Raw genomic sequence first — 144,179 nt, forward strand, 5'->3', positions numbered from 1 at the left:
TAAAATAATGCTCAAAATTCTCCAAGACAGGCTTCAGCAATACATGAACCGTGAACTTCCAGATGTTCAAGCTGGTTTTAGAAAAGGCAGAGGAACCAGAGATCAAATTGCCAACATCCGCTGGATCATGGAAAAAGCAAGAGAGTTCCAGAAAAACATCTATTTCTGCTTTATTGACTATGCCAAAGCCTTTGACTGTGTGGATCACAATAAACTGTGGAAAATTCTGAAAGAGATGGGAATACCAGACCACCCTGATCTGCCTCTTGAGAAAACCTATATGCAGGTCAGGAAGCAACAGTTAGAACTGGACATGGAACAACAGACTGGTTCCAAATAGGAAAAGGAGTACATCAAGGCTGTATATTGTCACCCTGCTTATTTAACTTCTATGCAGAGTACATCATGAGAAACGCTGGGCTGGAAGAAGCACAAGCTGGAATCAAGATTACCTGAAGAAATATCAATAACCTCAGATATGCAGATGACACTACCCTTATGGCAGAAAGTGAAGAAGAACTAAAGAGCCTCTTGATGAAAGTGAAAGAGGAGAGTGAAAATGTTGGCTTAAAGCTCAACAATCAGAAAACTAAGATCACGGCATCTGGTCCCATCACTTCATTGGAAATAGATGGGGAAATAGTGGAAACAGTGTCAGACTTTACTTTTTTAGGCTCCAAAATCACTGCAGGTGGTGACTGAAGCCATGAAATTAAAAGACACTTACTCCTTGGAAGGAAAGTTCTGACCAACCTAGATAGCATATTCAAAAGCAGAGACATTACTTTGCCAACAAAGGTCCATCTAGTCAAGGCTATGGTTTTTTCCAGTGGTCATGTATGGATGTGAGAGTTTGGACTATAAGGAAAGCTGAACGCCGAAGAATTGATGCTTTTGAACTGTGGTGTTGGAGAAGACTCTTGAGACTCCTTTGGACTGCAAGGAGATCCAACCAGTCCATCCTAAAGGAGATCAGTCCTGGGTGTTCATTGGAAGGACTATGTTGAAGCTGAAACTCCCATACTTTGGCCACCTCATGCAAAGAGCTGACTCATTGGAAAAAACCCTGATGCTGGGAGGGATTGGGGGCAGGAGGAGAAGGGGACGACAGAGGATGAGATGGTTGCATGGCATCACCAACTCGATGCACATGACTTTGGGTGAACTCCGGGAGTTGGTGATGTACAGGGAGGCCTGGCGTGCTGTGATTCATGGGGTCGCAAAGAGTTGGACATGATTGAGCAACTGAACTGAACTGAATATATATTATTGTAAAATCTCTTTTAGAATCTCTACTTGCTAGAATAATTTAAATTCTTTGAATAACTTGAAATCCTTTGTCGTCTTAAAATCACCCTAGTTAAAAACTGTTATCTTAAAAAAAAAAAAAACCTGTTATCTTCAGTTTTGTATTAAAATTAGCATTCTCATTTAATTTCTTTTTGTCTGTGACAGTATCACATTCCCCCCATTGCCTTCAAGTCATTATTGACTCTTTTCCTTTACTTCTAGTCTTTCACGTATTTTCAGTCTCCAAACTCTTCTAATATTTCCATCATGATACTTTTAAAACTTGATTCTTTTTTCTTATCCATATTACATAATTCTGTAATTCTACTTGTTCCTTCATCATTTGTTTATAAATTACTTGGGTTGTGTAATGCCTTTCATATTCAGACTCTTTTCAATTCAAAAGAATATACACGTATTAGTTTTAGAATAGTTTTTTGTTTTTTAAGCAGGTGACATATTTCATCTTCTCTAATTCAAGAATAAGTCACTACCATTTACAGACTCCAGAATGGTAAACGGAATAATTCTTACTTGAAGACTTAGCTCCTTGATTTAGAATAAATTCTAAGTTTATTTTCCTTATGTCATAGGGCTGCTATCAAGATTAAATCCTCCAAATTTATTTGCCTATGGTTTTTAGCACCTTATTTGTGTTTTCCGAATGTATATATTAATATCAATATTCAAAGTTTAAACCTAATTCTTCAAACTGCTCACCAGCTTTTTTTTCTGCTATTTATTTATACAAACTTTCTTCTTGATAAAACTAATCTATGCAAAGTCTTCTAAACACAACTTGGACATTGTTAACTCTGTGCTTTTGCATATAATACTACGGTACCTAAAATATCCTCTATTCTCTTATTGTAGTATTTCCTATTTGGTGAGGGTTACCTGAAGCTCTGTGACTTTCACAAGGGCTGTGACAGTTTCAGTCCTCAGTAATATCTCCTTTCTTCAAGAAATTTTGATATCTACAGTCTTTTATATTTAAATAGGAATCTAATAATTTTACTGTATTAATGATTTTAAAGCACATATCATGTTAATACTAAATATATTTCAGACTCCAGCATAGAAGAGACTACAGTTTCTATATCTTTGCATGTTTAATAAAAACAAGTATCTAATTAATTGGTATAATTATAGAATTGAATACAGAATTGAATATAGAATTAAAAGCACAAGACACTAGACAGTGTCAATATAGTTTAATATGCCCTCTCTGAAAATAAAAAGAGGTAGAAACTTTACAGTAATTTGGAATACCTTTCATACAGTTGTCCCATACTTCCTATTTACAAATTTACAGTCAGAAGTCTTTTTGAATCACCCTCCAGAAATTTTACTCTATTGATTTTTTTTATTTTATCAAGAAAAGTGATCAATAAAAACAGATCTATCAATCTCTTTAACAAGTGGTGCTGGGAAAACTGGTCAACCACTTGTAAAAGAATGAAACTAAAACACTTTCTAACACCATACACAAAAATAAACTCAAAATGGATTAAAGATCTAAACATAAGACCAGAAACTATAAAACTCCTAGAGGAAAACACTCTCAGACATAAATCACAGCAGGATCCTCTATGACCCACCTCCCAGAGTATTGGAAATAAAAGCAAAAATAAACAAATGGGACCTAATTAAACTTAAAAGCTTTTGCACAGCAAAGGAAACTATAAGCAAGGTGAAAAGACAGCCTTCAGAATGGGAGAAAATAATAGCAAATGAAGCAACTGACAAACAACTAATCTCAAAAATATACAAGCAACTCCTGCAGCTCAATTCCAGAAAAATAGATGACCCAATCAAAAAATGGGCCAAAGAACTAAACAGACATTTCTCCAAAGAAGACATACAGATGGCTAACAAACACATGAAAAGATGCTCAACATCAATCATTATGAGAAAAATGTAAATCAAAACTACAATGAGGTACCATTTCACGCCAGTCAGAATGGCTGCGATCCAAAAGTCCACAAGCAATAAATGCTGGAGAGAGTGTGGAGAAAAGGGAACCCTCTTACATTTTTAGTGGGAATGTAAACTAGTACAGCCACTATGGAGAACAGTGTGGAAATTCCTTAAAAAACTGGAAATAGAACTGCCATATGACCCAACAATCCCACTGCTGGGCATACACACTGAGGAAACCAGAACTGAAAGAGACGTGTGTACCCCAATGTTCATCGCAGCACTGTTTATAATAGCCAGGACATGGAAGCCTAGATGTCCATCAGCAGATGAATGGATAAGAAAGCTGTGGTACATATACACAATGGAATATTACTCAGCCATTAAAAAGAATACATTCAGATCAGTTCTAATGAGGTGGATGAAACTGGAGCCTATTATACAGAGTGAAGTAAGCCAGAAAGAAAAACACCAATACAGTATACTAACACATATATATGGAATTTAGAAAGATGGTAGCGATAACCCTATATGAGAGACAGCAAAACGACTGAGCGACTGAACTGAACTGAAGAGAGACACAGATGTATAGAACAATATTTTGGACTCTGTGGGAGAGGGCAAGGGTGGGATGATTTGGGAGAATGGCATTGAAACATGTATATTATCATTTGTGAAATGGATCGCTAGTCCAGGTTCAATGCATGAGACAGGGTGCTCGGGGCTGGTGAACTGGGATGACCCAGAGGGATGGGATGGGGAGAGAAGTGGAAGAGGGGCTCAGTATGGGGAACACATGTACATCCATGGTGGATTTGCATCAGTGTATGGCAAAACCACTACAATATTGTAAAGTGATTAGCCTCCAATTCAAATAAATAAATTCATATTTTTAAAAAAAACAGATCTATCATCAAAGGCCAATTGTGGTTGACCTAAACTAGTTTAGACAATCTCATCACTTCTATGGTGGTGACAGTGAGGACTATGCTCATCAGTGTATGCGCCTTCTCTGGCCACAGAGATGGGCAGTGAGCTTCAACAGTAGACAATCAGCATGACACCCAGAGACACATTTGATGATCATGAAACTTGACCTACTCTCACCACATATCATGAAATTATTGAGAAGAGAAATGAATCAATTTGCTACTGGTGACTGCTTTGTGACCTGAGGCTACCAAATTGAGGATGAAACTGACATTCCAAAGATGCCAGAGGCAGTGAGCGAACAACAGAGAAATGAAGTCAAAACCCTGAGACAATTAACCCTGAACTTAAAAATTCTCAACTTTCTATCAAATATGAGCAAATATCTACCTCTTTTGTTTAAATAAGTTTGATGTGAGTTTATTATTACCTGCGATGACAAACATTTAATTACCATACATAAGTGTATCATTTTCTATTTTATGTTGTATTTATAGGTTTTATCTATCTTGCTCCTATATTGCAATCTGTGAGCTAAATGCACAGATACTATTATCCTTATTTTACAGAAAAGAATTTGGAAGGCCAAGGAGGTTAGAAGATTTTATTAAAATAAGAAGCTTGCTTAAGGTTTTAGCCCAGGATTTTGGAAATTCATCACAATGTTCTTTGTATATTGTTGCTGTTCAGTCACTCAGTCATGTCCACTCTTTGCGACCCCATGGACTACAGCACGTCAGGTTTCCCTGTCCTTCACCATCTCCCAGAGTTTGCTCAAACTCATGTCCATTGAGTCAGTAATGCCATCCAACCAGTTCATCCTCTGTTGTCCCCTTCTCCTCCAGCCTTCAATCTTTCCCAGCATCAGGGTCTTTTCTAGGTTTATCATAGCTTTTCTTCCAAGGAGCAAGAATCTTTTAATTTCATGGCTGCAGTCACTGTCTACAGTGATTTTGGAGCCCAAGAAAATAAAGTCTGTCACTGTTTCCATTGTTTCCCCATGGCACTATTTGCCATGAGGTGATGGGATCAGATGCCACAATCTTCGTCTTTTGAATGTTGACTTTTAAGCCAGCTTTTTCACTCTCCTCTTTCACCTTCAGCAAGAGGCTCTTTAATTCCTCTTTGCTTTCTGCAATAAGGATGGTGTCATGTGCATATCTGAGGTTATTGATATTTCTATAGATATATTGTTCTATAGAAAATATCATTCTTTCTATAGAAGTTGCTAAATTGAGTTGGGGGGGGGCATTTGTTGTTGTTGCTCAGTTGCTAAGTCATGTCCGACTCTGCGACCCTATGGAAGCAGCATGTCAGGCTTCCCTGTCTTTCACTATCTCCCAGAGTTTGCTCAAATTCATTGAGTCAGTGATCCTATCCAACCATCTCATCCTCTGCCACCCTCTTCTCCTTTTGCCTTCAGTCTTTCCCAGCATCAGGGTCTTTTCCAGTGAGTCAGTTCTTTGCATCAGGTGGCCAAAGGTTCAGCTTCAGCATCAGTCACTCCAATGAAAATTTAGAGCTGATTTCCTTTAGGATTGATTGGCTACAGTCCAAGGGACTCTCAGAAGTTTTCTCCAGCACCACAATTCAAAAGCATCAATTCTTCAGCTCTCAGTCTGCCTTATGGTCCAACTCTCATATACGTACATGACTACTAGAAAAACCATAGCTTTGACTATAAGGATTTTTGTCAGCCAAGTGATGTCTCTGCTGTTTAATGTGTTGTATAAGAGGTTCATCATAGTTTTTCTTCCAAGAAACAACTGTCTTTTAATTTCATGGCTACAGTCACCATCCACAGTGATTTTGGAGCCCAAGAAAATAAAGTCTGTCATTGTTTCCACTTTTTCCCCATCTATTTGTAAGGAAGTGATGTGACCAGATGCCATGATCTTAGTTTTTTGAATGTTGAGCTTGAAGCCAGTTTTTTCACTCACCTCTTTCACCTTCATCAAGAGGCTCTTTAGTTCCTCTTCACTTTCTGTCTTTAGAGTGGTATCATCTGTATATCTGAGGTTGTTGATATTTCTCCTGGAAATCTTGATTCCAGCTTGTGATTCATCCGGCCTGGCATTTTGCGTGATATACTCTTCATAGAACTTAAATAAGCATGGTGACAATATACAGCCTTGTCATATTTTCCCATTTTGAAACAGTCCATTGTTCTATGTGAGATTCTAACTTTTGCTTCTTGACCTGCATACAGGTTTCTCAGGAGACAGGTAAAATGGTCTGGGATTCCCATGTCTTTAAGAATTTTTTGCAGTTATTGTGATCCACACAGTCAAAACCTTTTGCAAAGTCAATGAAGCAGAAGTAGATGTTTTTCTGAAATTCCCTTGCTTTCTCTATGAACCAAGAGATTTGTTGGCAATTTGATCTCTGGTTTCTCTGCCTTTTCTAAATCCAGTTTGTACATCTGGAAATTCTCCATTCACATTCTGCTGAAGCTTTGCTTGAAGTATTTTGAGCATAACCTTACTAGCATGTGAAATGAAGGCAACTGTATGGTCATTTGAACATTCTTTAACATTACCCTTCTTTGGGATTGGAATGAAAACTGACCTTTTCCAGTCTTGTGGCCACTGCAGAGTTATCCAAATTTGCTGACACACTGAGTGTAGCACTTTAACAGCATAATCTTATAGGATTTGAAATAGCTCAACTGGAATTCCATCACCTTCAGTAGTTTTGTTCATAGTAATGCTTCCTAAGGCCCACTTGACTTCACACTCCAGGATGTCTGGCTCTAGGTGAATGACCACACCTTCATGGTTATTTTAGTCATTAAGGGAATGGGAATGGCAAATCAGTCCAGTATTCTTGCCATGAGAACCTCATGAACAGTATGAAAAGGGAGGCATTATTAAGGTCATAAAAAACACACGACTATGTTTTGTTGGTAGGGGCCAGAAACGCATTTAGGTTGTTCTAGGCATGATTGCCATAGTCAATAATAAGGCTTTGGCATAGTCAATAAAGCAGAAATAGATGTTTTTCTGGAACTCTCTTGCTTTTTCCATGATCCAGAGCATGTTGGCAATTTGATCTCTGGTTCCTCTGCCTTTTCTAAAACCAGCTTGAACATCTGGAAGTTCACGGTTCACATATTGCTGAAGCCTGGCTTGGAGAATTTTGAGCATTACTTTACTAGCGTGTGAGATGAGTGCAATTGTGTGGTAGTTTGCGCATTCTTTGGCATTGCCTTTCTTTGGGATTGGAATGAAAACTGACCTTTTCCAGTCCTGTGGCCACTGCTGAGTTTTCCAAATTTGCTGGCATATTGAGTGCAGCACTTTCACAGCATCATCTTTCAGGATTTGGAATAGCTCAACTGGAATTCCATCACCTCCACTAGCTTTGTTCGTAGTGATGCTTTCTAAGGCCCACTTGACTTCACATTCCAGGATGTCTGGCTCTAGGTCAGTGATTACACCATCGTGATTATCTGGGTCGTGAAGATCTTTTTTGTACAGTTCTTCTGTGTATTCTTGCCATCTCTTCTTAATATCTTCTGCTTCTGTTAGGTCCATACCATTTCTGTCCTTTATTGAGCTCATCTTTGCATGAAATGTTCCTTTGGTATCTCTGATTTTCTTGAGTATGCCAAAGCCTTTGACTGTGTGGATCACAATAAACTGTGGAAAATTCTGAAAGAGATGGGAATACCAGACCACCTGATCTGCCTCTTGAGAAATTTGTATGCAGGACAGGAAGCAACAATTAGAACTGGACATGGAACAACAGACTGGTTCCAAATAGGAAAAGGAGTTCGTCACGGCTGTATATTGTCACCCTGTTTATTTAACTTATATGCAGAGTACATCATGAAAAACACTGGATTGGAAGAAACACAAACTGGAATCAAGATTGCTGGGAGAAATATTAATAACCTCAGATATGCAGATGACACCACCCTTATGGCAGAAAGTGAAGAAGAACTAAAAAGCCTCTTGATGAAAGTGAAAGTGGAGAGTGAAAAAGTTGGCTTAAAGCTCAACATTCAGAAAACGAAGATCATGGCATCCGGTCCCACCACTTCATGGGAAATAGATGGGGAAACAGTGGAAACAGTGTCAGACTTTATTTTTCTGGGCTCCAAAATCACTACAGATGGTGACTGCAGCCATGAAATTAAAAGACGCTTACTCCTTGGAAGGAAAGTTATGACCAACCTAGATAGCATATTCAAAAACAGAGACATTACTTTGCCAACAAAGGTTCGTCTAGTCAAGGCTATGGTTTTTCCTGTGGTCATGTATGGATGTGAGAGTTGGACTGTGAAGGCGGCTGAGCACCGAAGAATTGATGCTTTTGAACTGTGGTGTTGGAGAAGACTCTTGAGAGTCCCTTGGACTGCAAGGAGTTCCAACCAGTCCATTCTGAAGGAGATCAGCCCTGGGATTTCTTTGGAAGGAATGATGCTAAAGGTGAAACTCCAGTACTTTGGCCACCTCATGCGAAGAGTTGACTCATTGGAAAAGACTCTGATGATGGGATGGATTGGAGGCAGGAGGAGAAGGGGATGACAGAAGATGAGATGGCTGGATGGCATCACTGACTCGATGGACGTGAGTCTGAGTGAACTCCAGGAGTTGGTGATGGACAGGGAGGCCTGGCATCCTGCGATTCATGGGATCGCAAAGAGTCAGACATGACTGAGCGACTGATCTGATCTGATTTGATCTGAGGCATGATTGAGAAGAGACTAAAATGCAGGAAAGCAAAATAAAGTGATTAATCCTTTCAGCATTGTGTGGGATTGTGAAGTCTGTGGAGAAAATCTTTTGCATAGCTTTCAGCAGTCCCTAATCTGTGCTTTTTCTCATCTTTTTTTTTTAGTAATACATGTATGTTCCACACTTCCCCAAATAATCAAAAGATCTTTTATTTAGCCTTATACCTTCTGTCAAGAAGAAAGTGTCACATAAATTCATTAACTCGGAAGCACTAGGGGCTTAATTGAAATGAAAATTGTACCCCACCAAAATTTGCAATTCAGTGAAGAATAATGAAGAGGATGATATTTACCTTAAAGGAATTGAGTAGTACTTATATTTCAAGCTGAAGAAGAAGATTTTGTGGGGACAAAGAGGTATTATCATCTCTTTACAAACCACAATTTTACATAACTCACTACTTAACTCTTTGTAAAGTCCACTAAAGTAGATGGCATTAATCATCACCCAGAGTTGAAGGCTTTAGAAACTTCAATACACATATTTAGAGATATGGTCGGAGCCCTGCACATAAATGTGAATAGAAGCCATCTTTGAAAGCACCAGCCACACACAAGATTTCAGGCTATCAGATAACTGCAAGAAAGTAAGTGGGTTTAGATTAGAAGTAGTCCATTATGTCAACTATATATTAATAATATCTAAGGTTTGTGTAGATAGGCAGCATTCATAATACACAGAACACATAAAATTTTAATAAAATTGTTTAAAAGGTATAGCAAGTTCACAAATTATTTGTCCCAATTTTTTTCTAAAGAATTCATCCAAATATGCATGTCTTCATGATCTCATTTAATTCCCTTTTCCCAGAGATAACCAGGGCTTGCAAGGTCGTGACGGTGGTAAAGAACAAGCCTGCCAACGCAGGAGACATAAGAGATGTCGGTTCAATTCCTGGGCTGGGAAGATCCCCTAGAGAAAGAAATAGCAACCCATTCCAGTATTCTTGCCTGGAAAATCCCATGGATAGAGTAGCTTGGTGGGCTATCGTCCATGGAGTCCCAAAGAGTCGGACACGACTGAAGCAGCTGAGCATGCATGCATGCAGAGATAACCACTGTAAGTTTTTATTTTTTGCTAGAATATTCTTATATTTATGTACAGTAAGTCCCCTACATATGAACCTTCAAGCAGAAAACTTTCAAAGATGCAAACATGCATTCACATATCAGTTCTCGTGTCTGATGTACCTTGTCATGTGTGTGTATCCTCTACAAGTGGCTGTGTTCTTGTGTACTTTACTGTACAGTACTGTATGGAGTAGAGTAGTACAGTATCTTTATTTCAAGCCCAGGATGTCTGGAAGTAAGTGGCTATACAGTAGTATATAGCCAACTGTGTTAGTTGGGTACCTAGGCTAACTTTGTTGCACTTACAAATTAACTTATGAACACACTCTCAGAACAGAATTCATGTGTATGTAACAGACTTACTCTATAAATAGAATATTTACTAGATTTTTAAATATTACAGAAATACTATCCTATTTAAACTTATCACTTAGCTACTAGTTGTTTTTTAGCTTGACATTTGTTTGTATTCCATCACATGAACATATTATAATTTATATGCTCATTTGCTTTTAGGAGGACATTTAAACTGTTCTAACATTGTATAATAGTGACAGATGCTGCAGTATATACCCTTATGTTCACTATTTTGTGCCACTGCACAGGAGTTTCTCAAGGATACACAGGTAGTTGTACCAATTACACTTTTTTGTATGTGTCAATTAGAATTTGTCTTCCCATATTCTTATCAACACTACTTTATCTATTGCATGTATGGATATATACTTTACTAATTTAATGGGGATATAATTTTAAATTTACATTCCCTGAATACTAATGAAGTTGAACAAGTAACATATTTACAGATGTTCTTATTTCCTCTTATGAATGACCTGTTCATAAATTCATTTTTATTTTCATTTTTATTTTCTGGGATCTCATGATATAGATATAGGCATAGACATAGATATAGATTAGCTATATGGGTAAAAAAGTCTCCTTCAATATCATAGCTTTAATTTTTAAGATGCTTTTTGGCACAAACATCTTAAATTTTAATGTAATGAAATGTATCAATGTTATGATCTCATAGTGTGTGCTTCTTCTATCCTAAATAATTCTTCCCTACCTCAAATCATAAACATATTCTCATACATTCAATAAATATTTGTTAAGCTACTGCTATATAGCTACTGATATATGTCTAGCATTGATCTTGGAAATGTATAGAGTGAGCAACAAACATAATATCTATTTTTAAGAATCTTACATTCTAGTGAGAGGGGAGATACGAACAAATAAACTATGATAACTTGAAAACAATTCAGATTATTATAAAAAAAATAAAGCAGAACAGGTTGTGAATAATAATAGAGATACTTACTTTAGGAACAGTAGTCAAGGAAGGAATCTCTGAGGAGGTAATGATGCATAAGAAGTCCACCTGAATGGCTGAATTCATCTGAAATGAACCAAGAAAAGTTTAACTGTTAAAGAGTTCCAAACAGAAAGAAGAGCAAGAGGAAAGGAGCTTGTGCGCTTGATCAGCAGAGGCTTCCCTGGTGGCTCAAATGGTAATGAATCTGCCTGCAAAGCAGGAGACATGGGTTCAATCTCTGGGTCAGAAAGATCCCCTGAAGAAGGAAATGGCAACCCACTCCAATATTCTTGCCTGGAGAATTCCATGGGGTCACAAAGAGTCGGACAAGACTGAGCAACTAACACTTAAACCTATTTTTTCAGTCTTAACCCCAATGGCAACAGTCTAATGTTTGCCCTGTGCCCCCCCAACTCACCAAAATTCATATGTTGAAATCCTAATCTTCAAGGCAATGATATTAAGAGGTTGAGCCATTAGGAAATGATTAGGTCATGAGGGTAGGGCCCTCATGAATGGGATTAGGGCTCATAAAAGAGACCTCAAGTAATTTGTTTGCCCCTTCCACCATGTGAGACTCTAACAAAAAGTCTGTGGCTTGGAGCAGGCCCTCACCTGACCATGCTGGTGTACTGATCTTGAACTCCTAGTATCCAGAACTGTAAGCAACAAATGTATGTTGTTTCTCTTACTTTTTTTTATAGCACCCAAAATGAACTAAAATACATAGCATTCCTGTACATACAGAGTTTTAGCCTAATCGGATAAATTAGTTTAACATATATTATGATTTTCTATCTTTGTGACTTTATAAATATATATTTTTTATATGACATTCTCTCCACTCTCCATTTCACTTACCAAAGTGAATTTCCCTTAATTATTCATTAAAATGTGTACTATTTGTTATTTAATTAATCATTGATGAAATTTTAATTTTCTCAGCCTTCTGAACTAATATGATCTCTTCTTCAGATCTTCAAAGATGTTGGCAAATATCTAAGCATATTTATAATACTTTTTGCCATATCTCTTCTCCTTTTTAAAAAAAAAAATCTTTCCTTCTATATTAGATTGAAACTATAATGAGAACTGGAGAAGGAAATGGCAACCCACTCTAGTGTTCTTGCCTGGAGAATCCCAGGGACGGGGGAGCCTGGTGGGCTGCCGTCTATGGGGTCGCACAGAGTTGGACACGACTGAAGCGACTTAGCAGCAGCAGCATAATGAGAACAGGACCAAGATTTACTTGAATTTCTATGGAATATCATCAATGCCTAGTGTACTGCCTTACAAAAGTCGATGCTTAAAATATAATTAAATTGAATTCATCACCAATGCAGTAGAGACTAGAATCAGTACTGGGGTAATATTCTGGCCTTCTCTATTTACTGGAAATTGTAGATGACAGTTACTCATTAGTTGTTTTGCACCTCTCTAGCCTCCATTTCCATCCTGTTTTAAGCAGTGTTTCTTAGTGTTAAACATTGTGTGTGTGTGTGGTGTGGTGTGTACTTTTCCCTTAGGTTGGATCTTTCTAGCTAAAGTATTTATCTGATCTGTGTTGCTGCTCTTGGGAGAAAGACCTAATTCAAGCATTACAATATCAAATGAATGTCACAATTTGCTAAACATGAAAAGCCATTCAGTGACAATGCCTTTATATTTTATGTTTTTTACTCACTACAAGAGATTTTCCTATGTCATTTAATTTCTGTAATTAAATGCTGACCCTTGCAGTTAAAACTCATTTGAGTTTGGAAAATTGCTTGATTTCTCTTCCTCAGTATTTTCATGTGTAATATGGAAATAATAACTGCACAGAGGTTCTCTCCTCAAGTGATATAATATCAGTAAAGTACCTAGACGTGTCTAACACATTGTGTACATGACTAAATATTAGCACTTTCACTTCTGTGCCTGTCCAAATAAATCTGCTTATATTTACATAGGGCAGCCAAAATTTTATAAATGTGGTAAGAAAGAGACAAGCCAAAACTTTATGATGAACAACGTGACTTCAATCTCTCAATAGGTGTCACTGAGGCACCTATGTTGTGTGTTGTGCCCTATGCAAACTGAGATAATGTTAAGGCACTGAGGACATTGGGCTTCACAGGTGGCGCTAGTGGTAAAGAATCCACCTGCCAGTGCAGGAGATGTAAGAGACGTGGGTTTGATCCCTGGGTCAGGAAGATCCCCTGAAGAGGAAATGGCACCCCACTCCGGTATTCTTGCTAGGAGAATCTCATGGACAGAGGAGCCTGGCAAGCTAGAGTCCCTGGGGTCAAAAGAGTCCGACACGACTGAGCATCTGAAGATATCATAAGATTGAGTTATCTGATTTGGTCTGTAATTAATTATACTGGACTTTTGGCCTGCCTTGCTGGTTTATATTCCTGTTCTAGTGGGAGTTGGAGAGCCATATTATAAATTAAATTCCACTTGGTCAAGGACCTTCTACTTTGCATTGTCTTTCTATTTTATCTGAGGAAAGGTCTTGATACCAGTGACCCATATTCCCAGGCACACCTTGAGGCACTACACAGATAGGTTCATCTGGAAGACTATTTAAGACCATTAAGCTCTGAGTATTATTTTCAGCAACTTAAACTAACCAAACACATTAGGCATCATTAAGTTTGACAAGAGCTTCACAAATACCTCAGAGGGGTATCTTAATTTGGAATCTCTATAATGAATTGTTGGCTACTACTGTTCAGAGAGCCAGCATAGGGATAAATCTCTTCTGTCTCTAGTATATACTACCTCCTATTTTACACTGGCCTATGATAATTAATCTCTGGGATGTCCTGTAACTAACAGCCTTGGTTTGTTTTTTTGTTTTACTTATGGTGGAATGAGCATATTGCTGCAGGAGTTTCTTAATGTGGCCATCTTTCTTGGCCTTTCTAAGAAAGAAACCTCAAGGATAAATTTATTTTAAGTGGCCATTGTCAATTTAGCTGTTTTCTTCATTCAAGGAAGTCCGAGGAGATTCTAAATTTTCTTTACTAAGAGACATCTTAGGAAAGCCTCTTTCATTAGTTTTGTTGATCCTCTAAAGAGTGCCTTGATTTTGGACTGAACAGGTACAATTTCCCCAAGGGACTCAGTTAAATGTTGATTATGTGGCAAAGGTCAGGAATAGGTTTCTCTGCTGGTAAACATAAGGGAAAGAAAATATCTTCAGAGACAATGGGTGACACTGAATGGAACTACAGCAAAGTCCAAATGGGAAAATCAAGTCAAATACTAGTAAGAGAAGAAGCAACAAGTCTTGCAAGGGCAGAGGCTGGAATCCTGATCTTTATGGAGGATATAAAGCTCCTTGCGTTGTGGTGGTAAGAGAATTATAGGAAAGGCAGGTTGAAAACAGCTGGGTGGGAGAGAAAAAGTAGAAGCAGCAGAAGAGTTCAGTTTTAGTGTCCTTGTTTTGCCTGGCCTATTATACTAGGGGCAAACTGGATACATCTAAAGTACCAAACAACTGTGCTCATTTCACATGCTAGCAAAGTAATGCTCAAAATCCTTCAAGGCAGGCTTCAACAGTACATGAACTGAGAACTTCCAGATGTACAAGCTGGATTTAGAAAAGGCAGAGGAACCAGAGATCAAATTGCCAACAAATCTGTTGGATCATAGAAAAAGCAAGGAAATTTCAGAAAAATGTCTACTTCTTCTTCATTGACTACACTAAAGCCTTTGTGTGGATCACAACAAACTATGGAAAATTCTTAAAGTGATGACCACCTTACCTGCCTCCTGAGAAATCTGTATGCAGGTCAAGAAGCAAAAGTTAGAACCTCACATGGAACAACAGGCTGGTTCAAAATCAGGAAAGGAGTATGTCAAGGCTGTATATTGTCACCCTGCTTATTTAACTTCTGTGAAGTTTGAAACCATCAATTGAAAACATCATGTGAAATGTTGAGCTAGATGAATCACAAACTGGAATCATGATTGCCAGGAGAAATATCAACAGCCTCAGATATGCAGATGATACCCCCCTTATGGCAGAAAGTGAAGAAGAACTAAAGACCTCTTTATGAGGGAGAAAGAGGGGAGTGAAAACGCTGGCTTAAAATGTAACATCCAAGAAACTAACATCATGGCATCTGGTCTGATCACTTCATGGCAAACAGATGGGGAAAAAATGGAAACAGTGAGAAACTTTATTTTCTTGGGCTCCAAAATCACTGCAGACAGTGACTGCAGTCGTGAAAGTAAAAGATGCTTGTTCCTTGGAAGAATAGCTATGACAAACCTAGATACTGTATCACTTTGCCAACAAATGTCCATATAGTCAAAGCTATGGTTTTCCCAGTAGTCATGTACAGATGTGAGTTGGACCATAAAGAAGGCTGAGCACTGAAGAATTGATGGTTGCACACAGTGGTCCTAAAGACTTCTGAGAGTCCCTCAGACAGCAAGGAGATCAAAAAAGCCAACTCTAAAAGAAATCAACTCTGAATATTCATTGGAAGGACTGATGCTGAAGCTCCAATACTTTGGCCACCTGATTCGAAGAGCTGACTTATAGGAAAAGACCCTTATGCTGGGAAAGATTGAGGGCAGGAGAAGGGGGCAACAGAGAATGAGATGGTTGGATGGCATCACCAACTCAATGGATATGAATTTGAGCAAATTCTGGGAGATAGTGAAGGACAGGGAAGCCTGGCATACGGCAGCCAAAATTTGGGAAAAGTTTACAATTATCATCTGCAATATGAGCCTCATTTCATCTCTGAAACAGCCTAACTATGACAGGTTAGGTAGTATATCTAAAACCCTATATCTGCTACTCATCTTTATAGCCTTTAGTCCTCTACCTAGTGAGTCTTAAGCAAGTCCCTTCATATCCTCAGCCCACTAAACATATTCTGCTTTTTAGTCTCAATTGTGTCAGCCAAGTTTACAATATTAGTTTTCTCTTCTAGCCTGTGTTGCACTATATTTACCTACTAGGACAAAATTACTGCCCAAAACTCTAGCCCATGACATAAAGTCTTGAAAATTAGCATTTACTATGTTACTTTCTCTAAGAATTGGAACTACATAATTAGTGAGGCTCACTGAAAAATAAAAGCATGGATGTTGTTGTGAAATTATTAACAAACTAAAGACAATCACTGCAGGAGACTCAGGTTCAATCCCTGGGTCAGGAAAATCCCCTGGAGAAGAGAATAGCAACCCACTCCAATATCCTGGCCTGGAGAGTCCCATGGATACAGAAGCCTGGTGGGCTACAATCCATACAGTTCCAAAGAGTTGGGCACAACTGAGCAACTAAAAACAAACAAACAAACAAAAAAAGATGGTCACAGAAGAGCATTAAACTAACTGCTGATCCTTCCCAGCACAGAACTCCATGCAATTGTCTTAAATAAACCCAAGGCTGCCCAAATTTCACAACCCAGACACTATCTTGAGTCCTTTAAAAAAAAATAACAAAAGGTTTTTTGTCTTGTAACTCTGAAAACAGATAATATCACCCACCTAATCATACTTAAAGACTTAGTTTCCTCGCAGGTAAACAAATAACCAGATCTTCTGTTAGTGAAACCTCCTGGATCTTGCCCAAGCCCCTCAGAGTAGCTGAAATGACGGCATTCTCCTTAAGAACATGACATCATCCAGTTAGCTCACCCTGACCAGTTCCTGTCCCAGCACTGCCCGTCCCCTCTGCTGTAGGGGCATGTACCATCCTCCACTGTCAGCTTGTGAAAGTGAAAGTGACGTCACTCAGTTGTGTCTTACTTACTCTTTTCGACCCCGTGGACTGTAGCCTACCAGGATCTTCTGTCCATGGGATTTTCCAGGCAAGAGTATTGGTGTGGGTTGCCACTTCCTTCTCCAGGGGATCTTCCTGACCCAGGGATTGAACTCGGGTCTCTCACATTGCAGGCAGACACTTTACCATCTGAGTCACCTGGGAAGCCCTTTTTTCAGCTTATTTTCAGCTTAGCCCTTTTTTCAGCTTATTTTCAGTTTAGCTGCCCATTCTTGCCCAAAAAATGGTGCTCCTTTCCCACACTCACCTTTTTGAGTAAACCTGAAAGTTTTTAAGTTTCTGAGTGTGTAGTATGTGGCAGAGCAGATTTCTCATTGAACAGCCACATGATTTAATTCAAGGACTTAAGTGTTTCCACTCAAAAACTATACCTTCAGTAATTTAAACCTTTAAGCATAGGCAGTGTGAATTCCCAACTCACTGAATTGCAGACTGCTTGAGTTGGAAGAATTTGGGCTAAGAAATGTGAGATTTTTCTCTAATCCAATGTGGTTTCTGGGCACTGAAATAGCACTTTTCCCAAGGATCCTTGCTTGACTGTCCTAGCTCTTACACTTCTAAGGCCAAAGATGAACTACAAGGCCACTTTCAGGGATGGGATCCAGACGCCCAATGCCCTGGACCAATCAGTATCTTATAACCTTAATTCTTTCCCTCAGAATTGCTTTCCTGTCAAATCTTATTTCTCCTGTTTCTCTGTCATTCTGAGCTTCAATTCAACTAAATAGCACCTAAGCCCAATGTCCTTTAAAAATATAAATACTAAATAAAAATTATTTGCCCTTCCTCAATGATAATTATGGGCTTCCCTTGTGGTTCAGGTGGTAAAAATTCTGCCTGCAACACGGGAGACCTGAGTCCAATCCCTGGGTTGGGAAGATACTCTAGAGAAGGGAAAGGCAACCCACTCCAGTATTCTGGCCTGGAGAATTCCACGGATTAGTCCATGGGGTCACAAGAAGTCGAACACAACTGCACGACTTACACTTTCACTTTTCTTTCAATGATAATTATGGTTACTAGAAACTTCAGTTCCGTTCAGTCGTTCAGTCATGTCCAACTCTTTGCAATCCCATGAATTGCAGCATGCCAGGCCTCCCTGTCCATCACCAACTCCTGGAGTTCACCCACGCTCATGTCCAACGAGTCGGTGATGCCATCCAGCCATCTCATCCTCTGTCGTCCCCTTCTCCTCCTGCCCCCAATCCCTCCCAGCATCAGAGTCTTTTCCAATGAGTCAGCTCTTCGCATGAGGTGGCCAAAGGATTGGACTTTCAGCTTTAGCATCAGTCCTTCCAAAGAACACCCAGGACTGATCTCCTTTAGAATGGACTGGTTGGATTCCTTCCAGTCCAAGGGACTCTTAAGAGTCTTCTTCAACACACAGTTCAAAAGCATCAATTCTTCGGCACTCAGCCTTCTTCACAGTCCAACTCTCACAACCATACATGACTACTAGAAAAACTATAGCCTTGACTAGATGGACCTTTGTTGGCAAAGTAATGTCTCTGCTTTTCAATATGCTATCTAGGTTGGTTGAAACTTTCCTTCTAAGGAGTAAGCGTCTTTTAATTTCATGGCTCCAGTCACCATCTGTAGTAATTTTGGAGCCCAAAAAAAATAAAGTCTGACACTGTTTCCACTGTTTCCCCATCTATTTCCCATGAAGTGATGGGACCAGATGCCATGATCTTCGTTTTCTGAATGTTGAGCTTTAAGCCAACAAGGTCTTTTTCACTCTCCTCCTTCACTTTCATCAAGAGGCTTTTTAGTTCCTCTTCATTTTCTGCCATAAGGGTGGTGTCATCTGCATATCTGAGGTTATTGATATTTCTCCTGGCAATCTTGATTCCAGCTTGTGCTTCTTCCAGCCCAGCATTTCTCATGATGTACTCTGCATATAAGTTAAATAAACAGGGTGACAATATACAGCCTTGACAAACTCCTTTTCCTATTTGGAACCAGTCTGTTGTTCCATGTCTAACCAGTTCTAACTGCTGCTTCCTGACCTGAATATAGGTTTCTCAAGAGGCAGGTCAGGTGGTCTGGTATTCCCATCTCTTTCAGAATTTTCCACAGTTTATTGTGATCTACACAGTCAAAGGCTTTGGCATAGTCAATAAAGCAGAAATAGATGTTTTTCTGGAACTCTCTTGCTTTTTCCATGATCCAGCGGATGTTGGCAATTTGATCTCTGGTTCCTCTGCCTTTTCTAAAACCAGCTTGAACATCTGGAAGTTCACGGTTCATGTACTGCTGAAGTCTGGCTTGGAGAATTTTGAGCATTACTTTACTAGCATGTGAGATGAGTGCAATTGTGCGGTGGTTTGAGCATTCTTTGGCATTGCCTTTTTTGGGATTGGAATAAAAACTGACATTTTCCAGTCCTGTGGCCACTGCTGAGTTTTCCAAATTTGCTGGCATATTGAGTGCAGCACTTTCACAGCATCATCTTTCAGGATTTGGAATAGCTCAACTGGAATGCCATCACCTCCACTAGCTTTGTTCATAGTGATGCTTTCTAAGGCCCACTTGACTTCACAATCCAGGATGTCTGGCTCTAGGTGAGTGATCACACCATCGTGGTTATCTGGGTCATGAAGATCTTTTTGTACAGTTCTTCTGTGTATTCTTGCCACCTCTTCTTAGTATCTTCTGCTTCTGTTAGGTCCATACCATTTCTGTCCTTTATCAAGCCCACCTTTGCATGAAATGTTCCCTTGGTATCTCTAATTTTCTTGAAGAGATCTCTAGTCTTTCCCATTCTGTTGTTTTCCTCTATTTCTTTGCATTGATCACTGAGGAAGGTTTTCTTATTTCTCCTTGCTATTCTTTGGAACTTTGCATTCAGATGCTTATATCTTTCCTTTTCTCCTTTGCTTTTCGCTTCTCTTCTTTTCACAGCTATTTGTAAGGCCTCCTCAGACAGCCATTTTGCTTTTTTGTATTTCTTTTCCATGGGGATGGTCTTGATCCCTTTCTCCTGTACAATGCCACGAACCTCCATCCATAGTTCATCAGGTACTCTGTCTATCAGATCTAGTCCCTTAAATCTATTTCTCACATCCACTGTATAATCATAAGGGATTTGATTTAGGTCATACCTGAATGGTCTAGTGGTTTTCCCCACTTTCTTCAATTTATGTCTGAATTTGGCAATAAGGAGTTCCTGATCTGAGCCACAGTCAGCTCCCGGTCTTGTTTTTGCTGACTGTATAGAGCTTCTCCATCTTTGGCTGCAAAGAATATAATCAATCTGATTTCAATATTGACCATCTGGTGATGTCCATGTGTAGAGTCTTCTCTTGTGTTGTTGGAAGAGGGTGTTTGCTATGACCAGTGTGTTCTCTTGGCAAAACTCTATTAGCCTTTGCCCTACTAGAATCTTAAAGGTCAGCAATTCCTTTTTAAAGAGAGGTCATATGTTTTATTTCCTCTAAATACAACAGAAAAGAAAGTGCTTCGAACCTGGACTGGCAACTTGTTTCATACATGATATTTTACATGTTTCAATGCCATGGGCAAGATACTGGATGCTTGGGGCTAGTGCACTGGGATGACCCAGAGGGATGGTATGGGGAGGGAGGAGGGAGGAGGGTTCAGGATGGGGAACACATGTATACCTGTGGCAGATTCATTTTGATATTTGGCAAAACTAATACAATTTTGTAAAGTTTAAAAATAAAATTAAAAAAAAAAAGAAAGTGCTTTATTTTTTGTTTGTATATTTTGCTAAATGAGTAACAAAAACTATATTTTCAAGACTTACTGCACCAGTTTACTCCCCATACTGCTTAAATCCCATGTTTCTGTTGCACATTCTGGCTCTGACCTGTCTCTAAGCATTGATTTAAGGATTAAATGGGATAATATATGTAAAATAATTTTGAAAGTATAAAATGTGATTTTTAAAAATGGTTATACTTGGAAATTTTATTTTTTACCTGGTATTTAATAAAACTGACAAGATAGTAAAATTCTAGAATGTTTAGAAATGAGAAACACACATATATGAAAATACACACAGAGAGATAACACTTAGTTCAAATGCTTCATTTCATAAGTGCCAAAACTTATGGAGCTAAAACTAGAAATTTGTTTTGTAGCTCCTAATTTCTTTCTTTGATATCTATGTGTTAAAAAGATTTATTAGCATAATTTTGAGCAAACACAAGAGGACAAAAACTGAATTGTTCTTATGTGTAATTTCTTTGGTAAAACCATAAATACTGTATTGCAAGACTATAGGCAAAATATAACACCTGATTTTGTCTCTTTCAGTGATGTTAGGAAAAGTTGACAAGCAATGTCTACATCCATTGCCAGGATTGCAAGATGATGACATTTTAATTATATCATTTTATTTACCCTTACAAGTTATATTAACTTTATAAGAAAATGCTTCCCTCACCTCCTGTCTCTACTATTTGATCACCTGCTACTACAATGCACATAGAAAAGTAGAAAAGTTAGAATAACTGTTTTTTTTATTTTATTTTATTTTTAAACTTTACAATATTGTATTGGTTCTGCCATATAGCGAAATGAATCCGCCACAGGCATACATGTGTTCCCCATCCTGAACCCTCCTCCCTCCTCCCTCCCCATACCATCCCTCTGGGTCATCCCAGTGCACCAGCCCCAAGCATCCAGTATCGTGCATCGAACCTGGACTGGTGACTCATTTCATATATGATATTATACATATTTCAATGTCATTCTCCCAAATCATCTCACCCTCTCCCTCTCCCACAGAGTCCAAAAGACTGTTCTATACATCAGTGTCTCTTTTGCTTTCTCGTATACAGGGTTATTGTTACCATCTTTCTAAATTCCATATATATGCATTAGTATACTGTATTGGTGTTTTTCTTTCTGGCTTACTTCACTCTGTATAGCAGGCTCCAGTTTCATCCACCTCATTAGAACTGATTCAAATGTATTCTGTTTTATCTTTTTTTTAATTTACTCAATTCTCTTTTCTTAAAACGTGAGATTTTAAAATTTGTCATTAGCAATCAATGGATGTAAATATATTTGAAGAGTTTCAGTACATTGTAATGCTTATTGTTATTGAAGTAAAAACATTCTAGAAACCAAAATTAAAATTTCTCCACAAAGCTCTGCTTCCCTCCTTCTTTTCCCTTCCTTCATCCACCCTCCCTTTCCCACCCCCTTACTCTCTCCTTCCCCTCTCTCTCTTCCCCTCCCTGTCTCCCTTCCCTCCTTCCTTCCTTCTTCTTCCTGCCTTCTTTTCTTTCTTTCTTCATTCCTTCCGTCTTTTCCACCTTCTATTTATTTTCAAGACCATGCAGCTGCTAAGTCACTTCAGTTGTGTCCGACTCTGTGCGACCCCATAGACGGCAGCCCATCAGGCTCTCCCGTCCCTGGAACAAGGGTGCCATTGCCTTCTCCTTCAAGACCATAGGGATGCTCATTGCTACTGGGTTGGTTATTGTTACTAGGCCTTTTGAGTGGTTAGAGTCAAGCTATTTATATTCATATTTTGAATTCAATTTGAAAGTGAAAGTGAAAGTCACTCAGTTGTGCCCAACTCTTTTTGACCCCATAGCCTATACAGTCTTTGGAATTCTCCAGGCCAGAATCCTGGAGTGAGTAGCCTTTCCCTTCTGCAGGGGATCTTCCCAACCCAGGGATCAAACCCAGGTCCCCGCATTGCAGGTGGATTCTTTACCAGCTGAGCCACAAAGGAAGCCAGACTGATATTTTTAATTCAAGTTCAGAACCATGGAATTTTGAACTTAACTTCTAGTTTACATTTTCTTTCTACTACACAAAGAATTTCAAGGGCAATTTATTTCACTCAAAGGCATTTGTTTTAACTTTTCACACAGAGTAGACTAAATAATTCTAATATTACCACTATTAATAATGATTCTTAAAATGTTTTAACACTTTTTGTTGTTGTTGATTTTCTACTCAGATTTTCCCCATTCTTGTACCACTTTTATGGTCATTCTGGGTTAATATTTTCAAGTACACTGTATGCTATTTCTATAAGTGGTTTCGTTTTTATTGTGGATTTTCTTGATTTATTGTTTCCATATTTTAGGGGTTTGTTCATTTTGGATTTTTTTCTCCTTCAAGAGCTCCTATTGTTTGTATGTTGGATCTTCATTGTCTCTCTTCAATATTTGTCACTTTTTCTCAAATACTTTTTATCTCTTTATTATTTTTTTATCTTCTTTTCACCTTCCATTTATTTCAATGTATTATTTGATGGATTTATTCATTCTTTTGTGCTTTATCTTTCAGTGTAGTCTTCAAAAGTGAGTCTTAATTTTTGTTTCTGTTTCCTGAATTCTATTAACTCGTGTCTAAGTTATTAAAATTATGATTTATTCTAATTTTATATAATTTTAAAACTAATTTTAAAATTGCACATTGCAATTATAATCCTACATTTTAATGGTTCATTGCAGCACCTAAAGATACACTATATATATATCAACTATATCTCAATAAAAATTAAAATATAACACTACATTGCAGTATGTCTTTTTTACCTGATTTTATTTTTTGTAAGAATATTTTTCTATTCCTTATTCTTTTTTTTTCTTTTAGTAACTTTTATGAAATTTACCTTGATATCTTTCTGGTGTCTGTCTGTTATATCAAATCAGTTTTCTTAAAACTTTAGAAAAGAGGCACACTTCAAAATTGCCTTTCTAATCAAAATGAGCTCCCTCTATTGCTTGAACATCATTTAAAATATAAGTTTTTATTTTTTGAGTTTTTTAAGATCCTATTTCCCATCTGACTTTTATTTAGATCTTCATTTTTCTTATCTACCATTTCTGTTATGCTCAATTACTCTTTAATGTTGTGTCACATGCCCCCAAAGGAGGGCACACAGTTTAAAGATTACATGGGACCAGACTGCAGGCTCTGTTGTGACCTATTATTGCTCTGTACAATAACCCTTCCATTTTCAATTGTTATTCTCTCATCTTTCCATGCTTTTCAGTGAATACGTGTTGACAGTGTTTGGGGCTTATTATGACCTCATATACATTAGACATCTCATTCCTTTCTCTTCTGTGCAGATGTTTAGAGAATGTAGACTTTTTCACATTTCACAATTTGCTTCTATCTGCTTGTATTTTAGATCTACAAGGATATCCTATTACCCCATTCTGTCATAAATCTTACCTGTTTGGTGCTGTTATTGTTTTGCTATTTCATTACACTTTCCGGTTTTATATGGAATTTGGGGAAACTAGTGTATTTTCTAAGAACTTTATTTTCCTAGAACTGTTTCAACTGTAATTATTCTTGCTTATTTATCAAACTAGGCTCAGTCTGACCACCACTTGGTAAAAATATAATGTTTTTATTTAAAACTATATTTATTGAAGATCTAATACCCTAATGGATCTTAATAGTCCTTTCAAATTATTCTGTGTATATCATGAAAGTAATATATGTGTGTGTACCTTCAAAGTTTTCCAAGGTAACTGAATCTAGAACAAGCTTCATTTGAAATTTATTTAGAACAAATATTATTTTTCATCTGAACAAATTTCAGATGATATAGAGTTTCACCACTTTTTTTCCAGTTGATTATCATAGGCAAATTTTGATTATATTTTTATCTTTTTTTATAAAGAATGTTGAGCTTACATCTATACATCCACATTTTCTAGTTTCAAAATTGTTCAAAATTTCAGTGGGAGCCAAAAAATTTTAAAATACTTGAATTTGAGGAAATTGTTAATAGAAATATAGGTTATGGTACTGTTTTATTTTATGTTATTAACTTTACCTAGGCACCTTTATCAGACAAGGCAATGGCACCCCGCTCCAGAACTTTGCCTGGAAAATCCCATGGATGGAGGAGCCTGGTAGGCTGCAATCCATGGGGTTGCTGGGAGTCAGACACGACTGAGCGACTTCACTTTCACTTTTCACTTTCATGCATTGGAGAAGGAAATGGCAACCCACTCCAGTGTTCTTGCCTGGAGAATCCCAGGGACGGGGGAGCCTGGTGGCTGCTGTCTATGGGGTTACACAGAGTCGGACACGACTGAAGTGACTTAGCAGCAGCAGCAGCAGGCACCTTTATAAAAGTATAAAATCTTTGGCCACATCATAAACCTAATGTGTCAGATTCTTTGGTAATGTGTATCTTGGAAAATGTTTACATATTATTCAAATGCACAAAAGAGTTGAATACCATGTCCTAGAGACTAGACATTTAGTCAGAAATAGGTCAAGTAGCTAAAGCTACCAAAAATTAAAGGAAAAAAATCAGTAGGTGGACTGAAAGTTACAAAGGAGGGAGAATGGAGTACAACAGAGAGTGAGAAAGACAGTACCTACAAGAAAACTAATGTAGAGTCAGCAGCCAATGTGAAAGTTCAGGGAATTTGTTGTACTTAATCAAGGAAGACAGTAATTTAATACTGTGTCTGTGTCATACAGGATTTCTCATAAAATTCAGGAAAAAGGTGGCTCAGATGGTAAAGGATCCTAATGCAATGCAAGAGATCCGGGTTCAATCCATGGGAAGGGGAAATTCCCGGAGAAGGGAATGGCTACCCATTCCAGTATTCTTGCCTGGAAAATCCCATGGACAGAGGAGCCTGGCGGGCTACAGTCCATGGAACACAACTGGACTAACTGAGTGACTAACACACACACATATAGCATATATATAACATGAGTGCCAAAATCTAGCCCTCAAGAGCTCAGGGCATACTTTAGTAATCAGTCATAAAACTCTTTCATAGAGTTTTGAATATTGCCTCATATAATTCTTATTTTTAAAAATACAGCTCTGTGCAAATATTTCCAACAGGTTTTAGTTGGCCTCTCAGTCAAGTCAGAAAGAGAAACACCAATACAGTATATTAACACATATATATGGAATTTAGAAAGACGGTAACAATGATCCTATATGCAAGGCAGCAAAAGAGACACAGATGTAAAGAACAGACTTTTGAACTATGTGGGAGAAGGCAAGGGTGGGATGATTGGAAAAAATAGCATTGAAACATATATATTACCATATGTAAAAATTCGATGCATGAAGCAGGGCACTCAAAGCCGGTGCTCTGGGACAACCCAGAGGGATGGGGTGGGGAGGGAGGTGGGAGGGAGGTTCAGGATGGGGGAGACACATGTGCATCTGTGGCTGATTCATGTTGGTATATGGCAAAAGCCATGTACAATATTGTAATTATCCTACAATTAAAATAAATTATTTTTTAAAAAGAATGATTACATAGTTTTTTAATATTACGAAAAAATATTTGTCATTAGCATTTGGTATCTGAGAATTTAATACATACAAAAATAGAAGCCATGGATGAATCTTAGAAAGGCGACAACTGGGTTTAGCTTGAGTAGCTTAAGATACAATGAGGGATATTTTATGAACAAAGACTCAGGGTGCTTGATTAGCATAACCTATAAAGTATCAGACTGATCTAAAGCCTTAGTTGCTTGGTAGTTTGTTGTTTCTTTTTTGTTGTTGCTATTGCTTCTTTTTTACAGAGGTAAGTGTATGATACTATTCAGAATCAGTGGGAAGTGAGCAGAGTCTGGAATATCTACATAGAAAGAGCCCATTCCATTGAAAGTTAAGAGGAGACTGGTTGTGGAATACAATAGAGAGCTCAGATAAACCCATAAATCTACAGTCAATTAATCCATGACAAAGAAGCCAAGAATATACAATGGAGAAAAGACAGCCTCTTCAACGAGTTTTGCTGGAAAATTTGGACAGCCATATATAAAACAGAAGATTAGAACATTCTTTCACACCGTGAACAAAAATAAATTCAAAATTATTTAAAGGCATAAATATAAGACCAGAAACCATAAATCCCTAGAAGAAAACATATGCAGAACAGTCTCTGATATGAATAGTAGAAATATTTCCCTGGACCAGTCTCCTAAGGCAACAGACATAAAAGCAAAAATAAACAAATGGGACCTAATCAAATTTAAAAGCTTTTGCACAGAAAAGGAAACCATCAACAAAATAAAAAGACAACCTATGAAATGGGAGAAAATATTTGCAAATGATGTGAATGATGAGGTTAATATCCAAAATATACAAAGAGCTCATGCAACACAACATCAAGAAAGTAAGCAATCCAATTAAAAATGGGCTGAAGACTTAAACAGACACTTTTCAAAAGAAAGCATACAGACATTCCATCCAAATGCAGAAGAATATACCTTCTTCTGAGGTGTACATGGAACATTCTCCAGGATAGACAATATCTTGGGTCACAAATCAAACCTCAGTAAATTTAAGAAAACTGAAATCATATCAAGCATCTTCTCTGACCACAACTCCATGAGACTAGGTTTCAATTACAAGAAAAAAACTGTAAGAAACACGAATACATGGAGATTAAACAACACATTTCTAAATAACCAACAGGTTACTGAAGAAATAAAAAGGAAAGTCAAAGAAACAAATGACAATGAAAACACAACAACTCAAAACCTACAGGATGCAGCAAAAGCAGTTCTAAGAGGGAAGTTTATAGCAATAAAATCCTACATCAAGAAATACAACATTGAATAGACAACCAAACTATACATCTAAAACAACTGGAAAAAGAAGAAAAAAACACCTCAAAATTAGTAGAAGGAAATAAATCCCAGATTCTAGCAGAAATAAATGAAAAAGAAATGAAAGAGGCAGTAGTAATGATTAATAAAACTAAAAGTTGTTTCTTTGAGAAGATAAACAAAATTGACAAACATTTGGCCAGACTCATTAAGAAAAAAAGAGAGAAGAATCAAATCAACAAAATTAGAAATGAAAAAGGAGAGGTTACAACAGACATTGCAGATATACAAAGGATTATAAGAGACTGTTATGAACAACTATATGGCAATAAAATGGATAACCTAGAAGAAATAGACAGATTCTTAGAAAAGTTCAATCTTCCAAAACTGAACCAGGAAGAAATAGAAATTATGAACCCAATTACAAGCACTGAAATGAAAGCTGTGATCAAATATCTCCCAAAAACACTCTCTGACATACATCACAGCAGGATCCTCTATGACCCACCTCCCAGAATATTGGAAATAAAAGCAAAAATAAACAAATGGGACTTAATTAACCTTAAAAGCTTCTGCACATCAAAGGAAACTATTAGCAAGGTGAAAAGACAGCCTTCAGAATGGGAGAAGATAATAGCAAATGAAGCAACTGACAAACAACTAATCTCGAGAATATACAAGCAACTCCTACAGCTCAACTCCAGAAAAATAAATGATCCAATCAAAAAATGGGCCAAAGAACTAAATAGACATTTCTCCAAAGAAGACATACAGATGACTAACAAACACATGAAAAGATGCTCAACATCAATCATTATCAGAGAAATGCAAATCAAAACCACTATGAGGTACCATTTCACACCAGTCAGAATGGCTGCAATCCAAAAGTCTACAAGTAATAAATGCTGGAGAGGGTGTGGAGAAAAGGGAACCCTCTTACACTGTTGGTGGGAATGCAAACTAGTACAGCCACTATGGAGAACAGTGTGGAGATTCCTTAAAAAACTGGAAATAGACATGCCTTATGATCCAGCAATCCCACTGCTGGGCATACCCACTGAGGAAACCAGAAGGGAAAGAGACACGAGTACCCCAATGTTCATCACAGCACTGTTTATAATAGCCAGGACATGGAAGCAACCTAGATGTCCATCAGCAGATGAATGGATAAGAAAGCTGTGGTACATATACACAAGGGAGTATTATTCAGCCATTAAAAAGAATACATTTGAATCAGTTCTAATGAGGTGGATGAAACTGGAGCCTATTATACAGAGTGAAGTAAGCCAGAAAGAAAAACACCAATACAGTATACTAACGCATATATATGGAATTTAGAAAGATGGTAACAATAACCCTGTGTACGAGACAGCAAAAGAGACACTGATGTATAGAACAGTCTTATGGACTCTGTGGGAGAGGGAGAGGGTGGGAAGATTTGGGAGAATGGCATTGAAACATGTAAAATATCATGTATGAAATGAAAAAAAAAAAAAAAAACAAAAGCCTAGGACCAGATGGCTTCACAGGAGAATTCTATCAAACATTTAAAGAAAAGCTAATGCCTATCCTTCTAAAACTCTTTCAAAAAAATTACAGGGGAAGGAAACTTCCAAGCTCATTCAACGAGACCACCATCACCCTGATACTAAAACCAGCAAAGACAACACAAAAAAAGAAAACTACAGGCCAATATCACTGATGAACATAGATGCAAAAATCCTCAACAAAATTTTAGCAAACAGTATTCAACAACACATCAAAAAGCTCATACACCATGATCAATTTGAGTTTATTCCAGGAATGTGAGGATTTTTCAATAAATGCAAATCAATGTGATACACCATATTAACAAATTGAAAGATAAAAACCATATGATCATCTCAATAGATGCAGAAAAAGCCTTTAACAAAATTCAGCACCTGTTTATGATTAAATTAAAACTCTTCAAATCATGGGCATATAAGGAACCTACCTCAACATAGTAAAGGCCATATATCATAAACCTACAGCAAACATTATTCTCAATGGTGAAAAACAGAAAGCTTTCTCCCTAAGATCAGGAACAAGACAAGGGTGTCCACTGTCACCACTATTATTCAACATAATTCTGGAAGTCCTAGCTACAGCCATAGGGGAAGAAAATGAAATAAAAGGAATCCGGATTGGAAAAGAAGTAAAGTTCTCACTGTTTGCAGATGACATGATACTGTACACAGAAAACCCTAAAGATAGTATCAGAAAATTACTAGAGCTAATCAATGAATTTAGCAAAGTTGCAGAATATAAAATCAATACACAGAAATCACTTGCATTTCTATATACTAACAATGAAAAATCAGAAAGAACAATTAAGGAATCAATCCCATTCACCACTGCAACAAAAAGAATTAAATATCTAGGAATAAACCTACCTAAGGAGACAAAAAAACTGTACATAGAAAATTTAAGACACTAATGAAAGAATGGAGCTGGAGGAATCAACTTTCCTGACTTCAGATTATACTACAAAGTTACAGTCATCAAGACACTATGGTACTGGAACAAAAACAGAAATAGAGACCAATGGAACAAGATAGAAAGAAAGCTCAGAAATAAACCCATGTATCTATGGGTACCTTATTTTTGACAAAGGAGGCAAGAATATACAATAGGGCAAAGACAGCCCTTCAATAAATGGTGCTGGGAAAACTGGACAACTACATGTAGAAGAATGAAATTAGAATACTTCCTAACACTATGCACAAAGATAAACTCAAAATGGATTAAAGACCTAAATGTAAGACCAGAAACTATAAAACTCTTAGAGGAAAACATAGGCAGAATATTCGATGACATAAAGCAAGATCCTCTATGACCCACCTCCTAGAGTAATGGAAATAAAAACAAAAGTAAACAAGTGGGACTTAATTAAATTTAAAAGCTTTTGTATAGCAAAGGAAACTATAAGCAAAGTGAAAAGACAACCCTCTGAATGGGAGAAAATAATAGCAAATGAAACAACTGACAAAGGATTAATTTCCAAAATATACAAGCAGCTCATACAACTCAATGACAGAAAAACAAACAACCCAATCAAAAAGTGGGGAATACAGTCCTTGGAATTCTCCAGGCCAGAATACTGGAGTGGGTAGCCTTTCCCTTCTCCGGGTTAGGTCCATGAATAAAGGTAAATTGGACGTGGTCAAGAAGAAGATGGCAAGAGACACATCAATATTTTAGGAATCAGTGAACTAAAATGAGTGGGAATGGTTTAATTTAATTTAGATGACCATTATATCTACTACTGTGAGCAAGATTCCCATAGAAGAAATGGAATAGCCCTTATAATCCACAAGAGAGTCCAAAATGCAGTACTTGGGTGCAATCTCAAAAATGAGAGATCTCAGTTCATTTTCAAGGCAAACCATTCAACATCACAGTAATCCAAGTCTATACCCCAACAACTTATGCCAAAGAAGCTGAAGCTGATCAGATATAGAACAAGCTACAAGACCTTCGAGAACTAACACACAAAAAACTATGTCCATTTCATCACAGGGGATTGGAATGCAAAAGTAGAAAGTCAAGATATACCTGAAATAACAGGCAGTTTTGGCCTTGGAGTACAAAATGAAGTAGGGTGAAGGCTAACAGTTTTTCCAAGAGGATACACTGGTCATAACAAACACACTTTTCCAAAAACACAAGAGATGACACTACAAATGGACATCACCAAATGATCAATACTGAAATCAGATTGATTATATTCTTTGAATTTGAAGATGGAGATCTATTGTTGTTGCTCTGTCAGTCCTTCATGTCTGACTCTGTGCGACTCCATGGACTGCAGCACACAGGCTTCCCTTCCCTTCACCAACTCCCAGAGTCTGCTCAAACTCATGTCCATTGAGTTGATGATGCCATCCAACCACCTCATCCTCTATCATCCCCTTCTCCTCCTGCCTTCAATTTTTCTCAGCATCAGGGTCTTTTCCAATGAGCCAGCTTTTTGCATCAGGTGGCCAAATTATTGGAGCTTCAGCTTCAGCATCATTCCTTCCAATGAATATTCAGGACTGATTTCCTTTAGGATTGACTAGTTTGAGCTTCCTGCAGTCCAAGGGACTCTCAAGAAGTTTTCTCCAGCCCCACAGTTTGAAGGCATCAATTTTTTGGTGTTCAGCCTTTTTTTATTGTCCAACTCTCACATCCACACACGACTACTGGAAAAACCATAGCTTTGACTATATGGACCTTTGTAGGCAAAGTAATGTCTCTGCTTTTTAATATGCTGTCTATGTTTGTCATAGCTTTTCTTCCAAGGAGCAAGAATCTTTTAATTTCATGGCTGCAGTCACCTTCCACAGTGATTTTGGAGTCCAAGAAAATAAACTCTGTCACTGTGTCCATTGTTTCCCCATCTCTCTACCATGAAGTGATGGGACCAGATGTCATGATCTTCATTTTATGAATGTTGAGCTTCAAACCAGCTTTTTCAATCTTCTCTTTCACCTTCATCAAGAGCCTCTTTAATTCCACTTCACTTTCTGCCATAAGGGTGGTATCATATGCATTTCTGAAGTTATTGATATTTCTCCTGGCAATCTTAATTCCATCCAGCTTGTGCTTCATCCAACCTGGCATTTTGAATAATGTACTCTGCATGCAAGTTAAATAAGCAGGGTGACAAAATACAGCCTTATACCTCTTTCTAGATTTTGAACCAGTCCATGGTTCCATGTCTAGTTCTAACTGTCGCTTCTTGACCTGCATACAGGTTTCTCAGGAGGCAGATAAGGTAGCCTGGTATTCCCATCACTTTAAGAATTTTCCACAGTTTCTACACAGTTAAAGTCTTTAGCAGAGTCATTGAAGCAGAAGTAGATGTTTTTCTGGAATTATTTTGCTTTTTCTATGAGTCAACACATGTTGGCAAATTGATCTCTGGTTCCTCTGCCTTTTGCAACACCTTTTTACAGTATGAAAAAGCAAAAAGAAGATCTATGCAGTCAACAAAAAACAAGACCTGGGGCTGATTGTGACTCAATCATCAGCTCCTCATAGCAAAATTCAGGCTTAAACTAAAAAAGTGAGGAAAATCACTAGGCTATTCATATATGACCTAAATCAAATCCCTTACAATTATACAGTGAAGGTTAAAAATAGATCAAGGGATTAGATCTGGTAGACAGAGTGCCTGAAGAACTATGGACAGAGGTTCATAACATTGTACAGGAGGCAGTAAACAAAACCATCCCACAGAAAAAGAAATGCAAGAAAGCAAAGTGGTTGTCTGAGGAGCCTTTTACAAATAGCTGAGGAAAGAAGAGAAGTGAAAAGCAAGGGAGAAAGGGAAAGATATGCCGAACTGAATGCAGAGTTCCAGAGAATAGCAAAGAAAGATAAGAAGGCCTTCAATGAACAATGAAAAGAAATAGAGGAAAACAATAGAATGGGAAAGACTAGAGATCTCTTCAAGAAAACTGGAGATATCAAAGAAATATTTAATGCAAGGATGGGCATGATCAAGGACAGAAAATTTAAAGACCTAACAGAGGCAGAAGAGATTAAGAAGAAGTGGCAAGAAAACACAGAAAAAATTTACAAAAAAGGTCTTGATGACCTGGATAACAATGTTGTGATCACTTACTTAGAGCTAGACATCCTGGAGTGTGAAGTCAAGAGGGTCTTAGGAATCATTACAACCAATAAAGCTAATGGAGGTGATGGAATTCCAGCTGAGCTATTTCAAATACTGAATTTGACAATGCTGTTAAAGTGTTGCACTCAATATATCAGCAAATTTGGAAAACCCAGCAGTAGCCACAGGACCAGAAAAGGTCAGTTTTCATCCCAGTTCCAAAGAAGTTCAGTGCTAAAGAATGCTCAAACTACAGGGCAATTTTGCTCACTTCCCATGCTAGTAAAGTTATGCTCAAAATCCTTCAAGTTGGTTTCAGCAGTACTTAAATCAAGAACTTCCAGATGTACAACCTTGGTTTAGAAAAGGCAGAGGAACCAGAGATCAAATTGCCAACATCCATTGGATCATAGAGAAAGCAAAGGAATTCCAGATAAAAACATGTACTTCTGTTTCATTGACTGTGCAAAAGCCTTTGATTGTGTAGATTACAACAAACTGTGGAAAGCTCTTAAAGAGATGGGAATCCCAGACCATCTTACCTGTCTTCTCATAAGCCAGTATGCAGGTCAAGAAGAAAAGAGTTAGAACCTTACATGAAATAACTGACTGGTTCAAAATTGAGAAAGGAGTACAACAAGGCTCTGTATTGTCAACTCTGTTTATTTAACTTATCATATGCAGAGTACATCATGTGAAATGCTGGGCTGGATGTGTTATAAGCTGTAATCAAAATTGAAATATCAATAACATCCAGATAGGCAGATGATACCACTCTAATGGCAGAAAATGAAGAGGAACTAAAGAGTCTCTTGATAAGGGTGAAGGAGGAGAGTGAAAAAGTTGGTTTAAAATTCAACATTAAAAAATCTAAGATCATGGCTTTGGGTCCCCTCACTTCATGGCAAAGAGAAGGGAAAAAAGTGGAAACAGTGACAAATTTTCTCTTCTTGGGCTTCAAAATCACTGCAGATAATGACTGCAGTTATGAAATTAGAAGATATTCAATTCTTGGAATGAAGATTATGACAAACCTAGACAGCACATTAAAAAGCAGACACCATTTTGCCAACAAAGGCCCACATAGTCAAAGCCATGGTCTTTCCAGTAGTCATGCACGGATGTGAGAGTTGGATCATAAAGAAGGCTGAGCACTGAAGAACTGATGCTTTCAAACTGTGGTGCTGGAAAAGACTCTTGAGAGTCCCTTGGGACAGCAAGGAGATCAAATCAGTCAATCCTACAGGAAATAAACCCTGAATACTCATTGGAAGGACTGACGCTGAAGTTCCAATACTTTGGCCACCTGATGGGAACAGCCAACTCATTGGAAGAGACTCTGATGCTGGGAAAGATTGGAGGCAAAAGGAGAAGATGGCAGCAGACAAGGAGATGTTTGGCTAGCATCACCAATTCAATGGACATGAACTTTGACAAACTCAGGGAGGCCCGGTGTGCTGCAGTCTGTTGGGTTGCACAGAATCAGACAGGACTTGGTGACTGAACGATTTGAATAAATGACATAGTATTTCACTAACTTTAGACTTAACAGTGCTTAAATGTACTAATGAGCATTTTAAATGTCTAAGAGGGAAAAATAGTATATGAGATGAAAGGGTATTTGATCATGGAATTCTCCTAGTTCTTATTTTATTTGTAGAGGGATACATAATTGTTGTAAACATTCAAATAATATGGCATTATATGGAGTAAAATATTAAATTCTTTCCAAATTATTCCATCTTCTGTTATCTAACTCCTCTTCCCAGAAAAAAAAAAAAAAAAACCTTAGCTAAAAGTTTTGTGTGCTTCCTCTCAAGATTTTGTTATTTTCTAGATATTGCCAAATTACCATCGAAAGAAGTTCTTACTAATTATTCTCCCATAACCGTGTGAGGGGCTTCCCCAGTGGTTCAGTGATAAAAGAATCCCCCTGCAATGCAGGAGCCTCAGAAGACATGGGTTTGATCCCTTTTCCAGGGTCAGAAAGATCCCCTAGAGAAGGGCATGGCAACCCATTCCAGTATTCCTGCATGGAAAATCCCATGGACAGAGGAGCCTGGTAGGCTACAGTCCATAGGGTCACAAAGAGTCAGACACACCTGAAGCAACTTAGCACACATGCACACAATTGTGTAAGAAGATATTTGTTTGCCTATGTTCATATTATGCCAGACATCATCAATTATTTACATTTATTGGCAATATTAAGAGGGTGAAAAATTTATCTAAGATGATAATGCATTAAAAATTGTTTCAACATTGTGTTATAATAAAACATTATATGTAAATCAAAACCACAATGAGGTATCATCTCATGCTGATCAGAATGGCCACCATCAAAAAGTCTACAAACAATAAATGCTGGAGAGAGTATGGAGAAAAGGGAATCCTCTTACAATGCTGGTGGGAATGCAAACTGGTACAGCCATTATGGAGAACAGTGTGGAGATTCCTTAAAAAACTGGAAATAGAACTGCTGGGCATACTCAGCAAGGAAACCAAAATTGAAAGGGATACATGTACCCCAATGTTCATAGCAGCACTGTTTACAATAGCTAGGACATGGAAGCAACTTAGATTTCCATCAGATGAATGGATAATGGAGGTTATGGTACATATACACAATGGAATATTACTGAGCTATAAAAAAAGAACACATTTGAGTTAGTTCTAATGAGGTGGATGAAACTAGAGCCTATTATACAGAGTGAAGCCAGAAAGAGAAACACCAATACTGTATATTAATGTATACATATGTAATTTAGAAAGATGGTAATGATGATCCTACATGCAAAGCAGCAAGAGACATAGATGTAAAGAACAGACTTTCAGACTATGTGGGAGAAGGCAAGGGTGGGATGATTTGAGAGAATAGCACTGAAATATGTATACTACCATATGTAAAATACATGACCAGGGCAAGTTCAGTGCATGAAACGGGAACTCAAAGCCAGTGCTCTGGGACAACCCAGAGGGATGGAGTGGGGAGGGAGGTGGGAGGAGGGTTAAGGATGAGGAGATACATGTGCACCCATGAGTGATTTACGTCAACGTATGGCAAAAACCACCACAATGTTGTAAAGAAAGTATCCTCCAATTAAATAATTTTTTTTAAGTTATAGAGATGCTTAATGTTCTTGGAATTCTCCAGGCAAGAACACTGGAGCGGGAGCCATTCCCTTCTCTAGGAGATCTTCCAGACCCAGGGGTCGAACACTGGTCTCCTGCATTGCAGGCAGATTCTTTACTGTCTGAGCTACCATGGAAACCCATCAATAAAGGAATGGTTAATGAAATTATAAATACATTTATGTTTATAATTTTAGAAAATATAATTGACTTACATAAAAAGACCCCTAGGAAAAGACTCCTATAACCTGTACAAGAAAAAAACTAATAGAGCCTTTCCCCTTAGAAAAATAAAACTGGCTACCATCACCATAAATTCAAGGATCTCAGTATTATGTATTTGTTCACAGATAAATATCCAGAAGAATAAATTCCATACTTGAAAAAGTAGTTACCTTGGGGGAAGAACTACAAGATACACTTTTTTTGATGAGTATTTGTTTTTAATTGAAGTCATACAAAAACATTATATTTAATTGCTTTTCTAATTTTCATCTCTCAATTACCAATGAATTTCCCCAACATTAGCCTTAGCATTTTTAGTCTTATAAATTGCCTTTACATTCATTGTCCTTTTTCCTATTGGGCTACCTTTCTTTTTTAATCATTTTCTTTGTCAGCGATTTTCAGAGATTCTTTTTTTATTATGGATTTTTAAACACAAACTATGTATTTGCTCTGCTACCATCCATGCATATTTCATACTACCTCATTGCCTCTATATCTGTACAAATGAAGTCCCTTTGGGTTAATTATTTCTGTAATGTCCTATATTTATCCAAAGAGATGTAAATACCTTTAACCAATTCCTCAGCCATTTATATAATGAACTTTATAAATATGCACTTGTAAAATAAAGTATATTTATTATATATTCATTGTGTGTGTGCTAAGTCACTTCAGTTGTGTCACGACCCTATAGATTATAGCCAGCCAAGCTTCTATGTCCATGGGATTCTCCAGGCAAGAATACTGGAGTGGGATGCCATTTCCTCCTCCAAGGATTATGTATTCACTACCAAACAGAAATTCCACCAAATTGCTTATGTGAGTTTATATTTGAACAACTTTCTGGCAACTGTGAATACTGTTCTGTATACACAAAATCTGTATACTATATACACAAAATCTGATTCATTTGAGTACAGTTAGATTAAAAGGAAATTGTTGATTGCTAATAGAAAAAGGAGATAAAGCAAATGTCAAAAATTTTAATTTTTACCAAAAAGCTTTAAAAAGGAAAAGGAATATGAGGGGAACAAATTCAGATCCTACAAGAACTCTCTGTGACTAGTTATTTAAGAGCTGAAACAATGCAGAAAGGTGACAGAGGAAACCTGGAAGGGCTGGTATTAGGGCACATAGTGGAATTCGAGGAACAAGAAGGGCCTGCTCTCCAATACTAAAAGATACTAAGGATCAGGCAGACAAATATGCCTCATGTCTTCATGTCTTATCTATTTGCAAGAATTAAAAAACATTTATATTGACCTCTTTAACACTATAGAGCAATCATGAAAAACTTCTAATGAGCCAAGAAATAATAGAAATGTATAGTTCTGTCTACTATTATTTGTGTAAAAAAGCATTGACATTTTCCTATTTTTTTTTCTATATTGTTATATTATTTTGCTTCTGGGAAGGTACCTGATATTTATAATGGTTTTCCACAGGTTAACCATACACATTTCTTCTCTTAACTGTATTCCTCACAGAAGATTTTAAGTTCATCAATGTCTAATTGTCCTGCCATGGTGGCAGTCAGAAATCTGAACTCTGAAGTTGGGGAAAGTTTCTTTCAAGTTCCAAGCAGTATCTTATGAGGGAATAGAGAAAATTAAGACTGGAAAATAGACTGAGCAAGTCAATGTGCTAGTTGCATATTCTTACCCTTTAACATATAATTAGACCTGGCAGGCATATGGTAAATGCTCTCTCAGTGTTCTCTGTCCACAATGCTCAAAACCGCTTCCAAATGGTGATTTCTGGTCGCTCCATTCAGGTGCACCATTTTCTGTGAGTGTCCTGTGTAATTCTGACCCCTAGTGGTTAAGGAGGCTAATAGACACTCTTCTATTAACACATTCATAAGGTGTGTATGTGTGCGCATAAGATGCCATGTACCAAACAGCTAACCTTTTTTTTTTTTATTTCACATCTAAATCTGACTTGAATTCAACTTCTCCTCACTGTTTCATGATGCAGTGTGCCTTTTAATCCATCTAACATATATATAAAACCATAAAATCAAAACTGCTTCTTTTCCCAGTTTATAGATGCAAGTTTAATGTAAGGAAGAATGGTTTAATTTTTATGCTAAGTCAGGAGTCATCCCTGCCTAAAGAAAGCTGACAATAAACTATGTTATGACACAAAAGGCCAACCTGTGTCAAATATATTCCCCAGAATTTTCTAATATGAGTTCAGAGACAACTCTTATTTTCACTAGATCCCATCCTGATAGGCACATTTGTACCTTGAAGCCTTCCATTAAAATCCAAATATTCTACCTAGGTTGCATTATCAATCATTAAGTAATTAAGTACCAATCAACACTAATAACACCATTAGATAGCTATGTGATAAAAATAATTAAACCAAAGACGGAAGAAATGCACACAGAACTGAGTCATTTCAAAAGATAAATATTCACAAAGGCATAATCTGGAGCATTAAATATAATAGAATGCCTAACATTTAGACATCATCATAGATGTCAAGTGTATTCATAAACAAAAATAAAATTTTTATTGCATTCAATCTTTACAAATTTCTTGTGAGAAAATTGGGAATATTTACCCCATTTTGCCATTATATAAACTACGGCGCAGAGAGGCTACCAGTCTTATCTAAAGTTACAGAGCTGACTTATGGTAGAGCTGAAAACCAAGTGGATGTTTTTTGATGATAAACCTACCACCTTTTTTATGCTTGATGTACGAGAAGGAGTACTTCCATGGGGTTTCTTGGAAGTTACCTTAATTTCAGGGTGTTATGGAACAACTGGGGTTGAGGAGTTAGAAGAGGCAGGAGACTGGAGTGTGAAATGAGGAAAAATGAACTGAATTATGTCACCACTGGTTTTGGTTAGCCAATTGGATCACACAAAATTCAAAAACAAATGTGGAGTTTTCTGGGGAATTGAAACGGTATTACTAATTAATACAGAAAGGAACAAGGATTGGAATTTTTAATCTTTCTTGAGACTTTGTCATCATCAAAAGATCTTTGAGAATTTTATTTTAGGTATTGTGGTGTGTGTGTGTGTGTGTTAGTCACTCAGTCATGTGCAACTCTGCGACTCCATGGACTGGAGCCTGTGGAATTCTCCAGGCAAGAATATTGGAGTGGGTAGTCACTCCCTTCTCCAGGGGATCTTCCCAACCCAGGGATCAAACCTGGGTCTCCTGCATTACAGATGGATTCTTTACCTCCTAAGCCATGGAGGAAGCCCAGGTGCTGTGTTCCAGTGTGTTAGTTGCTCAGTCATGTCCGACTCTTTGCGACCCCATGGAATATGGCCTGCCAGGCTCCTCTGTCCATGGAATTCTCCAGGCAAGATTGAGAGAGTCATTTCCTAGGTGGGTGATAAGTCTAGGGGTCCTCAAGGAGAGAGGGGTCTGGAATTCTCAAGGAGGAAGAAAGGACAAACTTTTTTTCCTCTACATTCCTTAGGATTATGTATCCTGCCTGAGGACAGTCTATGGATTAAACCTGGCTAATCATGTTATTTCTTCTAAGGGCAGAAATCCCTTAGAAGAAATGGAGTAGCCATCGTGGTCAACAAAAGAGTTTGAAATTCAGTACTTGCATGCAATCTCAAGAATGACAGAATGATCTCTGTTCGTTTCCAAGGCAAACCATTCAATATCACAGTAACCCAAGTCTATGCCCTGACCAGTAATGCTGAAGAAGCTGAAGTTGAACGGTTCTATGAAGACCTACAAGACCTTTTACACCTAACACCCAAAAAGATGTCCTTTTCATTATAGGGGACTGGAATGCAAAAGTAGGAAGTCAAGAAACACCTGGAGTAACAGGCAAATTTGGCCTTGGAATATGGCATGAAGCAGGGCAAAGACTAATAGAGTTTTGCCAAGAAAATGCACTAGTCATAGCAAACACCCTCTTCCAACAACACAGGAGAAGACTCTACACATGGACATCACCAGATGGTCAACACCAGAATCAGATTGATTATATTCTTTGCAGCCAAAGATGGAGAAGCTCTATACAGTCAGCAAAAACAAGACCAGGAGCGGACTGTGGCTCAGATCATGAAATCCTTATTACCAAATTCAGACTTAAATTGAAGGAAGTAAGGAAAACCACTAGACCATTCAGGTATGACCTAAATCAAATCCCTTATGATTACACAGTGGAAGTGAGAAATAGATTTAAGGGACTAGATCTGATAGAGTGCCTGATGAACTATGGATGGAGGTTCATGACATTGTACAGGAGAAAGGGATCAAGACCATCCCCATGGAAAAGAAATACAAAAAAGCAAAATGGCTGTCTGAGGAGGCCTTACAAATAGCTGTGAAAATAAAAGAAGCAAAAAGCAAAGGAGAAAAGAAAAAATGTTAGCACCTAAATGCAGAGTTCCAAAGAATAGCAAGAAGAGATAAGAAAGCCTTCCTCAGCGATCAATGCAAAGAAATAGAGGAAAACAACAGAATGGGAAAGACTAGAGATCTCTTCAAGAAAATTAGAGATACCAAGGGAACATTTCATGCAAAGGTGGGCTTGATAAAGGACAGAAATGGTATGGACCTAACAGAAGCAGAAGATATTAAGAAGAGGTGGCAAGAATACACAGAAGAACTATACAAAAAAGATCTTCACAACCCAGATAATCACGATGATGTGATCACTGCCCTAGAGCCAGATATCCTGGATTGTGAAGTCAAGTGGGCCTTAGAAAGCATCACTATGAACAAAGCTAGTGGAGGTGATGGCATTCCAGTTGAGCTATTTCAAATCCTGAAAGCTGATGCTGTGAAAGTGCTGCACTCAATATGCCAGCAAATTTGGAAAACTCAGCAGTGGCCACAGGACTGGAAAAGGTCAGTTTTCATTCCAATCCCAAAGAAAGGCAATGCCAAAGAATGCTCAAACTACCGCACAATTGCACTCATCTCACATGCTAGTAAAGTAATGCTTAAAATTCTCCAAGCCAGACTTCAGCAATACATGAACCGTGAACTTCCAGATGTTCAAGCTGGTTTTAGAAAAGGCAGAGGAACCAGAGATCAAATTGCCAACATCTGCTGGATCATCAAAAAAGCAAGAGAGTCCCAGAAAAACATCTATTTCTGCTTTATTGACTATGCCAAAGCCTTTGACTGTGTGGATCACAATAAACTGTGGAAAATTCTGAAAGAGATGGGAATACCAGACCACCTCACCTGCCTCTTGAGAAATCTAAATGCAGGTCAGGAAGCAACAGTTAGAACTGGACATGGAACAACAGACTGGTTCCAAATAGGAAAAGGAGTACATCAAGGCTGTATATTGTCACCCTGCTTATTTAACTTCTATGCAGAGTACATCATGAGAAATGTTGGGCTGGAAGAAGCACAAGCTGGAATCAAGATTGCCAGGAGAAATATCAATAACCCCAGATATGCAGATGACACCACCCTTATGGCAGAAAGTGAAGAGGAACTAAAGAGCCTCTTGATGAACATGAAAGAGGAGAGTGAAGAAGTTGGCTTAAAGCTCAACATTCAGAAAACGAAGATCATGGCATCTGGTCCCATCACTTCATGGCAAATAGATGGGGAAACAGTGGAAACAGTGTCAGACTCTATTTTGGGGGGCTCCAAAATCATTGCAGATGGTGACTGCTGCCATGAAATTAAAAGACGCTTACTCCTTGGAAGGAAAGTTATGACCAACCTAGATAGCATAGTGAAAAGCAGAGACATTACTTTGCCAACAAAGGTCTGTCTAGTCAAGGCTATGGTTTTTCCAGTGGTCATGTACGGATGTGAGAGTTGGACTGTGAAGAAAGCTGAGCGCCAAAGAATTGATGCTTTTGAACTGTGGTGTTGGAGAAGACTCTTGAGAGTCCCTTGGACTGCAAGGAGATCCAACCAGTCTATTCTGAAGGAGATCAGTCCTGGGTGTTCTTTGGGAGGAATGATGCTAAAGCTGAAAGTCCAATCCTTTGGCCACCTCATGCGAAGAGTTGACTCATTGGAAAAGACTCTGATGCTGGGAGGGATTGGAGGCAGGAGGAGAAGGGGACAACAGAGGATGAGATGGCTGGATGGCATCACAGACTCAATGGACGTGAGTTTGAGTGAACTCTGGAAGATGGTGATGGACAGGGAGGCCTGGCATGCTGCAATTCATGGGGTCGCGAAGAGTCGGACATGACTGAGCAACTGAACTGAACTAACAATAATGTGTCCTGCCTGAAGGCAGTCTCTGGACTAAACCTTCTGGCTAATTCTGTTATCTTATAATGTAAATTATGGGAGTAGGTCTAGTGAGGTCTTTATAACCTCCAGACACTCTTTGGATTCTTTGGAGAGTATATAACTCCATTGCTAACAGTAGCAAGTGGGTACTTTTTCTACCCACTTATGATGTCTATGTCAGAAGCTTTCTCTATCTCCTTTATACTTTAATAAAACTTTATTACACAAAAACTCTGAGCGATCAAGCCTCGTCTCTGGCCCCAGATTGAATTCTTCTCCTCCGGAGGCCAAGAATCCCGGCGTCTTTCCGTGATTCAACAACAACCTTTCAAACATAACAAAAACTGTTACAAAATTAATGTTTTCAGTAAGTCCCCTAAGATGAACCTTCAAGTTGCAAACTTTCAAAGATGTGAGCCCGCATTCCATCAATGTCAGGTGTGAATAAAACTGTAGCTTCCTCTCCATCTCCTATTGCTGATGACCCTTCAGCTTCTCCCTCCTCCTGTCCCTCTTCCAATCAGTAACTCTTCTTGCCTGTTCACTCAATGCCAGCTCCTGTATACCAGCTGATGAACTGTACTACTGTACTTTTCAGGGTACTGTACTCTAAGATTTTTAAATGTTTTATTTTTTTGTTTTTTTTTATGTATTATTTGTGTGAAAAGTATTATAAACCTATTACAATATAGCCAATTGTGATAGCTGGGTGCCTAGGCTAATTTTGTTGAACTTACGAATAAATTGGACTTACAAATGCTCTCTAGGGATGGAGCTTGTTTGCATGTAGGGTACTTACTATACTCTTTTATTGAGAGTTCAGTATCTGTTTTAAATAACTTATGCCATGTAATCTTATGACCAGCCATGAGGTAAGTATTATTATTCCCTTTCCATAAATGAAAAGCCTGAGACTTGGAAATGCCAAGGAAATTGTCCAAGGTATTAAATTTATAAATAGTACAGCTTACCTTAATGACCATAACACATGCTGTAAACACATATTAAAATACTGTAACAACAAATACATGAAGATAGGGTGTCCCTGACTCCTTCTAGGGGCTTTTAAGATGTATATATGAAGTACAAGCAGCCCAAATACCACTGCAAGATACTCAGAAATAAATTAGATAAAATATGAAAATAAAGGAGATCAAAACACAGTAACCTTGAATTTCAATGTCTAATAAAATTGGACCATTAAAAGCATATTATGTAAAGAGAGCCATTTTGTTACATCATGCTAAACACTGAGATAAATTATTTTGGGTAAACTTTATCAAAGGAATGGGTACAAAGAGAATAACAAAGGCTTATATTATTTACCATGCATATCAGAAATGTGGAGGATTTCTTGACTCTAATTTCATCATATAGAGGAATTCTGATACAGAAAAGTCATTGGAACAGAAAGTGTTTGTTTATGACCAAACTGATGAATAGGACATGGAGAAAGAATATTATAATGATCTGAGGAGAAAAGAGTAGAAGTAGTTGAGCAGAATAGAGAAAAAGAATCTACTGAGATCACTTTTCATTACCTTAACAAGTGGGTATGGCAACAAACAAACCAAAAAAAAAAGAATGTAAAATCAACCATTTCTAAATCATGCTGATTGAATATTAACCTGTTATTTGGAATTCTGCTGAGTCTTAAGGATCTAGGGATGAAATTAGCAGGATTTTCTATTCTTGAATCGTCAGTAGCACATTTGACATATTATCCTTGAAGAAAAGTTTTTGTTTCTTTATGTATTTAAACAAATACATTGAATTTAAATACACATTTATGTATTTAAATGTGGCCATAATAATTGTTCTCTAGGACTATTTACCTCTAGTAAGATTAGAAGTATATGCCAGAAAATTTGGAAAACTCAGCAGTGGCCACAGGACTGGAAAAGGTCAGTTTTCATTCCAATCCCAAAGAAAGGCAATGCCAAAGAATGCTCAAACTACCGCACAATTACACTCATCTTACATGCTAGTAAAGTAATGCTCAAAATTCTCCAAGCCAGACTTCAGCAATACATGAACCGTGAACTTCCAGATGTTCAAGCTGGTTTTAGAAAAGGCAGAGGAACCAGAGATCAAATTGCCAACATCTGCTGGATCATCAAAAAAGCAAGAGAGTTCCAGAAAAACATCTATTTCTGCTTTATTGACTGTGCCAAAGCCTTTGACTGTGTGGACCACAATAAACTGTGGAAAATTCTGAAAGAGATGGGAATACCAGACCACCTGACCTGCCTCTTGAGAAGCCTATATGCAGGTCAAGAAGCAACAGTTAGAACTGGACATGGAACAACAGATTGGTTCCAAATAGGAAAAGGAGTACATCAAGGCTGTATATTGTCACCCTGCTTATTTAACTTCTATGCAGAGTACATCATGAGAAATGCTGGGCTGGAGGAAGCATAAGCTGGAATCAAGATTGCTGGGAGGAATATCAATAACCTCAGATATGCAGATGACACCACCCTTATGGCAGAAAGCCTCTTGATGAAAGTGAAAGAGGAGAGTGAAAAAGTTGGCTTAAAGCTCAACATTCAGAAAACTAAGATCATGGCATCTGGTCCCATCACTTAATGGCAAATAGATGGGGAATCAGTGGCTGACTTTATTTTTCTGGGCTCCAAAATCACTGCAGATGGTGATTGTAGCCATGAAATTAAAAGATGCTTACTCCTTAGAAGGAAAGTTATGACCAATCTAGACAGCACATTAAAAAGCAAAGATATTACTTTGTCAACAAAGGTCCATCTAGTCAAGGCTATGGTTTTTCCAGTGGTCATGTATGGATGTGAGATTTGGACTATAAAGAAAGCTGAGCACTGAAGAATTGATGCTTTTGAACTGTGGTGTTGGAGAAGACTCTTGAGAGTCCCTTGGACTGCAAGGAGATCCAACCAGTCCATCCTAAAGGAGATCAGTCCTGGGTGTTCATTGGAAGGATTGATGTTGAAGCTGAAACTCCAATACTTTGGCCACCTGATGTGAAGAGCTGACTCATTGGAAAAGACCCTGATGCTTAGAAAGATTGAGGGCAGGAGGAGAAGAGGATAACAGAGGATAAGATGGTTGGATGGCATCACCGTCTCAATGGACATGGGTTTGGGTGGACTCCGAGAGTTGGTGATGGACAGGGAGGCCTGGCGTGCTGCGGTTCATGGAGTTGCAAAGAGTCAGACACGAGTGAATAACTGAACTGACCTGAAGATTAGAGCATTAGGATACTTTTAAATTCCATTTACAGATTTACAAGCATATATCCCCTCAATGAATTCATTCCAAACCAGCTCTAAAACTCAAAGATGTAATCAAAATTACATATTTAAATTAACATCTTGAACTTCAGATACATGATTTATGTTGAATATGCTTCCTGATTACTTGAATCCTTTCTCTCTTCATTTGTTAACTAGAACAAGCTACTTCAGCAGGGTCTTTGTAAAGAGTGAGTGACATAAACATGTGAAGAAAACCTAGTGCTCAAATGCTACTTGACTCTTGTCTATTCTGTATGCCTCTTACATTCTACTGTGCAGGCTCCTAAGCTATGCATTCTTTATCCCTCACACTGAGAAACTTCTGAATAATATGGGGTTTTGTATATGTCCATCATTATTTTATGTGGACTTTTATAATTTTTTACAGTTTCTGTCAGTCTTTCATTTTTTTCCCCTTTCTTATTTTTCTGTGTGCTTTTTCACCCTCCCCTTTTTGTTTAATTCAGTTCAGTTGCTCAGTCGTGTCCAACTCTTTGCGACCGCATGAATCACAGCACGCCAGGCCTCCCTGTCCATCACCAACTCCCGGAGTTCACTCAGACTCATGTCCAACGAGTCAGTGATGCCATCCAGCCATCTCATCCTCTGTCGTCCCCTTCTCCTCCTGCCCCCAATCCCTCCCAGCATCAGGGTCTTTTCCAATGAGTCAGCTCTCTGCATCAGGTGGCCAAAGTACTGGAGTTTCAGCTTTAGCATCATTCCTCCCAAAGAACACCCAGGGCTTATCTCCTTCAGAATGGACTGGTTGGCTCTCCTTGCAGTCCAGGAGACTCTCAAGAGTCTTCTCCAACACCACAGTTCAAGAGCATCAATTCTTTGGCGCTCAGCTTTCTTCACAGTCCAACTCTCACATCCATAAATGACCACTGGAAAAACCATAGCCTTGACTAGACAGACCTTTGTTGGCAAAGTAATGTCTCTGCCTCTGTTTAATTAGCCTCTTCTAATTTTCTAAAAGCATAAGAAACAAGTTACATACTTGTCAGAGCTGCTTTTGAAATAATGAGCACATATATTTTGAAAGGGGCTTCCCAGGTGGTTTTAGTGGTAAAGAACCCACCTGCCAATGCAGGAGACATAAGAGACACAGGTTCAGGCCCTGGTCAGGAGAGCCCCTGGAAAAGAGCATGGCAACCCACTCCAGTGTTCTTGCCTGGAGAATCCCAGAGGAGCCTGGTGGGCTACAGTCCATAGGGTTGCAAAGAGTTGGACACAACTGAAGCAACTTAACACACACATACAAGTACTTGGAAAGAAGGCTTGAGTGCATCTGTGGATTTCAGTGGCTGGGTGGAAGGGTACCTATTCTTGCCCCTAATAACCATTTTAGCTCATCTTTATTGAACCTCCCCCTTGGGTCATAACTGTGCTCAACACAGATTACTTTTATTATTTTTCTTTTTCTTTGTACATTTCTGGAGGGCAGGAACTATCTTGTAAACCTCTATCTTCTCTGCACCACGCAGTTTTTCTTTTTTCCATAAACAATCTTCAAATACACAAATGAATGAAAGCTTGAATTCTAAAATCAGAAGCCTCTCCTGCTACTGGTTGGGCATCTTTTGCAAAATTGTATCATTGATTATCTCTACTGCGAATCCTCCTGCCAATGAAGGAGCTGCAGGAGACATGGGTTTGATCCCTGGTTGGAAAGATCCCCAGGAGAAGGAAATGGCAACCCACTCCAATATTCGTGCCTAGGAAATCCCATGGACGGAGGAGCCTGGCAGGCTACAGTCCATGGGTTGCTGAGTTGGACATGACTGAGTGACTGAGCAACAGAGCATGAACAGGTTGACCCACACAAAGTTGTGCTTGTATCAACTCAGTAATAAAAAATAAAATGCTGTGTGAAAGCTATTTACATAGCATATCAATTCCTTTGCTTATTTGCTTCTTGCAGATACTCTGTGCTATCAGTGTAAAGGTGGAAACCCACTAACTCACTGAAATGAATTTCATTGTGAAACCAATGATCAGCAACATTAACAGAAATTAAATCAGAAGCTATGAAGAAAAATGACACACTAATTCTGCAATCTAAAAAAAAAAAAACAGTAGGCTGGAATAATCCTGGCAACTACATGCTTCAACTTCATTTCAGAAATAAATGCAAGGTTGGACTAATGGTAGAGAGAAGCTTAGATGAAGATGAATGTAAAGAAGTGATTTTCTTCAAAAAGAAGCCCCTTCTAACTTTATGATAAGGTCTTTATGATGGAAAATGTACCCCTAAAATGTTTGAAATTTTCTTTCACTGTACTTTGAATGTGATGAATAGTGTAACCTGAAATCTCTGAGGTGGAGGTAACAAGAATCAGAGATTGTCTGATGGCATATAATCCAACTGAATGCACATGTATCAGACCCCTGCTATGCATGTATATGTACAGGACTTCTACCACATTCTTAGAGGTATTTCAAACTCTATAGCTGATAATACCTACAGACGAAACTGATACAAATAAAAGTTTCCTAGGCATTATGTGTAAAGTGTAATGTAAATTGTAAGTTGCCCGAGTAAGCTGTCAAAAGATAATATAGAAAATAAGCACCCTGACTTGTCAAAAATAAGTATCACTTTGAGTTATTAGGGAAATTTTCAGGAAAGAATTCAGAAATTGGTATTTTAAAACTGAAAGGGAAGTTAGAAATCAACCAGATAAAAGCTTTTACATTTTTTCTACTATGTGAAATTTGTCTTTAAACTCATAATTAGAAACTTAACATATAACTGTTACAAATGGATGAAGTTAGCGTAAACAGTATGATTCTCAGTTCAGTCGTTCAGTCATGTCCAACTCTTTGCAACCCCATGAACCACAGCATGCCAGGCCTCCCTGCTGCTGCTGCTGCTGCTGCTAAGTCGCTTCAGTCGTGTCAGACTCTGTGCGACCCCAGAGATGGCAGCCCACCAGGCTCCCCCATCCCTGGGATTCTCCAGGCAAGAATACTGGAGTGGGTTGCCATTTCCTTCTCCAATGCATGAAAGTGAAAAGTGAAAGGGAAGTCTCTCAGTCGTGTCTGATTCCTAGCTACCCCATGGACTGCAGCCTACCAGGCTCCTCTGTCCATGGGATTTTCCAGGCAAGAGTACTGGAGTGGGTTGCCATTGCCTTCTCCAGCCAGGCCCCCCTATCCATCACCAACTCCTGGAGTTTACTCAAACTCTTCTCCATTGAGTTGGTGATGCCATCCAGCCATCTCATCCTCTGTTGTCCCCTTCTCCTCCTGCCCTCAATCTTTCCCAGCATCAGGGTCTTTTCCAATTAGTCAGCTCTTCGCATCAGGTGGCCAAAGTATTGGAGTTTCAGCTTCAACATCAGTCCTTCCAATGAACACTCAAGACTGATCTCCTTGCAGTCCAAGGTACTCTCAAGAGTCTTCTCCAACACCACGGTTCAAAAGCATCAATTCTTCAGTGCTCAGCTTTCTTTATAGTCCAAATCTCACATCCGTACATGACCACTGGAAAACCATAGCCTTGACTGGATGGACCTTTGTTGACAAAGTAATGTCTCTGCTTTTTAATGTGCTGTCTAGGTTGGTCATAACTTTCCTTCTAAGGAGTAAGCATCTTTTAATTTCATGGCTACAATCACCATCTGCAGTGATTTTGGAGCCCAGAAAAATAAAGTCAGCCACTGTTTCCAGTTTCTCCATCTATTTCCCATGAAGTGATGGGACCAGATGACATGATCTTCGTTTTCTGTATGTTGAGCTTTAAGCCAACTTTTTCACTCTCCTCTTTCACTTTCATCAAGAGGCTCTTTAATTACGATTCTCAGTGCCCCACAATTATACACTTCACCTATCCCTCATAGCATTCTTAGTACAACTTTCTGCAGCCCCAGACTTTTCCTCAGTCTAATTTTAAGACCTCTGAATGAAACTGGAGCCTATTATACAGAGTGAAGCCAGAAAGAAAAACACCAATACAGTATACTAACGCATATATATGGAATTTAGAAAGATGGTAACAATAACCCTGTGTACGAGACAGCAAAAGAGACACTGATGTATAGAACAGTCTTATGGACTCTGTGAGAGAGGGAGAGGGTGGGAAGATTTGGGAGAATGGCATTGAAACATGTAAAATATCATGTATGAAATGAGTTGCCAGTCCAGGTTCGATGCACGATACTGGATGCTTGGGGCTGGTGCACTGGGACGACCCAGAGGGATGGAATGGGGAGGGAGGAGGGAGGAGGGTTCAGGATGGGGAACACATGTATACCTGTGGTGGATTCATTTTGATATTTGGCAAAACTAATACGATTATGTAAAGTTTAAAAATAAAATAAAATTTAAAAAAAATAAAGTATACAATTCAATGGCTTTAAAAAAAAAAAAAAGACCTCTGAAAATAAAGCTGGAAATGCTTCAGTTAATACTAATATTTAATAAGGCCCAAAAAGCTGTACAAGTGTAGTAGTATGTCTCCATTACGAAAAAGCCTGGAAAATTGCTGGAATTAATTCAAATGTTCAACAGTTCCATCAACAATGCAAGATTTTTGTTTTACTTTTGCAATTGTTAATATATTGGGAACTTTTTATTGCCTAACTATCAAAATATGCCTGCTGCATCTCTGGGTATAGCAGCTGTCTTGAGGACAAGAAAAGGGGAAAATAGTAATGTCAAGTCCAAGTGTCTTTTTCTCTCTGCCACAATAAAAAAGCAAAAAATATATCCAGAACAAATAGTAGGTGCTTTCTTATATCTTATTAGCATTAACTTTGCCACATGACCATCCTTAACACTAAGGCATCTGGGAAAGTAAGTTGTCTCCGCTAGTACTGTGTATGTTATATCTCTGGACAAAAGTGGGACTCTATTTGCCAGGAAGCAGTGATGTTGGTTCATCAGTTGAGAGTGTCTGCTCCTCTACACCTAACCACAAATCTTTCTGTAACTGGGAACACCTATGTTCTTTGACTTGGTTAACATCACCAGCAAATTGATTGTGGGGTTTGTATCCACATTTTCAAATTGGACCTTGACAAATGAACCAAATTTTGAAAAATAGAGAGACGGGGAGAAAACATTTCAAGTGGAAGATTAGTGGTTCAAATGAATGGAACTGTACTTTGTGTTCTTGATCCCTTCATATCTAATGACTTACTTTCATTTTCAGGCCTCATTCAAAAATTCATCTTTTCTGAAGTCCATTCATATCTGAGTATGTCTTCAATATTTTCCAGTTTTAAATATCTTAGTGTATGAAAACCCTCTCTCTTCATTCATAAGTATTTAACTTAGCTAAGTTTTCCCCCTTTGGATGGTGATTGTATGAATGTATTTGCCAGAATTACTAAGATTAACTAAATTAGAGAATTTCTTAACAGTCTTTGACTTTCTAAACTCAAATTCCAGCTCCGTATTTTTCCAGGTATATAAACCTGAGTTAAGTTATCTAACACTTTTGTGACTCAGCTTCATCATCAAAAAGATGAGGGTAATAATAGTGCCTTCCTTATAGAGTTAATGAGAGTTATCTCTCATTAACTGTAAGTCTGTCCTTGGATGAATAACAAAGACAGGCACACCCTGTGCACTCACCAAATAGTGGCTATTATTATTGGGTGGTGAGCTTCCAATGTGCTGGAATGTGCTCTTCTAAGGCTTTTTGACAGAAAATATCACTGTTGACATAATACTTTCTAAGGGGAAACTCTGAACATAAGGAAATTTACCTTTAATACAATTATGTCTAATTCTCATGCCGCTTTTCATCTCAGAGAGCTAGTTTCTTTTTCCTGCTTCATTCTCCCTTAGTTGAAAAAATCCATATGATGAACAAGATAACTTCACTGTCTTATTATAGATCACCAGATGTACAAGCTGGATTTAGAAAAGGCAAAGGAACCAGAGATCAAATTGCCAACATCTGTTGGATCATAGAAAAAGCAAAAGAATTCCAGAAAAACATCTACTTCTGCTTCATTGACTATGCTAAAGCCTTTGAATGTGTGGGTCACAACAAACTCTGGAAAACTCTTAGAAGTGATGGGAATACCAGACCACTTACCTTCCTCCTGAGAGAACTGTACTCAGGTCAAGAAGGAACAGTTAGAACCAGACATGGAACAACAGACTGGTTCCAAATTGGGAAAGGAGTACGTCAAGGTTGTATATTGTCAACCAGTTTATTTAACTTACATGCAGAGTACATCATTCAAAATGCCAGGCTGGATGAAGCACAAACTGGAATCAAGATTGGTAAGAGATATATCAATGACCTCAGATACGTAGATGACACCATCCATATGGCAGACTAAGCACATATATAATAAAAATATATTTTGAATTGAACTAAACTGCATGAATACAGTTTACCAGCTGAGAAAAACAGTAACAATTTTAAGGGCAAGAGACTATTTCGGAAATTCAATTTAATGTGTTAAATTCTGGAGAAATTAAGATGAATGAAGCAAAGACCTATTGTTTATTGTTGTTTCATTTTGCTTTTGTCTTAGATTTTTATTTTGAAACCACTCTTTTTGATGTATAGTTAATTAACAGTGTATTAATTTCAGGTGTGCAGCAAGGTTATTCAGATTCTTTTTCAGATTTTTATTGTAGGTTATTATAAGATACTGAATACATATTCCTGTCTACACAATAGGTCCTGTTTATTTATCTCTTTTTTATATAGTACTATGTATATGTTAATTCCCAAATCCTAGTTTATTTCTCCCCCCTCCCCTTTTTGCTTTGGTAGCTGTATGTTTGTTTTCTATGTGTGTGAGTCTATTTCTGTTTTGTAAATAAGTTTGTTTGTGTCATTATTTTAGTTTCCATATACATGTAATATCATATGATATTTGCCTTTGTCTGACTTGCTTCACTTAATCTCTAGGCCCATCTATGTTGCTGCAAAACAATTATTTCATTCTTTATGACTGAAAAATATTCCATCTTACATCCTTTTGAACCATGTTTTTCTCCAGATATATGTCCAGGAGTCAAACTGCTGGATCATATGGAGGCTCTATTTTTAATTTTTTAAAGGAAGAAATCTCCATATTCTTTTTCCATAATGGCTAGATCAATTCACATTCCCACCAACCCAGTGCAGGAGGGTTCCCTTTTCTACACAAGTTCTCTAGTATTTATTATGTATAGAGTTTTTAATGGTGACCATTAAAAAATGGTGTGAGGTGACACTATTTTAGTTTTGATGTGCATTTTTCTAGTAATTCACAATATTGTGCATCTTTTCATGTGCCTGATGCCCATCTGTACATCTTCTTTTGGAGAAATGTCTACTTAGGTGTTCTGCCTATTTTTTGGTTGGGTTGTTTGTTTTTCAATATTAAGTTGTATGAACTGTTTGTTATTTTGGAAATTAGTTCCTTGCCAGTAGCATCATTTGCAATATCCACAAATCAATCAATGTGATACACCACATTTACAAATTGAAGGGTACAAACCATGTGATCATCTCAATAGATACTGAAAAAGCTTTCAATAAAATTCAACACATATTTATGATAAAAAAAAACTTTTTAGAAAGTGGGCATAGAGGGAATATACATCAACATAATAAAAAGGTCATGTATGACAAATCCACAGCTAACATCATGCTCAATGGTGAAAATTTAAATGCATTTCTTCTAAGATCAGGAACAACATAAGAATGTCCACTCTTGTTACTTTTACTCAGTGTAGTTCTGAAAGTCCTAGTCACAGCAATCAGAGAAAAAATAGAAATAAAAGGAATACAAATTGGAAAAGGAGGACATATTCTTAACAGATTCATTATCAAACTATGACAAACAGAATGATAATATAGTGCAATAACATTGGAAGCTTGTAAGTATATCATCAGAGAAGTAGTCAAAGATAGTCACTCTGGTTGCAAATAAAGGCAACTTGAATATAAGTAGCTTATGTGCAGAGCTCATTTATTAACTCATGGAACCAAATGACAACCTAACAGGGCCAGCTGGTTTTATAGGATGCTCCCATGCAGAGACCCAAATCTTTTCAGAATTCTCTTTCTTTGTATCTGTGTCTTCAGTATATCCCCTGTTTTTGGTTTTTTTAATATGTCAATAAACATGGCTATTAGTTGGTTTAGTGCACATAGTCTAGGTTTATATTAATACATGGAAAGAATGACACTTTCTTTAAAAGTTTTATTTATATTTAATTGGCCATCTTTCATTAGGTGTAACTTAATAGTAGTTGTGAATCAACAATACTCGTGCAAATAACATGTTTGATCCCTGGGTCAGAAAGATCTCCTGGAGAAGGAAATGGCAACTCTTTCCAGTATTCTTGCCTGGAAAATTCCAAGGACAGAGGAGCCTGGCTGTCTACAATCCATGGGCTGGCAAAGAGTTGGACACAACTAAGCAACTGAGAACACACAGTGATAAAATTAAACATGCATATTAGAATCCATGAAGCTGGATTTAGAAAAGGCAGAGGAACCAGAGATCAAATTGCCAACATTTCCTGGATTATGGAAAAAGCAAGAGAGTTCCAGAAAAACATCTATTTCTGCTTTATTGACTATGCCAAAGCCTTTGACTGTGTGGATCACAATAAACTGTGGAAAATTCTGAAAGAGATGGGAATACCAGACCACCTCACCTGCCTCTTGAGAAACCTATATGCAGGTCAGGAAGCAACAGTTAGAACTGGACATGGAATTACAGACTGGTTCCAAATAGGAAAAGGAGTACGTCAAGGCTGTACACTGTCACCCTGCTTATTTAACTTCTATGCAGAGTACATCATGAGAAACGCGGGGCTGGAAGAGCACAAGCTGGAATCAAGATTGCCGGGAGAAATATCAATAACCTCAGATATGCAGATGACACCACCCTTGTGGCAGAAAGCCTCTTGATGAAAGTGAAAGAGGAGAGTGAAAAAGTTGGCTTAAATCTCAACATTCAGAAAACGAAAATCATGGTATCTGGTCCTATCATTTCATGGCAAATAGATGGGGAAACAGTGGAAACAGTGTCAGACTTTATTTTGGGGGGCTCCAAAATCACTGCAGATGGTGATTGCAGCCATGAAATTAAAAGAAGCTTACTCCTTGGAAGGAAAGTTATGACCAACCTAGGTAGCATATTCAAAAGCAGAGACATTACTTTACCAACAAAGGTCCGTCTAGTCAAGGCTATGGTTTTTCCAGTAGTCATGTATGGATGTGAGAGTTGAACTGTGAAGAAGGCTGAGCACCAAAGAATTGATGCTTTTGAACTGTGGTGTTGGAGAAGACTCTTGAGAGTCGCTTGGACTGCAAGGAGATCCAAGCAGTTCATTCTAAAGGAGATCAGTCCTGGGTGTTCTTTGGAAGGACTGACTGATGCTAAAGCGGAAACTCCAATACTTTGGCCACCTCATGCGAAGAGTTGACTCATTGGAAAAGACTCTGATGCTGGGAGGGATTGGGGGCAGGAGGAGAAGGGGACGACAGAGGATGAGATGGCTGGATGGCATCACCGACTTGATGGACATAAGTTTGAGTGAACTCTGGGAGTTGGTGATGGACAGGGAGGCCTGGCGTGCTGCGATTCATGGGGTCACAAACAGTTGGACACGACTGAGTGACTGAACTGAACTGAACTGATTAGAATCCCTTAAATAAAACATTGGAGGATTTTACTCAACGAGAGAAAAAAAATCTCAAGATAGAAAGTCAAGTTAATATATCACGGTAAAATGTTTATGGGTAAGAAAACAGATAGAAAACCCACAATTTCCTCTTCCCTTACCTTCAATATCTTATCAGATTGACAACCAAAGTAACAAAAATTTAAATCAGGAAAAAAATTGTCAAAAGCAACTGTGGGAGTAGGAAAAAACTTTCCCTCTATCCTTTCTAGGTTAGACTGACATGAGTCAGATTAACTGGGGGAAAAAAAAATTAGTTACATATGTATGAGAGCTCCACAAGAATATGAATCCCTAGGACAAGTTTGGCAATTGAGGCTATGTGCTACCTGAGAGGACAGGAGGTAGGGGTTTGAGACTTCAAAGAGAAAGGAAATTTACATGGAGATGAAAAACAAATGTTTGGTAAACAAATGTTTACTATGCCATGCAGAGACAGTGGGGTACAGGATGCACTTTGGTCTTCAGGCCCTGCTGAGTTCCCCCTACTACCCCTATCCCACAGTGCTCTTCCTGGAACAGATCCTATATCTAAATTATTTTAGGCAGTTAAGGAGGAGGTAATAGAAAGACCTCCCAAGCGTGCTGTTTCTTAGAAACAATCAATCCAAAATATTTCTCAAGCCAAAAAGACTCACTCTGCGGTGGCAAGTTATATTTCCCTACATAACCAAATAACATCATACCTCATACAACTCACTTTTAAAAGTGTCAGCCTAGGAAATAAAATGAAAATGCAGGTGCAGCTTAGACAACTATGCATCTTATACCTACTCCCTCTATCCCCATGAAAAAGTACTGAAGAAATCAAGAAAATCCTGAGACTGCTCATGAATAATTCCCAAATTGAAATTAAGTAGAATGGATGTGTTTACACAGTCAGTGGAATGAGTAGAATTGTTTCACTTATACTTCCTGTGATCTTATCAGAAGCAGTAAAATCTTTTAGGACTCTCCATTTTTCAGTGTTTTACAGTAAAGTTGTGGAATAATCTACAAGATCGGATTGTCCCATCCCATTAGATGATATTCTTCTTACTCTACACCTCATTGGATGAATCCCAGTAAAAACATTGACACACTTGAGAAGAGAACCCAAAAAAAAAAAAAAAAAAAGAGAGAGAAAGAGAGAGAGCACACGCCAGGCTCTATGACAAAGGCTGCACACTGCCCTAGTGGAATGTACCTCTCATTTCTTTTTTTTTTTTTTTCATTCTCAGGTTTAAAAGTTTAGAGTGAACAAAATTATTCCAGTCCTCAATGTAAAGCTTGGGACATAATACAAAGATTCCCTAAAGTTAAGGATATTATCTTGGATTACCCAAACAAATTATGAAAAAATAAAGCAAGGGCATGGCAACTATCCAAATGTTTTAGGGAAAAAAATTGAAAATGAGAATTAAATAAAAGCACATATCATGTTAATAAAACAAAAAAAAAAGGTCAGTGCAAAAAGCTCAAGTCAAAGAATCTGAATCCAAACTTTCAAAGACCGCTAGATGGGATAATTAGGTATTTTATGTACGCATTTTATTTAAACTGTATTTTAATTAAACAGTTATGTATTTTAAATACAGAATATGTAATGTGTAAAATCAAATACAGAATATGTATTTTAATTAAACTGAAAGAATAACCACAGGAAAAATAATAAAAAAACTACAGCATTAGAGGACATGATAAGATGATAAGGAATAGTTGAAATACTAATATTAAGTTAGTATATTTTTCCCAATATAAATAAATGGCTTTTATAGGTCCAACTGTCTTGTTGACAACTGTAAAATCTGGAAGAAATACACACACATAAAACAAAACCTACTTGAAACAGGAAAGAGTTACCAAAAACAGCCAAATAATGCACAAGGGTCTACACACTGGATAAATTTTATAGTTTCATAGTTTTTACAGTGAGAGGAGGCTCAGTTTGAACCATATGAAGTAAATAAAACTCAGAAAATACAGTTGTTCTTGTGTGTAACACCAAAGAATAAAATAAAAGGTAGCAACAGTCAACAGAAATTGCTGTTGGAAATCCAGGAAAGGGGATAACCAGAGAGCAAAATCTCCAAATTTTGTGTGTACATTCTTTCCAAATCTCTTGCTGATGTCTGACACTTACATGAATGACATGGACACTGAAGGAGAGCAGCATAGCCCACCTGAAAGGCTACCAATTTGGCACACTGATTATTTTGAATCAGAATTACTTAAGAAACAACTGGCAAGGATACTCTGACCCTTTTTTGTCCCTTGAAAGGAGGAAATAAATTTCACATGTGATAGCATCCTCCCTATACCTGGAAAGTAGAAAGCATTCTTATCACCAGGGGGGGATTTCAAGGCCAAGAAGGCCATATAAAGAAATTTTGTTACTTCTTTATTAGTTTGCGGCCCCAAACCCCTTTGTTCTGTTAAATCTTCATAAATAAATGTTTCTCTGTCTAAAAGGTATGAAGTCTATCTGCCTTGGCCACCTCTTTGATTTCATATCCATCAGAATTTCATAAACACAAAATTAAATTTGTCTTTCTCCTACTAATCTATTTTATGTCAATTTAATTACTAGATCAGCTAAAGAACTCAGAAGGGAAGAAGGAAAAAGATTTCCTTCCTGAGTTTTTTAATCTGATGATGAATGAACTCAAATATCTTAGTATAAGGAACAGAGAAAAAACTGTTCAAAAAAAGAAAAATATTTTCAAGAGCTCATGAAATAATATAAAAAGATTTAAAATACATGTATTCAGAGGCAGTTCAGAATAACATGTATTAATCATTCAGTTATGTCAGATTCAGGCCATCTTCCCGACCCAGGGATGGAACCCAGGTCTTCTGTATTGATGGACTTCCCTTGTGGCTCAGATGGTAAAGAATCCTGCTGCAGCACAGAACACTCAAGTTCTATTCCTGGGTTAGAAAGATTCCCTGGAGAAGGGAATGGCTACCCACTGTAGTATTCTTGCCTAGAGAATTCCATGGACAGAGGAGCCTGGCGGGCTACAGTACATGGGGTCGCCAAGAGTCAGACACAACTGAGCAACTAACACTTTCACTTTTTCAGAATAGAGAGGAGGAGACAGAAAAATACCTGATGAAATAAGGACCAAAAATTTCCCAGATTTTGGCATTGACATAAATATATAGATTTGAGAAGCTCATCAAATTAAACCAGGATAAGCATATAGAACATCATACCTTGATATAACATAATCAAGTTATTGGGATCCAAAAATAAGAAAATAAAATCTTGGAAACAGCGAGAAAAAAATGATGCATTACGCAATTTAAGTCCATTGACTTTTCATAAGAAATTCTATATTGGAAAATGATTATTGCAAAGAGATTAAAGAATCAAAATTCTGAAGTATGGGGAGTAAAAATAAAATAAGACTGTAGTCAGAATATTCTTGGCCTCCTCATTCTTCATCCAATAATCATGATATTCAGAAGTCTATTGGAGGCAAATGAGTTCACATTTTGGAGTTAAGGTTGAATTGGAATTCATAAACTCTAATGGAATTGGTGCAAAATGAAAATCCCACCTTAAGTTTACTCTTGCTACCTATGCCAAACCAACTATTTCCATTTGAACTATTTTCTCCAGTGAAAAACTGATCTTTTCAATTTTTCTTCTGTTATTTTTTTCTTCAAACGTACTTCCCAGTGCTGACTTTGCATTTTCAAGATAATATGGGGATCTTTCAGAGAAGGCAATGGCACTCCAGTACGCTTGCCTGGCAAACCCCATGGACAGAGGAGCCTGGTAGGCTGCAGTCCATGGTGTCGCTAGGAGTCGGACATGACTAAGCAACTTCACTTTCACTTTTCACTTTCATGCATTGGAGAAGGAAATGGCAACCCACTCCAGTGTTCTTGCCTGGAGAATCCCAGGGACAGGGGAGCCTGGTGGGCTGCCATCTATGGGGTTGCACAGAGTCAGACACGACTGAAGCAACTTAGCAGCAGCAGCAGCATGGAGATCTTTATAAAAATATAAAGATATCTTGGGCAAGGTGGTATAGGCAGAAAGAAAGAGAAAGAGAGGAAATAAAGAAAGGAGAGAAAAAAGGAAGAATAAAATAAATGAAAGAAAGACAATGAAATAATATCTGAGATAATTTTAAATGCCAAAACCTGTCAATCAGAATTCTATATTCAGAGAAAACATCCTTAACAAAGAAATTGATAAGTGATTACCACTGAATGGTTGTGTTTGCTGAACCAAGTATAACATCTCTAAAGACCAAATCAATTAATTGTACCTTGTCATCTCAATAGGAACAGGACTAGACCAGGTGCAACATAAATATGATAAATGATTCAGGAAACACCCAGACCTGTGGTTTCATCTTGCCTGGGGGGTGGTGGGAGGGGCGGGAACAGTACCTGACTTTCTCATATATCCGTTGCCATCTTGAAAAATAGAGAAAGCAGAAGAATCCAAAAGGTTGAGCATTGATCAAACAAAAAGAAACAATATTAAACAATAAACAAGCTATGAGAAAGAAAGGAATTCTGAATTCATTGAATATTTTAACAAATAAATCATTTAATCCAGGGATAATTTGAATATCATTAATAAACAAATTCAAGCTGTCTTGAAGACTGGTTAAGTGGAGTGAGGATTGAAGGAAAGGGCTTGTGAGGGAGATTACACCAGTTAAAGAAAAAAATAATAATAAAATCAACTTTCTTGAGTATAATTGTGTATGTATATTTGTATCTATGATATACATGTTTATAACAAAATATTTTGGGCTTTTCTACTATTAGTGTAACACTATACTTTTCTCCCAAAGCAGTTCTGTGCTCAAGTGTCTGTTTTCCTTAATATGCATGGGGTATGTTATGTTTAAAAATTGGCAGAGTATAGAAGGGTAAAGAAAAAGCAAAACTAAGAGGAAATAAAATGTCTACTCTCTATCAGGTTTTTAAACTTTGTTTTCCATGAAAAGACAGTGGAGAGAAGGATCGTGGGATCTGTTGAGATTCAGGCAGAAGAAGAGCTGTTTGGGGACTTAAGCAAAGAAATCTTGCACAGCATTAGGGGAACAGGCTTCTTCTGGTGCGACTTTTCAGGTCTGACACAATTCTGGCACCCAGAATATTAGAACATTAGAAGCATCCAGAGTTAGCAACCAATCCAGCTACACAAATATTTTTTTGATAGGCAAGATCAGCGGTTAGATGTCTCCAAGTTGTCTCCAGGCAGCAGACTGAGACTGTGTGTTTGTGTGTTAGTCGCTCAGTTGTGTCCAACTCTTTGCGACCCCATGGACTATAGCCTGCCAGGCTCCCCTGTCCTTGGAATTCTCCAGGCAAGAATACTGGAGTGGGTTGCCATTTCCTTCTCCAGGGGATCTTTCTGACCCAGGGATCAAAGCCAGGTCTCCTGCATTGCAGGCAGGTGCTTTACTGTCTGAGCTACTGCTGCTGCTGCTAAGTTGCTTCAGTCATGTCCGACTCTGTGCAAACCCATAGATGGCAGCCCACCAGGCTCCGCCATCCCTGGGATTCTCCAAAGTGAAAGTCACTCAGTCATGTCCGACTCTTTGGGAACCCACGGACTATACAGCTCATGAAATTCTCCAGGACAGAATACTGGAGTGGGTAGCCTTTCCCTTCTCCAGCATATCTTCCCAACCCAGGGATCAAACCCAGGTCTTCCATATTGCAAGCAAATTCTTTACCAGCTGAGCCACAAGGGAAGCTTAAGACTGAGACTAGGAGAGTATAGAAGAGGGTAATGATGCAAAGAGATTGGAGTAGATTAAAAGTTAGTGGTTCTGTGTAAATCTTCCCTTTGAAGATGTTCTAAACATAATTAGATGATATAACTAATTGAAGTCACTCAGGCGTGTCCGACTCTTTGCGACCCCATGGACTGTAGCCCACCAGGCTCCTCCGTCCATGGGATTTTCCAGGCAAGAATACTGGAGTGGGTTGCCATTTCCTTCTCCAGGGGATCTTCCCGACCCATGGATCGAACCCAGATCTCCTGCATTGCAGGCAGACGTTTTAACCTCTGAGCCACCAGGTAAGCCAGATAACTAAACAGATAACTAAATTCCTGCTATATGTGTGATGGCTATGGGGCCAGAAAGCATGTAGGACATGTGCAGAATGAGTGAACATATAGAAAAGGAATCCGAAAGTTAGAGAACAAGAATTATAACTATTATAATAGTAGTAATAGTAGTTTATTCTCACACAGAGAAGGCATATTCTGTTAAAAAAAAAAATTACCTCTGCCCATTTTTTAGATAGGAAGAAATAGGTTCTTAAAGAAAAAATGATATTGCCTTAAATTTTTTCTGTACAGTTTTCAAGTCATGTCTATGTGCATTACATTATGATTTAATCCTCCCAGAAATCCAGCTTTAATGTATCTCTGATTCAGAGAATTGACATGAGTTGCTTGAGACCACTTGATTAATGCAGAGCATAAGCTACACTGGTGTCTGAGCCTCCTCATTCCTTGTCATGGTCCTTTCTGCTAAGTTTTATCTCTAGGATCATATTTCTCCCTATCATATCTGCCCACAGCCACCTGAGATCTAAATTAGTGTCCTGGAGTTTGGAAACAGGAAGTACATGTTTTTTTATAAAATGCCTCCATTTGTTTATGACTTCAAAGTTTCCTTTCATCATCCACTATTTTATTACTTCTATCAGTCATAGCTAAGAACAACCGTATCTATCCACTTGATGAAATCTAAACATGTGATTTTTTTCTCTGCAAGAGCAGATCATTAAGAAAAAATTTGAACAATTTTGGGGTTGGGAAGAACACACTAGATTATGAGGACTTTAATGCTTTCAAATCTTCAGGAGAGAGCAAAGTTTCAGAGTTAGAAAAGAAGATAGCAAAATTCTTCACTTTAATATGACTTCAAGGCTACAAGACAACATTTTACCCTACAAATGCTTCTTATCACATGTGTATAATCTTTTTTTTAATCAGAAGACAAGACCTTTCCTTTTTCAAGAAAGAAAAATTACTTTCTAAGTCTTCCTGGGGAGGGTAACACTGGCCAACTGCAGAGATACAATAATAAAGCTAAGGTATTTATTATAACTCTTACTCTTCTCAACAACTTTCTGCTTTAGATTTTATTGTCCTCATCTGTCAGATGAGGAGAAAAGTTAAATGACTTGCCAAACATAATGCAGTTAAGGAGTGCTCAAGTTGGCATTCAAATCTATGTAATTTGGCCCCCAAGTTCTTTTGTTTAAGCACTACACTATATTTTAGTGTGAAAATGTTAGTCACTCAAATAGTCGAACAACCATGGGGTTTGACTATTTGTGAGCCTGTGGACTGTAGCTTGCCAGGCTCCTCTGTCCATGGAATTCTCCAAGCAAGAATACTAGAGTGGGTAGCCATTCCCATCTCCAGGGGATCTTCCCTACCCAGGGATCAAGCCTGGGTCTCCTGCATTGTAGGCAGATTCTTTACCATCTGAGCCATGAGGGACTACCTCTTTACAATAAGATGAAAGAAAGAGAAGCATGTTTCTTGTTCTCAGGAAAAATAGGACAGCAAAAAATGAGAGTTCCTGTTGCTCCACATCTTTGCCAGTCTGCTGTTGTCAGTATTCTAGATTTTGACTTTCTAATAGGCGTGGCATGGTATCTCATTATGTAAATTTACAAATTTCTGATGATATATAACTTTGAGTTTCCTTTCATATGCATCTTTTTCATCTGTATGTAGCCTTTGGTGAGGTGTTTATTCAGATCTTTTGTCCATTCTAAAAACTAAGAACTCTTAGATCCCCAAAATAATGAAACAACCTAGTTTTTAGAATGGACAAAAGATCTGAACAAACACCACACCAAAGGCTACATAGAGATGAAAAATATGCATATGAAAGGAAACTCAAAGTTATATATCATCAGAAATGTGTAAATTTACATAATGAGATACCACTCCACACCTATTAGAAAGTCAAACTCTAGAATACTGACAACAGCAAACAGGCAAAGATATTTAGGATATAGTTTTTGTCAGATATGTCTTTTGCAAATACTTTCTCCCAGTCTGTGACTCGTCATCTCATCTCTCAAAAGTGTCTTCTACAGAACAAAGTGTTTTAATTTTAATGAAGCTCAACCTATATAGTATATATTTCTTGGACTGTGCTTTTGGTGCTGTACCTAAAGAGTCATTGCCAAACCCCAGGTCTTCTAGATTTTCTCCTATGTTACCTTCTAAGACTTTTCTGGCTTTGTATTTTACACTTAGGCCTAGGTCCATTTTAAGTTAATTTTTATAAAGGATGTATGCAACATCAGCCACCATAGAAGAATTGTTACACTTTCATGAAAACATATTAGTAATTGTTTTCTTAACCAGTTCATTAGTACTTTATATTATCTCACTTTTGCTGACAACAAAACTCACACACACTAGCACAATAGACACACAAGAATTAGAGACTATCTGAACAATCTTACAAGCTATTATCTTAATCTTAATTGCCCTACCATCATTACAAAGTTTATATGTAATAGACAAAATTAACAATCCATCCCTTACAGTAAAAACTATGTCACCAATGATACTGAAGCTACTCATATACAGATTATGAAGACTTGAATTTTGACTCCAATATAATTCCAATATCAGCGTTAAAGCCAGGAGAATTGCGACTATCAGAAGTAGTCGTTTTATCTAAAGAGATAGCTACCCGCATGTTAATTTTCTCAGAAGATGTGCTATATTCATGAGATGTGCCTTCTCCAGGACTAAAAACAGATGCAATCCCAGGGCATCTAAATCAAGCAACTCTTAACCCGATCAGGCCAGTATTATGGACAATGTTCAGAAAATTGTGGATCAAATCATAGTTTTATACCAATTTTCCTCGAATTGGTACTGCTAAAATACTTTGAAAAATGATCTGCATCAATACTATAGACTCATTAAGAAGCTAAGCTAGCACTAGCCTTTTAGGTTGGAGATTGGGAAATAATAGTCCCCTTAATGGTATGCCATATAGTTAGATAACATCAACATGATTTATTACTATTTTATCAGTGTTCTTCATCCTATTTATTATACTTCAATTAAAATTTTCAAAATACAATTACTCAAACCCAGAAGTTACATCTACAAAAACACAAAAACAAAACACCCCTTGAGAAGTAAAATGAATGAAAATTTATTTGCCTCTTTCATTACCCCAACAATTATAGGACTCCCTATTGTCATCCTAATCATTATATTTCTGAGCATGTTTTTCCAAACATCTAACCAACAAATTAATAATCGTCTGATATCTTTTCAACAGTGGTTAGTCCAACTTACATCAAAGCAAATAATAAACATTCATAATCATAAAGGACAAACTTGAGCACTAATATTAATCTCATTTACTGGGTCAATAAATTTACTAGGATTGTTACCTCACCCATTTACACCAACTACACAATTATCAATAAATCTAGACATACGAGCAGGAACTGCAGTCATGAGCTTTTGCAATAAAACTAAAGCATCATTAGCCCACTTTTTACCTCAAGGGACTCCAATCTCCTTAATCCCTATACTAGTTAGTATCAAAACAATTAGCCTATTTATCCAATAAGTATCCTTAGCTGTTTCTAACAGCCAACATTAGACCAGGACACTTGCTAATTCACCTAATTGGAGGAGCTACTCTGACACTAATCAGCACCACCCTCATTTCATTTATTATCCTTGCTTTATTCACCATTCTTGAATTTGCTGTTGCTATAATTCAAGCCTATGTGTTTATGCTGTTAGTAAGCCTTTATTTACTTGACAACACATCATGATCCACCAAACCTATGCCTATCATATAGTAAACCCTAGCCCTTGACCACTTACAAGGACTTCTCAGCCCTTCTAATAACATCGGGTCTAATATGATTTCATTTTAACTCAACAACATTACTCCTACTTGACCTATTAACTAATATTCTTACAATATATTAATGATGATGAGATATCATTCAAGAAAGTACTTTTCAAGGTCATCACACACCAATTATTCAAAAAGGACTTTGATATGGAATAGTTCTTTTCATTATTTCAGAAGTCGAATTTTTACAGGCTTCTTTTGGGCTTTTTATCACTCAAGCCTCACTTCAACACCTGAACTAGGCAGGTGTTGACCACCTACAGGAATTCGCCCTCTCAATCTCTTAGAAGTCCCACTTTTGAATACCTCTGTACTATTAGCCTCTGGGGTATCAATCATCTTGAGTCCATGACAGCCTCACAGAAGGAAATGAAAAGCACAGCTTTTTTTTTTTTTATCACAATCACCCTGACATTTATCTCACACCTCTGCAAGCCTCAGAGTACTACAAAACATCATTTACCATTTCAGATGGAGTATGTGGCTTGACTTTCTTCATAGCCACATGATTTCATGGATTACATGTATTTATTGGATCAACTTTTGTCGCTTGCTTATGTCAATTAAAATTTCACTTTACATCTAACCATTTTGACTTTGAAGCTGCTGATACTGTTATTTCATAAATGTGGTATGATTATTCCTTTATGTATCTATCTGTTGCTGAGGCTCATATTCTTTTAGGATTAAACAATACCTTTGACTTCCAGTCAGTTTTGGTACAACCAAAAACAAAATAATTAATCTAATATTAACACTATACATAGCTGTAGTTGCATTAATTGTTATTATTGCATTTTGACTCCCCCAACTGTTTACTCAGAAAAAACAAGCTGCTATGAATGTGGATTTGACCCCATAGGATCAGCCCATCTTCCCTTCTCCATAAAAGTTTCCTAGCCATCCCATTCCTCTTCGATCTAGAAATTGCACTTCTTTTACTGTCCTTGGCCATCACAAATAATATAAACACCATACTTATCATAGCCCTCTTCCTAATTCTATTATTAGCAGTAAGCCTAGCCTATGAATGAACCCAAAAAGAGTTAGAATGAACTGAATGATATTTAGTTTAAAACAAAATGATTTTGACTCATTATATGATTAAATTCATAATGCCCAAGTGTCTTTAGTCTATATAAATATTATCATAGCATTTACAATCCTAACAAAGGTATTAGGATTACTAATATACCAATCCCAGCTCAGAGGATAAAGCATCGGCCTGCCATGCGGGAGACTCGGGTTTGATCCAGGGCTTTGATCCCTGGTTTGGGAAGATCCACTGGAGAAGGAAATGGCAACCCACTCCAGTATTCTTGCCTGGAGAATCCCATGGATAGAGGAGCCTGGCGGGCTACAGTCTATGGGGTCGCAAAGAGTTGGACACGACTGAGCGGGTTCACTTCACTATTATGCTTAGAAGGAAAACTATCCTTATTTATTATGGCAACCCTGATAATCCTCAACCCACATTTCACCTTAGCTAGCATAATACCCATTGTGTTATTAGTTAGTGTTTAATGGCTACAGAGTCACTTGGGGAAAATGAAAAGATTCTGGAGATGAATGGTGAGGACATTTTTACAACAATGTGAATGCAGTTAATGCTACAGAGGTGCATACTTAAAATGATTCAAATGATAAATGGTCTATGTTTTTAATCACAACAAAAATGATGCATGTTACAACATGGAAAAGCACTGAAAACATCCTCAGTGAAAGAAACCATACAGAAAAAGCCACCCAGATCACACTCATCTTGTACACTATCCATGAAGATTTTTAACATGTGGGAAAGCCCCAGTGATGGTTCCAGAAAAAGAAAACTGCATTAGAATAGAGAAAGATATTTGCACAAAGCTTAGGCAGCTGGTGAAAGTTGAAGTGGTCCTGTGGTTAGGATTGTAATGTGGAAACCATAATTATCCCCCATTTAGGGGTTACATGTTGGTTGCCTGGAAAAGTGACCCTGTTTTGGGTAAAACTCTGCAGTTTTAGTGTGAATGCAGAAAATTTGTACTGCTATTTAAAGCTGAAACATTTGAAATTTGCTAAAAAGTAAATTACCTTTCAATAAACCATGTAAGTCACATGTCAGAAAATCAGAGATGACATCAAACATTGCAATAGAGGCCAATACTTAACCAGACCAAATTCAACTGAAGTGGTGATGCTAATTGCCTTGTAGGAGTCCACATGGTTTTATAAGTCACCATGGTGGTTTAGTCGCTAAGTCGTGTCCGACTCTTTGCTACCCCATGGACTGTAGCCCACCAGGCTCCTCTGTCCATGGGATTTCCCAGGCAAGAATACTGGAGTGGATTACCATTTCCTTAAGTCACCATAGGAAGGGTATATTAGTAGCCACCAAGTCTTGAGTGCTATGGGTGACCCTGATAGAGCCAAAATCATGAGATTTCTGAATTCTAGTTTTCCACATAAAACGACCAAAACAACTGTCAGAACTAAAACATGAATTCAGGGAGTCCCTGGAAGTCCAGTGGTTAAGATTGCATTTCCACTGCAGAGGATATGGGTTTGATCCTTGGTCAGGGCACTAAGATCCCATAGCCAAGTCACATGGCCAAAAAAAAAAAAAAAAAAAATCAGTAAAATTGCAAGATCATTTGTGATTCTCTATATTAATAATGAACTATCAGAAAGAGAAATTAAGAAAATAATCCCACTTACAATTGCATCACCTGCAAAACAAGGAATTTAAGCAAGGACTTGAAAGACCCACAAGCTAAAAACTGCAAGACATTCATCAATTAAAGTGAACAGACACAAAAAGATATCCTACGGTCATGGGTAAAAATGCCATTAAAATGTCCATTCTAACCAAAACAACAGACACATTCATGCAATCACTACCAACGTTTCAATGACATTTTTCACAGAAACAAAAACAATCAACATTTGTGTGGAGCCACAAGTGACCAAGAGAGAAAGCCCGGACACATCTTCCTCCCTAACTTCAATCTACATGACACAGCTAAAAGCACCACAAAGTGTGGAATTGGCCCAGAAACAGGCATAGAGACAGAGAGCCCAGAAGTAAACCTATAGGAGCATGGTCAGTTAATTCATAAGAAAGGAGCGAAGAACATACACCCGGGAAAGGACATCCCCTCAATAAACCATGCTAGGAAAAATGGACACCACACACCAAGGAACAACTTGGACACCATCCTTTACCACAGATAAAAACTGACTAAAAGCCGCAAGTTTCAATATCAAGCCCTAACAGTCCTGGGTCCTCTGAAGACAGACACCCTCATCATCAGCCACCCACAGGAATCTTCTCCCCAATTTTACTCACCTTTTCCTTCAGCTTCACCACCTCCCTGCAAGTCCTGAGGAGACCAGACTCTCGTTAGCATGAACCCCACAATGTCCCAAAGCTGACGCCCTAATGGGTCCTGAAGAAACCAGACTCCTGACAGCAGCCACCCAGAGCCAGGAGCTTGGTCAGAGCGGGAATTTCCCCTGCGGGTCAGGGTAGGGTCAGGGAGGCAGGCTCCTCTTCTTCTGCCAGCCAATGAGAACATGGAGAGCAAGTCTCCCTCACAGCCTAGTGGAGTCTGCCCGCTGAGGGCAGTTCTGCTAGCTCCATTAAACCATGGAAATTCAAACTGAAATAGAGCTAAGTATTGAAAACTTCTCCCAAATACTTAACAATCAACTTGAAACATTAGGGAATGAAATGTAGACACCAAAATCACTCAGATTTATTAACAAGCATTTAAAATTCAAAACTGTCAAATTGTAGACATAAACACGGAAAACATACATGACCTTGGGTTTGGTCTGTATATCATGAATTTTAACACACAAGCTGTCAGTCCACAAGAGAAAAATATTGTGGACTTTATAAAAGTAAAGAGATCTATTCTGAAAGATCTTATTCAGAAAAATCAAGAAAATAATCCCACTTACAACTACATCTCCCCGCAAAACTGGGAATTAAACCAAGGAGTTGAAAGACCTGAAGCTAAAAACTACAAGACATTTATGTATTAAACTGAACAGACACAAAAACATCTCCCATGCTTGTGGGTGAAAATACCATTAAAATATCCATTCTAACCAAACAACATACACATTCATGCAATCACTACCAACATTTCAATGACATTTTTCACAGAAACAGAAACAATCTTAACATCTGTGTGTAGCCACAGAGAACCCAGAAGAGCCAAAGTGACCCTGAGAAAGGAGAACAGGCTAGTGTCATCTCCCTCCTTGACTTCAATCTACATTATGCACTTAAAGGCACCACAAGATGTGTAGAATTGGCACAGAAATAGGCACAGAGATAAGAGAGCCCAGAAATAAACCTACAGGCACATGGTCAGTTAATTCACAAGAAAGGAGCCAAGTACATACACTCCCTTTTATTGAAGGAAAAGGCCAGTCCCCTCAATAAGCCATGCTGGGGAAAATGGACACCACACACCAAAAAACAACACTGGACACTGTCCTATATCACAAAAACTGACTAAGCCCATGACCTTCCACATAAAGCCCTGACAGTCCTGGGTCCTCTGAAGACAGACACACTCCACAACAGACACACACAGAAACCTTCTCCCCAATTTTACTCACCTTTTCCTTCAAGGGCACTATTCCCTGCAGGTCCTGAGGAGACCAGACTCCCATCAGCCTGAAATGATCCCCACAATATCCCAAACCTGAATCCCCAGCAGGTCCTGAGGAAACCAGGCTCCTGTCAGCCTGAACTGAACCCCACAATGTCCCAAAGCCAAAATTCCAGCACGTCTTGAGGGGCCAAGCTCCTGTCAGTCTGAACTGAACCCCACAAATTCCACAAAGCTGAAATCCCAGTAAGTCCTGAGGAAACCAGACTCCTGTCAGCCTGAACTGAACCCCACAATGTCCCAAAGATGAAACCCAAGTGGGTCCTGAGGAGACCATAGTCCTGTCAGTGGCCACGCCCAGCCAGGTGCTCTGTCAGAGAGGGAATTCCCATTGGAGTCGGGGAAGGTCAGGGAGACGGGCTCCTGTTCCCTGCCAGCCAATGAGAACTGGAAATCAAGCCTCCCTCACTCAGGCACGCACAGCTTAGTGGAGACAATTAACTTGAAACAGTAGAGAATGAATGTTAAGGAACAATTAACTTGAAACAGAGAATGAAATGTAGACATCAAATTCACTCAGATTTATTTTTTTCTTTTTTAAATTTTATTTTTAAACTTTACAATATTGTATTGGTTTTGCCAAATATCAAAATGAATCCGCCATAGGTATACATGTGTTCCCCATCCTGAATCCTCCTCCCTCCTCATACCATGCCTCTGGGTCATCCCAGTGCACCAGCCCCAAGCATCCAGTATCGTGCATAGAACCTGGACTGGTGACTCTTTTCATATATGATATTATACGTATTTCAATGCCATTCTCCCAAATCATCCCACCCTCTCCCTCTCCCACAGAGCCAAAAGACTGTTCTATACATCTGTGTCTCTTTTGCTGTCTCATATACAGGGTTATTGTTACCATCTTTCTAAATTCCATATATATGCGTTAGTATACTGTATTGGTGTTTTTCTTTCTGGCTTACTTCACTCTGTATAATAGGCTCCAGTTTCATCCACCTCATTAGAACTGATTCCAATGTATTCTTTTTAATGGCTGAGTAATACTCCATTGTGTATATGTACCACTGCTTTCTTATCCATTCATCTGCTGATGGACATCTAGGTTGCTTCCATGTCCTGGCTATTATAAACAGTGCTGCAATGAACATTGGCGTACACGTGTCTCTTTCAATTCTGGTTTCCTCAGTGTGTATGCCCAGCAGTGGGATTGCTGGATCATAAGGCAGTTCTATTTCCAGTTTTTTAAGGAATCTCCACACTGTTCTCCATAGTGGCTGTACTAGTTCGCATTCCCACCAACAGTGTAAGAGGGTTCCCTTTTCTCCACACCCTCTCCAGCATTTATTGCTTGTAGACTTTTGGATCGCAGCCATTCTGACTGGTGTGAAATGGTACCTCATAGTGGTTTTGATTTGCATTTCTCTGATAATGAGTGATGTTGAGCATCTTTTCATGTGTTGGTTAGCCATCTGTATGTCTTCTTTGGAGAAATGTCTATTTAGTTCTTTGGCCCATTTTTTGATTGGGTCATTTATTTTTCTGGAATTGAGCTGTAGGAGTTGCTTGTATATTTTTGAGATTAGTTTTTTGTCAGTTGCTTCATTTGCTATTATTTTCTCCCATTCTGAAGGCTGTCTTTTCACCTTGCTTATAGTTTCCTTTGATGTGCAGAAGCTTTTAAGTTTAATTAGGTCCCAGTTGTTTATTTTTGCTTTTATTTCCAATATTCTGGGAGGTGGGTCATAGAGGATCCTGCTGTGATGTATGTCGGAGAGTGTTTTGCCTATGTTCTCCTCTAGGAGTTTTATAGTTTCTGGTCTTATGTTTAGATCTTTAATCCATTTTGAGTTTATTTTTGTGTATGGTGTTAGAAAGTGGTCTAGTTTCATCCTTTTACAAGTGGTTGACCAGTTTTCCCAGCACCACTTGTTAAAGAGATTGTCTTTAATCCATTGTATATTCTTGCCTCCTTTGTCAAAGATAAGGTGTCCATAGGTGCGTGGATTTATCTCTGGGCTTTCTATTTTGTTCCATTGATCTATATTTCTGTCTTTGTGCCAGTACCATACTGTCTTGATGACTATGGCTTTGTAGTAGAGCCTGAAGTCAGGTAGGTTGATTCCTCCAGTTCCATTCTTCTTTCTCAAGATAGCTTTGGCTATTCGAGGTTTTTTGTATTTCCATACGAATTGTGAAATTATTTGTTCTAGCTCTGTGAAGAATACCGTTGGTAGCTTGATAGGGGTTGCATTGAATCTATAAATTGCTTTGGGTAGTATACTCATTTTCACTATATTGATTCTTCCAATCCATGAACATGGTATATTTCTCCATCTATTAGTGTCCTCTTTGATTTCTTTCACCAGTGTTTTATAGTTTTCTATATATAGGTCTTTAGTTTCTTTAGGTAGATATATTCCTAAGTATTTTATTAATTCCGTTGCAATGGTGAATGGAACTGTTTCCTTAATTTCTGTTTTCTCATTATTAGTGTATAGGAATGCAAGGGATTTCTGTGCATTGATTTTATATCCTGCAACTTTACTATAATCATTGATTAGTTCTAGTAATTTTCTGGTGGAGTCTTTCGGGTTTTCCATGTAGAGGATCATGTCATCTGCAAACAGTGAGAGCTTTACTTCTTCTTTTCCAATTTGGATTCCTTTTATTTCTTTTTCTGCTCTGATTGCTGTGGCCAAAACTTCCAAAACTATGTTGAATAGTAATGGTGAAAGTGGGCACCCTTGTCTTGTTCCTGACTTTAGAGGAAATGCTTTCAATTTTTCACCATCGAGGATAATGTTTGCTGTGGGTTTGTCATATATAGCTTTTATTATGTTGAGGTATGTTCCTTCTATTCCTGCTATCTGGAGAGTTTTTTATCACAAATGGATGTTGAATTTTGTCAAAGGCTTTCTCTGCATCTATGGAGATAATCATATGGTTTTTATTTTTCAATTTGTTAATGTGGTGTATTACATTGATTGATTTGTAGATATTGAAGAATCCTTGCATCCCTGGGATAAAGCCCACTTGGTCATGGTGTATGATCTTTTCAGTGTGTTGTTGGATTCTGATTGCTAGAATTTTGTTAAGGATTTTTGCATCTATGTTCATCAGTGATATTGGCCTGTAGTTTTCTTTTTTTGTGGGATCTTTGTCAGGTTTTGGTATTAGGGTGATGGTGGCCTCATAGAATGAGTTTGGAAGTTTACCTTCTTCTGCAATTTTCTGGAAGAGTTTGAGCAGGATAGGTGTTAGCTCTTCTCTAAATTTTTGGTAGAATTCAGCTGGGAAGCCGTCTGGACCTGGGCTTTTGTTTGCTGGAAGATTTTTGATTACAGTTTCAATTTCCGTGCTTGTGATGGGTCTGTTAAGATTTTCTATTTCTTCCTGGTGCAGTTTTGGAAAGTTGTATTTTTCTAAGAATTTGTCCATTTCTCCCACGTTGTCCATTTTATTGGCATATAATTGTTGATAGTAGTCTCTTATGATCCTTTGTATTTCTGTGTCATCTGTTGTGATCTCTCCATTTCTAATTTTATTGATTTGATTTTTCTCCCTTTGTTTCTTGATGAGTCTGGCTAATGGTTTGTCAATTTTGTTTATCCTTTCAAAGAACCAGCTTTTGGCTTTGTTGATTTTTCTATGGTCTCTTTTGTTTCTTTTGCATTTATTTCTGCCCTAATTTTTAAGATTTATTTCCTTCTACTAACCCTGGGGTTCTTCATTTCTTCCTTTTCTAGTTGCTTTAGGTGTAGAGTTAGGTTATTTATTTGACTTTTTTCTTGTTTCTTGAGGTGTGCCTGTACTGCTATGAACTTTCCCCTTAGGACTGCTTTTACAGTGTCCCACAGGTTTTGGGTTGTTGTGTTTTCATTTTCATTCGTTTCTATGCAAATTTTGATTTCTTTTTTTATTTCTTCTGTGATTTGTTGGTTATTCAGCAGCATGTTGTTCAGCCTCCATATGTTGGAATTTTTAATAGTTTTTCTCCTGTAATTGAGATCTAATCTTACTGCATTGTGGTCAGAAAAGATGCTTGGAATGATTTCAATTTTTTTTGAATTTACCAAGGCTAGATTTATGGCCCAGGATGTGATCTATCCTGGAGAAGGTTCCATGTGCACTTGAGAAAAAGGTGAAATTCATTGTTTTGGGATGAAATGTCCTATAAATATCACTCAGATTTATTAATAGACATTTAAAATTCAAAACTATCAAAATTGTAGACATAAACGGAAAACCTACATGACCATGGGTTTGACCTGTATATCATAAGCTTTGAGTTTTAACACACGAGCTTTAGTCCACAGAAGAAAAATATTGTAGACTTTATAAAATTAAAGATGTCAATTCTAAAAGACCTTATTCCGAAAATCAAAAGACAAGCCACAAACTGGTAGAGAAGTATTTGCAAAATTTATATCCGATAAAGGATTTGGACTCAAAATAGACAAAGACCTCCTGAAAAATCCCATAGAAAATGAGCAAAGATCTGAACAGACATCCAGCCAAAAAAAAAGATACAGATAGTAAAAAACAAAAATATGCTCAATATCATGCACCATTAGGAATTACAAATTAAAATCATGAGATACCACACCACACAAATTAGGACTAAACTCTAAATATAAGACAATACCAATTGCTGGAGGGTAAGGAACAACAGGAACACTCCCTCACTGCTGGTGGGATGTATGACAGCTACTTTGTAACATAAATGGGCAGTTTTCTCCAAAGCTAAACAAACCTCACCTTGGGATCCAACAATCGTACTTCCAGTATTTAGGGAATGGCTTTGAAAAATCTATGCCCAAATGCAAGCAAAGATAGACTTACACACAGCAGCACTATCCATAACAGTTAAAAATTTGAAGAAATCAGGACATCCTTCAATAGATGAATGCATAAGTAAATTGGGGTATATCCATGTCAAGGCAAGTAGAATATGCCATCCCAAAATATGCCTCCCTGGTATGAGGATTTCTTAAGTCTGCTGGGGGGGAGTGGGGGGTACCAGGGAGGAATCTCAGGAATCTAAATAGCAATTGCCTTTTGTGAAGGACATCTACAGAGAAATCTCTGCATTTAAGGGTTGTCCCTATTTGCACCAGAAATAAAAGGACTCAACTTATCAATGAAGAGGTCCTGGCTTAAATTTGCAAACAATCATACCCTTCTTTACTGTATTTTGCATGAAAATCTTCCATAACTGGCTTATCCCATAAGGTCTTACTTCAGTTTTTAGCCGAAGATGGTATTTAAGGTGATGGCTTAGGACATTTCAGGGAATGACTCAGTTTTCTTTGGTAGCTCCCTTGTATACAGGAGATATTTGTTGTTGTTTTAGTCACGAAGTCATGTTCAACTCTGTGAGCACATGGACTGTAGCCCACTAGGCTCCTCTGTCCTTCGGATTCCCCAGGAAAGAATACTGGAGTGGGTTGCCGTTTCCTTCTCCAGGGGATCTTCCCAACCCAGGGATCAAATCCATGTCTCCTGTATTGCAGGCGGATTCTTTACCACTAAGCCACCAGAGAAGCATACAGCAGGTATGCTTCTGTTTTTTCTCCTGGTAATTTGTCTTTTATTATGGAAAGCGAAAGTTGCTCAGTCATGTCCAATTCTTTGTGACCCATGGAATATACAGTCCATGGAATTCTCCAGGCCAGAATACTGGAGTGGGTAGCCTTTCCCTTCTCCAGGGGATCTTCCAAGTCCAGGGATTGAACCCAGGGATCCCACATTGCAGGCAGATTCTTTACCAGCTAAGCCACAAGGGAAACCCAAGAATACTGGAATGGGTAGCCTATCCTTTCTTCAACGGATCTTCCTGAGCCAGGAATCAAACAGGGTCTCCTGCATTGCAGGCAGATTCTTTACCAACTGAGCTATCAGGGAAGCCCTTTTATTATGGAAGAGCAGAATGAAAATTGTTTTTCCTCCCATACACATGCAGTGAAGTATTACTCAGCAGTAGAAAGGAATGAATCACCAACCCTTGAATATGCTAATATGCTAACCCTTGAAAGACATGGTTAAATCTCACATGCATATTGCTTAGTGAAAGAATCCAGTCTGAAGAGACAGCACACAGTATGACCCCATTTATGACATTTTAGGAAAAGCTAAGCTACATAGATGATAAGATCATCTGCTGAAGGGGGTTGAAGTACTCCTTGTGATGCTTTAGGATGGACACCTGTCACTATGCCTTTACCTATACTCATCAATATGTATAGCCCAAGGAATCAGTCATAATCTATTCAAGTTTAGTTATTTAGAGTGTAGGCATGTCACAGGATGGAATACACAACGCAACAGAACCCAACTGTATTAGAAACGCTCAGAAAAAAATCTAACTGTAGGAGATGGGGCAAAATGTGTTGACTTTGGAAATGAATGCAATCTATACACAAAAGGCAAAATGGCCTGCACATAAACAGTGGGCTTCATTTTATGGAGTTCTTTCCAGAGTGTGGTAGCTAGCATTTCTGAGACCACTGTACATGCAATCTGAAGAGGAGAAATGAACTGACAAACAGCAGATGGTGGGGGCCAGGCTCCTCACGTAGGACTGGGAAGTTACAGATAAGCAAAAAAACAAGGGAATGGAGCTGAGCCCCTGACAGCCACTCTTTCTGGCTCTGAGTTGCTTCCAACAGGACCACCATCACCTGCACATCAGTGCTATAACCCACCTGCCCCCTCCTGGCCTTTCTTCTTCCTCCCTGCGATGATTTCAGTGACATTTCCAGCCTGGATCCCTCCCCCAGGCCAGATGCACCTGTCCATCCACTGCCTCCCCATCTCACTGTGGGGGCTAACAGGCCCCTCAGAGGACTGTGATCCTGCTGCACCCCACACTCAGGAGGCAGCCCCACCTTCCCCAGCTGCTGAGCCCAGGCATCTGGTGTAACCAAGCAGGAGCCTGTGGAGCCTTCCCAGGGCAGACCCCATTCCGTATCCTCTGCTGTAGCTCCTCTCTGAAGTACAGAGGTAACAGTATCTGATGCACACTCCCTGAGTTGTTTTATAGATGCTAAAACCCCCACCAAACGTAAGAAGTTAACTACTTGATGAGCACGAACATGTAGTCCCCAGAGCTTCCAGTGCCTAAGAATTTGTGACTTTAGCTGCCTGTTACCTGACCAACCAGAGAACTGTGCACCAGTGGATCACATACTCTGATCACCTCCCTCATGTGGCCTGTACAACTGCTTTGCTGAAACCTTTGGGAGAGTTCAGGGTTTAGAGCACGAGCCACCTGCCCTCCACGTATTGGTGCCTTTACAATTAATGCCGCACTTTCCTTCACCCCAACTTGTGTCAGGAGACTGGCTTTACTGCACTCAGGCGTGTAGACTCAAGTTTGGTTCAGTAACATGGAGGCCTCCCAGGCTCGCAGTTCCTTGTGCCCCAGTGACTGTCAGCTCCTCCTCCAGAGCATATGGCCAACCTCCACACCAATTCCCCTCTACACGCACAGCCCTGGCCCAAGCGTAATCCCTCCATCAGGCCCTGACAAAGGTCCCTGCCCCGGTGCATCTCACATCCCACCCCAACATGGTCTTTTTGAAGCCTAAACAAGACCATGACCCTCTCCTCCCTGTGATTTCCCTCACCTGATGAAGCCAGGCCTTGATCTGTTCTAGGTGATTCCAAGGTCCTCATTCTCTCCAGTGAAAGTGAAAGTCACTCAGTCATGTCTGACTCTTTGCCACCTCATGGACTATGGAGTCTGTGAAATTCTCCAGGCCAGAATACTGGAGTGGGTAGCACTTCCCTTCTCCAGGGGATCTTCCCAACTGTCCGTGCCAGTCTATATGGGACTCTGGTGGTCTCCTAAAATGAGCATTATTTTATACACAGAGAATAGGGTGAATGGTGGCCCCAAAAGGTGTGCCCCCCATCCAGAACACGTGAACAGGGCCTTATCTGGGAAAAGGGTCTTTGGAGATGTAATTAAGGATCTCAAGTTAAGTTCATCTAGGGTTAGGGTGACCTTTAATCCAATTAAGAGAGTCCTTATAAGCAACAAAAGAGGACATAGAGGAGAGGCCTCGTGAAGATGGAGGCAGAGATGGGAGGGAGAGGGCCACAAGCCCAGAGACGCCTGGAGCCCCAGAAGCTGGAAAAGGCAGAAAGGATTCTATCCTGGAGCCTGTGGAGGGACCTCAACCCTGCACCACCATGATCTCAGACATCTGGTGTCCAGGACTCAGGGAGGATGAACTCCTACCGTTTCAAATCACCAAGACTGTGGTCATTTGTTAGAGAAGCCACAGAGCAGTCACACAGACCCTGCTCTGTAGGATCCTAGAAGTGTGGGTCTCACTAAAGGCAGAAGGCGGCCAGAATACAGCCCACCTGGAGTCAGCACCGGGCTCCCACCAAAATCCTAAAGCAGTGGCTGGACACCAGAATGTTGAGCAGTCAAGTCTGAAGCCTGTCCCTAGGGGCATTGGCTGCACACGCCTCCCCAGGTTCTTACACCCGTGCATGTGGTGTAATATCTCAGTCCTGACTGAGGACACTTAATGTCACTGTTCACATTGCTCAATAAGAACCCACCAGTTACACAGGTGAAAACCCAGTTAGGACGCTTGCTACACAGATAAAAATTTTGAAGAGGGTCAGGGATGGGGACTTACTCATGAGCAGCCAGCCCCTCCCCACCCCCTCCTTCCACCCTCCCACCCCGCCTTCACCCTCCCCACTCCCAAGGAATGTCCTCAGTGGGAAGCTGGGAGACCCCACAAAGGCATCTCTAAGTAAATGCTGGCTGACCCCCAGGCTAGCTGCTTCTGAACCTCCTCCACCCTTCCCAGGTAAAACACTCGAATATGTGCAAAGACCTCAAAGGCTGGAGGAAAGGGCTTGGAGCCGCCCCAGCGACAGCACCCTTGCCAAGTTGGCTCCTGCAGGCCAGGCAGGACGGTCCTGGCCTGGATGCTCTTCTGGAAGCTTTCCATTTTTCTGAGTTACCCCTCCTGTTTTCTTGCTTCCTCACCTCTGCCTGGGAAGACTTCCAACAGCAGGTACAGGTGACACAACCTCTTCCTTAGCAAGTGGCAGCCTAGCAACTCCTGTGGAAGGTCCAGCAGAGCCCTATGCAGACAGGACCCCCCCCCCGAAACGTCATGGCCCCTCACTGTCTCTCTCTCGCCAGGCCAGCCCCGCAGCTTCTGATGGCAGAGAAGATGTCGTCGAGTACAGCTGCAGGCACTCTTGCTGCCTCAAGGGGGTATATATAAACCTCAACTCAGGCACATGTGCAAAGGGTGGGCTGGCCAGGTAAGCCAATCATTGCCCATCCAGGCTCGTGGTTTCAGAAAATGGGCCTCTGTGTGCCGGCCAAGTTTCCAGGAACAGGTGTGGGTCCTATGGGTCAGGATGGACACAGGGCCACAGCTCTGGCTTGTTTTCTAATCATTTTATCTGGCCCACAAGTGGGAGAGAATTTCAAGAAGACCGTCTCTTAATGAGAGGGACCTAGGGGTCAGGGAGTGGAGGGGTGGTGGGTGGAGATGGAGGCCCAGTGCCCAGGTGCTATGGAAGCTTCTGGAAGACCCGCTGGAAGGAGGCTGCACACAGTGAAGCCCAGGGTCACAGACCTGTTCAGAAGCTGCTCTTTGTTACCTCAGGTCCTGCTCTGAGGGGCTCAAGGTCAGATCTGTCCAACAGGTAAGCTGGGGGTGCTCTGCAATGAGGGCTCTGTGCATGGTTCCTGGGTGCTGAGCCCTACAGGGGCACCTGCCCAGGTAAGCCCCATATCCTTAGAGGATTCTGCCCATGAGAACCCCATGCTCCTGGGAGGAGTGTGTGAATGAGCATCCCCTCTGCGCACCCAGCACAGAGTTAACTTAGCGACTCCCCCGTGGGCAGCACTGGGATGAGAGCAAGGACATGCTGGGGTGCCCCTGAACTCCACGTGGGCCCATCCAGAGTGAAGAAGTCAGTAGGTGCGTGCTGGTTCCTGTGCTGGTGTGGGCGGCCTCATGGGTACCTCTTGTTCCTTCCACCTGACACCTGAGAGGCCTCCCCAGGACACAGCAGACAGCCTGCCCAGGGGTGGTGGGAGCTCCTGGTGACCCTGCAGGGGACGTGATTGGGAAGGGCCAGACAAGAGGGGAGAGGGCTCCAGGCAGAGCCGGGGGCTCAGGGCCCAAGCGGACCTTTCTGGCCTGAGCTGGGAGTGGACAAACAGGTGCCGAGTATGATCCAGGAAAGTGGCCCTGGTGACGTGAGACTTGTTGAAGCAGTCTGAGGGTGAGTTGGAAAAGAATTTCCAGACATAGAGCATTTCAGAAGAGAGTAAGTTTTTATTAAGAACAGAGAACAGAGATAAAGCGGGCACTAAGAGCACAGCGGGCTGACCTCCTGACAGACCAGGGAAAGGTGACAATTTTTGTGGGTTAGTATCCAATTTTCATAGCCTCAAGACAAAGAAAATTCCTGCTGGAAGGTTAGCGTTAGGTGATTCGCTGGGGCACTATAGGATGTTTACCGGAGTGGACATCTTTGCCTAGTTGGAAGTCAGGAAGCTTCTTAGTGATGATCAGGGGCTTTTGCCAGCAGTTACAAAGGGGCTCAGCCAGCTTCAGAGGTGACCTTGTTTCTGGGGTCCTCTTCTGTGGCCTTGGTGCAAGGCCTCCCACCTGTGACCTTGGGCCAGGACTCAACAAGACCGAACCCTGCTTCAGAGTGACAAGCCTTGTGGATGATCCCAGAGACAGGATGTGAGACAAGCCCTGGTAAAAGGAGGTAAGTGAATCCCCCTAAAGGAGGCTCAGTGAGCTGGCCCCCAGAAGTGAGAAATGTGGACGTGCTGTGAATGGGCAGTCACCTGGGTGGGCAATGGGCACAGACCCCACTCTGTGGCCTCAGTCTGTCCTGGGTGGGCTACTTGGCTTCTCAGAGCCTCAGCCTCCCAGTCTGCTTGTGGAGTGATGGTAGCATGGATTGATGAGTAATTTGCTCAGAACAGGGCAGAAAGAGGTCTCATGGAAATTCCACAGAACACCATCAGTATGGGACTCACAGGCCATTTCCCACAGGTCTGTCTTCAGGATCCGGAGAGCAAATATGAGCAGACTTGCAGCAGAACCCGGGATAGGGTCAGTTTGGTGGGTCCTCCTGTTTCCTGAATTTGAGAGGGAGCAGGCTCCAGGGGGCAGTGGTGGTTCATCCCACACCCAGAAGCATCCAGACCTCAAGGCCCAGCAGCCCCCCGTGTCGCCTGAGTCCTGTTTCTGGGCCCCTAGGAAGCAGTTGGGACAAACCAGCCTCCCCCTCGGCCCTCTTCCCACCCAGAACAAGCGAGGAGAAGGCCGTCATTAGGGAGAAGCGGGGCCAGGGGTTGTCCCGTGTGGGAAGGGGACATGGGGCAACTTGTATACTTGGATGTCCACACGAGGAATGTGAATCTGTGGGACTTGGGCACCAGGAGGGGCAGACAGTGGGCCTGAGTAAGCAGAGCAGGGCCTGGGGCCCCCATGGAGAAGTGCATCCAGCTTGGCCTGTGCCATCGGCCTTGCCTCTCCTGGGTCCCCAGGGAGGAGGAATTGAGCAGTGTTGGTGGAGTGACCACTCTTGTCCCCAGGCCCTGCCAGCACTGGCCCTTCAGGCTCTGGGTCAGGGATCCCATGGAGTGTGGGTCCCACTGTGCCCAGCAAGGAGGCCTGGAGGACTTGGCAAGGAAGCACTGATGCACACATCACCTGTGCAGAAGCTTCCAAGTCAAGATCCAGTGGGAACTTTTGCCCTGCACATGGATTTCAAGTCCAGAACACACATCAGCTTCTAGCAGCTCAGTTTATTTTCTAGATACAGAGTCTTAAAACCCAGTACGTCCACAGCCTGCGAAAATGCATGTCTGATCTGGCTCCAAGTGCTGCTTCTGGGTCCCTCCTGACTGGACACCGGCAGCCAGTGTCACCAAGTCAGACTGTAAATGGAGCTGGTGCTGCAGCTGTGGGTGCCCTCCACTCACCCCAGGCAGATACCACCGTCCCCTCACAGGCTGTCACCAAGTTAAGTCCTATGGACCCTGCTCAGGCCCTACCCTGGCTAGAGGGTCTCTGTCTCAACAGGGAGGGTTTCCTTTTTCCATTCAGGTTCAAGTAGGTGATGATGAAACCAAGGCTGAGACCAACACAACACAGGCTTTATTCAGTGGCCAAAGAACAGAGAAGCAGGAACTAAGCTCCCAGCTTAACTTCTTGCCCACCTGGAGAAAGCGGTTTGATTTTAAACAGTAAAGACAAAGGGAGGAGGAGTGAGACTAATGCTGAGGAGGCAGGTACGTCTGAGGGAAGGGCAGGGTTTTTCTGAGTTAGTGGGGTACCACCTCCTTTTTACCTTTTTTTGGTTCTTCATGTTGGGTTATGAAGCTTCCCTGGTGGCTCAGAGGGTAAAGCGTCTGCCTGCAAGGCAGGAGACCTGGATTTGATCCTGGTTCAGGAAGATCCCCTGGAGAAGGAAATGGCAACCCACCCTGGTACTCTTGCCTGGAAAATCCCATGGACAGAGAAGCCTGGTACAGGCTAAAGTCCATGGGGTTGCAAAGAGTCGGACGTGACTGAGCAACTTCACTTTCACTTTTTTTCATGTTGGGTCATGGCCACCAGGAGATGTGTCTCTTAATATAATGACTGAGTTAGCAGCAAGCGGTGATATGAAATGAGATCTTAAATTCCCTGCCCAGGAATTGAACCTGGAAAGCCTGGATGAGAACCAGAAATCCTAGCCACCAGACCAACAAGGGCTAAAGGCTAGAAGCTACTTTTCCCTGGATCTTTGCCCCCAGTGAAAAATATATTTATCACAGAGGCAGAAACAGTAAATGCAGGTATAAAATTATTAGAGACATAGAAAAACAACAAGTGGTACAGCACTCAGAGAAATGGTTTGTTAAGAGAGAAGCACAGCAAAGAAAGGGTGTGGGCGAATCCCCTAGTGAGCAGGAACTTCTTCCGGGTCTTTGACTTCCTTCAGGCCAATTACCTGGTTTCTTTTCCCACACCTGACCTACCCTGGGACCTACCCCTGGGTGCACACTCACCCCTCAGCCAAGATGGATCTTAAAGTGAAGATTTCTGGGAGGAGCAAGACTCATCATGGCTTGGCATTATCTTGAGTTTTGAGCCACAAGAAGCCTTTCTGTGCGTGTGTGGTGTCTCCCTTGTCCCAAGAGTTGGGGGCCGAGATCCCTGAACCCTTTACACATACAGGGTTTTGTCCCCTCTCTGTCCTTACCTTGACTTTTACCGTAAGGTGTTTACAAGAGACAAACAATGACTATTTACTCTCTGTTGTTACTTCTATTTCGGAGGGCAACCAGGAGGCTGATTGTAAATACCTAGACTGAAGCCCACCTCTCTCTTCTCTCAGAAAAGCTAACAGTTGTTAAGTATCCACCCTGAAGCCCACTTCTTTGTGTCCCGTGACATGCAAACAGGAGGCCAGTTATAAATGTCTAATCTGGAGCCCATCTATCTCCTACATCAGTAATATAGTAAAATCAACTTACAATGAGACAGGCTGTAAACAAGGACACCCATATTATAGGAGGGTTCAGAAGCTGCTACAGAACCACCTGATCCATTCCTGACAATACTGAGTGGAGGGAGGGGGGCATTCAGGCAGCAGGGCAGAAAGTTTGCTCTGGGTGCTCATGTGGGGAGCACAGCCACAGGGGCTCAGCCTGCAAACCCCAGAACCACTTGCAGATTGGCTCCAGAACTACTCCTGGAGTGGCAAGGAGAAGGGATGTCCCTTGCCTGCTAGACATGGAGGAAGGGGGTGGGTCTGCTGGGCCACCTCACCTCGGGGACTTGCTGGGAGGCTCCAGGCTGGTGTGCTCACAGCTGAGACAGGCCTCAGGGCGCAGTGGGAATGCATGGGTGGGAGGGGCCCTGAGCCAGTCACTCACGACCCTTCATGCCCCTCCTCCCTCAAGAGTGTCTAGGGTATCTCTTCCCCCAGTGATGAACGGCAGAACCCTGACAGTCACCCCCGACCCCCAGGGAAGCTCACTAGAGACTTGGCACCCAGCCGGGGGCTTATCACGTGGTGGTGTCTGCCCTCACCCTCCAAATGCCAGTGTCCCGAAGCAGAGCTGAGGCTCAGTGTGAACCTCGTGTTTAGTGCAAATGGCATAGGTGCAGGGGGCTGCCCCTAATGGGAAGGAGGCTTTAGATCAGAGCAGGGCACTTCTCACCAGCTGCATGAGCTTCCTGGGGCAGCTGTGACAAATGAGCACACACACAGGCTCAGAACAAAAGAAGCCTGTCCTCGCTCAGTCCTGGAGACCAGATGTCTGAGGTCAGGGGATCCCAGTGCTGTGCTCCCTCCAGAGGCTCCAGTGGAGGGTCCTTCCCGCCTCTTCCAGTTTTTTGGGCTCCAGGCATCCCTGGGCTTGTGACCGCCTCCCTCCCATCTCTGGCCCATTTCCACCTGGTGTCTCCTCTGTGTCTACATCTGTTAGAAGGATGCCCTCTTTGATTTAGGGCCACCCCCATCCAGGATGACCTCATTTCTACATCCATAATCAATTATACCTGCAAAGACCTACTTCCAAATAAGGTTCCATTCACAGATTCTGGGGTCATGTCGTGGACATAGCATTTGGGAGCCCCCCATTCACCCCCACTATAGCACCCAGTTCCCAGACACCAGCCTGCCTTCCTCAGGACAGTGTTCAGTCTGCTGACATTCTGTCTTCCTGCACGGAGGCATCTTTTGTTTCTTACTGTAACTTAGTGAGGCTGGGTGGGGGACCCTGTAGGCTGACCTCCCAGTGATTCCAGGGACCATGCTGAGTGTCCTCCCGGGAGTGTGGGAGCTTTGCCAGGGCGCCCTGTGCATATTCTGTACTGACCACTTGGTGGTCAGGCACCTGCACAGGCTGGACTGGTCCCATCAACAGCCTGGTGCTCCGTGTGCAGGCCTACATCTGTGATGTGTGGACCCACAAGATCGGTGGGAGCCCTCCTGCCTGCCCTGGGGCCTCCAGCTCCCAACAGACCCTCCAGTCCTGGTGTGGGCACCTGCATCCAGTCATGGACTCCTGTTCCGGCCGTGGACACCCTATCCCATTGGCCCCCAAGAGGGAGGGGTGAGAACTTGGCCATGAAGAAGACAGGGCAGTGGCGGGCTCGGACTCCAGGCCTGGAGATCAACCATCTTCTGTCCCATCCAGGTCAGCTCTAAGAAGTCTACAGAAGCCAAGCCATGGATCCACCTGCACATAAACAAAAACCCAGAGTTAAAGAGCCTGTCAGCAGAGTGGAGAAGACCAAGCAGAGGTCAGCCCAGCAGGAGCAGAAGCACACAGAGAGCAGAGGTCTGTGCCCTCAAGAGTCACGACAGGACTGGGGCGCCCGGGAGCTGCTTGTGGCTTCTGTAAACAGACGCAGCCTCCTGGAGAGTGAGTCAGCCCTGTGTCCATAACACACGGGACCCTAGAGGCTTGGTTGTGTTACCAGTGTTGAGCTGAAATAGCCCATTAGGAGCTTTACACAACTAGAACAAGAAGACATTCATCTTATTCCTACAACTGGATTAATCGGAACTTCCTGCATACAACTTGCCTCACTAGTTCCTCCAATCTGAATTGCCCCTCCTTGCAAAAGAGACTTCTTCTATTCTCCCAAGATAATAGATTCTCTATTTTTAAAACTTTTGTGTGGGGAAAAAAAAAATCAGTGTTTCTTGTGAAACTAAATCTTCCCCAAAAATGCAAATAAAATATTAATAAAAAAGAAGACGAAGACAGAGCCGGCCCTGACTGCAGCAGGTGTAGACAAGAACTGGGGATGCTTGGATACTTGTCCCCCAAGGGTCCAGAATGTGATGTCTGACCTGTGAGGGCTCTGACTAGAGGGGTCCCCCTCCACCTGGGCTTACCTGGGGGGTCGCTGCAGGGAGAGCGTGTCCTCGGGTGACTTTACAACTTGCCCCACCCCAGCTTCACCCCCCAGCCCACTCCACCCCATTAATAGTCTTTAAATGGTGTCTCTCACCCAACAGGCCTGCGCGGGAGGTTTTAACCCTGAGTGAAGGTCCAATGAACATTGTCCCATGTGTCCTGCATATCTTGGGAGGGGAAGGAGCCTCACTCTCATGATCCTGCCCCATGCACCCGGGGCTGGTGGAGGTGGGGGTGCGGCAGCCCCAGGCTCTGTTCTGACAGAAGCTCCCTTTCTGTGGACAAGCCTTCTCTCACTCCTTATCCTCCCTGGAGACTCAGGAGGCCACAGCATGGGGGCACCTGTGGCACCAGGACCCCACCCTAGTAAATTTCTCAGAAGCAAGGACCAGGCCTGCGGGCTGGGGGGAGAAGGGAGCCAGCCTCTTGGTGATGCAAGGGGCTAGGATGCCTCATACCCAGGAGGGCCTTGGACTCAGCTAACTACCACCTGGGGTCTCCTGGCCCTCCCCTGGTAGAGGGGCTCTTCAGATTCCAGGGACCCAAGACCCCCCACTTCTGACCCCAACTGCAGAGTCAAGGTCCCAGAGACCCCCTCCCAGCTGCTTTTCTTGGAGGCTCCCAAAAGTCCCTGAAGCTGTTATACTTGGGGTTAGTTATGGTGAAGGATGCAGATTAAACTCAGTGAGGACAGAGGTGTGGAGCAGGGTCCATCCTCCTTGGCTGTGGCAGCTCAGGAAGATCACCAGAGTCCTGAGGTGCGGGATTTATTGGGGTCTGTCACAGCAACGTGGGGCCACGACGTGCCCAACCTTGGCCTCCAGCCCCCACAGGAGACTCAGGAAGCCCCACCATGCACCACGCCATCAACACAGAGCAGCCTGGAGCAAGGCCCAGGGAGCCGGGGACACGCCTGTCAGACTCAAGGTGACCTCTGGAGCCAAGAGCAGAGGCATGGCCTCTCTGCGGGCAGATGACCCCACACCAAACAGGCCCCAGTGCAGCGCCCGATCCATGTGGCCAGCAGGGGGGCACATGGGTCAGCCAGAGTCCATGTGCCTCAGCCTGTGACCCCTGACCACATTGCCCTGCTCTGCTCACAGAGCGAAGCCAACAGAGGGACAAGAGGAAGGGAACAAAGCCTGCTCAGGGTCAGGTTGGGTTGGAAAGGGTCCCAGGAGCGAGCACCCGGTTGCCCTTGCCCTGAGCTGAGAGCTGACATCCACCCTGTGGTCAGTCACATCTCCCCACAAAGGGGAGGGCTGCCTTTCCCATGTCCTGTGGCAGGGTCATGACTGCGTATACAGCGGGAGGCACAGCAGTGCACGCAGCAGGCCTGATGCCTACCCTCCTCATGCAGTCGGAGCCTGGTGAGGGTGGACCGACCCCACAGGACCCGGGGCCAATCCCCGGGAGGATGTTGCGGTGAAGCGTTTAGGAGCATCTGGAGGGAACCCTCACCCTTAAGCACAGGTGACTGAGGACACGACCAAGGGTGGGCAGGAAGGGGAGCCCAGGGAGGGTCCTGGGTCATCCCTGATTTTGGACGAGCTGGAGGTGAAGGGGGTGGGGGCAAGAAACTGATCCCTCGACAGATAATCCCAGGCAGAGAGGGAGAGGGAAGACTGTGCTCAACGGGAGGACGGAGACTCCAGCAGGTGGCGCTGCAGGCACAGGTGCCAGGGCTGCTCCCTGCTGGGAGGCACCCAGCCCCGCACCCCTGGGAACCACGCGGAGTCCAGCTAGACGCGAGCCAGGAAGAGAAGGGAAGCCCGTCCACACTGCTGAACACAACAGTGTAGGCGTTCCCACTCCTCTTCACCCGGCGCGGGAAAAGGGCAGATGGAGAGAGATGGGGTCGAGGTGGTAAGTGTGGGCACATGGAGCCTAGAGAGGAGGGCTTCCAAATGAGGCGGTGAGGTCACAGGGAACGGGAGAGGGGCAGGGTGACGCCAGTGGGACGGTCAGTGAGTGCTCGGCAAGGGAGCCCGTCCGTCCTCCCTGAGGCCAGCCCTCATTCCCGAAGGCCGCGGGATCTATGAACACAGCCCATCCCCGCCCCCCACCCCCGCCCCGCCCCCGCCGCCCAAGGCGGTTTTCTGGCTGCCTGGTTCCCTGACGCTGCATGTTTGTGGGGACACGGGCCAGTCTGGCAGCCCTCGTGAAGACATCGCTCTCTCTGAGGGAGTGAGGTGGACACTCAGCCCCTGGTCTGTGGATGGTCGGGTCCTCTGGGTGTCATGTCTCTTCCTGGGGGTCACTAGGGCCTTATCCTCACTCCGAGGGGTACGGAAGGGGAGGGATGGATCTGTTCGGGCCCAGCTGCGCCTGGGCTCTTGGGGAGGACCTCTCTGGCCAGATTCACAGGCCTCACCACCACTGCCCACTGGATGCCCCACTCCAGGAAAGGACCTGTCCCGTGAAACTAGGCACCTGGGTCGGGGGGAGAGACTCAGATGGCTACACTCAGGTCAGGAGGTGGGAGGGGGGTGGCCTGCAGCCAACTGCCGTGGTCACCACAACACTGTGGCTTCTTTCTGAGGCCTGAGATGCCCGGCGGCAGGGGGTGGGGGGAGAGGTAGCCATAACAGGGACGAGTAGAAGGTTCTTGGACCCTGGGTTCTAACCCCAGGAAGAGTGGGGGTTATGTCTAGAGGGGAAGCAGCCAGTGACTGTCCTGGGTTTCAACAAACACAGCGTCCCTCCCCCACAGGCCAGATATCTGCTTCTTGAGCCCCCATCACACATACCAGACCCTGAGGGAAGTGGGTATTGGAACAGGGGATGCTTGTTCTCAGGCCTGGAGCCTGAGATCCAGGTGTTGGGCACCGGCTCCTCTTGAAGGTTCTGTGGTCAATTGGCCCAGGGTCTCTCCCTGCCCGTCTCTGTCTCCTGCTCTCATCTTGCCTTCTCCCCCGTGAGTTCTGCTCCCTCCTCACACACAGGTCAGTGACCTCATCTCAACCCAGGGGAGTCCGTGATCCTGGGGCCTCTTGAGGTGACAAACCCTGGGGGTCAACACAGCTTGTGGGGACATGTGGGGGAGGGGAGGATGCTCCAAGGCCGGAATCCAGGAGCCTCATGGAGGAAGTGGTGTCCTGACTCAGGGAGGATGGATGGACATGCAGAGGCAGGAGGGATGCCAATGGGGGTGGTCACCCTTGCCCTCTGGGGAGTGAGGAGTCTCTAGAGGGCTGGGCAGGAGCTGGCAGGACAGGCATGTCACAGGAGGGCAGCCTGGGTTGCTATGTGCAGGGTCACATAATGGCAACCATAACCCATAACCCAGCTCTCACGCCACTTCCAGCCCTGATGTCAACCCTCCAAACCAACACCAAGAAAAATCTAATCAAATCACACAAATACATCAGAAAACTAAAACCACACCAGCATACTTTATGAACACAAAAATCCTCCACAAAACTGGAGCAACATGAAACCAACAGAACATTGCATGGATGATGCCATAAGCAAGTATCTTGACACCACAAATGTCAGGTTGTTTCACATATTAAAACTAAGCAATGCAGTGAACCACTGTAAGGGCACGATGTAAAAACAGACTATCATGTCTGTTATTTGACACATGTCATTTTTTGACACATTTGACACATTTGACACATGACACATGACATATGACACATGTCAATTATTGCAGAAGAAACTATAATCAAACCCTAATGCTATCTCATGACACAAACACTCAAGAAAGTAGGAATAAAAGAATATTTGTGCAATATTAAAAAGAATAATATACAAAGCTATAGCAAACTTCATGCTCAGTGTTAAAAACTGTAAGATTTACTCCTGAAATCAGGAACAAGGCCAGGAAGCTGACCTTCACCGCTGTTACTCAATAGGGTACTGGAAGTTCAACCTAGAGTTTTAAGGAAAGAAACAAAATTTTCAATGTGTGAATGGAAAAATTAAAACTATATCAATTCACAGAATACAGATCACACCATCTTACAGATAAAACTTCCTAAAACAACAAAAAATTATTTGACCAATCAACTAATTCAGCAAAGTTACAGGAAAAAAATATCAATTCATAAACATTTATCTTATACATGTACATAGTAATAAATAATCTGAAAAAGAATTTATGAAAGCAATTCCACTTTAAATAATGTCAACATATACATTTAGGAATATATTTAATCAAGTACAAAATTTGCTTTTATGTTTGTAAAGTTGTCTGTACATTTGAAATTACTAGTAAATTACTTTTCAAAACACCATGTCAAAACCATTCCAGAAAAACAGCATCAAACTTCCAGATAGAGGCCAAGGCATACCCAGATCCAGTTCACCCAAAGTCCACATGGAATTTAGAGGCACTGTGGGAAAATCATATTAGGAGCCACTGTTTTCTGTGTTGTGGATGACCTGGATGTGGTAGTCTTGGAATTCCAATCTTCCACATCATTCCACCAAAAAAATTAGAAATGAATTCAGTAAAGATGCAAAATCAATATATACAAATCAACTGCATTTCTAAACACTAATGTTGAGCCATCAAAAAGAGAAAAACCAAAACTATTTACAACTGCATCAAAAAGAACAAAATACCAAGGAATAAATTTAACAAAGGATGTTAGATACCTGCATACTGAAAATTTTACAATGATGAATAAATTGAAGAAGACACAAATCACTGGAAAGATACCCCTGCTCATGAAATGCAAGAATTATTATTGTTAAAATGTCCATTCTACCCAAAGTATACAGTGAAGGCAAGCCCTCCTAAAATTCCAATGAAATTTTTCACAGAAAAAGAGCAAATCCTTCTAAAATTTGTGTGGAATCACAAAGGATCCCAAAGAGCTAAGGGGACCCTGAGAACGGAGACTAGGCAGGAGGTGTCTCCCTCCCAGACTTCACACTGCATTTGGTGAAGCTACAGTCACCAAAACTGTGAGCAACTGGCACAAGAGGAACACCGCCCAGAGGAACAGGACAGACAGCCCAGAATTCAGCCCACACGATGGGTCTGTTAATCTATGACAGCGAGGCCAATGACTCACCAAGGGGAAGGATAAACAGTGCTGGGAAAACTGGACACCACATACCAAAGAAAGAACTTAGACATCATCTATGCTGCACACAAAACTGACGACAAACCCCACTTTCCACACCAAATCCCTCTGGATCGACTGAGAACAGCAGTCATTCACACAAAGACGCCTCTCCAAACTTCTCCGTTTTCCTCACCTTTTCCTCCCCGGGTTGCCTGGGTCGTCAACAAACGACCCGGCGTGGACGCAGCCCCGTGTTGGCCTCCCTGAGGCCAAAACCCCAGGGAGTCTAAGGAAACTGAGCTCCTGTCGGCAGAGAAGCTGACCCGGGAATTCCAGGTGGAAGCCCTGCGGTGCCTCAGAAGACACAGCTCCTCTCAGCTGCTGCTAAGCCGCTTCAGTCGTGTCCGACTCTGTGAGACCCCATAGACGGCAGCCCACCAGGCTCCCCCGTCCCTGGGATTCTCCAGGCAAGAACATTGGAGTGGGTTGCCATTGCCTTCTCCGCCTCTCAGCTGCGCTGGGAGCCAAATCCACCGGAAAGCAGAAGCGCTGTGAGTCAGCGCCGCCCCGTGGTCAGTGTGGGAGGTGCAGGCCATGCCTCCCTCACACTTCATGGAAGACAGCACTCCTGCAGGTAGAACTGCTGAATCCCTTAAACTGTGGAAATTCGAACTGAAATGGAGACAATAACCCAAAACTTTTCTAAAACTTAAAAGCAATGAATTGGAAACCACTTGAGATGAAAAAATGTAGGTACAAACTTTACAACTTACACCAAATGCACTCAAAATTATTCATGTTGTTGTTGTTTAGTCACTAACTCATGGCTTTTGTGACCGCATAGACTACAGCCCCCAAGCCCCTCTGTCCATGGGATTCTCCAGGCAAGAACTCTGGAGTGAGTTGCCATTTCCTCCTCCAGGGGATGTTCCCAACCCAGGAATCAAACCCACATCTCCTGCACTGACAGGCAGATTCTCTACCACCAAGCCACCAGGGAAGCCCCAAATTATTCATAGACAAATTTTAAATGCAAAACTATTCAAAATTCTAGAAGAAAATATAAAAGAAAATTGACATGAGCTTGGGTTTGGTCATGTACATCACAAGCTTTGTAGTTTTAAAACACAACACAAAAAAAGCAATCAGAAAGTAAAACAAGGGATTCTGTGGCCTTACTAAAATTAAAGATTTCTACTGTATGAAAGACCTTGTTCAAAAAATCAAAAGCACAATATAACTGGGAAAAAATATTTGCAAACAAAATATCAAATAATATTTGCAAACAAATATCTCAAAATATACAAAGAACTCTAACACAAGCAACCCCATTAAAAATAGGAAAGCTCTATTCAATGGCTACTCCAGTATTCTTGCCTAGGGAATCCCGCGGACAGAGAAGCCTGGTGGGCTGCTGTCCATGGTGTCTCACAGAGTCGGACATGACTGAAGCGACTTAGCATGCATGCATGCTTTGGACAAGGCAATGGCAACCCACTCCAGTATTCTTGCCTGGAGAATTCCAGGGACAGAGGAGCCTGGTGGGCTGCTGTCTATGGGGTCACACAGAGTCGGACATGACTGAAGCGACTTAGCCCCAGCATTCAATGGCTAAGTCAAAGATCTCTCTTGGTAACTGTAACATTGTACTTGAAAATATGTGGTTATTTTCAAATATCTTTTGATAATGATTTTAACATAATTCTACAGTGATAAGAGATAGACTCTGTATGATTTCAATACAAAATCATGAAATTTTTGTACCTTGTTTTGTGGCCCTGGATATGTTCCAATGTCTCCTGGTTTATAGTCTATGGGAACTTGAATAGAATTTGTACCATGCTGTTGTGTGAAAATTTTATAAATCTTAATTATGTTGAATTGGTTCATAGTGCTTTTCAGGTCTACTATATCCTTCTACTTTTCTGTATATTCATGCTATTAATTTTTGAGAGTTTGATATTGAAACTCCAACTAAAATCTGAATTTATCTACTTAAAAAATAATTGTAATATATAGTTGAACTGTATGTAACTTTGTTTTGTATTTTCCAAGTCTCCTATAAATGTATTATCACACTTTAAAAATTTTTTAAATAAAAAAGAAAGAGAAAAAAATAGGAAAGCTCTAAGTGGATACCTGTTCAAAGAAGATACATGATACACAAAACTATGCCCAAGCCTGGGGGGGTGGGGGCAGAGAAATAATGGTACAGTTCACCTTGCTAAGTCATGTGTGACCCTGGACCAGTCCTGTCCTTCCTGGAAGCCTCAGAGAGATGGAGAGGGAAGAAGAAAAAGAGAGCCAGTTATGCTTAAACCCAACTCTAACACTGACTGACTGACCATTCTCACCACTTTCATTCAACATGATGTAGGAAGTCCTAGACATAGTAACTAAATAAAAAAAAGAAAAAGAATCCAATGGCAAAGGAAAAAGTAAAACTGTCACCGTTTGTAGATGTTTTATATAGAAAATCCTTAGGAAGACTCCCCAAAGCAAATACAACTCATTGGAAAATTCAGTTAAGTTGCAAGATACAAAGTAGTTATTGTTCAGTCACTAAGTTGTATCTTACTTTTTGCAACCCCATGGACTATAGCACGTCAGGATTCCCTGTCCTTTACTATCTCCTGGAGTTTGCTCAAATTCATGTCCATTGAAATGATGCCATCCAATCATCTCATCCTCTGTTGCCCCCTTCTCCTCCTGCTTCAATCTTTCCCAGCATCAGGGTCTTTTTCAACAAGTCGGCTCTTCACATCAGGTGGTCAAAGTATTGGAGCTTCAGCTTCAACATCAGTCCTTCCAATGAATATTCAGGACTGATTTCCTTTAGGATTGACTGGTTTGATCTCCTTGCTGTCCAAGGGACTCTCAAGAGTCTTCTCCAGCACCACAATTTGAAAGTATCAGTTTTTTGGCACTCAGACTTCTTTATGGTCCAACTCTCACATCCATACATGACTACTGAAAAAACCATAGCTTTGACTATATGGACCTTTGTTGGCAAAGTGATGTCTCTGCTTTTATCGATTACGTGGCTATACGTTGGCAACAAACAATCAGAATGAGAAATTAAGACAAACAACCCTATTGACAATGACATTAACAAAATTAAATACCTAGGAACACATCTAAACCAGTAGGTAAAAGACCTATACTTGGAAAACTGGAAGACACTGAAGAAAGAAATTAGAAATAACACAAACAAATGGACAGATATAATGTGTTCCTGGATTAGAAAAAATTCGTATTGTTAAAATGATTCCACACCCCATAGTAATCTAGAGATTTGGTGCCATTCCTGTCAAAATATCAATAGAATTTTATGGAAAACTAGAACAAACAATTCTAAAATGTGACAGAAAACACAAAAGAACCTGAATGGTCAATACAAAAAGCAGCACAAACTTGGACATATCATGCTCCCTGATTTCAAACTGTATTACAAATCTAGAATAATAACGACAGTATGCTATTGGGACAAAAGTATTGTCTAGATTCATGGGACGTAATTGAAAGCCCATAAATAAACACATGCATATATTCATCAATGACAAAGGAGGTGAGACTATACAATGGGGGGAAGATAGCCTCTTCAATGAACAGTATTGGGAAAACCGACAGCTGCATGCACAAGAATCAACCTGGAATCCTTTCTCGTACCATCTACAAAAGCACACTCAAAATGAATCAAACGCTTCAATGTAAGGCCTGAAGCCATGAAACTCCTAGAAGAAAACATAGGCAGTACACTCTGACATCAGTCTTAGCAATATTTTCTTGCTCTGTCCCCCAAAGCAAGGGGAACAAAAGAAGAATAAACCAATGGGACTCCATTCAACTGAAAAGCTTTTCAATGGCAAAGGAAAGCATCCACAAAATGAAAAGGCAGCATACTGAACATGACAAAATATTTGCAAACAATATATCTGAAAAGGGGTTCCTATCCAAAATAGATGAAGAACTCACGCAACTGAGCCTCCAAAAACCAAAAATCCAGTTAAAAGTTGGAACTGAACATTTTTCCAGAGTATGTACAGCTGGCCAAGAGACACATGAAACTATCATCAATATCACTTATCATTAGCAAAAGAACAATGAGATTATCACCTCCCACCTTAAAAAACGGCTACCATCCAAAAGACAACAAATAACAAGTAGTAGCAAGGATTTGGAGGACCCTCATGCATTTTGTTGGGAATGTTCACTGGTACAGCCACTATGGAAAACAGTACAGAAGTTCCTCAAGAAATTAAGACTAAAACTACCATATGATGCAGGAATCACACTTGGGGTATCTTTCTGAGGGAAACAAAAACACAAATTCAAAAATATATACACACCACTATGTTCATGGCAGCTTTACTGACAATAGCCAAGGCATGGAAGCCACCGAAATGTCCATCGACTGACAAATGGATAAAGACGTTTTCATATATATACATACATACACAATGGTTTAGGACTCAGTCACAAAAAGATAATGATACCACAACAACATGAATGGACCTAGAGGGTACCGCGCTAAGTGAGATACAGCAGACAGAGAAAGCGAAACCTTATGATGTCACTTGTACATAGAAACTACAAAATATAACAAGTGAACAAACACAACAGAAATGGACTCATCCCAAGAACATGCTGGTTGACAGAAGGGAGAAGGATAGGGGCATGAGTGCAAAGGGTGAGAAAGGTTAAGGGGTACCAAATTCCAGTTATAAGACAAATGTCACAGGGATGGAATGTACAGACTCAGGAGTAGAGTCCATGACCCCGTAATAACATTGTTTGGTGACAAATGGTAACTAGACTTATCTTGGTGATCATCTTATAATGCACAAAAATATAGAAGCACTATGTTGTGTACCAGAAAATTAATATAATATTGCCAGTCAATTATAAAACAATTTTTTTTAAATGGTAGGGGGAGAGAAAAGGAATCTCCTGGTGATTCAGTGGTTAGGACTCGGTGCTTTAACTGCGAGGGCCTAAGTTCAATCCTTGGTTGAGGAATTAAGATCCCGCAAGATGTGTAGTATAGCCAAAAAACAATTAATTTTTAAAATAAATTTTAAAAAGAAGAAAAAGTACTATCTTAAAAAACAGAAAAGTGTGTGGTGAGATTAAAAAGTAGATGTCAGATGAAACTTGGAAAGGGTGCAGGTTTAAATGACAATATCTGCTGAAGTTTAACTCTCAAGTGGCCCAGCCAAATTGAGGACTTGAAGAGGAGCAGCCATGGAATACTACTGGGATTGTTTTTGTTGTTTAAATAGGCTTTTTTTTCTTTTTTAAAGAAGTTTTGCATTCACAGCGAAATTGGACAGAGAACAGAAAGGGGCTGTGTGCCCCCAGTGCTGCTGTTGCTTCTCCCACCCTACCACCCCACCCCCTCCACACAGGCGCTCAACCATCCCAACTATCCTCCAACATCCCGGTGTCAGTCACTATGGATGAATCCACATGGATACATCATGATCACTAGAGTCCAGCATTTACATTAGGCATCACTCCTAGCGTCATACATTCTATGGGTTTTGACAAATGTATCTCACCATAAATGTATCACACCCTACAGTTCCCTGCCATAAAATTCCTCTATGCTTGACCCATTTATTACCCCCCACCCCTCAGCCCTGCCACAAACTCCTGGCTATGCACTGATTTTTCACCCTATCTATGGTTTGCCAACAAAGGTTCGTCTAGTCAAGGCTATGGTTTTTCCTGTGGTCATGTATGGATGTGAGAGTTGGACTGTGAAGAAGGCTGAGCGCCGAAGAATTGATGCTTTTGAACTGTGGTGTTGGAGAAGACTCTTGAGAGTCCCTTGGACTGCAAGGAGATCCAACCAGTCCATTCTGAAGGAAATCAGCCCTGGGATTTCTTTGGAAGGAATGATGCTAAAGCTAAAACTCCAGTACTTTGGCCACCTCATGCGAAGAGTTGACTCATTGGAAAAGACTCTGATGCTGGGAGGGATTGGGGGCAGGAGGAGAAGGGGACGACAGAGGATGAGATGGCTGGATGGCATCACTGACTCGATGGACGTGAGTCTGAGTGAACTCCGGAAGTTGGTGATGGACAGGGAGGCCTGGTGTGCTGCAATTCATGGAGTCGCAAAGAGTCGGACACGACTGAGCGACTGATCTGATCTGATCTGATGGTTTGCCTTTTCCCAAATGTCATATGTAATTGGTACCCCAAGCTTTGCCCCTTTCCCAGATTGGCCTCTTTCAATGAGTAATATGTTAAGGTGCCCCACTTGTCTTGCCAAGACTCCATGCTTTTCAGCACCATTCTGTTGAATGGATGGAGCCCAATCTCTATCCCCATCCACCTTCTGAAAAACATCTGGTTGCTTCCAAGTTCTGCCGGTGATGGACAAATCTGCCCTACGTGTCCAGGAGCAGCTTTATGTGCAGATATAAGCATTTGACTCATTTGAGCATTGATACCAAGGAATTCAAGGACTGGATCATATGGTAAGATCATGAAGAAAAGTGATGACTGTTTTCAAAGACCTATAAATACTCTGTGTTCTTCTGGAAGCATACTGAAGTGCTCAGCCTTTGAGGGCAGTGATGAGAAGGAATCTGGGCTCAAAGCAATCCAGCACTCACTCCCCAAGAGTGCAGAGGAGGATGACCATCCCTCAGGTGCTGTGGGACCTGCAGTCCCTTCATCACCTGGGACAGGAGGGGCCATACAGGCACCCCACTGCACCAGCAGGGGCATGGGCTGGGTGGCCATAGACCTGTGTCAGAGATATGATTTGCAACAGCCAGTGTCATTTTGGATGGTGGATTATCTTTTTCCTTTCTCCTTTTATCAGTTCAGTTCAGTTTCTCAGTCATGTCCGACCCTTTATGACCCCATGGACTGCAGTATCCCAGGCTTCCCTGTCCATCACCAACTCCCAGAGGCTGCTCAAACTCATGTCCATTGAGTCAGTGATACCATCCAGCCATCTCATCCTCTGTCGTCCCCTTCTCCTCCTGCCTTCAATCTTTCAGGGTCTTTTCCAATGCGTCAGTTCTTTACATCAGGTGACCAAAGTATTGGAGTTTCAGCTTCAGCATCAGTCCTTCCAATAAATATTCAGGACTGATTTCCTTCAGGATTGACTGGTTGGATCTCCTTGTAGTCCAAGGGATTCTCAAGAGTCTTCTCCAACACCACAGTTCAAAAGCATCAATTTTTTGTTTTGAGGAAGTCCGATTTATCTATTTCGTCTTTTGTTGCTGGCGCTTTTGGCATCAGGTCTAAGAAATCATGGCCAAATCCAAGGTTATGAAGATTTACTCTCGCGTTTTCTTCTCAAGTTTTATAATGCTGATTTTTATATATAGGCCTTGGGCCCATTTTGAGCTAACCTTGAATATGGGGTGAGGTAAGAGTCCCACTTCATTCTTTTGCATGTGGGTATTCAGTGGTCCCAGTACAAAAATATCTTCTGTTTGAGAGAAGATATTTGCAAATGATGTGACCAACAAGGGTTTCACTTCCAAAATATACAAACGGCTCCTACAACTCAATAACCACCACAACAAAAGACAGCAACCCAATGATTCTCCAAAGAAGATATACAGGAAGACAACAGGCACATGAAAAGAGGCACCATACTGCTCATTTTTGTGTGTCTCTTTCAAGACTGAATCTGAGAGAATTTAGATGCTGTTGAACCTAAAGACTGACAATACGAAAAGGCATTATAGCAAATTTCCAGGATATTCATAAATACCAGTTATACTAGTATTATGTACATTAGATATGTGATTCGCACTATATGTGCTATTGTGATATAATGCTACTATTATTCTAAATTACTTTTCTTAACTACAAGTAAACTGTAATAATATTCCAGGCTTTTGGAACAAAATTAATACCTCATGTTATTTACTCTTACCAGAGCTCTGACGAACTGCTGAAATTTTTGTTTTATTCAATCCAACTAAAAATGAGTCTACTGCTTTGATGCTATGAAACTGTTTTTTTAGTCAGTTTCTTAATTTTCTTTTATAAATTCAAAAGCCACAAGAGTACAAAAGTTTCTTTTGCAACTGAATCACTGCTTCCAATCATGAATAATGAGAAACAAAGCATGTTAACAGTAAGAGGCTCAGTTAATAAATGGTGACAAAGGGCACGAGAGACAGCCTAGAATGATTCTACAGAGGGATTGGGGATGGTATGGAAAGATGGTCCCAGTATCCTAAATATTAAATGTGTATTTTAAGACAGTACACGTTGTCCATTTTTATTTTAACAAAAACGTAGCTACAGTCTTACATAAACAGGATAAATGGAAAGATAGCCTTGGGTTTATCTGCAAGTGATAAATGCATGGGTTTTCTTGTTTTCGTTTCTATCACTTTTCTAAATTTGTATGACACGTAAGAAAAATACTTGATGTATCTCTACTATTTTTATTATTGTGAACTTTTATCACTTCCTGAAAAGTGCAAAATATTATCAAAATCCTATCATGATATACGATTTAGGCAGAAAACATTAAAAATGTGATTTGTTACAGGACATGTTGTTAATAAAAAACACACTGGCTGAGGAGATGGGTTTTCTGTTGCTATTCTGAATACTCACAAAACTTCCTTTTTGGTGACACTGAGTCAGCCCTTGGGAGGTGAGATGAGTGGTCCAACATGGGCCTACGTGGGGCTGAAAGGACGAGTGGGACGAGGACCTGGGCCGGCCATTCCCATCTCGGACTCACTGGGCTTTAGGCACATTCACACCAGTGTGTCTCTGCAAAATGCAACAGGGATGTTACTGCAATAAAATTCTGCTTTCTGTTTTGAGTTTCCTATAAAGTGTGGGATTTTTCAACCAACAAACAAGGGCTAAAGTGATCTTGCGAAAAAGTCTGAAAGGCTAACTAAAGCTAGACTATCTTAGCCAGTTTCTCTATTGAGTAAAATTAAGCACCTCAGAGCTAATTTCCAAATGTCCCTATTTTTAACACTGACATTAACAAATCCATTGGAGAAACTGTTGCCACGTGCTCTTGTGGCTCTCACAGCTTTTTAAAAGCATTTTTTCACACTATCCTTGTAAAAAGAAAAATCCTCAGTTTTTTCCCCCTCCTGAGTCTCCTTTGCTCTGTGAACACACTCACCCCCCACCACCCCCCGACACCAGACATGTGATGCCAGCTCGGCATCTCACCATTTAACTCGGTTTTGACACTCTTCTGGAGAGCCCCGTGTCCTCCAGGGTAAGGGCTCAGGTCCACGAGACAGCCCGCTTCAGGTGGCAATCACTGTGAGGTCCCCAGGTGACCCACCACTCTGCCCCACTTGACTGCAGACCAGAAGTTCCCATGCCCTCCTGCCCCTTGGACTCAGTTATTTGCTAGAACAGCTCACAGAATTCAGAGAAATGCCAACTTAATGTTTACTGATCTGTTACAGGATGTGATAAAGGACGCATATGAGTGTCCAGGTGAAGCAGTGTCCCCAGGGCGAGGTCTGGGAGGGTCCTAAGACAGCAGCTCTGTCCCCATGAAGCTGGTGTCCCCCTCCTAGCACGTGGAAGTGTCCACAGCAAGGAAGCTCTCCCATCCCCTGCTGTTGGGACTGTTGGGGAGGCTTCCTCAGGTGAGCATGACATTCACCCAGCCTCCAGCCCCTCCCACTTCCTGGAGGGTGGAGGTGGGGCTGAAAACCCCAAGCTTCTAATCCCAGGTCAGGCTTTCTGGTGAGCAGCCCTCACCCTGGAGTTATCCAGGAGCCTACCCAGAGTCATCTCATTAGAACAAAAGAAGCTCCTCTCAGGAAATTAAAAGGATTTCAGGAGCCCTGCGTCAGGAGGTGGAAAAAGACCAATATACATTTATTACTATAAAATCACAATATCATAATCCTACAGTTACTTATGGACTTCCCTGGTGGCTCAGATGGTAAAGCGTCTGCCTACAATGCGGGAGACCACAGTTACTTATAAACACGTGTGTCCATAGGCCACTTTATCCCCAGCAATGAGCAGGTTCTGGGCATCTAGAAAGAATTCGTGTTTGAGGAAGGCAGAAGGGGCAAAGATAGCTCTTACAAGTTTAGGAAATCTGGACTAAGCAGGAAACAGGGGTTCATACCACCCCTCAAATCCACTATAAGGTTACTTAGACAATTCATAGGAGGAGCTAGAGAGCTGGGTTACTCAGAGAAGAGTAACAGAGAAGAAAGGTTTGCTGCTTGTGTTAGGTCCTTTATAAAAGCAAAATAAATGGAAAAACATCTCCAACATTAGATGAATCAGTAAGAAAGCAAGATAAAGCCACAAGGGAATGATCCACCTCTTTATTAGACTGTATCATTTTTAAAAGTCTAGTCTTGAATTTTGAGCATTATCTTGCTAGCATGTGAAATGAGCGCAATTGTGCGGTAGTTAAAGCATTCTTTGGCATTGCCATTCTTGGGACTGGAATGAAAACTGACCTTTTCCAGTCCTGTGGCCACTGCTGAGTTTTCCAAATTTGCTGGCATACTGAATGCAGCATTTTAATAGCACCATCTTTTAGGATTTTAAATATCTCAAAATCCTTCAAGCTAGGCTTCAATAGTACATGAACTGAGAACTTCCAGATGTACAAGCTGGATTTCAAAAAGGCAGAGGAACCAGAGATCAAATTGCCAGTATCTGTTGGATCATAGAAAAGGCAAGATTTCAGAAAAACATCTACTTCTGCTTCACTGACTATGCTAAAGCCTTTGACTGTGTGGATCACAATAAACTGTGGAAAATTCTGAAAGAGATGGGGATACCAGACCACCTTACATGTCTCCTGAAACACCAGTATGCAGGTCAAGAAGCAACAGTTAGAACCAGACATGGAACATCAGACTGGTTCAAAATTGGGAAAAGAGTACATCAAGGCTATATATTGTCACCCTGCTTATTTAACTTCTATGCAGAGTACATCATGCAAAATGCCATGCTGGATGAATCATAAGCTGGAACCAAGATTGCTGGGAGAAAAAAAAAAAGATTGCTGGGAGAAATATCAATAACCTCAGATATGCAGATGATACCACCCTAATGGCAGAAAGTGAAGAGAAACTAAACAGCCTCTTGATGAAGGTGAAACAGGAGAATGGAAAAGCTGACTTAAAACTCAGCATTCAAAAAACTAAGATCATGACATCCGGTCCCATCACTTCATGGCAAAAAAAATGGGGAAACAATGAAAACAGTGAGAGACTTTATTTTTCTGGGCTCCAAAATCACTGCAGATGGTGACTGAAGCCATGAATTAAAAGACACTTGCTCCTTGGAAGAAAAGCTATGACAAACATAGACAGTGTTTTAAAAAGTAGAGACATCACTTTGCTGACAAAGGTCCATATAGTCAAAGCTTATTTTTCCAGTAGTCGTGTATAGATGTGAAAGTTGGACCATAAAGAAGGCTGAGCACCAAAAATTTAATGCTTTTGAACTATTAGTGCTTTTGAACTATGTTGAGAATAATTCAGGAATGAGCAATGAATAAATTTTGCTCACTTCTGTCAGCTAGGAGCACTTTTTAGTTCACATGATGCTTGACCCAATTTCTATGCTCTAAGTGTTATGGAGCTAACCACAATCAACCTTCCAATTATCACAATGTCTGAGGGTGTTCTGAAATTTTCTCCAGTTACAGTGTTGCTTTCTAAAGACCACCATTCCAAATGTATGTTATTTTCCATGTTACAGAAGAATACTCTCAACCAACAAGTAATTTACAGCATGGCATCCATTTCCTTTGGGAATTGGTCATGGGGTTGACTGGTCCTCCACACTTAAAACAACCTAATTTGACAGCCCACAAATGAAAAAGGATCTTTTATTGGTAGAAGGCTGACATTAATAAATCCATACAACTGATACATAAAAGCAGTCACCAAGGGAGATTAGACATTTCCAGGAACAGATGGAAAATACTTGGAGATTTCTCCCTGTGTTTAAGAAAACCCTCCACCAATTGTGCCCCTTATTATATAAACGTCACAACAGCCCATTACCATGGCAACACATATACAGATAGATGATGGTGTGTGCTGCGAAAGGAGCTCTAGTCACAAGACTTTTTTTTAAGTATAGATATAAACAGAGTAGTGATGCCAGAGCTATGGTTTTATTTTGCATTTTGTTTGATTGGTTATGTGGCTTTAATTTTGTGATAAATCTTCAACAGAATTAATCTTTAATAAACTAGGCAGATTTGTTCAATCTTCTCATGACTTGATCACTATGACAAGACCAAAGTGGAAATCTAGCAATCAAACCACATCCCACTCTATTGAAAGAAAGAAAGAAAGAAGGAACCAAGAGAGGAAGATGAGAGAGAGGGGTGATGAGAGAGAGGAAAGAGGTGATTTCTGATAGCAAATCTCACTGATGCCCACATTCCTGCAGCTTTACCATAAATAATATGAAACTATTTTCTCTAACTGTGACCAAGCTTTGTTTCTGTGACAAGAATATTAAAATATGAACTTTTAGCTCAACTGTGACTTCTTCCATTATGAGTATACTTATCTTTATCTGCATTTCAATTCCAGGAATAATACACCCGCTTCAGAGGGGAGTCAAAATACACAAAGTAGACAAAACAAACAAAACTGAAAGGAAAAAAAAGGCAGAAATTAGAACAGGTGGAAAAGCTCATTAGGCAGAAATAAGGATGGAGGCTCAGTATATGAGTGATTATACTACTAATGAGACCTAGTAAAAAGTAGAAGATAAATTTGCTGGAAACCAAGAATGAAATTCGGAACCATGCCGACAACCCAGTGCTGGAAAAGAACAGCATCTGCCCTTCAGTGTTCCCCACGCATCGAGGAGGAGGGACACCCTCCCTGGTGGGACACTTCTTCACAATACCTGCTCAAAAATGAAACAAAGAACACCATCTGATTCAAGTGCTGGCTCACTGGGTTTTGCAAAGCTATTCATCCTACCTTGTGATGAGTGGTATCTTCTTAAGATCTGCCAAACTCAGCAGTTGGGCTGTAACTGTTTTAGCAGAACAGCCAGACCTGCCGCAGCTGGAAGCAGGGTCAGTGTGGCATTTCCTGCTGCTGTCTCATTTAAACCTTTTCCACTGTAGTGCATATCTATCATTTGTTCTTTTAAAAACTTGTGAAGAGGTTCTGTGTGGTGATGTTGTTGTCAAATAGGGAAAGTATCTAGTCATTTGGTAAGAAAATTGGTTGCTTTCTTTGCCTGGGACTTTACCCAGGGGAAACGGTGGGCACACAGTGTTCTTGCCTGCAGCACAGTCCCTGTCTCTGTGGGTTTTATATGGACACTTTCCTTCCCAACTTGGATTCCATTCATCCTAGGCTCCCACCCTTATCATGTCACATGACCCGGCCTCCATGGTCTGCATCCTCTTGCAACTAAGCACCTTTGCTACACATCTCTGTGGATGTTTTTTTCTCTCCCTCATCAAGTTATATACATACTGAGAAATATCACTTAGAAACCTCAAAATCTTTTCTAACCAACTTGACTTCCTAATTTTCTCCTTGTTCTTTATTTTTTAAAATCAAATCCAAAGGTGATTTTGTAATAAAATGTTTCACAATAAATTAAAATAAGAACAAAGGATATTTATCTTTTTTAAGCACACTAATTGGCAGTAGCTTTAGATTTAATGAAAAACATCTGGAAATTTTTATTTTCCAAGTGCAAAATATCTGAGATTAAACATCATTACATAGGCTCTCTTTCTGGAAAGTCTGATGATAACCCATGAAACAGCAATGGGAGAAAAACATGAAAGGTTTCCCACATTTTTTGTGAGGTCTAATACATACAGCTTGTGCACATCATCTCGGGGGGCCAGGTCACAGCCTCGCCCCTCAGAGGAGCACCTAGAAGAGCCCTGGACAGGTCCACACTGACCCGGGCCAAGTGTGCACGCTGAGGATCAGAGTGAAACAACTCAGTCATAGAGATGGAAAGCCTGCCCAAAGCTTACAGAAGTAAAGTGAAGTGAAAGTCGCTCAGTCGTGTCTGACTTTGCGGCCCCATGGACTGTAGCCCGCCAGGCTCCTCTGTCTGTGGAACTCTCCAGGCAAGAACACTGGGGTGGGTCGCCACTTCCTTCTCCAGGGGATCTTCCCAACCCAGGGATCGAACATGGGATTTCCCAGGCAAGGATACTGGAGTGGGCTGCCATTTCCTTCTCCAAGCTTATAGAACACAGGGATTATCTCAGCAAGAGACGGCACCCATCCTGCCCCTTGTCTCTGCAACTTATCTCTGACATATTCCTACTTCCAAGGGGCTAGAAAATGCATCCTCAAGCAGACATTTAAAAATACTGCCCCCCTGAAACTTCTGTCCACCCCTTCATATGCTGTCTTACATCTGAGGATATGGAAATCTAAAACTTTACATACTGCTTTAGGGGTAAATTCCAGCAGAGACTCCCTAACTTATACCATGAGGCTCGCGCCACAAAAAAATAGAAAATTAGAGACTTTCTTTCAATGATTAAAAAAGAAGAAAAAAAGATAAAGAAAGTTTATTCCCAAGCTATAATGTTAAGGCTGATGTGGGACTGTACAGGGAACAAGAAGTAGAGACCATGGAGCAGAACAAAGAGGCCAGGACAGACCCACTTCACAAGAAACATGCCATGTCTCAGGGAGAGATTCATCGGGAGGGGGCTGACTTTTTGAAAAAATGGTTATTTTTTAAACAATTTGTGTTCCATCCATTTTCATAATAGCAAAGCTGGAAACAGCTCAAATATCCCTTAATATTCAACTGGATAGATTTGGGTATGTTTAAAGTTGTTATGGGCCTCCCTGGTAGCTCAGATGGTAAAGAATCTGCCTGCAATGTGGGAAATCCGAGGTCAATCCCTGGGTTGGGAAGACCTCCTGGAGAAGGGAATGGCAACCCACTCCAGTATTCTTGCCTGGAGAAGTCCATGGACAGAGGAGCCTGACAGGCTACAGTCCATGGGGTCCCAAAAAGTTGGACACGACTGAGCAACTAATACACACACGCAAAGTTGTTATCGTTCAGTCACTAAGTTGTGTCCAAGTCTTTGTGACCCCATGGACTCCTCTTCCTCCATTATCTCCCAGAGCTTGCTCAAATTCATGTCCATTGAATTAGTGATGCTATCTAACCATCTCATCCTCTTTCATCCCCTTCTCCTCCTGCCCTCAATCTTTCCCATCATTAGGGTCTTTTCCAATTACTCGGCTCTTTGCATCAGGTGGCCAAAATATTGGAGCTTCAGCTTCAGCATCAGTCCTTCCAATGAATATTCAGGGTTGATTTCCTTTAGGATTGACTGGTTGGATCTCCTTGCAGTCCAAGGGACTCTCTAGAGTCTTTTCCAGCACCACAATTCAAAAGCATCAATTCTTCCGCACTCAACCTTTTTATGGTCCAGCTCTTATGTACATTATGTACATTAGTAGTACATAACTACTGGAAAAACCATAACTTTGACTATGTGGTCTTCTGTCAGCAAAGTGATGTCTCTGCTTTTTAATATGCTGTCAGGTTTGTCATAGCTTTCTTTCCAAGGAGCAAGTGTCTTCTAATTTCATGACTGCAATCACCATCTGCAGTGATTTGGGAGCCCAAGAAAATAAAATCTGTCACTGTTTCCACTTTTCCCCATCTATTTGCCATGAAGTGATGGGACCAGATGCCATGATCTTAGTTTTCTGAATGTTGAGTTTCAAGACAGCTTTTTCACTCTCTTGTTTCACCTTCATCAAGAGGCTCTTTTAGTTCCTCTTCACTTTCTGCCATTAGAGTGGTATCATCTGCATATCTGAGGTTGTTGAAATATTTGGGGTCTAAAAATGTGGATCCATCCTGTAGTTAATGTCATCAATGCATGCTGTTCTTTTCTAGAGACTTCCTTTCCATATGTCAGGCCAGTTTTCTAGATCGCATCTAGAGAGAGATTGTATCACTGTAATATTTTTCCTTGAACACCCTTAGGGTTTCTTCTCAGAAATATGGCTGTCAGCTTTTTCAACTGAACTTTACTCTTCTTTTCAAAAGAAACTCAACATTTCAAACATTTCTGTCCCCAAGAAAACAACACATTGCTATTCATGCCAGGCTGCTGCTGCTGCTAAGTCACTTCAGTCGTGTCCGACTCTGTGAGACCCCATAGACGGCAGCCCACCAGGCTCCCCCGTCCCTGGGATTCTCCAGGCAAGAACACTGGAGTGGGTTGCCGTTTCCTTCTCCAATGCAGGAAAGTGAAAAGTCAAAGTGAAGTCGCTCAGTCGTGTCCAACTCTTCGCGACCCCATAGACTGCAGCCTACCAGGCTCCTCCGTCCATGGGATTTTCCAGGCAAGAGTACTGGAGTGGGGTGCCATTGCCTTCTCCTATGATGCTATAATTCAGCAGGGGGATCTTTTCTCTAATGGCAACCCTTAGTTGGTCATTCCAGCTTAATAACCAATCAAAGCTGCTCTTTGCTACAAAGAAAAGAGGCAAAGTTCCTCCTTGGCTCCTGATCGTGTATACCAACAGACACAAAAAATTCAGAAAACCATTGACCCACCCTAGAAGATTCTGCCACTCTGTCTTGACAGCCATGTGACATTCTATGAGGAAATTGCCTTGTTGTACAGGACTGGGAATTCCACTGGTTCCGTTACACATGCAGTGCTGGATTCCAAAGACAGCAGGAAAATCTGCTCTTAAGGAATCTTCACTGATTGCCTCATTGATGATTCTGCTGTGGAACACTGGATCAGTAAATTGAGTCACAGAAAATTCCACAATACTTGAAATTTCCCTTTAAAATATAAATAAGGAATTGTCCAAATGCCTCATGGAAGTTAATAAGAAATGACTTTTTTTTAAGTTATAGTAATAATCATTTCAACTTTTCCAATTAAAAAATCACTTAAAAATTATTACTTACTTATTTACAGCTGTGCTGGGTCTTTAGTGCTGCACAAGGGCTTTCTCTAGTTGCAACAAGCAGGGGCAACTCTCTAGTTGTAGGGCACAGACTCCAGGGTATGTGAACTTCAACAGTTGTGGCATGTGGGTTCAGTGGCTGCAGCACACGGGCTCTACAGGCTCAGTAGTTGTGTCACAAGGGCTTAGTTGCCCCTCAGCATGTGGGATCTTCCCCACCCAACCAGGGATCAAACCTGGATCCCCTGCATTGGCAGGTAGAATCCTAACCACTGAACCACCAGGGAAGTCTCATAATATTTTATATAATAAATATTATACTTCTCTCTTTTCTCTTGAAAATATTCTTATTTTTCACTGAATAAATAATTACATAAGTTATTTAATAAATAAATAATCGGGGGATTCATCCTAAAAAGGACATGAGTTTGAGCAAACTCCAGGAGATAGTGAAGGACAGGGAAGCCTGGAGTACTGCAGTCCATGGGGTCGCAAAGAGTCAGACATGACTTAAGGGCCATGACAGAGTCGGACAGCGACGTGTGTCATCCTTGAAATAACCACCAGGAGGAGCCATAGCCCTTTGGTATTACTATTAGTGGCCAAGAACTATTTCTGGAGGTACAAGCTCCTTGCAACTCTGTCAGCACAAGCTTGTCCATCCACCTTGCATATCCCCATTATAAAACTTCTTATAGTCCGTAGAGTGGCAGAGGAAGATGGTGGAGTAGAAGGACATGCACTCATCTACTCCTGTGAGAACTCCAAAATTACAACTCTCTGCTGAACAACCATCAACAGGAAAATGTTGGATCCCACCAAAAAAAGATACCCCACGTCCAAGGGCAAAGGAAACAAACACCCCAGCAAGATGGTAGGAGGGGTGAAATTGTGTTTAGAATCAAGCCCCATACCCACCAGAGACACTCGGAGGGATCAAACAAACTTTGTGCGCACCAGGACCCAGAGACCCCACAGAGACTGAGACAGAACTGTGTTTGAGTGTCTCCTGTGGAGGAGTGGGTCAGCAGTGGGCTGCTGCAGGGGCAGGGGCTTTGGGTACAGCAGACCTGGATATGGCATAAGCCCTCTTGGAGGAGGTTGCCATTAATCCCACGATAGAGCCAACAGAACTTACACAGGACTGAGGAAACAGACTCTTGGAGGGCACAAACAAAACCTTGTGCACACCAGAACCCAGTGACCCCAAAACAGACTGACCCAGACTTGCCAGTAAGTGTCCAGGAGCCTCTGGCAGAGGCGTGGGTCAGCAGCAGGCATGCAGAGGCCTGCTACAGGGTGGGGGGCACTCAGTGCAGCAGTGTATGCATGGGACCTTTTGAAGGAGGTCACCATTATCTCCATTATCTTCATTACCTCCACCATAGTTTGGCCTGAGGTCAAACAAAAGGGAGGGAACACAGCCCCGCCCATCAACAGAAAATTGGACTAAAGATTTACTGAGCATGGCCCCACCCATAAGAACAAGACTCAGTTTCCCCCTCAGTCAGTGTCTCCCATCAGGAAGATTCGATAAGCTTCTTATCCTTATTCATCAGAGGGCCAACAGAATCACAGAAAACTAATCAAACTGATCACATGGACCACAGCCTTGTCTAATTCAATGAAAACTATGAGCCATGCTATGTAGGGCCACCCAAGACACATGGGTCATGGTAGAGAGGTCTGACCGAATGTGGTCCACTGGAGAAGGGAAAGGCAAACCACTTCAGTATTCTTGCCTTGAGAACCCCACAAACAGTATGAAAAGGCAAAATGAATGATGTGAATGAACACTGAATGAACAGCAAAATGAACAGTGAATGATGAACTCCCCAGGTCAGTATGAACTCCCCAGCCCAATATGCTACTGGAGATCAGGGGAGAAATAACTCCAGAAAGAATGAATAGACAGAGCCAAAGAAAAAAACAAACAAACAAACAAACAAACAAGAAAACACCCAGTTGTGGATGTGACTAGTGATGGAAGTAAAGTCCAATGCTGTAAAGAACAATACTGCATAGGAACCTAGAATGTTAGGTCCATGAATCAAGGCAAATTGGAAGTGGTCAAGCAAGCGATGGAAAGAGTGAACATCAACATTTTAGGAATCAGTGAACTAAAATGGACTGGAATGGATGAATTTAACTCAGATGACCATTATATCTACTACTGTGGGCAAAAATCCCTTAGAAGAAATGGAGTAGCCCTCATAGTCAACAAAAGAGTTCAAAATGCAGTACTGGAATGCAATCTCAAAAATGACAGAATAATCTCTGTTTGTTTCCAAGGCAAACCATTCAATATGACAGTAATCCAAGTCTATGCCCTGACCAGTAATACTGAAGAATCTGAAGTTGAACAGTTCTATGAAGACCTACAAGACCTTCTAGAACTAACACCCCAAAAAGATATCCTTTTCATTAAAGGGGATTGGAATGCAAAAGTAACAAGTTAAGAGATTCCTGGAGTAACAGGCAAATTTGGCCTTGGAGTAAAGAATGAAGTAGGTCAAAGGCTAACAGAGCTTTGACAAGAGAACATACTGGTCATAGCAAACACCCTCTTCCAACACACAAGAGAACACTCTATACATGGCCATCACCAGATGGTCAATACCGAAATCAAATTGATTATATTCTTTGCATCCAGAGATGGAGCAGCTGTATACAGTCACCAAAATATACAGGGAGCTGACTGTGGCTCAGATCATGAACTCCTTATTGCCAAATTCAGATTGAAATTGAAGAAAGTAGGGAAAACCACTAGACCATTCATGTATGACCTAAATCAAATCTCTTACGATTATACAATGTAAGTGACAAATAGATTCAAGGGATTAGATCTGATAGACAGACTGCCTGATGAACTATGGACGGAGGTTCATGACATTGTACAGGAGGCAGTGATAAAGACCATCCCCAACAAAAAGAAATGCAAAAAGGAAAAATGGTTGTCTGAGGAGGCCTTACAGATAGCTGAGAAAAGTAGAGAAGCTAACCTAGACAGTATATTAAAAAGCAGAGACATTACTTTGCCAACAAAGGTCCGTCTCATCAAGGCTATGGTTTTTCTAGTGGTCATGTATGGATGTGAGAGTTGGACTATAAAGAAAGCCAAGCACTGAAGAATTGATGCTTTTGAACTGTGGTGTTGGAGAAGACTCTTGAGAGTTCCTTGGACACCAAGGAGATCCAACCAGTCTATGCTAAAGGAAATCAGTCCTGAGTGTTCATTGGAAGAACTGATGTTGAAGCTGAAACTCCAATACTTTGGCCACCTGATGCGAAGAGCTGACTCACTGGAAAAGACCCTGATGCTGGGAAAGATTGAAGGCAAGAGGAGAAGGGGATGACAGAGGATAAGATGGTTGGATGGCATCACTGACTCAATGGGGATGAGTTTGAGTAAACTCCGGGAGTTGGTGATGGACAGGGAGGCCTAGCATGCTGTGGTCCATGGGGTCACAAAGAGTTGGACATGACTGAGTGAACTGAACTGAAAGGCAAAGGAGAAAAGGAAATATATACCCATTGGAAATCAGAGTTCCAAAGAATAGCAAGGAGAGATAAGAAAGCCTTCCTCAGCGATCAATGCAAAGAAATAGAGGAAAACAATAGGATGGGAAAGACTAGAGATCTCTTCAACAAAATTAGAGATACCATGGGAACATTTCATGCACAGATGGGCACAATAAAGGACAGAAATGGTATGGACCTAACAGAAGCAGAAGATATTAAGAAGAGCTGGCAAGAATACACAGAAGAATTATACAAAAAAGATCTTCAAGATCAAGATAACCAAGATGGTGTGATCACTCACATAGAGCCCTGCATCCTGGAATGCAAAGTCAAGTGGGCCTTAGGAAGCATCACTACAAAGCTAGTGGAGGTGATGGAATTCCAGTTGAACTATTTCAAACCCTAAAAGATGATGCTGTGAACGTGCTGCACTCAATATGTCAACAAATTTGGAAAACTCATCAGTGACCACAGGACTGGAAAAGGTCAGTTTTCATTCCAATCCCAAAGAAAGGCAATGCCAAAGAAGGTTCAAACTACTGCACAATTGCACTCATCTCACACACTAGCAAAGTAACGCTCAAAATTCTCCAAGCCAGGCTTCAACAGTACATGAAACATGAATTTCCAGATGTTCAAGTTGGATTTAGAAAAGGCAGAGAAACCAGAGATCAAATTGCCAACATCTGCTGGATCATCGGAAAAGCACAAGAATTCCAGAAAAACATCTATTTCTGCTTTATTTATTGACTAAATCAAAGTCTGACTGTGTGGATCACAACAAACTGTGGAAAATTCTTCCAGAGATGGGTATACCAGACCACCTAACCTGCCTCCTGAGAAATCTGTATGCAGGTCAAGAAGCATTTACAGTTAGAACTGGACATGGAACAACAGACCAGTTCCAAATTGGGAAAGGAGTATGTCAAGGCTGTATATTGTCACCCTGCTTATTTAACTTATATGCAGAGTACATCATGTGAAATGCCAGGCTGGATGAAGCACAAGCTAGAATCAAGATTGCCAGGAGAAATATCAATAACCTCAAATATGCAGATGACAACACCCTTATGGCAGAAAGTTAAGAAGAACTAAAAAGTCCCTTGATGAAAGTGAAAGAGAAGAGTGACAAAGTTGGCTTAAAGCTCAACATTCATAAAACTAAGATCATGGCATCCAGTCCCACCACTTCATGGCAAATAGATGGGGAAATAATGGAAACATTGAGAGACTTTATTTTCTTGGGCTCCAAAATCACTGCAGATGGTTACTGCAGCCATGAAATTAAAAGATGCTTGCTCCTTGGAAGAAAACCTATGACCAACGTAGACAACATATTAAAAAGCAGAGACATTACTTTGCCAAGAAAAGTCCATCTAGTCAAAGCTATGGTTTTTCCAGTAGTCATGTATGGATGGGAGAGTTGGACTACAAGGAAAGCTGAGCACCAAAGAATTGATGCTTTTGAACTTTGGTGTTGGAGAAGACTCTTTAGAGTCCCTTAGACACCAAGGAGATCCAACCAGTCCATCCTAAAAGAAATCAGTCCTGAATATTCATTGGTAGGACTGATGCTGAAGCTGAAACTCCAACACTATGGCCACTTGATGCAAAGAGCTGACTCATTGGAAAAGACCCTGATGCTGGGAAAGATTGAGGGCAGGAGAAGGGGACAACAGAGGATGAGATGGTTGGATGGCATCACCGACTTGATGGAACTGAGTTTGAGTAAGCTCGAGGAGTTGGTGATGGACAGGGAAGCCTGGTGTGCTGCAGTTCATGGGGTCACAAAGAGTTGGACACGACTGAGCATCTGAACTGAACTTATAGTCCATTTGACCAATGGTCATATCACTTTTCTCTCATCCTACAACAAATAGTTGTTCACTGTTCTTTTATCCATGACTTAAATATAATGACAGTAAGATAATGATTATAAAAGCTTATATTTACTAAGTATTAACTATCTTCCAAAAATTGTACTTACATGAATTATATTCAATCCATGTCACAAGGCTAAAAGTTGAGTATATGGACTCTCCACATTCTCTGGATGAAGGTGCTAAGGCTCAGAGGCAAGGACTCCAGGACCAGGACTCAAGCACACACTCCCTCCCCAACCCTGCACACCCTCCCCCTCAGGATTGGTCAAGCACAGAAAACAAATAACTGAGTAAGGTTTCTATTTCAAGTCTCCGAAGGAAAAAATTTTGTACATTTTAGCATTCTCGCCAGAAAAGAAAGAAGGAATACTAAGAAAGCAAGTCATTGAAAGGCCAAGAGATAGTATTATACACAGACAGATGATCGATAGACAAACATAATGGATGATAGACCGAGATAGAGATATTCACCGATAATAAATGCAATACAGAGATAAATTTGCCAGCAAATCCCACCACAATTACCTCAATGCCAGTAATTTTTTACAGCTCCATGGAGAGAATATTAATTCTGAATAACCAGCAAATATTTAAACCAACAGGCATGAGAGAATATAACTTGTATTCAATTAGTGCCAAAGAAGTGTAAAAAAAAGAAAGAAAGAAAGAAAAACACACTGTATGTTTTAATGCCCTTACATTTTTCAACAAATGCCAACTCTAGACTTCAACCTGGGATTCCCAGGTGGCACAGTGGTAAAGAATCTGCCTGCCAATGAGATGCAAGAGACACAGGTTTGATTCTTGGGTCAGGAAGATCCTCTACATAAGGAAATGGCAACCCACTCCAATATTCCTGCCTGGAAAACTCCACAGACAGGGGAGCCTGGCGGGCTACAGTCTATGGGGTCGCAAGGAGTTAGAAAGACTGAGCACACACGCACCTACAGACTCACCCTAAAGTTTGCAGCATGCTTACAAGCACACTAAACTGGGAGCTCTAGGACTTCACAGAGAATTTTTTATTTTCCTAAGGAATGTTGCTTCAGAAGCCTCTAAGAGGCAAGGAGAAGGCAGTATTGCATCTGCTATCAGTGGCAGCTTTCAAATGAAGATCCCTCTCATATATGTACAAATATATGGAACAGCCTAACCTTGTTTCAACATGACTGATACAAGTTCATATGTTTATCCTAATTCTCAAGTGGCCTTAGAGTTGTGTCAGGTGCAATGGTCAAAGCTGCACTGCCCATGTGATTTAACCAAATCAGTGTCATGATTATCCAAATCAAATTTAACAATCAATTCTGATGCCAGAAGCCAAGGTGCTGTAGGATCAAAGGGAGGATGACAGGCAGCCCCAGTCTTCTGTTGGTCTCTTGCGCTTTTACCTGTTTTACAGTGCCAAGAACGCAAGGTCTCACTCACTCTTTACCCAGGCCATTTGTCGTGGCAGGTGGTGGTTTAGTCGCTAAGTCATATCCAACTCTTGCGACCCCAAAGACTGTAACCTGACAGGTTCCTCTGTCCATGGGATTCTCCAGGCAAGAACACTAGAGTAGGTTACCATTTCCGTCTCCAAAGACCTGGGACTATAGCCAAAAAACCTTAAGAGATAAGGTAACGTCTCCCTTTAAGACAAAGAACAGTCTTGCTTACTTCTCACCACAAAGTGATTAATTCCCTAGGCTCAGGGTTCCTCAGCTGCAATGCAGTAAAACATACAAGTATGGAATCCTGACGAAGAGAAAGACAAAATGGATCAGGAAAAATACTGGAACAAATACTGGCTACAAATTTTTCAAAGTTAATAAGGGATGTCAAACCAAAGACACAAGAATCTCAGAAAATAGCTAGTGGCACAAACAGAATAATAAATCCAAGAGATAAATAGCAGGTATATTTTATTCAAATTTCTAAAAATTAAAAGACAGGAAACTTTGGAAATAAGCAAAGAGAATGACATATTACACAGAGAGGAACAAAGATAAGAATTTAAGGCTTCTTTTTAGAAACCATGCAACTTTAAAGACAATGGAATTACACCTTTTAAGTACTGAAAAGAAAAAAGCTGTTAACCCAGATTTCTATATCCTCCCCCCCAAAATAAAACTTTCAAAAATGAAAGAGAAATAGGGACCATCTCCTCAAACAAACAATAATTGTGGGAATTTATTGCCAGTTGTTCTACTTTACAGGAAATGTTAAAAGTTCTTCAGGTTGAAGACAAATTACTTCAGAGGAAAATTTAGATCTCTACAGAAGGATGAAGTGCACTAGAAATGAGATAAATAGAGGTAAAATAAAATAATTTTTATCTTATTTTTGTTTTAAAAGACAATTGTCTAAAACAAAAAATAGTAGTAATGCATTGTGTGTTTATATGATGCACAGAAGTAAAAGTTGTGACAATAATAACAAAGCTTGAGAGACAGAAAACAGAAAAGTACCCCTGTAAGATTCTTATAGTATATCAAAAATGGTATAATATTATTGGAAGGTGGGTTTACTGAATAAAATATGTATACTGTAAACTCCAGGGTTTAGCACTAAAAATGTTTAAAGAGATACAAACAATAATCCAATAATTAAAATAAAGTGGAATTTAAAAAACAACCCAAGAGAAGGTAGAAAAAGATCAGAAAGAGAAGGACATATGTAACAAAGAGAAAAGGGCTATAAGATGCTAAGTGTGGCAGATGGGATTCTGATAACCCCCTTCAAGATTGCTGTTTCCTGTAATATGTATACCTACTCCCAGTTATTCAATCAAACAGTAATCTAGGTGCCGCTTGAAGGGATTTTGTTGATGTTTCAGTATCTTTAATCAGTTATGTCCAAGTTAGGGAGCCTATCGTCCATGAGCCAGACCTAATGTGATGAACTCTCTAAAGGGATGGGGCTCTTCCTAGTTGAAGATATTTACGTGAGGGAGTCTCCACTGGCAGCTGTAATGATGAAAGGAACTTTGTCAGAAGGGACTGAGGCAGCCTCTCAATGCAGAGAGCAGCCCTCAGCCGAGAGCCAGTAAGGAGTGACTTTAGTCCCACAGTTGCAAGGAATGAAATTCTGCCAACAACCCAAATGATCTTGGAAAGAGATTCTTCACTAAAGAATTTGGGCGAGAATGTAGCCCAGTCAACACCTTGATTTCAGCCAAGACTTCTGAGCTACATAACTCTGGCTAATAAATGGGTATTATTTTAAGTTGCTAAATTTGTGGTAATTTGATATGGAGCATAGATGACATACTGCTGCTGCTAAGTCACCTCACTCATGTCCGACTCTGTGTGACCCCAGAGACGGCAGCCCACCAGGCTCCCCCGTCCCTGGGATTCTCCAGGCAAGAACACTGGAGTGGGTTGCCATTTCCTTCTCCAATGCATGAAAGTGAAAAGTGAAAAAAGTGAAGTCGCTCAGTTGTGTCCGACTCTTATCGACCCCATGGACTGCAGCCTACCAGGCTTCTCCATCCATGGGATTTTCCAGGCAAGAGTACTGGAGTGGGGTGCCATTGCCTTCTCTGAGATAACATACAGCAGATATTAAAACAACCATATAAATAATCACAGACATTAAAAGACAATTTGACTTAACAACAACAACAACAACAAAACTACTTACTTTCTACAAGAGATCCACCTTTAAAATAAGAACATTGATAAGTTAAAAGTAAAGGATGGAAAAGGTCTACTATGCAAATATTAACCAGAAGTCAGTTCAAGTAGTTTTATTAATGTCAAAGTAAGTACAGAAAAAGGATTATTATGAGGGATATAGAGGGATATTACATAAAGAAATTACTTCTTCAGGAAGATATAACAATCCTAAATATTTAAATATATAAATAAATACATAACAATCCTAAATATATTAAATATAAATCCTAAATTTATAAATATATAACAATCCTATATATATTAAATATAAATCCTAAATTTATAAATATACAAACAATCCTAAATACTTGGACTTCCCTGGTGGTTCAGTGGTAAAGAATCCACCGGCCCATGCAAGAGACACCAGTTCAATCCCTGATTCGGGAAGATCCCACCTGCCAAGGGGAAACTAAGCCCATGTGCCACGACTATTGGGCCTGTGCTATACAGCCCGGGAGCCACAACAACCGGACACACGTACCACAGCTACTGAAGCCTGTGTGCCCCAGAGCCTACGCTCCGCAACCAGAGAAGCCACTGCAGTGAGCAGCCTGCACACTGCAACTAGAGAGCAGCCCCTGCTCGCCGCAACTGGAGAAAAACCCGCACAGCAACAAAGACGCAGCACAGTCAAAATATATATATATATATACACACACGTATATATGTAAACACGCACACACCTAACAACAATTCAAAGTGCATGAAACAATCTGAAGAAGTAGAAAGGAGAAATAAACAAAATGATGATTTTAGATTTTAACACTCCTTTCTCCACAATGGAAATAACAATTAGAAGCAAGTAAGGACAAGGAACATTTATCAAAGTAGACCATATTTGAGGCTAAAATAAACATCTTAAGAAGTTTTAAAAACTAGAATTCATATAAAGTAAGTTTTCTTAGCATAATGATATTAAACTAGAAATCAGTAACAGAAAGCTGACATATTCCCCCAAATACTTGGAAATTATTTATAACACACTTGTAAATAATACATACATTGTATTATATAATTATGTAACAATAATACATTGTAGTAAATGTATTAAATACATGTATTTACTAAATACATTTAGAGTGTAGGTGGAAATTTCAACAGGAAATAGAAAATATCTTGAAGTGAAGAATGGGATGCAGTTAAAGCAGTACCTAAAGCTATTCAGATCAGGAAGCAACAGTTAGAACTGGACATGGAACAACAGACTGGTTCCAAATAGGAAAAGGAGTACATCAAGGCTGTATATTGTCACCCTGCTTATTTAATTTCTGTGCAGAGTACATCATGAGAAACGCTGGACTGGAAGAAGCACAAGCTAGACTCAAGATTGCGGGGAGAAATATCAATAACCTCAGATATGCAGATGACACCACCCTTATGGCAGAAAGTGAAGAGGAACTCAAAAGCCTCTTGATGAAAGTGCAAGAGGAGAGTGAAAAAGTTGGCTTAAAGCTCAACATTCAGAAAACAAAGACCATGGCATCTGGTCCCATCACTTCATGGGAAATAGATGGGGAAACAGTGGAAACAGTGTCAGACTTCATTTTTTGGGGCTCCAAAATCACTGCAGATGGTGACTGCAGCCATGGAATTAAAAGACGCTTACTCCTTGGAAGAAAAGTTATGACCAACCTAGATAGCATATTGAAAAGGACAGACATTACTTTGCCAACAAAGGTCCGTCTAGTCAAGGCTATGGTTTTTCCAGTGGTCATGTATGGATGCGAGAGTTGGACTGTGAAGAAGGCTGAGAGCCGAAGAATTGATGCTTTTGAACTGTGGTGTTGGAGAAGACTCTTGAGAGTCCCATGGACTGCAAGGAGATCCAACCAGTCCATTCTAAAGGAGATCAGTCCTGGGTGTTCTTTGGAAGGAATGATGCTAAAGCGAAACTCCAGTACTTTGGCCACCTGATGCGAAGAGTTGACTCACTGGAAAAGACTCTGATGCTGGGAGGGATTGGGGGCAGGAGGAGAAGGGGACGACAGAGGATGAGATGGCTGGATGGCATCACTGACTCGATGGACATGAGTTTGAGTGAACTCTGGGAGATGGTGATGGACAGGGAGGCCTGGCGTGCTGCAATTCATGGGGTCGCAAAGAGTCGGACACGACTGAGCAAGTGAACTGAACTGAAAAGCAAAATCTATTACTTTAAATGCTTATTTTAAAATATTAAAGTTCTCAAAATCAGAAATCTAAGGTTTCACCTTAAGAAACCAGAGAAGAAAGACTGGATACAAAATAAGGAAGAATACAATAAAGATGAAATTAGAAGCCAGTGAAATTGAAAACAATAATAATAGAGAATTTCACTAAAAAGTAAAGCAGTTTCTTTTAAAGAAAACAATCAATAAAGTTGATAAACTTCTAGCCAGACAGAAAAAATACAAAACTCAAATCACCAATATCAGGAAGGTAGAAGGTCATTACTACAATCTTCTCAGATATTAAAAGGGTTATAAAGGAATATACAAATGACTATATACTGAAAAACTTGCATGATGTGGATCAATTCTTTTGAAAGACATAAATAAAAAATCAAGGAAAGAGTAAATTGAATAGTCTTATGTCTATTAAAGAATTAAATTCATAGTTGAGAATCTTCCAACAAAAGAAATGCTGTTTGTGAATTCTGCAAAGCACTGAAAGTAGAAATAGTATTAATTCTACAAATCTTTTCCAGCGCATAAAAAAGGAAGAAATACTTCATAACTCATTTTATGATATAGCTACCCCCTCCAGTATTCTTGGGTTTCCCTTGTGGCTCAGTTGGTAAAGACTCTGTATGCAGTGTGGGAGACCTTGATTTGATTCCTGGGTTGGGAAGATCCCTGGAGAAGGCAAAGGCTACCCACTCCAGTATTCTGACTTGGAGAATTTCATGGACTGTATAGTCCATGGGGTCGCAAAGAGTGGGACACGACTGAGCGACTTTGACATGACTTTAACACCAAAACCAGGGAGTAATATTATAAGGAAAAGCAAAACAAAATAAACACAGACACAAAAATCCTCATCAAAGTATTAGAAAACTGAGTCCAACAATGTACATAAAGGATAACACAATTTACCCAATTCGGGTTTGATAGATAACCAACTCAGGTTTATCCCAGGAAGGCAAGGCTGCTCCTACATTTGAAAATCAATCGATACAATCCACCATATTAATAAACTTAAAAAGGAAAACTATATGATCAACTCAATTGACACAGAAAAAGCCTGTGACAAAATTTAACATCCATTCCCAGGCAAACTGGGAATAAAAGGGATGGTATCACAGGCGAGGAAAATAAGAAAGGAAAACAAAGACAAAGCACGGCGCCCACCAGCTCCCCTTCCTGGAGAGAATCCCACCAGGTCCCTGCGCCGCAGACCTACGCTGTGAGCAACACGACTGGGCCCTGTTCAGGCGGCTGCCCCTGTGCTGGGCCCTGGGGAGGCACTCAGCACACAGCCTGGGAAAGCCATTCCTCTGTTCACCTGGCCCCTCTGGTCAGTCTTCAAACCCAGACACTGGGGGCTCATCTCTCAGAAACAGGTCTTAACAGCTGGCTTCCCGAGGAGAAACTCTGGGATTTGAGTTCCCTCATGGCTGTGAGTCGCTGGGCCACGGGTGGGGTCGGGGGGAGGTGGCGTCTGCCCCTCCTGCCCACTTCTGGGTGCTTTCCCTCTCATTTGCCCAGTGTGGAAGTGTCACTCTGCTTTTGTTTTGGGGGTTTTTTTCAGAGGGAAGTTTTCCTCTGAAAACTTACCGGCTTAGCGCCAATGAGTCTGTGGGAAGAAGTGGGTTTAGTATTTCCTATGCTGACATCCTGAACCAGATCTGCCAGGAGCCGGCAAGAGACATTCCACTCGTGACAAAGGTCATGAGGAAGGAGGCTCGGCATACGCAAAGGCGGGATCGAGCCTCGGGAGTCCCCCCGGATATTCTCGAGCATCTACCCCCAAAAACCAGAGTCTGCCTACTTTATTGCTTTGTGCTCTCACCTCTGACTTTACTGGGGGCTGTCCCCCACCACCATCTCGCTCTCTCTGTCAAAGAGTTAACTTACAGCTCCAATTAATAAAGTTCCTGGGCAATTAGGAGTGTTTAAATCCAAACCCCTCAGATGGCTCTCTAACTCGCCTGACAAGTTTACCCGGACACCTACAGCTATGCATACGATTGTTTACAGTCTCCCAGCCTCGAGAGGCACGGGAAGCCTAAGATATTCATATAGTTTAGAGCCTCTCAGAGAGTTAGAAACTGTCAGAATAAAACTAGTAAAAGATTTCATTGATGAGCCAATGCTTGTTGCCAAGTTTTCACATCCCCTGAATTGTATCCTTGAATGTGTATTAATTAATATAGTTGGTATGTAGAAAAAATAAGTAGTGGCCTTGGTGCTAGTAACTTTAGACCCTTAAGGTAATAAATTCTTTCCTTTGTAAACCCATTACACATCCACCCTATAGGAATGTAATTTTATCTTCGAAATATGGCGCCAAACCTTAAAATAATTACTCTTAGAGAAAATAAGTCTTTGTTGATAAGTCCTTGTCAAGAGTCATAAAATGGTAATAGGCCTTCTGGCCAGAAGATGATGTAAATCACCTAAACCATTTGTATACGATAAATTTGCAGGAAAGAAACCCTGATTTTTGATAAGGTTCAAAGACTGCTGACTTTGCATCCCCTATTATCCTCTATGTGTAACTTAGGGTATAAAAGCCCCTGTTAAAAATAAAGCTATGGGCCTTGCTCACCAACGCTTGGTCTCCCCATGTCATTCTTCCCCTCAATTTTCAGCTGAGTGTCCATCTGGAGCGCGGATATCCTCTGCGACCATTTATATGCCTGGGCTTCTAAGACCCACTCGAGAAGGTGTCTAAGGTGGGGCACCTTCCGCTATTAGAGAGGGCGCCTGCAGCCTCCGTGGTCAGAGCTAACCTGGTGTCACGGGTTATATTGATTTTCCGCGTAAACCAAGCCACTTGGCTTCTTTTCTCCACTGAATTTTCCTACTGAGCTATCCTCATTCTATTACTCTTTATTATCTCTAATTAACATTTGAATAGGTTGCCTAGCCGGCTCTCCTTCGAATACCCTGGATCAGCCCGGGCTGGACCTCGTCACAGATCCTAGATAACTCATGTTTCTTAATGTTTCTGAGCCCAAGACTGATCTCCAGATAATCTGATGAACGCTCTGGGCGGCTCCCAGGAGAACACACACACACATCCGTGTGGCACTTCACAAAACATCTCTGGGGTGATGAAGCCCTTGCAGCCCATGCCCCAGCATGAAGCCCTCTCAGCCCCCTCCCCTCCTCCCACTGCCCTGCTTCCGGTATAACCATAAGGCTCTCTGGCCTCCTTTCCACCCTTCAAAGCCCATGCCTGCTCTTGCCTTCCTGAAACCTTTCTAACAATCCCACCCTAAGCTGATCTGCACCCCCTCCAGAATCCTTTATCTGCACAAGCCAGTGTGTATAAAATGATTATAAGACTCTTGCTTTTCTTCCCCAGGACTTAATGTTGTCTCCAGCCCACAAACTTTGCACACAATAGGTTCTCAGTTTTGTCATCTGTCAATATTGTTTGGGTTAATCCCTCAGTTACACTTCACAGAGGCTCAGCTCAGTTCAGTCGCTCAGTCGTGTCCAACGCTTTGCAACCCCATGGATTGCAGCACACCAGGCTTCCCTGTCCATCACCAACTCCCAGAGCTTGCTCAAACTCATGTCCATTCAGTCAGTGATGCCATCCAACCATCTCATCCTCTGTCATCCCCTTCTCCTCTCGCCTTCAATCTTTCCCAGCATCAGGGTCTTTGCAGTCCAAAGGACTCTCAAGAGTCTTCTCCAACACCACAGTTCAAAAGCATTAATTCTTCAACGCTCAGCTTTCTTTATAGTCCAAACTCTCACATCCATACATGACTACTGGAAAAACCATAGCTTTGACTAGATGGACTTTTCTTGGCAAAGTAATGTCTCTGCTTTTTAATATGCTGTCTAGGTTGGTCATAGCTTTTCTTCCAAGGAGCAAGTGTATTTTAATTTCATGGCTGCAGTCACCATCTGCAGTGATTTTGGAGCCCCCAAAAATAAAGTCTGTCACTGTTTCCACTGTTTCCCCATCTATTTCCCATGAAGTGATGGGGCTGGATGCTATGATCTTTAGTTTTCTGAATGTTGAGTTTTAAGCCAACTTTTTCACTCTCTTTCATTTTCATCAAAGACTCTTTAGTTCTTCTGAACTTTCTGCCATAAGAGTGTTGTCATCTGCATATCTGGGGTAATTGATATTCCTCTCAGCAATCTTGATTCCAGCTTGTCCTTCATCCAGCCTGGCATTTTGCATGATGTACTCTGCATATAAGTTAAATAAGCAGGATAACAATTATCAGCCTTGACATACTCCTTTCCCAATTTGGAGACAGTCTGTTGTTCCATGTCCAGTTCTAACTGTAAATGCTTCTTGACCTGCATACAGATTTCTCAGGAGGCAGGTAAGGTGGTCTGGTATTCCCATCTCTTGAATAATTTTCCAGTTTGTTGTGATCCACACAGTCAAAGGCTTTGGCATAGTCAATAAAACAGAAGTAGATGTTTTTCTGGAACTCTCATACTTTTTCAATGATCCAATGGATGTTGGCAATTTGTCTTTCAATATACATTTCCATTCAGTTAAACTCTCTTAACTAGCTTGGCTACTCCAAGGTCACCTTCTTTTAATGACATTTCACATGCTCCATGCAACATGGTCCTGAGCTTTGATTACTCTGGGAAATGCTTTTAGGGCTCGGCACAAAAAAAGCCTTTGGGAGGAAAACTAAGACAGCTGGGTAGGAAATCACATCTTTAAGATATTAGAGGCAAGCATTTCCTTTACCCAAAACAGTTTGTTTTTCTTGTATTTTTCTTTTCTTCACACCAGCATACAAACAGGCACATAGATATGTGCTCCCGGTCCCATAACATAGCTCTAAAGCCCAAACTAGATTGAAAGTGGGCAGCCGTGGGTGACCCTTTCAGTTTCTGGATTCTAAAATGCTACTAAGTAAAAGCAATACAAAATGCCGAATGCCAAGAAGCACGTAGCAGCGTCTAGGGAAACCCTTCCTTGATGTGTAAACAGAATAAAGGCCGAGGTGGGGGTCCTAAGATCTACGCACTTGACAGAGAGAAAGTGCTTACCTAGGACACCTGGAACCAGCAGGAAGGAAGCTTTCCTTTGCTGGGAAGCAAGCAAGGAGCAGGCAGGAAGGTTTCCCTGGCAACAAGGAAAGAACTTTGGAGAAGTGTGCGATCACTCTGCTTCACTCTGTTTGGGGACAAGAGCCCCAGTCTCGGTGCCCGAGGCTGGAGGTAAACTCAAGGTGAAAGTAAGAGTTGCCACCTCCAGGAAGCTGACCAAGCTTTAGCACAATGCTGACCTCTCTGCCAGGGGTCCCATGAAAACACAGATTGAGATTACGGCTTCCAGGATGAAGCAGGTCTGGATTTAAGTCTCATTTTTCTATGACTTGACGGTTAGTGATTTTGGCATCGTTCATTGACTTGCTAAAGCCTCTGTTTCATTATCTGTAAATAAAGATCTGAACAGTAACCACCTCACAGGTTTGTGAGGAGCACCACATGAAATAAGGCAAAGCACTGAGCCCCATGCCAAGAATGCTGCAAGGCCTTCCTGTGCATAGGCCACCTTCTCTCATAACAGTCCCAGGCAGTGGTATAGGGGGCTGGACGCTGGCACAGGGATGACACCTCACCCACTGCTCAGAGTTCAGGGAAGTATAATGAAGCACTGGTGGGTCCAAGAATGGTCTCAGACAAGCAGACAGTGCAGACGGCTGAATGGGAGCTTCAAACCCCAGGGGAAAGGACACGCATCTCAGAATGGTGCAAACAATGGATATGAAAGTCAAAGGGGGCAGGGCCACCCGGGGAAGGAGTCCAACCCGGTAAACCTCAGCGGGGCCCTGAGCTGGGGTTGTGAGAGCTGAGACTCCTGGTGCAACCAGGTGTTTTGGGACAGACAGCCCGAGGACAGCCTCCAGGCTGACCTTGGTCGGCATCTGAGGAACAGAGTAGCTAATCAGAATTCTGGTTTTTAGATGGAAGGGATTAGAGAATAAAGGTGTGAGAATTTTGAAATGCTGAGTTTTAGCCACAACTTCCAGCATGTCGTCGGATTGTACTAATTGACTAGAGGTGGAAAGTGAGTCTTGCCTGGTCTGCCAGTAAATCAGAGGGAAAATGTGGAAAAGGCAGGCTTCTGCAGAGCAGCAAACTCAGCTGAGCCCACCACCCAGGTCTCCTGCTCATGGCACAGACAGTCATCAGGGTGTGATGTGGGAAGAGGAGAGGAGACATGGAGGACGCCCCCACCACGTTTGCCTCCAGAACATGTTCCTTCTTCTCCTCAAGACTAAGCTGGCAACCCTGGCCTGTCCTTCCAGCTATGTGGTCTGGAACATGCCCTCCCACAACTCGGAGCTGTGATGCCTGTGGCCCCGGCTAAGGGACGGGACAAGCAGAAGATGGCAATGCCTGTGACCAGGGCTCTAGGCTTCCACTGTCCTGCAGGGCAGGCCAGCCAGAGCCATCAGCACCAGGAACCCGCCTGACATGGAAAAGCTGGCCTGGTATGTGAGCTCCCGAAACCTCCCTGGAGGTCTGCCCTGGGAGGCCAAGGACCCTCCCGCAGGAAGGCAATTAGACACAGCAAATGAAAACACAGTTGGCCGCAAGATTCTATTGAGCATGGAGGCATATTGCAGGCTGGTCTCAAACCCCAGCGCAGACCCTGCCAGGCCCTCTGCAGACCCTGACTTCTGTTCATCAACCCAGACTCAGTCCACCCTGCCCACAGCCCTGCCGGTGGCTATGGCAACCAGTCCTGCTCACCAGCGGTCTCGGAATCAGCCCCAAACCTGCCCTTATCAGCAAGCCCTTCCAGTCAGGATGCACATGAGCCCTGCTGATGTGGGGATGGGAGAGGGGGAATCCCCACCCCCAGCTCGGCACCTCAGGCCATGTCCTCTGCCCCTGTTCACACTGGCTCATCTGCACTGCCTCCAAGGCTCAGGCATGACACACTGAAACCTTAAACCAATTGCATTTAGCAGATGAAGACTGATACCACATGCCACCATTGGTTTCAAAGGTGACTGCTGTCAATAGAGCTTGTCAGAGGAGGCCCTGAACCCCAGGACACAGTCCTGAGAAGCCCAGGGAGGCTGGAGCTGTCCTGGGATGTGACAGCCCACCAAGAGGGCTACCCCATCCTCCTCAGATGGAGAGCAGCTGCAAGTTCAAGTCCCAGATTTCACATGGTTCCTCCAAAGGAGACACAATGAAGAGGGAAAAACTTGGGTCAGGCTGGGAGACAGGTAAGGTGTTCCAGCTATGCACATCCAAAGAGTCCCTGAGAAAGCAGAGGAAGCATCACGGGGGAGAAACCATGGAGACCACAGGAGCAGAACAGCCCCACAGAACAGTCCTGGAAGGCTCTTAGACATGGACAGTGGCCTCAGGGATACCCCTCTAGGAGGTACAACCTAGACAGTCCTAAAAATGGGAAAACTGCCTTCCCCTCCATCTCAGGATACAAGAATTACTCATTTTTCAATCAACAAGTGTTTTAAGTACCTTCTGTGTGCATTCAGTTCTGGAGAAGGCAATGGCACCCCACTCCAGCACTCTTGCCTGGAAAATCCCATGGACGGAGGAGCCTGGTGGGCTGCAGTCCATGGGGTCGCTAAGAGTCGGACACGACTGAGAGACTTCACTTTCACTTTTCACTTTCATGCATTGGAGAAGGAAATGGCAACCCACTCCAGTGTTCTTGCCTGGAGAATCCCAGGGATGGAGCCTAGTGGGCTGCCATCTATGGGGTCACACAGACTCGGACACGACTGAAGTGACCTAGCAGTAGCAGCAGCAAGCAACTTCACTTTCACTTTTCACTTTCACGCACTGGAGAAGGAAATGGCAACCCACTCCAGTGTTCTTGCCTGGAGAATCCCAGGAATGGAGCCTGGTGGACTGCCGTCTATGGGGTCGCACAGAGTCGGGCACGACTGAAGCGACTTAGCAGCAGCAGCAGCAGTGTGCATTCAGTTCAGTTCAGTTCAGTCGCTAGGTCGTGTCCAACTCTTTGTGACCCCATGAATCGTAGCACGCCAGGCCTCCCTGTCCATCATCAACTCCCGGAGTTCACCCAGACTCACATCAATCGAGTCCGTGATGCCATCCAGCCATCTCATCCTCTGTCGTCCCCTTCTCCTCCTGCCCCCAATCCCTCCCAGCATCAGAGTCTTTTCCAAGGAGTCAACTCTTTGCATCAGGTGGCCAAAGTACTGGAGTTTCAGCTTTAAAATCATTCCTTCCAAAGAAATCCCAGGGCTGATCTCCTTCAGAATGGACTGGTTGGATCTCCTTGCAGTCCAAGGGACTCTCAAGAGTCTTCTCCAACACCACAGTTCAAAAGCATCAATTCTTCGGCGCTCAGCCTTCTTCACAGTCCAACTCTCACATCCATACATGACCACTGGGAAAACCATAGCCTTGACTAGACTAACCTTTGTTGGCAAGGTAATGTCTCTGCTTTTGAATATGCTATCTAGGTTGGTCATAACTTTCCTTCTAAGGAGTAAGCGTCTTTTAAGTTCATGGCTGCAGTCACCATCTGTAGTGATTTTGGAGCCCCAAAAAATAAAGTCTGACACTGTTTCCCCATCTATTTCCCATGAAGTGATGGGACCAGATGCCATGATCTTCATTTTCTAAATGTTGAGCTTTAAGCCAACTTTTTCACTCTCCACTTTCACTTTCATCAGGAGGCTTTTTAGTTCCTCTTCACTTTCTGCCATAAGGGTCATATCATCTGCGTATCTGAGGTTATTGATATTTCTCCTGGCAATCTTGATTCCAGCTTGTGCTTCTTCCAGCCCGCATTTCTCATGATGTACTCTGCATATAAGTTAAATAAGCAGGGTGACAATATGCAGCCTTGACGTACTCCTTTTCCTATTTGGAACCAGTCTGTTGTTCCATGTCCAGTTCTAACTGTTGCTTCCTGACCTGCATACAAATTTCTCAAGAGGCAGATCAGGTGGTCTGGTATTTCCATCTCTTTCAGAATTTTCCACAGTTTATTGTGATCCACACAGTCAAAGGCTTTGGCATAGTCAATAAAGCAGAAATAGATGTTTTTCCTGAACTCTCTTGCTTTTTCGATGATCCAGCAGATGTTGGCAATTTGATCTCTGGTTCCTCTGCCTTTTCTAAAACCAGCTTGAACATTTGGAAGTTCATGGTTCACATATTGCTGAAGCCTGGCTTGGAGAATTTTGAGCATTACTTTACTAGCGTGTGAGATGAGTGCAATTGTGCAGTAGTTTGAGCATTCTTTGGCATTGCCTTTCTTTGGGATTGGAATAAAAACTGACCTTTTCCAGTCCTGTGGCCACTGCTGAGTTTTCCAAATTTGCTGGCATATTGAGTGCAGCACTTTCACAGCATCATCCTTCAGGATTTGAAATAGCTCAACTGGAATTCCATCACCTCCACTAGCTTTGTTCGTAGTGATGCTTTCTAAGGCCCACTTGACTTCACATTCCAGGATGTCTGGCTCTAGGTCAGTGATCACACCATCGTGATTATCTGGGTCGTGAAGCTCTTTTTTGTACAGTTCTTATGTGTATTCTTGCCATCTCTTCTTAATATCTTCTGCTTCTATTAGGTCCATACCATTTCTGTCCTTTATTGAGCCCATCTTTGCATGAAATGTCCCCTTGGAATCTCTAATTTTCTTGAAGAGATCTCTAGTCTTTCCCATTCTGTTGTATTCCTCTATTTCTTTGCATTGATTGCTGAAGAAGGCTTTCTTATCTCTTCTTGCTATTCTTTGGAACTCTGCATTCAGATGTTTATATCTTTCCTTTTCTCCTTTGCATTTCGCTTCTCTTCTTTTCACAGCTACTTCTAAGGCCTCCTCAGACAGCCATTTTGCTTTTTTGCATTTCTTTTCCATGGGGATGGTCTTGATCCCTGTCTCCTGTACAATGTCACGAACTTCATTCCATAGTTCATCAGGCACTCTATCAGATCTAGGCCCTTAAATCTATTTCTCACTTCCACTGTATAATTATAAGAGATTTGATTTAGGTCATACCTGAATGATCTAGTGGTTTTCCCTACTTTCTTCAATTTAAGAGTTTATTATTAAATAAATGTGTATTACATGTGATATTGAATAGACATATGCATGTAAGCTAAGTCGTTTCAGTCGTGTCCAACTCTTCGTGACCCTATGAACTGTAGCCAGCCAGGCTCCTTTGTCCATGGGATTCTCCAGGCAAGGACAGTGGAGTGGGTTGCCAAGCCCTCCTCCAGGGAATCTTCCCAACCCAGGGATAGAACCTGCAACTCTTATGTCTCCTGCATTGACAGGCAGGTTCTTTACCCCTAGTGTCACCTGGGAAGCCCCCTCCACAACACATATTTATTGCTTTAAGACACTGAATTTGGGGGTGGTTTGTTATGCATCAGTAGATAATTGATACACAGCCTGTGCTAAGTCACTCAGTCCTGTCTGACTCTTTGTGCCCCCGTGGACTGTAGCCCACCAAGCTCCTCTGTCCATGGGGATTCTCCAAGCAAGAATACTGGAGTGGGTAACCTATCCTTCTCCAGGGGGTCTTCCCAACCCAAGGACTGAACCCAGGTCTCCTGCATTGAAGGCGAATTCTTTACCACTTGACCTACCAGGGAAGCCTAACTTTTATTGAATTCTAATTCCCTAAAATTGCCATAGGATTACAGTATATGGTACCTTTCTGTTACTTATTGTATCTACATAATTATAATCTTAATATATCGTATTCCCCTAAACCTCTAGGCCTCTGAGACATGATTTTTAGGGCTGGTCACATTAGCACAGTATTTATCTATTACTAGAATGGAGGGTCTCCAGAAAACATAATCACCTATGGATACAACTTACTCTGAACGTGCTTCCTGAAAATCTGTCAACATTTTAGTTGCCTTCTAAGTAACATGTTACAGTTCTAGAGCTCACATTCCAGAGCTTTCTCCTTCTCCAGGCCAACCATCAGAAAGTAGCCATGGTAAAGCAGAGACTAACAAGCCACAGCACCCAGTGCTGAACCATGGAGGCCCGTATACGGCAGTGGAACCTCTCATCTCATGGTCCCGTATTGCATCCCTTTAGAATTGGCAGTACAGACCAGGTGGGAGATAATGACGGTCATCTAGAACCTGGACACCACTTAAGTTCTAGCTCTGCCCTCACCACCTCTAAGACTGAGGGCTTCTCACTCTAAGTTCTTTGAAGCTTATAAATGAAATGGTTGAACTTTTCTAGAGACTTCATGATTTAATGTGCTATAGTTTCTAAAACTATATCTTTTATCTTAAATTGTCTTTTTAAAATATTTTAATTTTCCACCAAACTTCCCTATTTTACCAAAGTTCTCTTTCTTGCCTCCTATATTTTTCTTGCACATTTAAAAGGGTGAACATCTGTGCTCGCTTTGGCAGCTCATATACTTAAAAGGGTGAACACCCATGGGTTGCTTACAACAGACACCGTTGCAAACCCATCACATGACCTATTTTCTTCACTCCTCACAACATCCCTAGTAGATCTATTATTATTGTTTAATAATAAGACTATTATTATCATTTCCATGTTATAGGTGAGAACACTGAGGCTTAGAGAAGGAAGTAGTCTGTCTGAGTTCTCACGAACATTTAGTTGCACAAATATATTTTTAAACCAATTAGCATCACTCCAAACCCCAAAATTCACCATCATGCATGCCCCCACACTCCATACTGCCTCCTTCAAGCCATCCCATAAACACACAAGGAGTACCTTGGGGCATTAATTGTCCGTTATTTTAATACCAAGAAGAAGAAACAAGAAAAAAGGAAAATTTCAGTAGAAAGTCTCTTACATGGCTGGAGGGAGATAGAGTAAGACAAGATGATTAATGACAATAGGATAATCAATCCTCAAGCTCTAAAAACAATATTCAGGTAGCAATCAGTATTTTCTGTTCATGGCGTTTGTTTTATCAAATATTTATATACATTTAAATATCATTCTTACTGCACAGAAAAAACCCATATATTTATAGCTCATTGGACAGTGAACCCTTGAGGGCAGAGAACAATTGCGCCCTGGCACCAAGCACAATCTCTGGTACACAGATCCCAGTGAGCGCTGGTTTGGTGAGTGATTCTTTAACCACATCTGCACCTGAAAATAGGGAGACTGGGCATAACTACGCCTCCTGCAGCACCCTTCTTATCCCCAGTCACCAGGGTCTCTAGACCCGCAGCTAGCCTGGGAACTTTTCCATCTATGAAAGGATTTACCAAATGTTCATCATTGTCACTGTCGCCAGCCTGCTGCCAAGGCCACAGTTCCCCCACACTTTTGGTGAATGGTCCCTGCATTTGGTTGCAATTGACAATTAATATCTATGCTAGTTCCCATATTTACTCCTCATTCCTTCTTTTACTATTAAAAAAATAATTGAAAATTTCATAACTATAAGCCTTAGGGTACATGATGAGAGGTTGTTGCTAAACCACAGGATGCCAGGATTCTTGGCCTCTGGATCCAGGGCCAGTGATGAGGCTTGATCGCTCAGAGTTTTTGTGTAATCAAGTTTTATTAAAGTATAAAAGAGACAGAGAAAGCTTCTGACATAGACACCAGAAGGGGGCAGAAAGAGTACCCCCCTGCTAGTCTTTAGCCGGATATTATATAGCTGCTGCTGCTGCTGCTGCTGCTGCTAAGTCATGTCAGTATGTCTGACTCTGTGCGACCTCATAGACTGCAGCCCACCAGGCTCCCCCATCCATGCGACCCCATAGACAGCAGCCCACCAGGCTCCCCCGTCCCTGGGATTCTCCAGGCAAGAACACTGGAGTGGGTTGCCATTTCCTTCTCCAATGCATGAAAGTGAAAAGTGAAAGTGAAGTTGCTCAGTCGTGTCGAACTCTTAGGGACCCCATGGACTGCGGCCCACCAGGCTCCACCGTCCATGGGATTTTCCAGGCAAGAGTGCTGGAGTGGGGTGCCATTGCCTTCTCCGATATAGCTACTAGCAGTCTGCTAATTAAAGAAAGAAAATGTTTCAAAACTCAGAGACTGGCACCAGGCCCCTCACCCACAACATGCATTTTGAGGTAACACGGGCACCAGGTGAGTTGTCCAAGGCCATATAGTGATAGACACAAATCTTAAAGAAAGGCAGGTTTCTAAGCAAATACAGTCTCATTAACATAGCTTATGAGAACATTTGCATGAGTAAAACATACTGGTTTGTCAAGTCGATTCTGAGTCTTAGTGAGAACCTACTTGAAGCCAGAGTCTAGGGTAAATACATAGTTCATTAACATAGCTTAAGACAAACATTACTTCAGTGCACCCCTCTTTCTGCCTGTCGTATCTTTCACCACACCCCATGTGTGTACTATGCACACTCAGATGTGTGTCTTGAGTACAAACATAAGCAAACCATATGTACTGCTGCTGGCTGCTCCTTGCTGGTGGCCATTCTTTCAGATCCTTCTCTCCACACCCGTTCAGCCTCCTTCCCAGTCACCTCCTGTGAAACCCATACTGTGTCTCCTGATGTTCACTTCTCTCAGGACACGAGTAATGACAGCAAACTGCAAACACTCCCATGGGGTGTGCCACCACACTCATCACGCCTTGGAAGAAATATGCCACTGATCTAAGACACCATCTCATTACCTCAGAGATCCTAGGTTGTCCAGTAACTGCACACATATGTAAGGAACATGTATGCGTGCATGATAAGTCGCTTCAGTTGTGTCCAATTCTTCGTAATCCTATGGACTATAGCCCGCCAGGCTCCTTTATCATTTAAAAATGATTATATTACTTATGGGATTCTCTAGGCAAGAATACTAGAGTGGGTTGCCATGCCCTCTGCCACGGGATCTTCCCAACCCAGGGACTGAACCCGTGTCTCTTGCATATCCTACATTAGCAGGTGGATTCTTTACCACTAGTGCCACCGGGGAAGCCCCATCACTTATATTCAGGAATGTCTAAATACTATGCAATTTGGTATCTACCTTGATAGCCATTTTCAAAAATACACAAACACAAAAAAAAAAAAAAAACACACGAACAGCATGTTTCTAAAAGTAAGAAATTTTACAATTTCTTTCTTTTTTCTCCCTTGCACTTACTGAGAGTAATTTTTCTTCCCTGGGAAGCACTTCAGTGGTTTCCTTGGTTACTTAATGAGAAGCCCAGGCCTGGGAGGGGCACATGGAGGAGACAGGTGGGATTAAGCAGCTCTGCAGCTGAGGTTCTTGAAGCTTCAGGACCAACTAGAGGGACTGGGAGACTCAGGTGGCCAGATCCCCGCATCCTGGACACATTTCCAGGTCATGCTTGACAGAACCAAGCAAAGAGGGGTTTTCTTAGGCAGATTTTTATTAGTTGTTCAAGGAGATTGTCTATTTTTCTCTGACTCAGCGAAAATAAAAGAATTGTAGGAGGCCACGGGTCCAGCTACAGAGAGTGTAACGTAAAGAAGTATACCCTGAGGGCCACTCCCACCCCAAGTGGTGTCAGGCAGGAGGGAGAGACAGCGGAGTCTTCCAGGTAAAGACGACCAGCCCTGGAGCAGAAACTCCATGAAGGGGGCCACTGTGTGTATTCATATCATGAACTGCCGGCACCAGCAACACTGCCAGGTACATACAGGAGGCTCTCAACAAATGAGTGAGTAAACAGTGCAGCTTGGCTGATGAACTGAGCTTTCCTGCTTTCATTCTGCTCTTCCCAAGCTTTGTTTCCTGTCACAGGAGCCTTGCGCTGGTGGGATGAGGCCTCTCTGTGCGCGCTCTGCTCCTGGCGGAGCAGGAGAGTTTGGCTCAGGCCTGACAGACAGGCTGAGGCAAAGGTGAGATGCCGAGGGCAGCAGCTCGGAGCCCTCGGAGGCTGGCAGCAGCCCTGGGAACACAGGTTATGAAACCCCAGCAGGAACTGGGTCTGGAAGGAGCCAGACCTCCAAACAGTATTGCAGAATGGTAGCTGTATAGTTTACTTTTAGTAGTTGATATTATTTGATATTTTACATTTGGGCCTCTGATCAAACACGTTAGGTATGAAAGACAGCCGGCCTAACCGAAGGACTCTGGAAGAGCATTTCACCTCCCCCTGGCCTTGGTTTCCTTATCTGCAAATCAACCTTTCTAAACTAAAGGGCCTCTGGGTCCCCTTCAGCTCTGAGGTCTGGGATCTGCGAGAGGTTTTTTATTAAAAGCCATAGTGACTGGCCCTGAGCACATGGACTTGCTCTGCTGCTGCTGCTAAGTCGCTTCAGTCGTGCCCGACTCTGTGCGACCCCATGGGGCAGCCCACCAGGCTCCGCCGTCCCCGGGATTCTCCAGGCAAGAACACTGGAGTGGGTTGCCGTTTTCTTCTCAAATGCATGAAAGTGAAAAGTGAAAGTGAAGTGGCTCAGTCGTGTCTGACTCTTAGCGACACCATGGACTGCAGCCCACCAGCCTCCTCCGTCCATGGGGTTAAGCAAAGTCAAAACCTACATTTCCATTTTTGGGGTAAAAGCCAAAACTGAAAGCAACTAACAGATGCCCATGCCAGAGCCAGGCTTTCCCCAGCAGTTCCCTGTGTCCCTAAGTTTGGGGAACCGTATTGTTCTTCAGTGTAAAGAATAGTACAGGTAGGCTGTGCTTTCTGGTAGGAATTGCTTCTCTCAGGCAAATACAGGTAGCACTAAGAGAAGCATTTCAGACACGTGCAAAGGGAGCGCCCTGGGAGGCTGTGTGACTCAAGCACGAACACTCCCCAAATGTCCTTCAGGAGCAGAAAGCGCCCTGGCCCCAGCTGCAGACCTCTCAGGTGACCTCTGTGATGTTAAGCTATAGGACTGCAGTGCATTCTTGCTACAGAACTGCCTCCTGCTGTGTGATGAAAGCGAGAGAGGCAGACACACTGAGTGAAAGTGGCACCGAAAAAGACAAGTGAGCCCCCGGACCGGGCTGAGATGCAGCAGCAGTGCTGGGAGGCCAGCCTGTCTGGCCGAGGGCACACATCTGACCCCTCTGCAAACCGCCCTGCTCCTTCCCCACGGAGCAGATCAGGGAGGAAGGTGGAGGACGGGTGCGCTCCCAGCTCCTCCCGCGGGGTCACCTTCTGGGGGTGGGGTCACCGCTCCCTCTGCTTAGCCCTCAGACCTGGGGCTGCAGCAGGCATGCCTGTCACCAGGCCCTGTGCTTCCCCACGGTTTACTACACACGCTGTAAACGGTCCTTTCACTCAGCTCTTCTCACTCAGTCCATTTGACAGAGACTCCAAGACCCTGGGTGTCTCCCTGTCTAAGGGAAGCTCCGGAATCTGGGAGGGATGTGGGAATGCCAGAAGAGTTCAGGAGAGGAGCGTGAGGGGTGGGAGAGTGGAGGGCTCCTTGCAGAAGAGAAGGTGGGGAGACAGCTGGCAGGCCCCCAGCTTTCCCAACTAGCTCATCAGATCTTTCTGTGAAACTGCAGGTCTGAGGATTGAGGACAGGTGTCTCTTCTTTCTTAGGTGGTTTTGGACACACTGCCCTGCTTTTACATACTGTTCAACTGTGTGGCTCTGGTGGGAAAGAGGCCCTCAGAACAGCCTCCTGTGGGCCCCAGGGTCTATCGTGGGGCCCACGACTGTCCACAAACATGCCTAGACTGGACTGGAGTGACCCTGGTGCTGGCAGCACTCAGGAGAACATGCTTCGCCTCAGGGACAGAAGAGGAAAGGCAGTTTATAAAAATGTTTCCCCAGTTGGGAAATCAAACTCGGTCCTCTGTCCTCAGTCTTCCCCAGACCACCCATGTGGGGACACTGTTCAGCTTGAAGCTAGAGCTGATATTTTCAGAAACGGCCACTAATTTGGACTCAGCCCCAAAGCCCCAGGTCCACCCGGACTTGGCCCCACCCACGCTGCATTTAAACACACAGGTCCACAGTGCCTGGGAGCAACAGTAGTCCTCCCTTGGAGGCACTGGCAAACAGAAAGCCAACAACACTGTATCTAAAATTAAACAGTTTTGCTGAGAATAATGGGGCTCTGGACTGTGGCTTCTATGAAGCTTAATGACAGAATTGGCAGCACACGAGGTTTTCTTCTTGCGGCGGCCCATGCTCCGCGGGCCTTGGGCACACAGCCCAGCTCACTGTTCGATCTTGTGAAACTCGGATGATGGGTTACTTCCCCTCTTCTTAATGAGATTAACGAGGTAAGTATTTGCAAGATATCTTGAGTAGTTTGATGAAAATTTTAAAACAAATTCTTCCAAAACCATTTCCCCAAAATCCAACTTCACTGAATTCCTTGATTGAAAACTAACCCAAAATGATGTTAAAAATGAGCAAGGTCACAGTTCTGCAGTTTGCCATAAACCTTGTCGTGAACATTGGAAGCACCCTTATCCAGCTGAGCCCACAGAAATTGTGTCTAAATCTAACGGTTTCTTTCCATTTCTCCCAATTTCACATTACCAGAAGTATGCAGTGCCTTTCGAATGACATTTATCCAAGGTTATGATAACAAACAACTGTCCCTCCAGTGATGCATTTGTTCCACACCTCCCAGCCCAAGGCCCTGCTCTTGCTTTTCTTTCAAATCTCATTTAGTCTCAGTCATCTCGGCCAGAAAGTTCCTGCTTCAGAGCAGAAGGTAAGTACATTTTTTACTAATTTCTCAGGTTCTTGAGTGCTTTGGACTCATAAATAGAGCAGTTAGGGAAAAACCTTGAGAAAAGATTATATTCAGAATTCCTAGTAGCTCATCTTTCAAATTATGGTCTTTCATCCTCATGTGGAGTACATTATTTTCTAATTAAACTGCAACAACAAAATCTCCTATGTGTGTATCAAACTAAATCCAATTTCCCTCCTGATGAATTTATTCTAAAGTCTTAGTTTTAAATCATCATCGAGCTCTAGTCTAGACAGGCAGGTTTTCCTAACGGGATTATGAGTGGGAAAAGTCATGCTTCTTTTACCCCTGGAGAGTCACCCTTTTACCTGATTAACCTTCTGTTTTCACTCTGGCACTAGCACCTAAGCATCTCTGCCATCGACATCCACATGTGGACTTTTTGTGATCTGCGGCAATTAACACTTTGCCTTTCCCATCTGTTAGTTCAATGGTCCTCTGCCTTCCTTGGCAAAAATATAGGGTGTAGGATAAACAAGAGTCAAAAGCACATTCCTGATCCCATTCTCCTCCAAAGCCCTAATCACTTGGAGAGCCATGCACCCACTACAGACTTGAGACTCTTTGCTCAGTTGGCTCCATCACGGGAGAAAAGCATTCTCCAGAAAGGATGGCCCAGTCTTTTTATAAAGACAGAGAGTCGTCCTATTTTTATTTCCGTAAACTGCCTTGAGATAATCCTACTATTCATCCTCCTCCTAAACACACACACTTACGCACACATGTACATGCACACACACACATGTATACACACGCATATTCCTGTACACACATAGGCACACATGCAAAGCCAAGGGGAGAAAACCAAAAGAGGGATGCGAGGTGACGCTGAGAGCTGGGCCTTGACCAGGATCAGGATGGGCAGAGGGCTGGTCATGAGCCTCACACACTGACCGGAAAGGGCTGCTCACGCTGAGGAGCCAACCTGCGGCCACTAGCCCACTGTGGCTGGGACAGCAGGTCACACTCAGTCCTCAAGAAGAGCCCCCTTGGGGCTATTCTCTGTGGGAACACAGAGAAGGGGGCGCCCAGCAGAGGGGGCAGGACACCTCCAGCGAGTGGAGGGGACATCTTGGAGCACCCTGACTTTTTCAGTGTCCTGGGTTTTGGGGATTGGTGTGAGGGTAGGGGTGTTCCCTTTTAGCACCATCGCCCTCTCACCCCTCTGGGCAACCCCAGGCAGCTCAGTGTAAAGAAAAAAGCCAATCTACCTTCATCTCACTAGTTTTCCAGGCATGTTTCCCACCTACACACTTAAAGGCCACATTGTACAAACATGGGAAGGTCTGTGTTGGGGGTGGCGTCTGAGGCCAGGGAGTAAGAACAGGCAGTGGGAGCACAGGTAAGGCAGCTCAGGGACAGGGTTTCCAGGAGGCTCTGTGGGGTGGGGGCAGGTGGCCCTGGGGCCCCGGGAGCTGAGAGATAAGGTATGTAAAGGGCGTGAGTGTCATCTCAAGAAGTGTGGCTGATGTTAAAATGATACTAAAATTCAGAAGACAGCTTACACCCATGGCTCCACATGCACTTGCCAATGTGCCGGCAATGCATGTGGAGCCCTGGAGCAAGATTTAGTGGCTGGAAGACCTTGAGCAAGTTCGTCTCTGAACCTCAGTTTTCTTATCTATGAAATGGGTCCTGGAGCAGGGCACAGGAGTAGAACCTGCCCTCATACTTAACTGAAGCATTGAAGGAGAACCTCTCTCACCCTACATTCTCTCTGACCTATATCATAGAGACAATTGTAAGAAAAGCTTGGTGAAATCAAACTGCTTTTAAAGTACAAATTTTAAGGAAGTACTGATGTACTGGGGAGTTTGCTCTTTTATATGTTAGAATATTAATTCAAAATGCTAATTACATGTTTTGAGCTCTACACTACTGCTGCTGCTAAGTCACTTCAGTCGTGTCCAACTCTGTGCGACCCCAGAGACGGCAGCCCACCAGGCTCCCCCGTCCCTGGGATTCTCCAGGCAAGAACACTGGAGTGGGTTGCCATTTCCTTCTCCAATGCATGACAGTGAAAAGTGAAAGTGAAGTCGCTCAGTTGTGCCCGACTCTTATCGACCCCATGGACTGCAGCCTACCAGGCTCCTCCGCCCATGGGATTTTCCAGGCAAGAGTACTGGAGTGGGGTGCCATTGCCTTCTCCACACAGTAGACAACAAATCAAGGCGACAGAAATCAAGACAAAAGAATAGACAAAGATCAGTTGAAGCAAATAGACAGCCCATAAACAGACCCACACAAACGAAACCAACTGATTCCAACAAAAGTGTGGGGGCAACCCAAGGGAAAAGGATAGATCTTACAACAGGTGGTGCTGGGAGAAATACTTGCAAAATACATATTGGAAATGACTATTTTTCCCCAAATCTTCAAGGAAATAGTAAACTCAGCAGTGAGAAAACAAAGAATTTTAAAATGAACAAAAGATAAGAACAGATGTCTCACCAAAGGAGATCCACATATGGTAAGTAAACATAGAAAATAATACTCATCACCCTTTATCATTAGAGAAATGAAAACTAAAATGATAATGAGATTAGACACTTATTAAAATGGCTGAAATCCAAAATGCTGACAACACCAAAGGTGGTGAAGCTGTGGAGCATCTCATTCCTCACTAGTGGGAATGCAAAATGGTACAATCACTTTGGAAGACACTGTGCTGGTTTGATACAAAACTAAACAGACTCTTTCCATATGATCCAACAATTGGGCTCCTTGGTATTTACCCAAATGAGCTGAAAACTCACATTCATCCCAAATACCTGCACATGGATATTTATAGCAGCTTCATTCATAATTGCAAAAATCTGGAAACAACCAAGAAGCCCTTGAACTATCTTTTAGCTGCTGCTGCTAAGTCGCTTCAGTCATGTCTGACTCTGTGAGACCCCATAGACGGCAGCCCACGAGGCTCCCCCGTCCCTGGGATTCTCCAGGCAAGAGTACTGGAGTGGGGTGCCATTGCCTTCTCCTATCAAGCCTAAAAAAGACAGGGGTGAAACTTAAATGCATATTACTAAGTGACATAGCCAGTCTGAAAAGGCCAGCTGCTGTATGATTCTGATTATATGATGTTCTACGAAAAGGAAAACAAGACAGTAAATAGATAAGATGTTACCAGTAGTTTGGAGAGGGACTGAGGGCTGTGAATAGATGTAGTACAAGAGGATTTTTGTACCACAGAATAGTGAAACTATTCCGTAAGACACTCTGATAGTGAATATATGACACCATGCATTTGTCAAAACCTATAGAAATTTATGGCATAAATTGTGAATCTTAAGTTTTCAAAATTTTTTTGAAAAATCATTTTGGAAGTTAGACCATCTCAGAATGCAATGTAAGCAAAGAATCTGACTGTACCATCATAAATACATGAAAAAATCTCAATGCATGGGGTGTGGGGAAGGTGCTGATGTAAGTGACCTTGAAAATGAGTGAAAACGGAAAGATACAGACAATCTGCTCTCTAGATGACACAGTTCACCACAAGGATGTGGCCTATTGATTCTGAAAACCACTGCAAGTGTTTCTGTGGTGCACCTGCAAGTGTGCACCTGGACCCAACAATTAAAAGATGCCCTGCACATGGCAGGAGCTGGTTCTTCCCTGTTGGAACAGAAGGTTATACATAAGTAAGGAGAGGAGGCCGGAAGGAGCCACATGGCAACAGACTGGAGCTGGAAACTTCAGGGTGAGCTCGTGCTTATCTTCATATAGACATGGATGGAGAAGTATTTGCAGAGGTGTGTGCACATATGGATAGTGTACACACACATGTCTCCTTGCTCTGAGTGGAAAGGGCTTAGGAGCAGCAGCATGCAAGAAACAACACACACTTTACCCCTCAGATCTTGGTTTTTAAACACCATTTTCCAATAAAAGGAGTCAGTGATCCTCTCAGAACAATGGCTCATTTCATGATGATGGCACAAAAGAACAAAAGTGAGCTGGGAACACTGTGCAGTGCAAAAGATAAATAATTGTTCAAAAAAATCACAGTGGTGAGGGCATGTTCAAAGGACATGTGCCAACTGCAAGAAGTTGGAATGATATAAGCAACAAAATAAGTAAAATAATACTAGGTTATAACCTAAAATATAAATATCCATGTATCCATGGATGACCAGTGGGTGGCCCTGCGTGGCATGGCTCATAGCTTCACTGAGTTATACAAGGCTGTGATCCATGTGATCATTTTGGTTAGTTTTTCTGTGATTGTGATTTTTCGCTCTGGAGGCTGTGGGATGGTAGTTCTTGCTTCTTCTGTCTGCCCACTGAAGGATGAGGATAAGAGGATTGTGCAAGCTTCCTAATGGGAGGGACTGGCTGTGGAGAAAACTGGGTCTTGCTCTCATGGGTAAATTTTTAATCCAGTTGTCTGCTGATGGGTGGGGCTGTGCTCCTTCCCTGTTAGTAGTTTGGCCTGTGGCAACCCAGTCCTGGAGTCTAAGGGCTCTATGGTGGGCTACTGGTGACCTCCAGGAGGACTTACGCCAACACACGGCTGCCAGGACTGCTGTTGCCAGTGCCCCTGTCCTCACAGCAGGCCACTGCTGGCACACATTCCACGAAGATCCTCAGACACTCCCAGGCAGGTCTGGCTCAGTGTTCACTGAGGTCAGAGCTTTTTTCCCCTGGGTTGTGGTGCATACGAAGTTTTGTGTGTGTCCTCCAAGAGTCTCTGTTTCCCCTAATCCTGGGGAAGTTCCGTAATCAAACCCCACTGGCCTTCAGAGTCAGATTCCCTGGGGATTTCCGGTCCCTTTGCCGGATCCCCAGGTTGGGAAGTCTGATGTGGGGCCTCACATGGGAAAATGAGTGCGCTGTCTATGGGAACTCACTATACTATCTTTGTAACTTTTCCATGAATATAAAATTGTTCTAAAATAAAAGGCTTATTCTTTTAAGAATGTCCAAGCTCCATCACCCAAATAAAATCTGAAACGTTTTTCAGGGATTTTTCGATTTTTTTTGATGCTTTTGCATCAGTGTGTATGTGTGTATATGTATATATATATACACATATATATACACTCTACACCACTGAACCATGATTTTAACCATAGAAGGGGGGTCTACCCTATGGGCCTTCCAGAATTTATTTAACCCATTATTTATATGGTTATAATTGGTTTATAATTATTTATAAGGTCACCAGTTATTTACATGGTTTTTCAGTTTTCCACTGAAAAATTTGTATATACTGTGAGCATCATTGTATGTACATCTTTGTTCCTATCATTGACAATATGTTCAGAGCCATTGAGTCAGACTGGTCAGGTTGGCAGATCCTAAAGGCAGAGTGTCACAGTGGAACTCTATCAGTCACCTTCTATTGGGTTAGGGTGTGTGACTAGGATCCTTAGATTTTTTAGTGATAATACACTTTCTAATTAAGGGTCAGTACCTAGATTTTGAACACTTTATATTTATTTAAACAAATAAATCAGCTGTGATTATGATCTTTCACAACACCTTCATTTCTTTTATTAATTTATTTATTTTAATTGGAGGCTAATTACTTTAAAATACTGTAGTGGTTTTTGCCATACATTGACATGAATCAGCCATGGGTTTACATATGTCCCCCATCCTGAACCCCCCTCCCACCTCCCTCCCCAAACGCCTTCATTTCTAACTATTTTTTTCATCTTTTCACTTGTCTCAAGTGTCATTAGTGAGTTAGGCTACAATGTTAATAGAAAACTGTTTGCTTTAACCATGTATTTCTTTTCCCCCTCCAACTTTCACCCCAACCCAATATCAGTATCTTCTCCTGTATGAAAAGGAGTACCAAGTACTGAAGTGAAAATGGACTGACCTGTTTCCAGGAGAAGCCTTTCTCAACTCACCAGACCACCTTTTGATTTGCACCAAATGGAAACCAGGGGATCTGAAATTACAATGATAACAATGGGCTTACACTTTTTTTTGTCTTTTTCTCTCTATTTCTGTTTGTTTGTTTGTTTGTTTGTTTGTTTTGGGGGGAGAAGGCAATGGCACCCCACTCCAGTACTCTTGCCTGGAAAATCCTATGGAGGAGCCTGGTAGGCTGCAGTCCATGGGGTCGCAAAGAGTTGGACATGACTGAGAGACTTCACTTTCCCTTTGGGGGGAGGGACTTACACTTTTTGATCAGGGTGTATTTCCTAAGTTTTACTCATTAAATTGATCAGTGCTTTTTATCCTGAGTATCTCATAGAAGTCATGTCTTAAAATGAACCTCATATAACCAGTATGGGTTGTGCAAAAAAGTAATGGTAGAAACAGTCACATGTCTTAATATTCGGATTATATATTCAAGCATAAACCTGCTATGTAGGGGGAAAAGGCTAGTGTCTTCCTCTGGGCTGTCTCCTACTCTGGATGTTCTGTAATCCCAGGGTTTACGGACTCCAGAAATGAGCCAGGAGTCTGGCATGCATCCATCTAGTGCTGTCTGGACTCCTCACTGCCACCTGGTGCCGACATTGGGAACTGCTCCACTGTTCACAGGGGAGCTGGCCCAGATGGGCGTAGCTCCTGGCACAACCAGGGCAGAGCCTGCCTCAAGGGACTGCCAGACCATGACCTATGGTCCTCAGCACTTTTAATCCCATCACAGCCAACCCAGGGTACTAGCCACCTTGGAGTTCTGGGACAAAACTGGATTTGATGTTCCCTTCTCTCTTCCAAGAGGAAGACTGTCCAGAGTCTCTTTCCCTTACTGAGAGCAGACATTCTCAGAGGTTAGGCAATTCTTCCTTCCCGACATTCAAATAAGAGGTCTGATTTCAACTCCTTTCTACTGACAAAGGCTACTCACTTTCCCCTTCTAAGAAAAAGCCTCTTCCTTTCTGTCCTGCACCAAAGGTCTCATTATTTCCTGCTTTTACTGCCCAGGAGAACGCTGGCCCTTCACATGCTCCTGCAGATAAAGCCATGTTCCTGGACTCCAGGGAAGCGGATCCCTTGCCCTTTCTAAGGGGAGAGCGAGGCTGCTCATTTTACAGGCACTACTTCAAATAAAAAGACACCAAGAAATTAATCTTTAGCAGAAGTGCTCATTTTCCCACAAATTCTAACTGAAATTTTGTCTGCCAATGAAAAACTAAAACCACTAACTCTTATTCCTTGCACATTTTATATATCTCTCCCAAACATATCTTTCTAGAAATACAAACTGTTGCTTATTCGATTGATGACA

The 144,179-nt window shown here is 41.5% G+C and overlaps 2 long non-coding RNA genes across 3 annotated transcripts; one reads left to right on the forward strand and one right to left on the reverse strand.

Moving 5' to 3' along the window:
* Positions 1-9,555: 9,555 nt before the first annotated feature.
* Positions 9,556-79,461, reverse strand: LOC123331140. Its single transcript, XR_006547625.2, has 3 exons — positions 79,262-79,461; positions 11,277-11,354; positions 9,556-9,794 (listed from the first exon to the last, which is right to left on the reverse strand). It is a non-coding gene; the product is annotated as an uncharacterized LOC123331140 (long non-coding RNA).
* A 171-nt stretch (positions 79,462-79,632) lies between these two features.
* On the forward strand, positions 79,633-85,618 carry LOC123331165. Of its 2 annotated transcripts, XR_006547674.1 has the most exons (4): positions 79,633-79,935; positions 80,901-81,015; positions 81,309-81,377; positions 85,454-85,618. It is a non-coding gene; the product is annotated as an uncharacterized LOC123331165 (long non-coding RNA). The 2 variants fall into 2 exon arrangements; XR_006547673.1 differs by lacking the exon at positions 81,309-81,377.
* The last annotated feature ends 58,561 nt before the right edge of the window (positions 85,619-144,179 follow it).

Source organism: Bubalus bubalis, chromosome 22, assembly GCF_019923935.1.
Source record: "Bubalus bubalis isolate 160015118507 breed Murrah chromosome 22, NDDB_SH_1, whole genome shotgun sequence".
Lineage (NCBI taxonomy): Eukaryota > Metazoa > Chordata > Mammalia > Artiodactyla > Bovidae > Bubalus > Bubalus bubalis.